This window comes from Miniopterus schreibersii (genome assembly GCF_964146895.1).
Source record: "Miniopterus schreibersii genome assembly, chromosome: 2".
NCBI lineage: Eukaryota > Metazoa > Chordata > Mammalia > Chiroptera > Miniopteridae > Miniopterus > Miniopterus schreibersii.
Window position 1 is genome coordinate 184,467,956 of NC_138102.1, and position 119,785 is coordinate 184,587,740.

Below are 119,785 nucleotides of genomic sequence, written 5' to 3' on the forward strand. Positions count from 1 at the left end.
GACCGAAATCCACGAACAAACTGCCTGGTGGTCGTCTCCTGGGGGGGCCACCCTGCTCACGCCTGAGGGCCACTGAGCGGCCGTCCCTCCCCTTCCCGCGCCCACCTGTCTGGCTCCTGCAGTCCAGCCACACCCGACCACTGCTCCTCGAGGCTGCCAGGTCCTTTTGCCTTAAGGTGTCTGCATGTGCTGTCCCTCCGCCTGTAACCTCTGCCCAGGTAGCCACTGGCTGCTGTCCACTTCACCTGGGTCCCAGCCCACAGGCCGTCTTGCCAAACGGCCTCCCCCAGCACGCGCAGGAGACAGGACCCCACCCCACCCGCTTCTCTTCTCCAAAGTACTTCTGGCCGGAGAATACAATGCTTGTCTTTACTGCGTCTGGTCTGTCTGCTCCCGAGAGCAGGTTCTGCTCTCAGCTTCCTCTCACCTGCTTGGAGGAAAAGCCACCCCTGGGGAGGCCTCGTTAGGTGTCTCAACACCTCCCCCGGGCCAGCCGGTGTGTAATAACAGGGTAGCTGAGCGAACATTAACTGATGGCCGCTACGTGCAGAGTCCTAAGTTCTATACTCACCTCCCACTCCAACAGCCAGAGAGCACCAGCTAGAAAGTCTTAATATCTGAAACTGGGACACCAGGTGAGAAGAGAGGGGTGCGTCGGCTGGGGGGTGTCCCCCCACGGCTCCATCATTTTGTCTGAAAGTGCAGGCCCGGCCACGGGAGCACGCCACGCGCTCCCATGGCCACATGAAAACCTCAGCACCCGGTCTGCGGCCACGCCCCGCTCACCTCGCGGGGGCACCGAGGGAGGAACGGAGGACAGGCGGCGATGTGCTTTTTAAAACCCCGGAGCAGCCCATATGGGCGCGCAGCGCGGAACGCCGGGAGCAGCCAGGCTGGCACGGGCGCCCACCCACCCGAGCAGCGCCTCCAAGTCTCTTATCATTTGTCAGACTGAAGTTTGGCAAGATCCGCTCGGAGCCGCAGATGGCGAGGCTTAGCAAAGGCAACCTAGCGAGGGCCTCGGTGCAGACCTGTCCCCTGCAGGACGGGAGGGAAGCCGGGGACACAGCAGGAACACAGTGGCCCTGCCCCTGCCCCTGCCCCGCTCCCCTGCTGCCCGGGGGAGGGAGACGGGGCGGCGGAGGGAGGGAAGGGTACAGAGCAGACTTCGGAGGGCGTGGGCAGCCTCCAGCTCCTTCCTAGGCCAGCTAGACACCTGCCATTTGGGGGTAACTGGGACAAGTCTGCACCAGGAGCCAACTGTCTCTGAGCCTCCCGATGCCCCGGCCCGGCTCACTCACTCCTCTCCCCCCCAGTCCTGGCTCCAGCCGCGCGGAGCCACTTCCATTCACGGCGTGGTGGGGTCTCTTCCCACTAAGGCAAGTCCTCACTCTGCCATCAGCCCTAGGTAATCCGCCCCGCCCCCCAACTACCCCCCCCAGGACCTGTGAGCCCCCCCCCCCCCCCCCCCCGCCCTCTGCTCGGGCCACACGCTCAGGGTGCCCGCTCCCACATTCGAGTGCCCCTGCGCTTACCCACAACTCGGCAGGGCTGCTCCCCTCGCGGGACAGCTCCCTCCCCGCCCTCCCTGGGGCCTCCGCCACCTGCCACCTGCTCCTGGAGGCTGTGCCCCCCCCTCGGAAGCGCACCCTCACCCCTTTGTGACGACTCCCTTCATGCCTCTCCTTCACACTCCTCCACGTCTGGACAGTCCGTCTCTATCTGTCCACTGTGTTCCTTCCTCCACAGAAACGGAAGCTCCGTGCAAGGGGACTTGGCTCCATTTGCTGCCGTGTCCTCGCAGAGTGGGTGCTCCCAATGTTGGCAGGGTGGGCTCACCTGCCGTGTCTGCTGCCCGACACCCCACCTGGCCCTGCCACTGTCCCTCTGGGCAGGAGCCGGCGCCTTCTCCGTGGCTTTCCCAGTTCAGCTTCCACCTGGTCGCTGGCTCCTTGACTACCATCTTCACATCTCGGTGGACTCCCGCCTGAAACTGGTGCCCAGCTCCCTCCCCACAGGAGACCCTCCCCGCTTCCTTCTGGCCTCTGATCTCAGGGTGCTCCCTTCCCACCCTCACACTCCCACTGCTTTGTGGGAGGAGGGCTCAGAGAGGGCCCGATCCACGCGAGGGGAAACTGAAGGGCCTCCGTCTCCTGCTTCCTCCCCCCACATCTGCCTCGCTTCTCAGAAAGATGTGGTCTTGCCCTGTGACTGCCCAGAGACAGACCCAAGAAGGGGGCACCTCCCGGCCTGGCTTCATTCCTGTGGAGGCCCGACTCCCCTTCCCGCGTTCCAGGTGCGGCGAACTCTTGGCCCTGCCTGTTTTGTGTGCCTCAAGCGAAGAACAGTTTAAACAGCTTTTAAAGGTTGGAAAAAACCAAAAGAATGATATTTTGTGACATGTGAAAGTTATATGAATTTCACACGTCAGGCTCCTAAATAAGTTTTATTGGTGCCCCTTTAATACATATTGCCTCTGGCTGCTTCCCCTGCAAGGGCCAAGCTGAATAAGTGGATAGAACATCTGGTCTGTAAAGATAAAAATATTTACTATCTTTCCCAAAATGGTCATGACCCTGGCCCATGTCCCTTGCACCCCTGTCCCTTGCACCCCTGCCCTTATCTGAGAGGCAAGTGACAGGGGGCTTTCTGTGCACAAGCACAAGAAGTGCTGAGGACTTAAAAGAAAACAGAAAGAACAGTTAGGCGTGACTTTAAAGACTCAGGAGCCAGGAAATGGGCCCGAGGCTCTCTGCAGAAGCTGTCCAAAGTCGTCTCTGCCAACCACCTTCCCTGTGCCCTGAGCCAGGCTCGTCCCAGCCCACCCCAGGCAGCCAGGACGCAGCCAGGATGCAGCCAGGAGCTGCTTCTTCTGCTCCTGGGGGCAGAACAGGCTTGAAATGAAATTTTGAGTCCCAGCTCCGCACTGTTCCTCAGGTAACTGTGGAACAGCGGCCTCGCCTTTGGTTTCCTCATCTGTGAAATGGGGATAAATAAAGGTGCTTTCTCGGTGTGTGGGCGGGGCCGTGAGCGCACGTGTGCCAGTCTCACAGGGAACATGCTCAGTAAATGGCGCGGTGACAGGACTGCTGACTGGACTGAAGGTCAAGGACAGACACACAAATAACCAGGAAACCACACGCCCACCTGGAAACAGCAAGTGCTTGAGCCAGCACTCGTCCCTGCACGGGAGCCAACTCCTCCAGCCTGTTCACTGCCCTGCTGCCCGGCCTAAGTTAGCATAGCCTTGGGAGGGCAGGTCTGCAGTGGGCAGGGGTCCAGGGCAAGAGCAGGGCCTGGATCAGCGAAAACTTGTTGAGCGGACGGATGGATAAGTGGGTGATGGAAGGATGATGGATGAACGGTTAGACAGATGGATGATGGGCCGATAAGTGGGTGGGTGGGTGGATGGATGGATGGACGGACAGGGTGACTGTGGCATTCCTGGGGAGCTTTTGGAAGCAACGTTGACCCTCACATGGACAGGAGGGGCGCCTGCAGAGGGCAGACAGGCATCTCCTTTCCCAGGGGGCTCAGTGACCTGCTCCACACCTTCCTGGACAGACAGCAGGTGAGCAGGGCAGGTGGGAGCAGCCTGCACACCTACTGCCGGTGTGGACAGGCGAGAATCTCCCATGGGTGACTGGAGACCGAGAAGGCAGAAGGCTGGAGCTGTCCTGCTCCCAGGGGCTGCTCCTCAGGGGAGGGGACCTGAGCAGCCTGAGGAGGGGGTGGAGCCTCCGCAGCACGAATCCTACAGTTTGGAGGCCCCCAGAGCACTGTCCTGTGCCCGGTAAGCAGCCTTTTCTGCCCTCCGAGGACACAGTGAAGGGAGAGAGCTGTGCTCCTTTCCCCACCCCCCACCCCAGATCCCACACACTGGGGGGAGGGAAGCGAGGCCCAAGCCACCGGATCTGAGCTCGAGGTTCTAGACTAGACCAGCCTGTGCTGGTGGCCTCGTTTGTACTAAATGTGATGGAAGCCACGAGACCTGCCTGAGACGTCATCCTCAGGGGACAGAGCAGGCAGATTTGCTCGCCTGCCTGAGAGCCGTGCGCAGCAGAAAACCAAACTGCCTCCTATTTGTACCCCACTGAGCGTAGATGGCTCAATAAACAGCTAACAGAGGATGCTGTTATTACTCTATAATTCTTTGTTCAAAATTCTTTTTATAGCACTTTGAGCTCCAGGAAGGAAAACTGTGAACCCAAATAAACATGAGCACCCTGACTTTAAAGAAGGTGAGGAAAGGCCCAATGTGAGCTCTCTGAGGCCCGAATCCCCACTCGGGCTGCACACCCCTCTCTGGCCAGCCCTTCCCCAAGGAGGCAAAGCTTCGTCACCAGATGCAGCTTGCACAGTAGCTTAAATCATCTACGGCTGCGTCTTACCAGCTCCTGATCGGCTGTCTTCTGCTCGGTTCCTCACCGGAGCCCCCTTTCCTGCCCTGGTTCCTGGTGGGGGGGGGGGAGGCTGCTGGCGCCTGAACCTGATGGGCCCGAGCACGGCGCCGTGTCCCAGCATCCACTGCTGTCAGCACACACCTTTCTGTCACCGCGACTAAATTCATTTTAAAATTTAAGGGGTACATTTTTAAACAAAGCCATGAAAAAAGGAGTTCTCTTACAATAAACACATCACTGTCGTTTTTCCTTAGTATTCTACTTTTGGCTATTTCGTATAAAATCTTTAATTAAAGTTTTTCTTTGAAATTGTCATTATCAGCCCAGAAGAAAGAAAGTGGGGACAAAGAACAGCACAGCTGTGCAGATAGGAAGCGCTATTCGGGGCTAAATGAACTGGAACGAAGTGAGTGGCTCGCCTGCTCCGCTCTGGGTTTTGGCTCCGTATCCTCAGTAGCGCAGTCTAACTTGTCACTTTATATTGATTCCATCTGTTTACACTCTGCAGAGTACTGGCTTCCTACCGCGAACATTTCCTATTTACCAGCTGGTAGAGATGAGCCAAACCAGATAGGAAAAAATTAGAGTACATTCAGAACCTCATAGACGCAAACTTTCAATTTGGGGACACGTGGGAGGAGCCGGACGGTGGAGCACCTTCCACGGAGGCTTCGCCTTGAGCCTCTGCCTCAGGTGACACTTTCTCCCGCCACCCTGGTGCTCCCCCCACACACCCAGGACCACGCATGTACTCGCTGCACGTGCACACCCTGCCTTTACCAAAGCTGCACAAGCTGACACAGAAAGACATCTACATGAAACCCACAAAAACAGAGAAAAGGGAGCTGACCACAAAAGAGCTAAGGCCGCCTAAAAGTCAGAGTTGCTATAATGGAGCAAAAATCCAAAAATCTGGAATGGGGTTTCCTTGCAGGCACGGTGAAAACAAAGCTGGCTGTTATTACGTGCACCACAGGCCATGTAAAACTTCCCCACACTTGGTTTTCACTTTTAAAATGCTTACCGGCAACATACAGCTTAAAGATTCCTAATAAGAATTCTATCTTCCCACTGAACTTCAGACACAGCTAGGAAAACAAGCCCCGAGCCGAAATACCCGGGGCTTTTAAAAGGGTGCCAAATCCAGAAATAGTTCCCATCTCTCCTTTCTTTCTAACCCAGCCCACACTCACAGGATGCGTTAGGGTTAATACCTGATCCTCAAACCCTTCCATCTTTCTCGCCAGCCTACCTTTCAAGGTTGATCTGTCCCATCCTGCCTTGAGAGACAGAACTCCCCACGGAGCAGTCACAGGGCTCGTTTCCTCACTGCCCCGGCCACGTCGCGGCGGCCCCACTTCCAGGCCCCCTTCCACGCCAGACTGCAGCCGTGGAAGCTACCCCGTGTGGCCCCTCCACCCATCCTCGACACTGAAACACCATCCACGGCCGACTGCAGCTCCTCTCTCAGCTCTCCCATGAAGTTTTCCTGCTGCTCCAGCTCCTGGGAGCTTTTCCTGCAGAACTGTGTCTGCTCATCCAGGATATACTTCCTGAGCTCCCGGGAGGTGCCAGGATCTGTCCAAGGCACTGCAGTCACCACAGTGAGCAGGACAGAGAAGGTGCTGCTCCCAGGAAACCAACAAACATCTCAGGATGTCATGAGTGTTAAAAAAAAAAGCCACTACAATTTTAGATAGTGCAGTCAGAAAACAGCTCCCTGGGGAGTCTCTTGTCGAGCACTGTGAGCCAGGCACCCAAACGCCGTGGGCACCTTCACCAGAGGAGCCTGAGGTCTGACTTACATTTTGAACAGGTAACACAGGTTGTAATGGGTGAGCGGGAACAGGACAGCAGTCCAGGGGTCGTTGAGAAAGCACACGGCAGGGACAGCGCTGGCAGTGGGGATGGAGAGAGGCGGATGGGTTCAGGATGGAGTTCAGGATACGACAGACAGGACCTGCTGAGGGACCGGATGTGGGCGAGCGGCCAGTCTGGAGAGCCCGGTGTCGGGGCTAGTCCTGGGTGTCCGCCTGAAGGACTCAGCGACGGGGGACCCACTTACTAAAACGGAACGAGGGCGAGGGAGGCGGCTCCTGGGGGGTGGGCGAGGACAGTCAGGAGTCATGACTTGCTCCGCTGACAGTGGCGAGTCGAGCCCCAGATGGAGAGAAAGTGTGGGCGCCGTCAGCAAGCAGCTCTCCCCCTCCCCCTGCAGCTTAAACCACAAACGACCACGGGCCGCCCTCTAACTGTCCCGTGGGCGCTCCTGTCTCACCTCCGAGTGCAAACCCGATTTTCCGAGTGCCCTCGGCGTTACAGTAAGTTAGTCTCACACTCTCACGCAGAATCTCAGCAGTAACCCTGCAATCCTGCTGCCCCATCTCTCAGCGAGGACCCAGACTGCAGAGACTCGTGTGCCGGGGCCACGCCGGCGGCCAGAGCCCGCGCTCAGGGCCACCCAGCGCAGCAGGCCCAGGCCCGCCCCGTCCCCTGCCCCGCGCTGCTTTAAGCACTTGCCCTACGAGCTTATTTGTACTGCTGACTTGCCACACACAGGAAGATGTCATTTAAAAAAAAAAAAAAAAAAGATAAACATTCTGAAATAATTACTAATTCTGATATAACAGGATCTTTGCTTTAGTTTCCCGGCGAAGCCTTTAATAAGCTAATAACAGAGCACCGAGAAAGAGGTGCTGGAGTAGGAGTGTTCTCGGCGTAATTTTTGTAACATGACGAGTGGCTGTTCGTGAGCTGCAACGCTCCAGCTCAGACGCGAGCGCCATCTCCGCGTCTCCGTGTCTCCGTGTCCCCGTTCACAGCGCAGACACGCGAGCAGCTGTGACATTATTAATCACTGTGCTCGGCTATGATTGATGGGCTTTTCCGCGGGAGGAAAAAGCGCCTCAGATGCAATCTGTCCCAACAGCGCTGCGATATGCTAATATTTCCTTCAGATGAGAGGGGAGATGTGCTCAGATACCTGCCGTGAGAGGCAATTAATACCTGGAGCACCGGGCGGGGCCGACGGCGGGCGGGGGAACCGCGCGCTCACGGGAAGCTGTGTGTTCCGGGCACCGTGCTGGGCCTGACGCCGTCTCTTCTTGGGGCAGACGCACTGCTCTCGGGCGCGTCGTTCCGGCTAACGGGTGTTATGACGTTAAGGCGCGTTTATAAAATGGCTGTGACTCCAGCGGCTGTCCTTTATTCCTCAGGCCGTAATTTTCTTTTTAATTTCTTCCCTTTTTAGGAGAATGAATCTACCCATCACTTGTCTTCTCCTCATGGGGATATCACAGACCAAGCAAGCAGCTCAGCCCCTCTAATTACTGACTGACTGCTTCTGGAAGGACTGAGGCTGCCGCCATAGGGCGCCCAGGCGCCCAGTGATCCCATAAACGCACGTGCTAGATCGCTGGGTGTCCGGCACACACCAGCCACGGCTGGCTGGATAGGCCAGATGTCCTGACATCACGGGCCTGGGCTTGAAACAGCGTCCCTGGTCCCCGATTGGGGCAGTGGACGGGTACGAGAGCACACAGCCTGGGGCTCAGGATGTGTTTGCCTACTCTTTTTTCTTGTGTCATCAACAGAGTTAGACATTCTTGAATTCTGTGGGAGGGGAAGGGCTTGCACTGTGCTTTTTTTAGTTGACATTACTGCAGGAGTCCCCTCCCCTGCTGTGCTCTCCTGAGGGTCCCAGGAGCTCCTGTCCCTCTGAATTCCTGGACAGCGAGCACTCGCCCACCTCAGGCGGCGAGACGAGAGGTTCGTCCTTCGCCAGCCTCTCCCTCCGCTTCTTCCTTCCCCTCCTGTGGGGCTCACCAAAGATAAACAGAGTAAAAAGACCAAAATTTAGCCATCCCGGCAACACACGGAAGCTTGACCTCAGTCATTTTGTCCTAGAGAAGGTGAAGGCCCAAATCCTGGGCCTCAGCCACGACCATGGCCACAGCCACAGCCATGGTTCCAGATGGAGCTGGGGCCCTGGGGCAGGTGGGGAGAAGGGGAGACCGAGGAGTTGGGGAGAATGTGAGGACAGGCTGCTGGAGAGAGAAGGGAAAGGGAGACTCCCAAATGCCCATGTGAAGTCGATGCCACCTGCATGAGAAGATGACTGTGGTCAGAACAGAAAACTCCGTCCATGCGTATGACAATGGTGGGCAGACTCTGATGCACCAGGCCTGCCCACAGCCACAACACACAGTCACGTTCTGACATCAAGGTTAGCATCAGAACCTTTCCCGAGGAGGCCCGCGGAGAGGCAGGCAGGCTGCCCAGGGGTGAAGGGCAAGGACTCTGGAGCCCAGCTGCCAGGGCAGCATGGCGGCCGCGTGCCCCTGGCCAGGCTGCTGGGCTTCTGCTGAGTCTCTCTCCATGGCACCTGCCCCTGGGGCTCTCCTGAGAATCAGATAAGGTAGGGCGGGAAAGCACCTGCAGCCGCTCCTGTAAGTGCTCCATTGTGCTGTTATCATTACTAGAGGTGGCAAAATCCAAAGAATCACATTAGTGCCCAAAGAATGAAGGCCCAGCCCGCCTGGGGGGGATCCCATGGTTGGGGGAGGTCCATTTATCTCTTTTCTCCTTTCTAACTAAACTCTCCAGTTTCCATTTTGTTCAGATACCCACCCTCCACTGGCCACGTGCTTCAGGGGAGGGAGCCCAGCTGCCACACAGGGGCAACTGATGCCATCGCCAGTGGCTGGTGTGGGTATGGAGCATAAGTTCTGGGCCATGAGTCATGGGGAGAAGATTCTCCGTGTTTACAGCATCATACTGGGAGAAACAGCATGCTGGGAAAAAATGTGACGTTGCAGTGTATGCAGGTCAAGCCTGGGGGGAACCTCCTGGTGACCGGGACACTGGACCTGCACGCCCTCCGGACTTCTTGGATGAGGTGAGGAGCTATCATCTCAGCTGGTGCAGCTGGAGTTTTGTGTTTCTCGCGGGGTGGGACAACCAAATGCCTTGGGGTGGCTGGGGGGTGCCACCTGGTGGCAGGTAAAGCCCCCAAAGGAAGGGTTCTAGTGCCTGACCAGAGCCAGCCTCCCTGGTGGAGGAAGGGACTACCGTTCACTCTCACTCATTCTATCAGAACCACCCTCATAGATGAGCTCTGTTGTCTCCGCCTTAGAGATAAGGCAGCGCAGGGGAGCGAGGACTCAGGGCAGCGAGGGAGAGACCAGTCCACGGCCCCCGCAGAAGCTGCAGAGCCTGGGTTTCAGGCCAGCGTCTGATTCCCACTTTATCCCCCTGCCTTCTGGACCAGGAAAGCCAGAGCGCTCAAGGACCAGCCAGGAGACACCCAGTCAGAGGTGCGGAGAGGAGCCGAAGGAAAGCACAGCCGTATTCATGACCAATGGAAAGCAGGGGCCGAGAGACTGAGGGTGTGCGAGGTACGTGCAGGGCTCAGCGTGCCCCTGAGTGCAGATTAAAGCAGGGACCAGGGCCAGCCGGAGCCTGAAGACCACGCCATGAGCACCACCCGGGCTTAGGGAGCTTCCTGTTCCCCCAAACACAGGGCCCACGGGACCCGGCAGCAGTTCACGGAGGGTGTTATGATCCCCACTAAGATGAAGATGCCCAGTGACAGGGGCTTGCCCAAGGCCACCCAAGGTTGGAAAGGGGCAGAGCCCCACTCCACCTGCCTGTCCAGGACTGGGGTCGTAGGCAGAATCTGGGCCACGGTTCATGCTGACCAGAATGCACGACAGAGAAACCCCTGGGGCTGCCCTGAGATGTGGGGTTCGCTCAATCCCCCGCTCCTCCGCCTTCTACTGTCACCTTTCAGTACTCACCAGAAGTTGCGTGAAAGCTGCACGCGTCTAAACTGACTTAATCAGTGGGAGGGCTTCTCCCACTGACGGGATGAAGGGGAGGGGCTGGGATGAAGCCGGGCTCAGGTGCGGATGGGCAGTGGTGGAGCTCCGTCCTAGCTCCCAGCAAAGCCTCGTGCTCGGTGGAGCTCCCTCCTAGCTCCCAGCAAAGCCTCGTGCTCAGTAATTTACGGTCCCGGCTTACATCCACTCGCGGCCTAACGCAACGTTGCATTAATGACCCGAAACGGTATTTGTGTTGATACCAGAGTCACAAACAGTTGACTTTCCTGGGAGAATTTCGTAATTAACACAGTTTATGAAGAGACAAATTAAAGACACACCCCACCAGCAATACCGACCATATCGCGTATTTCCTACAGAAGGACAAACGGAACCCAACAGAGGGAGCCAGGACTCACAGCAGGTTCGTCCCAGCACAAACCACGTGGAGCTGGACTTTGAGGAGCGGGTAAGGCCCCAGCGCGGTCACGCCCAGATGAGCTCCCTGGCACTCGCGGCACCAGCCAGGGGACTCAGGCGAGCCTGCTGCGGGTTCCTGGCTATTTTTGATATTCAAACATATGAAAATCTCAGGAGAGCTCAAAAAGGAAAGGAAACTTATCACATTTCAAGCCAACATACTGAACCGAAGAAATTAAGCCGCGATCCTCAAGCTGCTCGTGCAACTGACAGGTTCAAGGGCATTTTAACAGGGGGTCTGATTCCAACCCCCGGGGGCCATGAACACGTCCCTTGTCCTCCTTCCCCCGCCCCCACGAGCTGCGTGCCATGACATCCCACTGTAAACGCGCAGTAGCGTCCGTGGCTCTCCGCCTCGAGCCTGCGGCACATGGCCCCGTTTCCCTGGCTATTTGTGCCACGCCGCACTTGATTGGCACTAACTGCCGGAAAGCGGTGGTTTTCTCTCTTTAAAGAAAACTGCTTCCGTATGAGACAAACACAGAAAGGAAGGGCAGCCCTGCTAATGATGATCGCAAGTTAATACAAAGGTAATTAACATCTGGGCCTTCTGCAGGGGCCACGCGTCAAGGAGCCGCCCCCCTCATCTGAATGCGGTTCTCACGTGGGGCCACGTGGGCCGTTCGTTACGAGGTCTATTTAGCCGGGCGGCTTTGATGTGGGAACACGGGCGACCGGGCGCGCGGCTCGTTTTGCACCGTCTACCACTGCTAACGACGACTTCTGAGGGAGGGGGCTGGGGAGAATTTTAAAAGCTCTGTTACCTTCTCTCCTAGTTGCTTTTCGAGTTCTTTCAGCGTCCGACAGCCATTCAGACAGCCATTCGTCTCGTTTCCAGAGCCTCTTAAGAACAAAAACAAAAACTTCTCGTTAAAATGTTGCAGATGTGAGAAGGGTTTCTAAATTGTGTATTTTTAAACGCCTAGAGATATTTCCGTATCTTTCCGGCATGACCATCTGCCAGAGTGTGAACTTAGCTTCTCCCGCCTCAGTTTCCTCACCTGTGACACTGACTCTTCCTGAGGGGGGAGGGGACTTGAGCAGTGAGGGCCGACACTTAGCGTTTACTGTGGCCAAGCCTTGCCTCATTCAGCCCTCACAACACCTCCGTGGGTTCGGGGCCACCTTCACCCCGTGTAGAGGAGACTAAGGAGCCAAAGATCACCCGCGGAGAAGAGAAGGTGCCAGGTTCAGACCAGGGGGTCTGGCTGCAGAGCCCACCCCTGGCCCCTCCCTGCTGGACTCTGTCCTGGCCTCTGCGGGCTCCCAGTCCACCCCGGGGTGCACGCCCAGCCACTGGGAAATGGCTTTATGGGGGTGGGTTGTCTGCACTACTCCTTGGCTCCATTGGTTTTTTTATTAATCATTTTTGATTTTGCATTGGCTGTGAGCCACTGTTTTGGGTAAACCACCTCAAAGCCCCTCTTTGGAGCAAACGGGTTGGGCTGGGGTAGGGGCTATGGAACTAGAGGCATTCAGCTCCCCCATGTAACACCACGTATCCAGTGCCACCTACGCCCGGCTGCAGGGCCACAGCGCTGCCCAGGACACTGTTCCCAGTTCCAAAAAAGCTTAGTGACAGGGACAGACAGAAAATAAGCACAGAAGTACTGCACATTGCAATAATACCAGGAGCCACGAAGGAAATAAAGGCAGGCAGGGAGCTGGGTTGCAGGTCAGGGGAAGATGCAATAACTCTTGTAGATGGGGGGGCGGGGGCGGGGGCGGGGGGCAGCAAGACCCACAGCTGAGGAGCCGGGAGCTGCCCACTGGGAAGGAGAGCTCTCCGGGCCAAGCAAAAGCAGCGCACAGCAGCTGGGCGCCCAGAGGGCCAGGGCTCAGCACGTCCCAGGGGGCCCAAGGCCAGCGAGCAGGCAGAGGAGCACGGCGAGTTCAGGGATGGGGCAGATGAGGACGTCACACTAGGGCACGGGGAAGCCACTGGAGCATTTTAGGCAGAAACGAACTTCGTTTTCCATGGGAGGAAACTGAGGCTCGGAGGGGCTGGGTGGCATGCCCAAGTTGAAGATGGGGCCTTGCCAGGAATCCACTCTGTGATTCCATGTTAAGTGTAATATCTTACTTGTTTTAACTATGCATTAAAATAGATAGAAAACACTATTTGTAACGCACGTTTAAGATTTCAATAATGAAAACCAGACAGCGGCCTGTGCCCCACCACCGGCTGCAGAGGTGTAGCAGGGCCTGTGGCTCGGGCCCCTGCGGCTCCCCCCGGCCCCCTGCAGTGGGTCACAGCTGGGCCTGCTTCTGCCCAGCCCTGCTCGGGCCGTCTCCTCCTCACAGTGTCCTCTCCAACCCACAGCGTGCACCCCAGACTCCACCTCGGTGTCCGCTCCAGGGAACCCAGCCTATCCTCTGCCGTCAATCTGGTGACGTCAGCTCCCGTCAGTATTTACTGCGAAGGTGCGTCTTTTCAAACCCTTTCACTTCCAGCCACTCTGTGAACATGTTTCGGTTTTCCTCAGCAGATTTCACCGTCTGTTAGCTGGTCCATCCTTGTTGTTTAAGCAGAGCGTTCATTATAGTTGCCGGCATGCCCAGGCTGCCCGCTTGTCCTGCCTCGCTGCTCCCTCTCCCCTTCATCGGGGTCGGCCCTGTTTTTCCCTTCCGTTTGTTCGCCTCCGTAAAAGGCTGTGAGTTGCTCTGGAAGTTATACCCCGCGAGCTTTTCAAAGTCTAAGTTAATCAAACGTGTATCTTCCTGGACGATGTAACACCTCCAGGCCGTTGCAACCGGGTCCCTCCTCTCAATTTTCATGACCGCTGTCCTGTGTTTTAATCCTACTCTATCTTTAAATCCAAAAGTCGGCGTTGTTTCCTGGTCTCTCGTGTTCCCTGTGGTCAGCAGAGGCCCAGACTCGACCACCCACCCGCTGCCACCTCTGCTCTTCATTCCTTCGCCCTCACCTCCAACCCTCTGTCTGGGATCGTTTCCTTCCCCCTGAGGTTCCACCTCAGAATTGCTTCACTGGGTCAGTCGGGGCCCCAAACCACTTTTGAGAATGTCTTTGCTTCAGTGCTGAAAATGCCGAATGATGTTTCCATTAGATACACGGTTCCAGGACGGCGGCGATTTTCTTTCAACGCATCGCGGTGACTGACCCGTTCTCTCCTGTTGTCCTGTTACCGCTTGGAAGTCACTTCTGTCTAAATGCTGGCTGGCACTTGGCTTTGGCTTTGGGGTTCTGCCTCTACTCATGTTTTGAGTCCTGCTTGAGATTTGGCTTCTTGAATCACAGGACAGTACCTCTCGCCAGTTCTGGGAAATCCTCAGCCATTGTTTACTTGGACATGAGACCCAGTCCATCTCTCACGCCTCTCTTCACAGGACCCCGAGTACATTGTCTGTCGCTGTGCTGTGTTCCAGCTAATTTTTTCTGATCCATCTTCCAGGTCACTTATTTCTGCAGCTGTGTCTATCAGTCTGCTTATTAAATCCATTGGGTTTTAAATTATTATGAAATACAACCCACTTGCAGAAAAATACATACAACATATAAGCATAGTTTAATTATAATTAAGGCAAACGCCTGATGAACAATTACCCAAACAAGAATTAAAGCCAAACACAGAAAGGGCCCCCATCTGCCCTCCAATGGTAATGTTTCCTCTCCTCCTGGTAGTAACTGCTATCTTAGTACTTAAGATGTCTCTTCCTGCCCTGGCTGGTTTGGTTTAGTGGTTAGAGCTTCAGCTTGCGGGCTGAAGGGTCCCAGGTTCGATTCCAGCCAGGGGCATGTGCCTCAGTTGCAGGCTCGGCCCAGTTCGGGGCATGTGAGGGAGGCAACCTAATGGATGTGTCTCTAACATTCACGTTTCTCTCCCTCCCCTTCGACCCTCTCTGAAAAAGCAATGGAAAAAATATCCTCAGGTAAGGATTAAAAAAAAAAAGTCACTTCCTTTTATTTGGCTGTAACTTCACCACCTAGGTATCCCTAAAAAATACAGTTCCACTTGTCTTTTTTGGATGTCACACAAATAGGAGATTCCCTTGTTTCTTGCTCCCTTGCTCAATATTACCGTCCAAGAGATTCATTCAGGTTGCTGGCTATAGGTACCGCTTGTTGGCTTTCATGGCTGTTTGTCCATCCATTTCTTCAATAAATATGTAGTAAGCACCTACCATGTGCCAAACACTGTCCTAGAGGCTTGGGATATGTCAGGAAGTAGAACTGAGAAAGACCCAGGACCTCATGGAGCTCACGTTCTAGGTGGAGACCACGCTGAGTATTAACCTAACGGGTATGAGAAGAGTGACCTACAGGGGGAACCACTGCAGACAGGGGACAACTTGTCCAAGGCCCAGGGCAGGAGCACCAAGGAGGTCTCAAGCCTGGAGCACAGTGAGTAGAGGAGAGCAGCACAAGTCAACGTCCTAAGACTCAGCTCAAGTCTAACGGGCTGAAAATTTGACGGCTGCAAAGGCTGCCTGTCATTTGTATACAAGTGAGCATGAAGAAAGAATACTGGGCCAGGCTGAAAGGTAGCCTTCGACACCACAGGCGAAGGCGCCAGATGCCTCTCCCTCTTCCAAATACCCTGCTATCAGTGGATGAGCACAACCGTGGCCAGAAGAACAGAGGGTTCGGGGACTCCCGAAGAGAACACTCATATTCTCATTCCTACAAATACAGCATAGATAGAGTTTAAGATGGCAAGTATCGTATGTTGGCACACTGAAGAGACTTTTCCACCATCTTTTGTATCTTTCATTGTCACTGTTGAGACATCAGGGTCAGTCTAACTGTCACTCCTCTGGAATCAATTCATTTTTTCTTATCAAAGTGTTTAATATTTTCTTTTATTTTTTTAAATTTAATTTTGATTGATTTTAGAGAGAGGGGGGAGGGGGGAGGGGAGAGAGAGAAAAAAAATACTGATTTGTTGTTGTTTCGGTCATTGATGCATCATTGGTTGATCCTTGTGTGAGCTCTGATTGGGGAATCAAACCCGCAACCCTGGTGTAACAGGGCTACACTCTAACCAACTGAGCTACCCAGCCAGGGCCATATTTTCTCTGATTCTGAAGTTCTATAGTTTCACTGTGATATGTCTAGGTATTTCTTTTTATTATCTGGCTTGATAGTCTCAGTCATTATCTTTTCAAATATTGTCTGTTCTAATCTTCCTCTATATATCTATAAATCCAACAATGAACATATTAGTCCCTTTCTTCCCATCGTCCATGTCTCTTATTCCTGTCCTCTATATTGTATATATCTGTCCGTCTGTGCTGCATTCTGGATAATTTCTTCAGATCTATTTTCCACTCTACTAATGCTCTTTTCAGCTGTGTCTAATCCACTATTTTCACCTATCCAATGACTTCTGTATCTACAATTATTATATTTTTCAAGACCAGAAGTTTTGCTTTGTACTTATTCAAATCTTTACTTTTATTATCTCTTCTTTTGTATTCACATATTGAATCCATTATTTCATTTCTTTAAACATTAAAACACTACTTTTAGATTCTGCATCTGATAGTTCCAGTATTCTACTGGATATTGTTTTTTACTGGTTTTAAGTTCTCATTGCTTGGCTCTTCATATGTTTTCAAGATTTTCTTTTGTGGCCTGAAGTGACTTGGTACTTTGTGGAAATTCTTTAAGGGCTAGGTTGAAGATGTACTACTCAGAGAAGGGCATATCCAGTTCAGGACCAGTTTGAAGTAAATCCCTAGCCTAAGACTTTTCAGACCACACAGATTGCATTTCAGACACAGACTCACATGAAAATCAACTTGTAATTACAGTTTTCCCCCCTGTTCACCCAATGCCAGTGCTAACTCAGGCAGGTTTCCTTGTTGTGCCCTTCTGTGATGCAGGGTTAATTTATCTTACTGAGGGTACAGGTGTCCCAACTCTCTATGTACTGATCTTCTATTAGTTTCTTCCATCTTGGGAAGACCCTCTAGGCTCTCTCTCTTGTCCCTACCACTCCAAATAGCCAACAAAACTGATGCACAAATTCACCAGGATTTGGCCAATACCCTTAAGACAATAGTTGGCTTTTTCGAATACCACTTCTCGGGATCCCAATTTTCACTTCATATTGGCCTCTGGGGATTGCTTGCTTTTTTACAAACTTAGTAATCTATTAAAGTATTTTACTTTTTATCTGGCATTTTCGTTGTTTTCAGTGAAAGAGCTGTTTATGAATATATCCTACCATATTACTATGAAGAGAAGTCTCCATTAACTATTAGGTAGTATCTTCAACACAGAGAATTCATCTTCTTCTATGAGTTAGTCAGAAATCTTTCAAATTTAAATATTTAGCCTCTTATGTTTCAGGAGGAACTTATCCTTTTAATTTCAAATTAATTATTAGACTGATGTTTCACAATTAAAAACAGAAGAGAACCCTCCTTTCAGTGTTCCCAGTTGTTTAGCTTTTTCATCAAAGAATGTCAAGTTAGGTCACTGTCCACTCAGCAACGTCATCCCTACTGGGGATGGTTTCAGGACAAAAGCACAAAATGAAGTGTATAAGACAACTCATTCTTCTGAATGGCCTTGGGAATGATCTTAATCCACCCTTTACTGAGCAGTAACTAAGCACAGAGGAGTCCCAGGTCATGAAGGGGACAATACTTAGTTTCATTGGAACTGCTGTACTAATTCTTATTTTTTTAAAACTGTGGTAAATAAATAACATTTACAATCTTGACCATTTAAAAAAGTAGTTTATTGATGTTAAGTACATTCACATTGTTGTGTATCATCAATACATCGTTAGAACTTTATCTTACGAAACTGAAACTCTGCACCCACTGAGTAGTAGGTCCCCATTCCCCCTCCTCCTGCTGTAGTAATTCTTACACCTAAGCTGCATCCATGATGGATGCAATCATGAAAGCTTTAATACTAACATATGCTAATATCTCACACCAAATTTACACAATTCCTGGGAAAATGAGGCTTACTCATTTAGAGTAGACAATAACCATTTTTACTAAAACAGTGTTTCCTAAATCATACACTAGACCAAAAAACTTCACAGCTGATGGAGAAGTAAAGTTCAAACTTTAGCACTCGCATTTTGCAGATAAAGCAAAGGAGCCCCGTGGCTTATGCCAGAGCTATGGGATGCAAAGCTCACTCAAAGAGCTTTAAAAATATTTAATTTCTAGCTACCAAAATATGATCCCTTTCCACTGAAAGACATTTAAATTGCATAAATATGAACAAAATTTAAATCTGGCATCTTAATAGTTTTACTTCAAAATTAAAATTATTTCCAAGTCTGAAGTACACTGCATATATTAATCTGGTTTTAATTTATGTTTCCATTTTAATACAGCATTATTTCTATTATTCTGAAATATATCCTATATTGATGTCAGAATCTTCTCTAAATGAATTTTTTAATAGATGAAAATGCCTTTACTTCTAAAGTATGGCTTAACTGCATCCACAGTGCGCTGAGCCAGTTCTGGAATCCATCGTGCAGCTCAGAGTAAAACCGGGCCCGTGGAGGAGCAGTCCCGGCTCCTGGGTCTGGGCACCAAGATGTTACTCCTCCAGCAACTCAATCCTTAGAGCTTTTCTCCAGCTGTTTTCTGTGGTGTGTGGAGAGCCGCTTGGGATTCCTCTGTATGACACGGAGATCCGCCCTTGAAGACCGGAAGCCCACATCCTCGGCTTTTATAGGCTCAATGATGTGGCCTGGCATGGTGACAACCCTGGGCGTAGTCAGCTTCTGGAAGGCCCTCTGGGTGTTCCATGTAGACCCCACAGGGGTCTGGATGGTCCTCTCAAACTGCCAATGGTGGGTAAATGGATACGGAAGCACCCGTACCTGGTGAGCTGCTGCGTGGATGTTCCGCTTCTCACTGAGAATCACATTTGGCAAATTCCTGTCTTTCCTTGGAGGACCCTCGGGGGCTTTCACAAGAAACCGGTGTCTCTTCCTGGCCCCGGGCTTCAGGCCCGCACCCCCCCACTCGCCCCAGCCAGGCAGGGCCAGGTCCACGTCCTTCGCCTTACTCGCCTCCACAGCCTCCCTCCTCTCTTCCAGGAAGTCTCTGATGACATCATCCCCAACAAAAGCTTCCTTTACCATTTGCTTTTGCGCTCTCTCCTGCTCATCTCCTGATGCCTCTACTGCCGTGGGGGCTGCCACAGGCTCCACGGAAGGAGATCTGGGGGTTAGGAAGTTCTGTAGGTCAATCATCTGCTGCTTCCTTTCCTCCTCCTTGCAGGCACCACGCTGACTGTCTGGGTTCCCCTCCAGCAGCTGCCCCTCTAGGGCAGGGCCGGGGGGCTCCTTATTCTGAAAGCGTCCCCCTCTGCCTAGCTCCTGTAGCTGCAGCCACAGGGGCTCCTCTTCTTCCCCTGCAGGTCGCTCTCTCCCGACTTGCAAAACTGTCCCCGTCGAGCTCACTTTCTGCTTCCTGGCAGGACGGTCGTCCTCACTTAGTTCCTGAGGCAGTGCCCTCCACTCGGACAGCACCTCCGGGCGGCCAGAATCTTTTGCTTCTTGTCTGCCCACGGGCTTGGTGTCCCGGTAGAGCCCAGACTTCTTCCTAAGCAATCGCCTTTCCCCAAATTCCTTCAATAAAACTTCCTCAGCCACTGGTCCCTCCTCTCCCTCACTTTCAGAAGCCTCGTGGGCCGCGGGCTCTGGAATTAGTTTAGGGTCCTCCCGGCTCTCAGCCTCCTCTGTATCGCTGGGGTGACTCCTGACCATCCAGGGGTTGGATTCACCTGCTGTCCTCTGTGCCTCAGTCGCCGCGTCAAGGACAAGGGGGTCACCGTCTTCTTCCGCACCTCCCTCCTCTTCCTCACTCTCGGGGGCCACCTGGAGTTTCTGCGTCAGTCCTCTGTTCCTGGCCAGCTGTTCCTGCACAGCCTGGCGAGCCTCCAGGTCGTATTTGGCCATGATTTTCTTTGACTTGGCCCACTTTCCACAGCTCTGGTGCCTCAGGCTCATGCGTTCCATCATTCTGGCCTTTTTGAGTTTTGCCAGCTCTCCCAGTGCAGCGCTGGAACTGACCTTCCGCAGCTCCTCAACCTCTCCCAGGCCTTTCCTGGCCTTTCCTTTCCTCAGATCTCTGCGATGCATTTTGCTTTTGATTTTCTTCTCTCTTCGAGCCCTGGCCTCATAGTAGGACTGTAGGGCCCTGGCTCTCTGCAGCTCTGCTCGGCGCATCTGAGCCTCTTCCAGGCTCATGGCTTGGAGAGAGGCCTTGTCCATAGGAGTCAGCAAAGGATCTCTTGCTGGCTGCCTGTTCTTATAAAGGAGCTTAAAAATGTCCCGCTCCAGGGGGGTGCCTGCCTTCCAGCCGCTGAGCACGAGTTCAGTGGGAGCAAAGGCCGAGGGCTCCTTCTCCAGGGGGAAAACCAGCTGCTCAGCCTGCCGGTTCCTCAGAACGATGGGATCCCACCTGGAGAGGGCCTGTGAGGTTTCCCTGAGGGCAGCTTCCCTGCGGACCCGCTGGGCCTCCTCTTGGCTGCAGGGCACCTCCACCGTCTTCCTTGATCTGACTCTGTCCAGTTGCTTTCTCACAGCAGCCCCTGAGGGTGAGGTCTGAACTGAGGGGTGAAGCAGATCTGGAAGGGCCAGCCTTTCTCCTGACCCTCCGGAGACCAAAGCAAACGCTGACACCTCCAGACAGGCCTCCGACCTCTCGGCCAACTTCCGCCCACTCTTCCCAAGGGAACTGATAGCTTCCAGGAGTTTCTGGTGCTTTCGCTCCCCATCGCTGTCCCCCTCGTCCTCACTGAGGCTCAAGGGGTAGTCGTGTGGCAAATACTCCAGTTCTTCCTGTTCGCGTGAAGCCAGGAGGCTCCCCGCGGCCCACGCTGCGCTCATCTTGGCAGCCGCCTCACACTGCCAGCATTGGGAGCTGCAATAAATGTGTGACTGAGGATTAGCTGCGTTAACTGCACAGGGACGAGCTCTACCAGCATCTTCCACATGCACCTGCTGACATGATCAGCTCTAATGACCTCATGTCCCATCTCTTATCACTTCAAATTTCACATTTTCATATGAACAATAACAAAAAACAACAACACTTACCGCTTTATTACATTTATGTTCAGGTCCATTCCTCCAAACCTGGACAGGAACTGAAGGTACAGGACAGCTCCAGAGCTGGTGAGGGGGACCTGCGTTCAAACAGGAAGGACAGCCCGTTAGGGAATCCAGACCCAAGCCGAGGGCAGCACAGTTGGCTGGGTGATGTGGGTAGGACACTGTCAGGGGGACAGGCTTCTAGCAAACCCAGCTGCTTAGAACAGGGGGCTGAGCGGACACGCAGGCTCAGCAAACTAGGTACAACACGAACGCCAATCTGAGCTCAATTAAACATCAACACATTGTCTACAAAATAACCTAAAATCTAGATCTACCTAAAAAATAAAGCAACAATATATTCCAATATATATTTATATACATGTGTGTTAATAAATAGTATGTATAAATATATATATATATATTTCCCAAGGGGCTGAGCCCAGCAATTTTACCTTCTGAGTATCAAGTGAACTCTCTGTACACTCATATACTTTTAAAATAGAAAAAAGTCACTTTTAAATTCGAAATTTTTTTTTTTTTAAAATATGTACCTTTATTGATTTCAGAGAGAGGAAAGGAGAGGGAGAGAGAGATAGAAACATCAATGATGAGAGAGTCATTGATCGAGCCCGCAACCCGGGCATGTGCCCTGACCGGGAATCGAACCCCAATTGCCTGGATCCTAGGTCGATGCTCAACTTCTGAGCCACGCCCAGCCGGGCTCGAAATTCTCTTAAGGACATGAGTGGGTCAAGTTTGTCAAGACTGTAAATTAAATTATTTTCTCAGCGTCTAATTTACTGAAGTTGACAGTAGTATTGCGATTATGTAAGAGCACAGTTCTTATGCCTCATACTGAAGGATTTAGAAGAACCATAAATATAAGCAACCTCCTCTTAAATGGCACAGAAAAAATATCCTGCCTGTATTGTTTGTATGGTGTACCGTATATAGTACTGTTTGCGCACACACACAAGGAAAGACCGCAGGAGAAGCAGGTGAGGTGAGATGCTCGCTCCCGGCGAGCCGGGTAGAGGGTCCAGGGCACCGACTGCGGGTTCTATCTCTACTACTCCTATTCTTTCAAATTTCCTGGAGGTTGAAATTACTTCTAAATGAAAAGACAAGTTTTTTAAAAAGTGAAAATTATTTCCTCCCAAAAAAGGATTACAAAACTAAAATTAAGATAAATATATAATCACTATAAATTTATTAAGGTTCATGCAAATACCCAAAGCGCACTTTCCCATGTGGCCAAATGGCTCCTGTCTCTCCAGTCAGGTTTCAGATTCACTCAGCCCTTGAAGTTCCACCTCCAAGCCCAGCATGGTTGTATCTTAGTCTCCCCAGAGGACAACTTTCCCTTTACCATTTAAAATAGGTGCACCCAGGAATTGGAGCCAGAGGAAGGGGGTCCTCTGTGAAGCTTTTCCCTGGAAAGGACCCTTATGATTTGTTTCAGGTAGGGCATTTTATAGGCGACATAATTTGGAGTAGACACTTCAAAGTGTCCCTTCTCTTGCAGAAGAAAGGTGAGAACAGATTTAATGTGTAGCTCCAGACTGGACACCCTCACAGTTTGGGTGGTGGTAAGAGTGAACGCAGCAGGAAAGAAACATTTGCGGGGCTCAAACCCTACCCTTGGGCACAGGTGCCACTCAGGCTGTTTTACAGAGTTACTCAGGGGCCCAAACACCACCTCCTGAGGGTGCTGAAATTCTGCACATTTCACGTTGTTACTTAGGGTCCAATGCAAATTCTAACAGGGCAGAGACATTTGGCAATGACCAGTCTCAAGAGCTAAGCCCCTTAGACAACCAAAGAAGCTCATCTAAAAGGAGAGGCTCCACTAGGAACTCACTTTTTCAATATCTGTGATTCTGTTAAAAACGTTTAAGAAGCAAAACCGTCCACAGGTGAATCACTGAAAGCAAATTCTTAGACCTCGGGGGGGGGGGCAGTTTGAAAACCAGTTTTCGCATTGATAACTACCTTCAAAGACATATCTTTCCCTCCTGGCACAACCACAGGAATCAGGCAGAACTCTTCTTTCCTTCTCTGGAATCTATTTACCATGTCAACTTCTTTTAACATTTTTACATTAATATTCAGAGACTGGGGCCACATTTTTTTTAAAAATTCACATTCCTATTAATGGAAACTAAGATACAGGCCCTGATCAATCATCACAACCTCCCAACAGTCAAACATGCTCAGCATGGATCTTGAAATATAATTAAAGCTCAAGTAAATTCACTCTAACTGGGAAATTCCCATGAACTATTTTGCCGGCGTTACACGTTTCCCATTAGGCTTACATTAACTGTCAGAAAAGAAAATCTGTATCACCACATAGATTTGTCATTGCAAGATCTAGAAAAGTCACACGCTCTCTGGACTCCAGGGATTGGGAAGAGAAGGCTTGCCCATCACTCCCGGTGAACTTGGCCTCCTGTTCAAGGCACCAGGCTCCAGCCTCCCTGATTCACACAGGGGTCACAGGAGCTCATGGTCCTAGAAAAACATGCTTGTCATCTAGGATAGACTACTAGGACCTGTTTTTTGTTTTGTTTTTTTAATCTTTGAAGTTCAACAGTTCTCAGTAACTTCTTTTAAAGACAGATGTAGCTTTTAAAAACAGACACACATTTCACATTTCCTGTACCTTTCCTCTTCCTGCCTAGCTGATTAGCTTGGGAAGATTGTCAAAATTTTAAATTAACATTAGATCATGAATATAGGAGACATTAACAGAAAATAATATTTTTATTCTCCATTTGGTATAAACTGTCAGTTAAATCAAGCGCATGAAAAAACTGATGCACTGTTTGCAAGGACAAATGTTCTTTAAAAGCTAAAGAATATTTTACCATATGACACAGCAATTCTGCTCCCACGTATGTACCCCAGAGGGAAAACCTATGTCCACACAAACACCTGTACATGAATTGTCACAGCAGCACTGTTCACAAAAGCCAAAAAGTGGAAACAACCCAAAGGTCCATCAACTGGAGATAGACTGAGGTGGCCTCTCCATACAATGGAATATTATTTGGCCATAAAAAAGAGTGAAGTACTGCCCGACCAGCATGGCTCAGCGGTTGAGCATCAATCAATGAACCAGGGGGTGACAGTTCGATTCCCAGTCAGGGCACATGCCCCAGTTGCGGGTTCCATCTCTCCCTCTCCCTTCCTCTCTAAAATCAGTAAAAAAAATATATTTTACAAAAAAAAAAAAAAAAAAAAGAGTAAAGTACTGATTCGTGCTACAACATGGAGGAACCCTGAAAACATTATGCTAAATGAAGGAAGCCAGACACAAAACATCACATACTATATTATTCCACTTATAGGAAATGTCCAGAATATGTAAATCCACTGTGACAGAGTAGATGAATGGCTGTCGGGGAGTAGGGGGAGGAGGAATGAGGACTTACTGCTAATGAAGATGGAGTTTCTTTTTGGGGTGATGGAAATGTTCTAGAATTAGATAGCAATGATGGTTGCACAGCTCTGTGAATATATTAAAAACCACTAACGTACATTTTTAAATGCTGAATTTTATGAATGTAAATTATATCTTAATAAAGCTTTTATTTAAAATGTACATACATATTAATTGACCATAAAGGCCTGGGTTCATTTCTGGGCTCTCTGTCCTGTTCTATTCATCTATATGTCTGTTTTTATGCCAGAACCATGCTAATTTCATTACTATGGCATGTAGTATAGTTTGGTATCAGGTAGCGTGATTCCTCCAAATTTGTTCTTCTTTCTCAAGATTGCTGTGGCTGTTCAGGGTCTTTTGTGGTTCTATATAAAATTTTCATATACTTTTTCTAGTTCTGTGAAATACACCAATGGTATCTTGATAGTAATTGCACTGAATTTAGAGAGTGCTTTGGGCAGTATGGACATTTTAAAGATGTTAATTCTTCCTATCCATGAACATGGTATATGCTTCCACTTACTCATATCTTCCTCAATTTCTTCCTTCAGTGTCTCATAATTTTCTAAGTACAGGTCCTTTACATCCTAGGTTATGTTTATTCCTAGGTTGTTTTTTGTTTGTTTGGTTTTTAGTGCAATTGTAAATGGGACTGTTTTCTTAGTTTCCCTTTCTGATAGCTCATTATTGTTGTATAAAAATGCAACTGATTTCTGTATTTTTATTTTGTATCCTGCCACTTTGCAATGTATTTACAGAATTGTACACCTGAAACCTATATAATTTTATTAACCAATGTCACCCCAATAAATTCAATAAAAATAAAAAATAAACTTGGCATAAAAAAAATAAATAAAATGTACATACAATAAAGTATAACGTGAAAGAGTCAATATTACAATTTGTAGAATTTTGGAAGTGAATAAAGGGGAGACTTTTTTTAAAAGAAAAATGCTCTTCATCTTTCTCCCCCTCCCCTTCCTCCCTGTCTGTCCCCTGATGGTTCAGTTCTGAAGTCATCAGGTGGGGCAGAGAAGTAGTGTCCACAGTGTGGGAGGAGCCATGGTTGCCCAGAGAGGGAAGCGAGGATGCTGAAAACTGGACATGAATCACATGGCAGGGAGACTGAACAAATAAGGAAATATACTAGGTATTCTAATAGAAGCCAAGTTTCTCATTTTCTGAAAGTTAGTTACAAACATGGAAAGCAAGAAAACTAGAATGAACCCTAAGGTATTGAATTAGACTTGGCAGGATTGATGTGAACTCATGGTTTTCAATAAGATTGAAACAGAAATAAATGTAGATGTAAATGTATATATATGTGGGCAGAGTTTTTCCCCTCGAGCTAAGTACCCCTCCTCCCAAGAGCCCTCCTGGACTACCACACCTCATTTTTAGGTAGCACTCCCTCCTCTAACTCCCACAGCCTTTAACTGTTCTGTCCTAGCACTTATCAATACTTTCAGAGCTCCCTCACTGGACTGGAATCCCCTCAAAGGATCTGACTGCTCTATATTCGGTAGAGCATATAGTAGATACTCAATAACCATGGGATGCAAGAACTAATGCCAAAATATGGACAGCCCCTGACCTATGATGGTTTGACTTATGGCTTTTCAAGTTTATGAAGGTGTGAAAGCAATAAACATTCAATAGAAACTATACTTTGAATTTTGCTGTTTTCTGGGGCTAGTGACACTCTCTGGTGATGCTGGGCAGTGGCACAGCTCCCAGTCAGCCACGCGATCCCGGGGCTCAACAATCAACACTCTCCACTGTATTCAGTGTGTTAGAGGATTCTGCCCAACCGTAGGCTAAGGTGAGTGTCCTGAGTAATTAAGGTGGGCTGGGCTAAGCTGTGATGGTCATAGGTTAGGTGTATTAAGTGCATTTTTTGACTTAGGATATTTTCCACTTATGATGGATTTATCAGGATGTAAATCCTTTGTAAGTCAAGGAGCATCTGTACCAAGTTCCAAAATGTAAGTTGACTGAATACTTTATACATCGCAAGCCTTACAAGAAAAAAACTAAAAGAAATTGACTGTAACAGTGCTATGACCAAAGTTCACACAGATCATCCCAAATCTGCCCAAATTTAATTAATTATGAAAAATAAAACTTTAACTGCTTACTTGTGACAATGGGGGACAGTCAGACTGGGCTACAGCTCCTGCCATCCACTTCCTCCTTGTCCAGTTGGGCTACTCTAGGTCGCTATGCGGACTGTACCCGGGCCAGGTTATTCTAGGTCACTATGCGGACTGTACCTGGGCCAGCACGTCTTGAAACTGCTCTCGCGTGAGAGGCAGCAGGAAGGTGGTGATGACTCTCCTCAGTTCACTCTTGGACACCGTCATGTTGTGACTGGTATCGAGCAGCTGAAAGGCTTTTATCAACTCATCTCCTTTATCGGTAATTTTTTTAAATAAAATCCGTTTAACCTCTAAGAAGGACAGTATTGGATTTGCAACAGCTGTGGCTGTAAAAGAGAAACAGCTATTTACTAAACATGCGTAAAGCTAAGCTACCAAAACCATTCCACTAATGTGTCCTAGGATCAAACAAACTCTGACAATGTGTCTACTCTATCCAGATCTGTGCATCTGACCATGGGATGACTCGCCTGCCAGGGCAAACCTGCTGCCACCCTTTCACCTCTGAAATCTGATCACTATAAAATGACAGTAATAACATCAGAGAGAAAAAACAAGGCAAAGATAATCTCCCCTATAAAGGATGTATGTCATTACAAGTGAAAAACAGGAACAGTGGGATAAAACTTAGTTGGGAATCAATGTCATTTCAAATCAATCTTTAAAATACCATATTGAGTTCTGCCCAGCTGGTGTGGTTCAGTGGTTGAGCATCGACCCATGAACCAAGAGGTGACCAGTTTGATTCCCAGTCGGACATGTGCCCGGGTTGCTGGCTCAATCCCCAGTAGGAGGCATGCAGGAGGCAGCCCATCAATGTTTTTCTCTCAGCATCGATGTTTCTCTCTCTCTCCCCTCTCCCTTCCTCTATCTTTAAAACTCAATAAAAACATATTTAAAGAATCATACTGAGTTTTCATCCTCTTGTTAATTTTCGAGGGAAAAACATAATTCTTAAATTTAGATCAGTTCCCTGTCAAAGACAAGGAATAACTGAGATCAGCAGATGCTAAGAGGCAGTGGAGGATGCTGGGTGCTTCGAATGAGCTCTCGGGGGCCTGCCCTGCCCGGCGGAAGAGGAGTGGTGTCCTGGCTGCACTGAGTCAGATCCCTGGGTCCCCCAGTTACCACAGAAGAGAGGATACAACACAGGCCTCCCTTCCCTCTGCCCAAGATGCAAACTGCTGTAGAAACAAGTTGACATCACTAAGAAAATACAGTAACTACAAATCAACTCACAGTACCAACCAGTATCATAAGCAAGAAGATGTGATTATCGTATTTTTTATTTTATGACATACTAGGGGAGGCGGCTAAGAGTAACGGTAGTTCGGTAAATCTCTCCTTTTATCTATGACACTGCAAAGGCTTAGTGACCACAGTTTACTTGGTCTCTGTCTCACGCAGTAAATTCTGGATGTGTGCTAAATGCCTAGCATGGCATCGTCTTCCATAAACTTCTTCTTGAGCACGGAGAGGGAAGGAGGACTGTCATTGTCCTTCCATGAGAGTGTCCTATCAAGCTGTTCAACCCTCCCAGATGAGGGCAGGGATGGCTTAAGTCTTGGGTGACCTGGGCCAGATGACAGGCTCAAAGGACAGGCTCTCCAAGTGCCAGCCTGCCCTCCGCAGTGGGCCCTGGGGGAGTCCCTCACGCTGTAAGATGTCCTTGGTCGAGGTGGTAAGACTGACTGTGTTGGTGTCCCCAGTCACACCATGTGAAGGTCTGCCGGGGGCAGGTCCTGGGGACCATGTCCCTCCTTCCTGGGGCTGTGGGTACCAGCGCTGCTCATGTTCCCTGTTCACTCACAGAGGGCTGAGCACAAGCAAAGCCCCCTCAAGGGAGGGGAGTAAGTAACGGGGTAAACTGGAGACCCCGTGCTCAGGGTGCTCAGTGCGGGGTGACAGGATGGAAGGTTGCAGGAAAAGCTTCTTGGAGGAAAGAGGTGACACATCACCTGCAACCTGGCGTTCCCAGGAGAGGCGCTGGCCCGGGGGTGCTGTGGAGGACAGCCAGCCCGGGCACAGGGAGGAAGGAGGGACGAGCAGAGCAGGCAGCCACCAGGAAAAGAGACCACGAACATCGGCAGGAGCCGGTCGTGCCTCCGCCGCCAGCCTGTGCTCTGGTTAGGGGGTGCCATGGGGGCTTTGCGGCAACAGGATGGCATAGCCCAATTTTCACTCCTGAACCTCACCCTGGTGTCAGTGGAGGAGGAACAGAAGGGTGCCAATGGACAAGGGTAATTACAGCTGGGTAATTACAGCTCGGGCCAGTGTCAATGGAGGCTCCCTAACGTGGCGACCTCGGAGTGAATTAAAGAGGCGCTGAAGCAGACAAGAGAGTCCACAGACCCTCAGAGACAGAAGGCCCAGGACCCCTGCACCCCTGCCGAGCCCCAGGGAGAAAGGCAAAGGTGCTCTGAACGGGGTAAGGAAACCTGTCAACCACTAGCAGTCATGTGTGCTGCGCAAGGGATTCACACCCTGGGAACCCAGTCACAGAGCAAACACTCCTGCCCTCTTGGGCCCTCACATGTGTCCTAAGTATCATCCCAAGCCGGGGGAGGGGCACAGAGCTGTGGGATATGCCCAGGGCACACAGGGTCTCCAGCAAGTGTAGGGCAGCGCCCACCAACGTTGAGGACAGAGAGCTGAGGCCAGTCCCTCTGGAGCCAACAGGCCTTCGCTGATGCGCCTCGCGGCCTGCTGCAGACTGACTGCAGGCCGGGCGGAGGGCAGAGCTCGGGGCTGGGCTGGGGGCAGAGAACTCTCCAGGACACCGAAACCGGCAGGTGGACTGGAAAGCACAGAGCTCCCCAGTAGGCCCAGCTGACAGCCAGGCTGTGGGACAGAGATCTCTGGAATCTCACCAGTGCTCAGGCATCAAATGTTGAAGGGAGACACCTGAAACCAGTGGTCCCCGACGTCTAACTGAGACTGGAACCAGCCCAGATCCAGTTCGCCTGAGAGCATGGAGCAGCCCATCTGTAGGGAGCCTGGGAGAAGGCGCACTCCTTCTGCAGATGGGGAATGTTAGCTACTTCCGTTTCTACAGTTTTTGTTTTTTACACAAATGTCTGGTCTTCAATCTTTTTAAAACTACAAGACAAGTGAAATAAGAAAGGTGACGGAATGAAGGGCAAAAACAAAGACATACAGAGTGAACAGGTGTGAAAGTGATCAGGTGTATAAACTAAGACTGGTAAATATGTTAGAGATGACAGAAAAACTGACACCATGCTGAACACAGGGGGGTTCAGCAGAGAAACAGAAACTTTTTAAAAAGTACACAAAAAAGTGAGAAAATAAAAATACGTATCAGCAGTGAAGAACTTATTTGATCTGCCTCATAACAAACTGTCCATGTTAGAAGAAAGAACTAGTGAACAGAGAGTCAGGTCAATAGAAATTATTCACACTGAAACAAACAAAAAACAAAAAACGTTTGAAAAAGAAATGGGGCGTCTAATTCCTGTGACTGACAGGTTCTCGCTCACCCAAGGGCTCTGCTCATGTAATACATGAGTTAGACAAGGACATAGCTACATGCACTTGTGCAGGCATGAAGTGCGGCCGGCCAAACAGGAAATGGCAACCACCTCAGGGAAGGAAAATGCTGCTAGGAGAATATATATATACATGCGCATATATATATATATGTAATTTTTTACTTTAAGAAAAATTAATTCCATACATTAAAAAATACCATTAATAAAAACAGAAAGCAAACGATAAATGAACAAAGATGCTGGTGTGCGTAAGGCGGATAAAGAATATCTTCAATGTAAAGGAAGCTCATACAAATCACTGAAAAGACCAACCCGTAGCAGGTAAGCGGGCAAAGGATATGAAAAGGCTGATTACCAAAGAAAAGGTATAAGCCAGAGAAGCGTGAGAAAGTCAACCTCTGCTCTCAGAGAAACGCAAGTTAAACTCACGATAGAGCTGCTTTTGGGTTTCAAAGGACACGGTGTGAAAAGATAACATTCTGTTAGGATGCTCGGGACTAAGCACCTCTGAGCATCCCGTGGTGTGCACAGGTGTGAGCTTCCTGGGGGCGAGTGGAAGACCTTAGTGTGGGACACCCTTTGACCCAGCAGCCCGTCTTCTTGGTACCATCAGAGCCTCGGTTAAACGAAGCTGCAGCCGCAGGACACTGCAGACGGGGAGCTGCTGGACTGGGACAGACTCATTACAGATGAATCATTGTGTTGGAAATGGCTAGTCGACCCTCACTATCCACTCTCCCCCTTTTCCCTAGAAACAGGAACCCTAAGATGTGGGTAGACGCTTGGCCACCTGGCATGGAGTCTGTATTTCCCAGGCTCCCTAGTGGATGCGTGTGATCATGTGATTAAAGTCTCGCCAACTGTGAGTGCGCACACCTTGTCAAATGTGACTTCTGACTGCCTTCCCCACTCATGAGGCAAAATCCAATTCACCCTTTCACCGCGCCCCTCCCTCCCCGAATACTGCTCCTGGGCTATGCGCTCAGTGCTTTGCCCAGGCGTCTGTGCAACACGTGTCTCGCACGATTGGAACGCCCTATCTCCCTCTCTGGGCAGCTGGCTCGTCCAGGCAGCTCCTCCCCTAGGCCCACCTCCTCCTCCTCGAACCTGTGACAGTTCCTGTCAACCTAGGGCTCAAAAAATGTTTGGGAAGGAAGGGAGGGAGGGAGGGTGCAAATCACAATCCTGTCCCTTAAAAACTGTCACTTTTGGGCAAGTGTCTCAGTTTTCCAGGGATAATAACAGAGCCTCCTCCATAGCTCTGTGAGGAGCCGGTGCTGAGACGCCCCCGCATAGTCAGTCTGGCGCACTGAACACGCGTGAGCGACGGTGCTACTGCTGCTGGCCCAGGGACACTCACTGGAAGACGGCCGGAGCGCATTCTGGAGACGGTTTCTTGAACAGACTCGGCAGGGTGAAGAGTGGGGCCTGAAGTTTGTGCATTTCTGTGTGTGAGGACACGCAGCGCGCCAGCCTGGTGCCATAGCCACTTCACACATTAACTCCCTGCGATGCAAAAGAGAAGAGATTACATCACCTTCAAGCAGACACCACACGTGTGCCAGCCTCCTCCCCGGGCCTTTTTGAAAGGGCAGCGGAGGCCATAACATGCTGCTGCAAAGACCATTCTTACAGTGAACCCAAAATCGTGATGTCAGACCTCCTGTTTTTAGCAGGTCCATCCAACAATCTTCAACATAGGAAAATGAAGCTTTGGACAGGAAACCCACCTGCATCCCAACTAGCATGCACCACTTCTTTGGCGGGCATGAGGGTGGAAAGTCTGGAATCAGCTTCTAGAAGTGCCTCACTGTACATCCACCCCACAGTGGGGCAGAGCTGACCTCTGAAAACCTTCATAAAACAACAAGAACCGGCCACACGGGACTGTTTCAAAACTCTGGGAGTTAACCAGAGGTGAGCAACAGTCTAGGGACCATAGATTCACAAAATATGGCAGAATCTCTGGTTCTTTGAAAAGATTCACAAAACTAACAATTTTTTAGCTAAACTGACCAAGAAAAAAATGAAGGAATACTCGAATTATTTAAATCATGAATAAAAGAGAGGGCACTACTACTGACCTTCCAAAACCAAAAAGGATTACAAGGGAATACTAATTGTATGCCAACATATTAGGTAACTTATATGAAATGAAAACATTATTAGACAGATACAAACTATTAAAACTGACTAAAGAAATAAAAAACCTGAATAGACCCATAACAAGCAAAGAGACTGAATTAGTAATCAAAAAACTTACTGCAAAATTCCTAGGACCAGATGGGTTCCCGGTGAATTCTACCAAACATCTAAAGAAGAATAATTAAAACAACCCCTTCACAAATTCTTCCAAAAAACAAAAGAGTAGGGAACACTTCCCAACACACTGTATGAAGTCAGTATTACCCTGATGCCAACCAAGAAAATACACCAAAAGAAAGGAAAGCTAAAGACCGGTTCCTGACGAATACAGGGAAAATCCTCATCAAAATACTAATAAACTAAGCCCAGCAATATACAGACAGAATCAGATGGCACGAACAAGTGGGATTTGTCCCAGGAATGCAAGGATGGTTGAAGACATAAAAACTAATCAATGTAACATCTATGGAATCGAGAAAAAACACATCTCGATGAGTACAGAAAAAGCATTCCACAAAACTCGACACCGCCCCCCATGGTTAAAAAGCAAACCAAAACCAAAACCAAAAAAAACCATTAGGAACTAGGAACAGAAGGGGACTTCCTTAACCTGACAAAAGCCATTAATTAAAAAACAACAGCTCACATCACACTTAATGGTCAAAGAAAAGCTTTCATTCTAAGATCAGAAGCAAGATGGGGATGTCTGCTCTTACCCCCTTTATTCAACACTATGCTAAAGGCTGTAGCCAGAGCAATTAGTCAAGAAAAAGAAATCCGAAGGTATCAGATTGGAGACCAATAAAAACTACTTCTTGCCAAGGACATAATTTTGGATACAGAAAATCCTACAGAATACACACACGCCAAAAAATACTGTTAGAACAACTTCAGGAAGGTTACAGGATACAAGATCAATATACAAAAATCAACTGTTTTTCTACATACCTGCAATGAACAACCTGAAAATTAAAATTAAGAAAACAATTCCACGTGAAGTAGGAAGCCAGGTCAGCAGCAGCAAGGACAGGGAGTGGAGACTCAGGGTTAAGGAAAGCCGATAAAGAATGAAACAGCTGTCTGGAAGAGAAGGCAGCAGGGGGGTGGGAAAGGAAGGGTGATTGCCAGGGAGTTTTAAGAGCCCACCTGGGGTCCATGGACATGAGCTTAAAAGCCAGGACCCAGTGGTGCTGTGTGGTTTTCCTCCAGCCACGTTTGGCTGCACAAGGAAGTGGAGAGTTGGGTTTAATTGGGACAGAGTTTTGAAAGGCAAGTGTGATACACATGGTGAGGGTGTGTGCAAGGTAAGTGACATGTCACATGCTGCTCAGGAAGGAGCACCATGAATGATGGGAATTATGGGAGTACCTGAGATCACTGGACAAGACTGAAGAGGTTAAGAGACAAGAAACTCAGCCTTATGAAGAATAAGAACGGGAAAAAGTTATTCTAATTCAGTTAGTGTTTATTGGGGACTTACTTTGAGCCAGGAGAGGTGCTTAAGATTTGCGAAAACTTGCCATTTAACCCTCCCCATGCCAGATCACTTTTTACTCACCCCATTTCATAGGTGAGGAGACTGATGCTCAGAGCAGGCAAGCAATTTGCCCAGGATTACACAACCACTAAGCCCAGGGCCGGGTCCAGGAGGAGAGCGCTTCCCAGGCATCCAGTTTGCATGGTTGGCAACGGCCAAGGCTTTCCTACTCTTTTTACAAAATTAATCACCAGCTCATGGAGCACGCAGGGAGGATCTGCCACAACTGGATTCCTCATTGCACTCACTGCTGATGCAAATAACCACTTTATTTCACCCATAAATTCACTTCCTAATAACAATCAGCACACCAGGGCTTGGCCTCCTGCCTTATTGCACCACCTGAGGAGTGAGATAATCACCCAGAAATGTACTGCCTGTTGTGCACTTTATTACTTGAATACAAAGTGGTTCAATTCAAGAAACACTTAGTAGAAGATGGCATGAAAAAAACAATCATCATCTGAAAAGTGATTCCTCCCAGTACGACTGAGTACCCTGTGGGGAAGTGTCCCCTCCCAGCGGGAGGACGGACTGGGTGACCTGGTGGGCCCTCTCCAGTTCTGATTTCCACCAACATCAGATCATAGAGGCAAGTGCAACTTCAGTTACAGTATGAATATTCCACGGAGCCGAATGGGGGTAGTTCTGGAAATGGAGCCTGTCTGGGAGTTCGACCCAAACATCCCTAGTGTAAGCATTTTCCAAGAGCTACGCTCTCGGTGGTTCATTCCTGTGAACCCTGCAGGCCACACACTGGTGAGGGTGAGGAACAGAATGAGAAGCATTGCCCTCCCAACGCTCCAGCTCACCATCTGACTCAGGATTTAAAGAAAATGGCAGCGTGTTTAAAAAAAAAGGGAGAGGGTATCTGCACAGCATCTCCAACTACACGATGCAGTGTGTACAGATTCAGAGATGCATCGCCTCCCTAGAGTTGAGGAAAGTGAACAGAACCCTCTTATCTCAGGGGACAGATGAAAGTCCTTCCCCAAGAGATGTCATCATCAGTTCATCTCCAGGGGGACAGAGCTAATCCATTTGTAGATTCCTCAAGCAGAAATAACATGCTTTTTTATTGCTATTAATACCATTATTTTTTAAATGCTTTATTTTCCATTTTAAAAAATTAGTTTCAAAAGGCTGGTGAGGCAGACTAGTAGCTTTAAAACAGTGGTTCTCAAAATGTGGTCCCTGAACCAGGAGCATCAGCATCACCTGGGAACTTCTCAAAAATGCAAATCATCAGGCTCCACCCAGACCTCCTGGAGACCCAGGGCAGGCCCAGCCATCTGTGTTTTAACAAGGCTGAGATCCCTGCACTAGAAGAACCAGAAGTTGACTTATAAGTATGAGTCCAGTTTTTTAAGGAGGCTCATGTGTACATTTCCCTGCTTAATGTTAAAATGAAGTTAAAAGACCAGCCGATGTTATATTTAAGTGATCCTACTAGATTCACCTGGCGATACTGAGCACCTACTCTGTAACAACCTTGAGTCAGATACTGTTACTCACATTTTCAGTGGTGGGGAAATTAGACCAGAGAGAGGAAAGGTAAATTTACTCTTGAGGCCAAGACCCACGCTCTCCGAAACTGAATCCTAGGCTTTCTGCACAGTTGTGCTAGGAGTGTGTGTGTGTGTGATCTGTGTGCATTCTCACATAAACACATCACTAACAATGAAGTTCACACATATTGACAGAGTAATGAAATCTGTCGAGCCTCAAAAATGGACACCTTGCATTTGCAAATCAGTCTAACAATTCTGCAACCTACTCACAACAATGTGTAGAAAATTAAAAGCAAGTCTTCTACATAAATACCTAATCTAATACTAGGAGCCCAGGGTTCCCACCCCGACACTGGGAGCCCAGTCCAGCTTGCCCGTCCCAGCCTCCCCCAGCCAGCCTCACGCTCCCTCAGTACCTTCCATTTGCCCGGCAAGCCCGGTGCATGGATCTAAACATGGGAGTGAGAAGAATACAAGCTGATTTACAAAGATATTTCAAATGATAGGGTATCACAAAGAACAATACAGGCCGTCATTTGAATTCAACTTAACAGGAAAAGCCGTGGCTAAAGCTGCCCTTCACCTGCACGCAGCTTACAGCTTGGCGGTTCCTCGGCCTGAGCCACAGCGTCCTCCGCCAAGGATCTCCGAGCGTCAGGGTTCCCTCAATCCCCACACGGGCTGTCACCTTCCTCCCAAACGTCATTTTAACAAATACCTTCCCTTGCAGCATAAATTTCAAGTCTATCCACATACACACACAAACTCAGAAATCAAACTCAGAACATAGCGCAGGCCTCTCGGAGTCAACATGCCTTCACGGAGAAGCAGCTCGCTACTATAAATGACAACAATAAGGCTACGTGGAAACCCCAAAACACGATCCGGGGCACCGTTCAGAGAAAAAGGACAGTAAGCACTACAAATACAATGATGTAAAAATGTATTTGCACAGATGGGTGGGGTCTAGAAGATGTGACAAAGACAGCCATGCTGGGATGGTGGGAGATCGATCATTTTTACTTCAGTGTCCTTTAATGAAAGCATCACAGCGCGTTAGCTGTAATATGCTACCAGGCAGCACTTGACCTGGCCCCTGCCTGCCTCTCCCTCCCCACCTCGCCACTCTCCACAGCCCCGGGCCCCTCTGCCCGGGTCCCTCCCCACCCTCCACCCCGCTAACTCCTCTCCCTTCCTGCCAGGCCTCCTTAGAGAGCTCTCCCGATCCCCTGACTATCCCCCCTGTATCACAACCTGTCCTTCACCTGCCCTGCACTTAACACAACTGGGAACTATAGTTTTTATTGAGGACATTAGAAACTTGATCATAGGCTCCATAAAATAAAATCATGTTTTCACACCATGTGCCCGAGAGTACCCAGCACATACCTGGCCCTCCAAATGTATTTATCAAATTAATGAATGAAGGATGTTCACAGCCCTGTCATTCATTCAAACAGCACTCCCCTCCTCCAAACACAGACACACACACACTGACACACTCTCACAGCACCCTCCAACGCCTGGGCCTTTTCGGGTGTCACTCTCTTCCCCGCCATCCAAGGCACAGGTTTCAGCGTCACCCATAACTCTTATCCCTACGCTGAGACTGAGTGGCCAGCGTCAGAAAGGTTTCTTAATTAATGCCTGTGACCCTCGGGGCTGCTCAATGGCTGTCCGCCCTGTTAGACCATTAAAGTCATGAGAGCAGGGACCACACCGAGTGACGATGGTCCAGACAACGATGGCTATGAGTTTAACTGAACTGGGGGCTATGGTTTATAACAATTTTACCAGCCTGGAGGCCCTGCTGCCCCAGAATCCTGGTCCGAGAGAAAAAGCATATGTCGTTCCGTTTGTAATGTGCTCTCTTTCATTTCAAAAACTGCAGAATTCACTCCTACCTAGTGAACATTTCCAGACTACCATACCTCACGTGATGACAGATACGGCAACTGGCGACGGGAAAACAAGGGGTGTCAGAGAAACTGACCGCACTCACAGGCTGTCAAACAGTTGTCCCATCTCAGAAACGGTTTGACTGGCAGGCTTTGGAAATGGGCGAGCTGGAAGCCATTCGGCTCTGCCAGCTCCCAGCAGACAGGAGCTCACACGTCCTATTTATAGTGCACCAGGCTGGCAGCGCTCAGGCGGGAAGGAGGCTGCGGGTTTCCTGTCGGTGAGGAAGAGTGTGCCGCTGCCGCCCCCTAGAGCAGCAAGTGCGAGTTCCGCAGAGATAACCCACAGCAGCTGTCTGGGCTCTGCAGCACAGTGGCTGAACCCCTTTCCAAACTTGCCAGGCTGTCTACCATTTGCAGTCCTGCTGGGCACCAACCTAAGGACATTTAACCTTAACCTGTAAGTTGACGCTTCTTGATATGATGAAGATGTAAGTTCCCAGACAATTTTGGCACAAAAACCAGCATTTAGTAGACTCTGGCTGTGTGAACAACTGACAAAATGAGAGGGAAGTGATAATGGTGTCCTTGTTAACCTGCAAAGCAACTTTCTCTCTAGGCCTTACACCCAGCACAACACACAAGCATACAGCTTCCTCTCAGGGCCTGACACCCAGCGCACCACCAAATATACAGCTTCCTCTCGGGGCCTGACACCCAGCGCACCACCAAACATACAGCTTCCTCTCGGGGCCTGACACCCAGCGCACCACCAAACATACAGCTTCCTCTCGGGGCCTGACACCCAGCGCACCACCAAACATACAGCTTCCTCTCGGGGCCTGACACCCAGCGCACCACCAAACATACAGCTTCCTCTCGGGGCCTGACACCCAGCGCACCACCCAACACACAACACACGGCTTCCTCTGGGGCTTGACACCCAGCGCACCACCAAACATATAGCTTCCTCTTGGGGCCCGACACCCAGCACAAGACACAACACAACCTCCTGAGTGTCAGCTGACACGGGAGCAGGAGAGAAGCAAGCGGCTCACCTGGCCTTGGTGCTGCCTGATTTCATGCTGTTGACGTTTGTTTTGAAGCTATTTTGCTTCATTTCCTTCAAGATAGACTATTTCTGAATTCTGTATTCTGAAAAACAAAAGAGCGACAGGGTTAGCACAGACGGGCAGGCAGATTTCCTCACCGAGCTTATCAGGCCCAAGACCAGAGCCTTGGGGTCTGCGAGACAACCAGGCGACAATGCCAGCTCCCAACCGTGTGGGAACCCAGGCAGGTCCTCCATGTGCACGCCACCGAAGTTCAGGTTTCCAGGTGGAGAGCCAACACTCCTCTTCCCGTACCTGTCTCACACACAGACACACACACAAATACAACCACACACAAACCACATACACATACCCCTCCTGCCACACACACATTATACCCATCACACCCATAACACACAGCACAACCACACACATATACACATTCATATACACACACACCACACACAGCACAACCACACCCACCCCCCACACACCCCCATACCACACAACCACACCCCCCCACACATACCACCACCCCACCCCCACCCCCATACACTCCTTTCCTTCACATCACCCAGGAGAATCATTTTAAAATGCTGATCTCCTATTACTTCCTTGCTTTACAAATTCCAACGACTTTCTATTGCCCTTAGAATAAAGACCAAAGTCCTTAATGGTATCACAAGGCCCTAGGGATGCTGTGCCTGCTTCGCCAGCTGTGTCCCTCTCCTGGGTTCTCTGTGCGGTGACTGCATTGGCCCAGGACAGTCCCTCCCATGTGGCCTTCTCACGGGAGAGCCTTTTTCATATGTGGTAGCCCTTTGCCTAGACCACTCATCCTTCCCCTCACCGTCTATGAATGCTTCCTTGTCCCAGAGACCAGCAGCATCTCCTGGAGGGCTCGCTAGACACCAATGCTGGTCCCCGATCTAGATCCTGGGTGGGGTGGAGCCCGAGAATCTGCCTTGCGGACAGTTCCCAGGTGGTGCTGACACTGAGAACCACAGCCACAGATCTCAGTGCACATGTCACTTCCTCAGGAGCCTTCCTTGACACCCCACACTAAGTGGCCCCATTACACACTTCAACAGGGACTTCTGTTGTCCCTGGCAGCCCTTATCCCGGTCTGCAACAACAATTCTATTCAGATAAGTACTCAACTAATGCTGGTCTCAGGCGGCCCACACCTAGGCAGGGACTAGTGTTCACAGGTGTTCAATCTTACTGGGTGAAGGAATGAGTTTGCTTCCACTCCTGATGCCCTTGGCCTCCGGCCTCTAAGCAGCAGCAGGTACTGTGAATTTTACCAGGAAAACACCTTGTAAATCGAACCCCTGTCCCCTCCATCCCTACTGTCAGTGCCAAGGTCACCCTCACTCATCTGGATGAAGAAATGGCCCTTAAATTGCTTCCAGGTCCCCAACTTCTCCCTCCCACCCACCCTCCTCTGTGGCCAGGCTTTATCTTCCTGAAACACACACATGGTTATATCACTCCTTGGCTTAAAAACATGCGATGCAAAACTATATGTATGTTAAAAATTCACAGAACTATGCACAAAGAAATGAGTGCATGTCCACACTGTGAAATTGGATACGGTCTGCTGCTTAGGTGCTGGTACTGTACGAGGCAGCACCCGGTTTGGATCACTGTACTGCGGTGATTCTGTAACATGGCAGCACTGAGGGGAAGTGAGGACACGCTGGATCTCTCTGCACTAACTCTGCAACTTTATTTTCACATCTAAATTTTTTTTAAGTTTAAAAAGAACATGCAGCACGTCTGCAGGGCAGAAGATCATTCACCTTACTAACAGCCTGGCGCAGGAGGCTCTTCCAGGTACCACAGCTCCACACATGCTGCGTTTTCAGTCCTCCGAGTGCAGCACGTGGCTCCTCCCCTCCGCATCCTGGTTCACGCTCTTGCTAGGACCCCTTTCTCCTGCTCCACCTGGCACACTTTAATTCATCTTTCAAGGCTGAGAAAATAGTCCCTCCTCAGTGAGGCCCTTCCACCTTCCTTAAACAGAACCAACCATGCCTTTCCAGAGAGCTTGGTCTTGTTTTGCCAACTGTTTTATTTAAAAAAGGAAAAGACCAAAAGGCCAAAAGCACCCACCATTCCATTCCTTTGCTATGGGGCTGGGTAGACATAAGTATAAAGTAAAACTATTAACACCTCCCAGTCCGTGCCCCTAGTTCTGCGTTTTCACGGAGTCTCTGCCTCCAGGCTTTTCTCTTGGCTGTTTATTGGCCGCCCCTCCAGCAAGAGAATCAGCAGCACTCTCCCTCCTACACTCAGCAACTACTGCACAGCCTGGGGCGTGGCAAGCATGCCATTAATCTCCATTCTCGATGGACCACAGCCCTCAGCAGCTATGACTGGGAGGGAAGACGCCTGGGCTAACTCTACCCTTGTTTTGGACGTTAAACAAGGTTCTGAGTGTGAGCAATGAGTTCTGATGGAACCCTGGCTTCCATCACCCTCAGTTTAGGTTTTCTAAATAAAGAGGATTCTAAGACATTCATGAACTCAGGGTTACTGCAGAATGTGGCAAGGTAGAAGTCAACATGGATTATAAAGCCAGTGCCCCCTAGAGAAGCACCAAGTCACAGAGCAACAAATACACGTTTAACAGCAGGCGGCGACGTGGAGAGAAGGCGAATTCACTGATATATGCACTCACCACATACGTGTTGATGTCCAGTTTTTAGCAGATGCTATTTATACCAGAATCATAACACAAGCACCATCCATCTGCCTCGGCATCCAGAGAAAACATAATTCAACACAGGAGGGAAAATGTGTGCAGCCAAACAGAAATGGCAGCAGAAGTGGAAACTTGGAACCAGTATCATGGGGGGAGATGATCACTTGACTAAATTGGGAAAATTGCAAGCGACACAAAAGACTTTGGCAGTTAAGTCCGAATACTTGAGAGAAATCTCCTCCTGGTCTACTCCGATACCAAATGGATGGTCTGCTGTGCTTTGGGACACATATCCTAGAAAGTTCCCCCTTCAGCCTTCCGTACGCTTGCTCGGCCATTTACTGAGCACCTAGTGGGAACATGAAGAGTTTGGAGTGAAGAAGACCTGGAGCCCAAGAGGTTCCACCACCTTCTGTGCAAACGTGCAAGGAAATTAACCTCCTCCCGGCTCAGTTTCCTCATTTGCAAAGTGGAAATAATCTTTCTCTCTAAGGCAAGTATTCTGACCTGGAATCTAGGGCTGAGGTCCATATGTGTGCTTCCGGAGAACTTCAAAGTCTCTGAGATTAAATGCCAAGTGTGCCCTAGCCGGTTTGGTTCAGTGGTTAGGGCATTGGTCCGTGGACTGAAGGTTCCCGGGTTTGATTCTGGCTAAGGGCACATACCTCGGTTGCATGCTTGATCCTGGGCCCTGGTTGGGGAGCGTGTGGGAGGCAACTAGTTGATGTGTCTCTCTCACATTGATGTTTCTCTCTCTCTCTTCTACTCTCTCTGAAAAGCAATGGAAAAAATATCCTCAGGTGAGGTATATATATAGAAATGCCAAGTATGTGTGACATGATTTTTTGAGAAAGAGGAAGCATTACCTTCACCAACTTCTCAAGGGGCAAGTGACCCCAAGTGGTTAAGTGCCATGCTCTAAAGGCTGTGGGAGGATTATGGGTAATGTATCTAAAGAGCCTGGCACAGTCGGCTGTGTTCACTATTTACTGGCTATTGTTAATTTTAGGTTGAGGGAAGGGACAGGAAGATAAATCAGACAGATCCCAGGGCAGAAGGCAGGTGGGCAGCTGCAGAGCGAGGTGCTGAGTGTCGTCTCGGGGTCTTACAGGCCAACAGAGGAAGGCAAACCAAAGTCAGTCCAGAAAACCCCAGCAGGAGAAGGTGACGAGGTGGAGGCACCAGGTGAACCAGGTCAGTGACCGCCCACCACTGAGGTGCCCTCGATGCCCAAACAGGGCCTGGCACATGGCCGGTGCCCAGTGACTGACTGTGAAGTAAATGAGCAAACAAGCGAGTGAAACCACCCTAGGGGACAGGATAACAGCATGTACCGACTCCTAGGGGAAAACAAAATTCAGCTGTTTCTAAGAAGTACTGATACCCAGAATCATGCTTAAAACTCCACACAAGTGTAACGGCCCCACTCCCTCCCGAATCAGGGGGGACGCTGAGCCTACCCTTCGTCATTCAGTGGTTCTCAGGCTCTCCTGGGCTCTGTGATGAACCCAGGACAACCACTTTTCAGACCCAGGTGTGAGAAAAGCTTCATCATTTCCAGAGGAATTAAAATGCCTTATAAGACTAAACAAAATTAATTCAACTTCCTTTTTTTTTCCTCTTTTAAAACAATTTCTTTTTTCCTTGTGTTCAAGCTCAGAGCTGTTGGGGGTGGGGAATGTGTAGAGGGGTTGAGCAAAGAAGAAAAAAAAGAGAAAGAATTCCTGGACACTGACAGCAGTGTGGTGATTGTCAGGGGAAGGGGAGGGGGGAGGTGGAAGAGGGTATGGAGGGATAAATGGTGATGGGGGTGAATAAAATAAAGAAAAAAAAGAAGCTGACAGCAGTGTGGTGATTGTCAGGGGAAGGGGAGGGGGGAGGTGGAAGAGGGTATGGAGGGATAAATGGTGATGGGGGTGAATAAAATAAAGAAAAAAAAGAAGCTAAGTGTGCAGCCCATGTGTATTAACCCTCATGGACGGTCTGAATACCTTCTCTCCTCCTGACATCACTTTCGTACTCGATCTGTCCATGACCCTGACTCACGTTTCTATTTTACCACATTTGTGTGTATTCTTACAGCCGTCTTGAGGCCGTAGCAGGATGTACAGAGTATTTACATGTCTGAGAGTACTGGAGTGCTCATCAAGAACATGGATCCTAGGCCCTGGCACGGCAGCTCAGTTGGTTGTGGGTTTGATCTCTGACCAGGGCACATACAAGCAGCACCAAATGAATGCAGAAATAAGCAGAAGAACAAATCCATGTTTCTCTCTCTCTGAAATCAATAAAAAATTCTGAAGAGAACACAGGTTCTATGAGGCAGCAGTCCTGGAAGAGAAGCCACACTCTACCACTTGTCTGCCTTGTAGCCCCTTCACTGCCCTCCTGTAAAATGGAAACAGTAACTGTACTTTTCATAAGCAGCTGCTGAGCACTAAATATTTTTTCAAATGTATGGGAGGCTCCAAACTGTGCCTGGGACATAGTAAGTGTTCAGGGAGCAAGCCAGGAGTAGCAGTCACAGCTGCAGTACTAGCTGAAGTAGTAAAACTGCAAACACACAGAGAGAAAAAATAACGAGAGAAAAAAATAACGATGCCACCTGAAACAGGGTAAACGAAACCAAACAGCAGTTAAAGGTCAAAACTAAGAGGAAACCGTGGAAAGCAAACCTCCCGTCTTGCAAGGGTATCTATTCACGTGCTATCTGCGCCCGCCCTTTTCTCAAACATGTCCCTCCCCTTTACGTCTGCTCTCCCAAACAGTGTGGATACCCTGGACAGCATCCTGCCGAAACTAATCTTCAAATACCATAAGAATCCAACCTATGCGATTTTACAAGCCTACATGTGGGGTGATTTTAGACAAATACACTTTACAAAAGGCAAGGGACTGTCAGCTTCCCGTCTCACCTGCAGTTTCTCACCCACATCATCCTGCAGTTCATTTTTCCACCCCCGCAGGGGCAAGGGGTCAGCCGAGCAAACCTCGGGGGGGACTCTGGCCACCTACTAACCCTAAGCGTTCGCTCGGGATGCGCACCTGCTAGGGAAGTCTACGAAAGCCGTCGTCCTGTTAGCAGCCGGCGGCCGCCCGGGAGATTCCTGCTCGCGGCGGGTGCCCGGCTTGGGACCATCCTCCTGGAGCTGCTCCGGTCTCCAGGCGCCAGCAGCCGAGGGGGCTCAGCGTGGGGAAGGGGCGGGCGTCTGGAAAAGAGCGGACAGAGCTGGAGCATAAATTTAAAGTCCTTATTTTTATTTATTTATTTTTTATTGTAGACACCGCAGATATCCCCCTCCCCCCCTCCCTTTACCCCCGCCTACCCAGCCCTGCCCCCTCCGAGAAGCATTTCTTCACAAACATCTACCAGCACCCACTGTGGGCCCGCAGGGACCTGAGGGTGCTGGAGGGCAAGGGAAGCGCAGAGAGAACTAAAACAACACCCCTGCTCTCCCGGGGTCGCTGCGAGGCTGAGCGCGAGGCCGGCCGGTGCAGGGTGACCAAAGGCCGTGGCCAGGCTCCCCGTCCAGCCCAGGCCGCGCCCACCGAGCGCGCCGCACGGGAGGCGACGGGCAGGGCCGTGAAGGGCTGCAGCCTGCGCGGCCGCGTCTTCCTCCTGTCAATCCACCAGCGAGGGGCCCCGCGGAGGAAACACCCAATGAACGGCTCCTCTTGAGAGCGAAGCGATTCACCCAGGGTCGTAAACAAGCCCCGTGCAGCCAAACGGGTCACCCGGCGCCTCCCAACAGGCTGTCTGAGGAACCACCTGCAGAAGGTTCCAGAAAGGCCGGAGGCGCTGCCTTTGAACCCTGGCTCTGCCGCCTCCGGGCGGCGGGACTGTTGGACAAACCCCCTGCACCCCAAGGGGCGCGAGTCCCCCCACCCAGGAGACTGCCGTGGGGGCAGAAGAAACGAGGGGCATGAAGCAGCTGGTGAGCCGGCGCGGCCGGAGGCTCTGCCGCCCGTTTCCCGTGCGTGACCCCCGCAGGCCCGGGGCGGGAGGTGGGCTCTATGGTCTGTCTTCCCCACACACCGCGTCAGTCCCGTTCACCGCAGAAGCCGCGCAGCCTACCCCGCGCCGGGCGCCCGCGGGCGCGCCACGCACACGTGAGGAAAGGAGCCGCCGGCCCTCTGGGCGGACGACGAGGGGAGGCTCCGTGCTCCCGGGGGTAGGGCAGCAGCCGGCTCGGGGCTGCGGGGCCTTCGGAGCTGCCCGCCCGCCCCGCTGCTCGGACCCTCCGCCTCCCCTTCGGCTCGCGCCCCGGGTCCGGGAGCCCAGGCCGCGCCGCCTTACCCGCGCCCGCCTCCAAGGTTCCTCCTCGCGCGGCCGCAGGGGCGTGAGGAGAGCCCCGGTCGCTGGGACGCCGAGGCCCAGCCCACCCGGGCTCTCTTGGACGCTGTTGCCCGAGCGACGACGGCGCCCGCTGATTGGAGGACGCTTCTCGGCACTCGGTAATAAGCCGCGCTCCGATTGATCAGGTCGACTAGAGCAGGGGCGTGGCCATGCGCGCACGCTGGCTCCGCCCCCCGGGGGGAGGGACGAACGTGCGCCGGAAGTCGCGATCCGGAGGCGCGGGAACCTGCCCTGAGGCGCGGGGCTGGGAAGCGGGTCTGTGCGGCGCCGGCCTCGCGCGAGCCGGCGGTTGGGTGTGTCGCGCGGGGCCGCTCGCGCCGAGCCGGGGGGGCTCTGGGGAAAGCCCGGCCCCTCCTGGGAAGCGCGCGTCGCCTGTACGCGCCACGCCGCCAACTCGGGTCCGGTGTGGCCACGGAGGGAGGAATGTTCCCAAAGCCACGGCCACGCGCTCGCCTCCCCCGAGCGCGGCACGGCCGGCGGCGGCGACTCGCTCCGGGCGGCGTGTCTGGCGGCGTCCCGCCGGCCTCCTCCGGGAGACGGGAGCCCCCGAAGGCGGGACCGGCCTGCTCCCCCCGCAGCTGCGCCCTCAGCGCCTGCAGGCGGCTCCTCTCCTCCGTGGTCGGGGGCGACTGGGGGTCCTGGGGGGTTGGGCCCCACCCTCCAGGTTCAGAGGACTCAGGGCCACGGCGTCTCCCCATCGGTACACCTAGGACGCTGGGCGCCACCAGCAACGTTTGCTATGAATGGAAGCTGTGCCGCCACGCGCAGGAACCGGCCACACGGGTGAGCCCGGGGAGTCACCAGGGACGGGAGGAACTGCGCGTGCGCGGCGGGCCCGCGGCATCTGCTGGGAGCCGAGGCCACCCTGGGGACACGGGCTGGGGGACATTCCCCCCCCCCCCCCCCCCCCCGTCTCAGTTACCTTGACACATGACCGCGGCTGCCTGTTTCCGTTCAATCGGCCAGAAACGAAATGGCTCATCTTAACACCATCCCTGCAAATAACTGGTCATCATTTGCATAAAGGGGGCCTTTTTGGTACCTGTTTTAGGATCCTGTGTTGAGAGAGTACACCCAGGCTCAGCCTAGCACCCTAGCAGGCTCCCGTTCCCCTTTAGTGTGCTGATATTGCTGTTAAACTCTCTAATTTCCCTTCATGGTTACCGGTTGTCTCCTTCCATGGAGACAGGAATCCAAATCCGCCCATCTCGCTCCTGAACAAGACTGCCTGCATAGTGCAGAATACTGGCATTTAGAAATTTCATGAATACTGCCCCCCGAACATTCCACTACAGCAATCTTAGGAGAACAGCTCCCCTCTCGGGAACAAAGAAGCAGTTAGAAAACAACAATTTCGTGTTTCATACACCTGGGCAGCTCGCAAACCCCCGACAGCCACCAGGAATTCTCTTTGCTGAGAGCCAGGATCCTGCAGAAGCTTGTAATTAGTGCTGCTTAGCATTTAATTTGCCTTCAGTTAGGTAACAAGCATGTATTGATTACCTGATAGGAATGCAGGGCTGAGCTAAGCACAGTGTGGGGACAGAGTGATGGATGAGGCACAGTCCCTACTTACAGTCCACTAGGGGCTGAAAATGTACACTTTGGAAAAGACGCTTGAGAAACAGTTACAAAATGTTCCCTTAGCTACACTGCCACAGGAAATTATTTCTCGTTCAGAATTCGAGGCTCTAACTCCTGGCACACTCCAACCTAAGGAGAAAGGTACTTGTTGCTGCATCTTGTCCCGTGGGAGGAGTGGGGACACACCAGTCTGTCATCCTCTGGGCTGAGGAAGGTTCCAGCCTTTTCCTCCTCTGGAGAGCCCCAAGTGTGGTAGGGACCCAGGACAGAGATGGCCACCAGACACTGAAAGTTGGTCGGTTGGCCACAATTGGCAACCCCGCTAATGTCTTTGGTAAAAATGGAATTCTAGGTACCCACAAGATGGCAGCTACCTGATATCAAACTATACTACAAGGCTACAGTAATCAAAACAGCATGGTACTGGCATAAAAACAGACACATAGATCAATGGAACAGAACAGAGAGCCCAGAAATAAACCCACACCTATATGGTCAATTAACCTATGACGAAGGCAAGAATCTGCAATGGGGTAAAGACAATCTATTCAATAAATGGTGCTGGGGAAAATGGACAGCTACATGCAAAAAATGAAACGAGACCACCTTCTTACACCATATACAAGAATAAACTCAAAATGGATTAAAGACTTAAATGTAAGACTTGAAACCATAAAACTCCTAGGAAAAAACATAGGCAATGAGCTCTCTGACAACTCTCTTAGTAATATTTTTCTAATATGTTTCCTCAGGCAAGGGAAACAAAAGCAAACGGACTACATCAAACTAAAAAGTTTTTGCACAGCAAAGGAAACCATCCACAAAACAAAAAGCCTACTGATTGGGAGAAGATATTCACCAATGATACATCTGACAAGGGTTAAAATTCAAAATTTATAGAGAACTCATACTACTTAGCACCAAAAATAAATAAATAAATAAATAAATAAATAAATAGTGGGCAGAGGACCTGAAATGGGCAAAGGACCTGAATAGACACTTCTCCAGAGGACATGCAGATGGCCAAGAGACATATGAAAAAATGCTCAGTCCCTCATCATCAGAGAGGTGCAAATTAAAACCACAGTGAGGTATCACCTCACACCTGTCAGATTGGCTCCATCAACAAATCAATAAGTGTTGGCGAGGATGTGGAGAAAAGGGAACCCTCATGCACTGTTGGTAGAAATGCAGATTGGCGCAGACACTGGAAAACTGTATGGAGTTAACCTCAAAAATTAAAAAATAGAACTACCTTATGACCTAGCAATTCCACTTCTGGATATTTATCCAAAGAAGTCCACAACACTAACTTGAAAGAGCATGTGCATCTCTATGGTCATCGCAGCCTTGTTACAATAGCCAAGATATAGAAGCCGCCCAAGTGCCCATCAGTAGATGACTGGATAAAAACGCTGTGGTACATTTACACAATGGACTACTCAGCCGTTTAAAAGATGGAAATCTTAGCATTTGCGACAACATGGATGAACCTAGAGGATATTATGCTAAGTGAAATAAGTCAGACAGGGAAAGACAAGTACCATATTATTTCACTTATATGTGGAATCTAAAGAACTATAGAAACAGACTCATGGAGACAGAGCAGACCTATTGCCAGAGATTGCCAGAGGGAAGGGGGCTCGGGGGACTGCATGAAAAAGGCGAAGGGATTAAGTACAAATAGGTAGCTACAAAATAGTCCCGGGGATGTAAAGTACAACATAGGGAATATAGGCAATAACATTGTAATAAGGATGTACGGTGCCAGGTGGTACTAGACTTAGTGGGGGGATACTTCGTAAGTTGCACAGATGTGTAACCACGGGACTGACGGCAGACTTTGCTCTTTCAGAGGTAGCCTCGCTCCGGGATTGTTTTTAATCCTCGCCTGTGGACACACTTAGACACAGGGAGGGAAGTAGAGAGCGACATTGATCAGTTGCCTTCCGTACATGCCCTGACCAGGGATTGAACCTGCAACCCAGGTATGTGCCATGACCAGGAATTGAACCTGCAACCTTTCGATGCACAGGATGATGCCCAACCAACTGAGCCAGCCAGGCTGGGCACGTTCACGGGATTTTAAGACTTCTGTCCCCAGCTGGTGCCCAACACCACAGGTGTAAAGATGGCAACTTTAAGGAAAATAAGCTATTTCGTGGTTGATTTTTATAATTCAGACACATGTCGCGTTCTCTGGTTTTAAGGGATGCTTTTAACAGAGCACCGATTTCCTCCCATCCATGGTGAGGAGACAGGTTGAGGAAATGCCGCTCAGACCTCCAGCGCCAGCGAGCTTGCAGGGATCCAAGCGTGAGGAGGAAACTCACCTGATGTTGTAGACTTGGCAGAGGCTCAGCGTGCCGTGGAGGTGGCTGTGTGGGCCCACCCTGTGTGGCTGGTGCCTCCATGACTGATTCTCTGTGCCCTCGCTGGCAGAGTTTGTCACTGGCTAAAATTCACGGTTCCCCCCACCCCCTATCCATGAGCTCCTCCTGGGCTGAGCCATAGGCAGTTTGACAGGAATGTTGGAGTTGGGTGGGATTACAAGATACTTGGCCTGAGACCTGTTCATTAGGAGATGAAAAGGGGTGTCCTTCTGGGGTCCCAATAGTGGCAGAACTGGAAGGAGAACCAGGTCCCTGGCTCTTCAGTGTGTCCTATCCCATCCCCCCACCCCCAGTCTACATCCCAGCTCCCGCCCTATTTCTGATGCAGTTAAGCAGCCTCCCGCTGTCCAGCTTTGATCTCCCTCTTGCTGGCTCTCTGCTCCACTCCTCCTGGCCCTGCGCGCTGCAGAGGTGCGCGCAAGCTGGTCCCGGGCAGTGGCCCACTGGAGATTCCAGCAAGCTCACTGAGCACCAGCCAGCGACTCGAGCGAGCAGAGGAGACCGCAGAGCACCCATCAGCCACGTGGGGAGACAGGCTGAGAGGGCAGGTGGCTTCCCCAGTTACACGGCCAACCAACGACAAAGCCAGGACTGTGGACCCCCCCCCACCTCTTCCCATATGTATTAGGGTAACAAATGAGGGCAGAGTCCGAAGGGAACAGAATAGTGGGGAGCTAGATTTGAAGGGGGAGTTACCAAAATTGTGTCTCCTGGGCCCAGCTCAGGCCATTACCAACAGATGCTCAGTAGACACCAAGTAAAGGGGGGGGGGGTATGCCCAGTGAAGGAGGTAGGTTCTCACGTGTTCTGGGTTTGGAGGGAGAAGGAGGGGCCAGAGTCTATCCCATGGCTATGCCTAGACCTGGAAAGTTTCCAGAGGAAGCAAGAACACAAACGACCAGGATCACTGACAGTACGGAACCTGGGAATGGGCAGACCCAGAGCCGTGTTCAGGGGGAGGAGGCAGGACTCCTGCCAGTCCTTGTTGGGAAAGTGAAGCCACTGAGGGGAGGAGCCAGGAGTGGCACGTGGAAGGTACAGGGCAGGTGATTTTCAGGAAAAATGAAATCCACTGTGACAATGAAAGGTGCTGCTCAGCAGTCAGCCACTGATCATATGCCAGACTGCCACCTGGGAAAAGACGGACAGCACAGCCCCGCTCTCGGGGTGTCACTGTCCACAGAGGGAGGCAGAGCAGTGATGCGGGCAGGATGAGAGAGGAAAGCGGGGAGCAGAGGGGGGAGGCTTGCCAGGTGATGACAGGGCTGGTGGCCCAGGCAGGGGAGGCCAGAGACAGAGGGCAGCCCTGGGCTGGGGCAGGGGGCCTGCAGAGTGGCCAGAGCACTGCCAGCAACGGGATGGCTGTCCCGGGAGCCGGCGAGCTTGTCAGGGACCGGATGTCCAGCTGCTGGGATGTCCCAGGGCGTTCCTTGCTGGGTAAGGCCAGACCACCTGGCCAACGTGCCACCCAGTCTGAAAAGGCCGCTTCTGTAGGAGTGAAAGATGTCATATAGGAGAACAGGACCGTGGTGGAGTGACGGACACTGAGGACTCCCCCGCCATTGAAACAGCAGTCACCCCCTCAGAAAGGTGGGACCCCCCAGGACAGGGACCTCACGTCTCCGTCTATATCCGCAGTCCTGAGGGCGGCATCGCCTGGCCAGGACCCGTCACCTGTGGACTGTGAAGCCGACTGTCAGCTCTGACGTGGCCACCAGGGGGCGTGAGCCAGCAGTGCTGGGGACAGGATACAGCTTGTGGGTTTTGTGGGTTTTCAAAGCAGCTTCCCTCTTGTGACCGACCACGGGGTGAAGTGAGCCGGACGAGGGGCACCTCCACTGTGTACGTTAGGACGCGGGGTCAGAGAAACCGAGTGACTCGCCTGCTTAGGTGGGAGGGCCACCCCTCCAACAGAGGAACTGGGTGCTCGGAAGGAAACCAATGATGGGTTCCGGGCGGCGCAGTGTCAGGGCCAGGAGAGCCTGAGACAACGTCCAGCCTCGCGAGGAGCTGTTTGGGTGTAAAACCTCTGCTGGTCCCCAGAATCCTTTTGGGATCTCGCTGGTCCGTGAAGCCAGAGGCCAGGCACACGGGCTCCTGCCGGGCCCCGCCCCTCGGGGATCCCACCTGGGGAGGCTGTTCTGTGCAGGGAAACCTGCCAGGGCTGCTGGCGTCCTGGCTGCACTCACACCCCGTCTGCAAGCACCCCAACTGCCCCGCCCCATCACTGCATCTCCGCAATGGCTCTACCTGCAGGCTCACAGCACCTTCTGCCCGGAATTACTGTGTCTCAGTGCCAAGTGTGCGAGGCAGGAGCCCTGGTAACGGTCCACACGCATTGCCCGTGCCCGGGACGCTTGGTCAGAACCAGGCTCGGCTCAGGGAGCCCTAGAGATGCTGCAGCACAGCCCCACCCCCAGGTTCTGGATGCTGGGTCACCCCCCAGGGGGGGCCCTCCCCCCTCAACCTGCAGCCTCGTCACAGCAGCCAGGGGAGCTTTTAGACATGCAAACCAGGTAGCATCCCTTTCATCAAACCCTCCCAGAGCCTCCTTTCTGTCTGCCCGAAACCCAAACTCACGACCTGTGAGGCCCTCCCAGCGCGGGTGCCGCCGCACCAGCCTCCACAGGCTGCCCAGCACACCCCCTCCCCTGCCCACCCGCCCCGGCCTCCCCCAGCCGGCTCCAAGCTGGGTGCCTGGCTTCCTTCGCTCTCCCGCCCTTCAGGAGCATACCGGGTCCCACAGCCTCCTGGAGCCTGGACTCCCTCGGGTTTGGGGTTTCGTGATGACGTGGTGTGCCTCGCCACCCCCGGTGCCAGCAACAGTGCCTGGCCCGTCGCAGGTGCTCAGGTGTTTGCTGAATGTTCGAGGCCATAACCCCAGGTGAAGACCAAGCGGGGCGGGCGGAGGCGGTTCTCGAGTGAGCACCACCTTCCAGCCTCCCGATTCACCACCTTCACCTTGGTTTCTGATTTTAGGTGGATTGTAAATGGTTTGGGACATAGCAGACTGGATGTCCCATAAACTAACTTGAGGTCTAGGGTAATTCTATTTGACCAAAGACTTAAAGGAACTAGTCTACTGGGAAATAAATATGATTTCCCAGAAAGCCCAAGCTTTATCAGACTGACTTACATCTTGGACTTTCCTCCCACAAGGAATCAGGAAGATGGACTTTGGTCTTCACCATGCAGTGCGATCTCACCTCCCTGACAGACGCCACCTTGACAATGGGACCTCCCAAGGCAGAGGCCAAGACACCTCCGTCCCGCAAATCTCTCCCAGGCTTCCCACCCCCCTCGCCTTTCATCTCGGCTCAGAAGGTATCGAAGGTGGCTGACAAAGAGCAAGGCGAACTCAGCCCTTGGAATGTGGAGTCCGAGTGGAGCAGCCAAACCTGACAGGGCCCGAGACCCTGTGTGTCAGCCCCCAGGCGGGGTGTCCGTGGGGCTCACACTGGCGCTGCCCTGAAGTGCTGAGGGGATACCTGGGGCCCCTCCCCCCCAGCACACATGCAACACCAGGCCTGGGACGTGTCTTTATTACAGATGCAAGCAAGCACAGAAGTCTCATGTCCATACAGCACTGAAATAGAAAAATGGAAAAGAATCGCCACAGAAGCCTCCCTCCCGGGTGTGCGGAAAGGGGCTGCCAAGCCCGCCATGCGACGCCACGCGCCACGGGCCCGGCCGCAGCTGCTCGCCTTCGCACAGCAAACGCCTTTCCAAAGACGCGACAGAACAGACCCCTCACAGCCGAGCCCCCCGTCTCTCAGGGCTCCCCCCAGCCACGGAAACACCCGAGGCCACGCCAGTCCCACCACGGTGACAACTCGCATACAGGCTGCTCACCTGGCCTCTCTCTGCTTCTCCAGCCAGGTGTGGGCCAGAAAATGAAGCAGGTGGCGGGGCGGGGGGAGTAAAGACACCGCCTCTGTTCCCCCAGGTACACTGAGGGCCGGGGCAGAGACAAGGGCAGGTTGCCAGCGGGGTCCGAGTGGGACGGCGTGAAACCTGCAGCACGGTCCTCCCCTGGCCGAGCGCCCCAGGCGGGCACGAACCTGAACGCCAGGGCGAGACCAGGAGCTCCGGAAATTCACAGGCAGGGTTCGGCTGCAGGGACCCAGACTGTGGCGAGACCTCAGATCCGAGCGGGGTCTCCAGAGCAGACTGGCTGCCTGCTGGGACTCCATCTGCTGGCCCAGGGCAGGCTTCCTCCCAGGCTGTCCTGCTGGGTCCTCGTAGCGGTAGCGACAGTCTCTGCAGAGGGGCATCCCCTCTGAAAACAGCCCGGTGCACAGTTCCTGCTTCACGTCAAGGTTACAGAGAACCGCACGCCATCGGAAGAGACGGTCTCCCCACCCCGCCCCAGCTCATCCTCGCCCTCCTCTCAGGCCCAGGCGAGAGCTGGGTGGCTGCGCCCCACAGAAGAAAGCTACAAAAATAAGGAGTCGACCTGAGATCTTTCTACCTTTCGGGTGTGGCTCGCTCCCGAGTCCCCTGGGAAATGAACTTTTATTTGGTTTATACTGACATTTATTTAGATTTCCAGTGAAAAGCTCTATAAAATACAATAAATAATGTGGGGCTGTAAAAGGCAAGCGTTCTAGTTGCATATGTCACAGACTCTACACTCGTGGCTCCGGCCATCGGCTCGGGGATCCTGTGTTTGCATCAGACACGTATAGACTTCAGACCCCAAGGGCGGGACAGCTGCTCCCCCTCCTGTGTCCCGCTCCCCCGCACTGCCCTCCTGTGTCCACGCCGTGTCCGGAGCCTGTCCAGCGAGTAACGGATGCGTGTGCGGGACTCGTAGCTAGTGGTGCCTGGGGGCCGTGAGCATGCAGGGTTGCTGTGGCTGCGATTACAAGTAAAAGTCGAACGTGAGGTCGCACTTCCCCATCTTCTGCTTGTACACCAGGTCGAACTTCTCGTTCATGGACACGGTGAAGATGTCTTTCCACAGCCCGACGCGCCCTGGAAGGCAAACGGGAAACCTGCTGAATGTGAGCGCTGTCGGCCGCCGCTGACCAGAGGAAGCCTTGGATGTGGATCCGGAAGGTTCCAGATCTATTCCTGGACCTTCCGAGCCTGGCCCAGGGGGCCAGGCCGTCTGAACTACAGAAGAGCCTGACCCGCTTCCCTGAGTCTTGTCCTAGTGTCCTTTCCTCGCTCAGTGGCCCAGCACCACAGGTGCAAGGAGCTGGGTGGAAAAGCCTCTGCCCGGGTCACTGCTGGGCCCCAGTACCCAGGCTCAGAGCTGTGGTCACTCCTGGACCCCAGCACCCAGGCTGAGCTATGGTCACTGCCAGGCCACAGCACCCAGGTTCAGAGCAGTGGTTCTCAACACCCGGAGCATGGACGGGTCTGTGGACTGGATCCACCACCCTGGCACCACGGGGACCTGGGGCCTCCGTGACATCACTACTCACTCGTGGCTCAACAGCTCAAGGCAGCCCTCGTTTCTGGAGAACGTGAAAAGGAAAAACGTCACTCAAAAGGCACACGTGACGGCAGGAGGCCTTGAGTCAAGGAGGGAGATTTAGAGAAGCCTGCCGTGCAGCCTCGGGGAGGAAGGACACAGTCATGGTGTCAACTAGCTCTCTGTGTTCAGCAGCAAGAACTCCTGACTCAGCAGTCAGTCAGTCGGGGGCCACCCCAGCCTCGGCAGCGCTGCAGCACAGGGAGGCTGCTCAGCACAGGCGCGTTCACAGGAGCGCAGAGCCTGCAGGTGCGGGGCTGCCACCTGGACGCAGGCTTAGGAGAGCGAGCTCAGGAAGGCCCCAGAACTGCTGAGTATACCCACTTTCTTGGTAAATACAAAATCTGCAGTTGATATGGTCAAATATTAATGGTGCTCTGGCCAGTGTGGCTCAGTGGTTAGAGAGTCGGCCCACACGCCGAAGGGTCGCAGGTTCAATTCCCAGTTAAGGGCACATACCTGGGTTGCAGGTTTGATGCTGGCCTCGGTCGGGGAATATGCATGAGGCAACCCATCGATATGTGTGTGTCTCTCTCTTTCTACCCCCCTTCCCTTCGTCCCTTCCACTCTCTAAAATTCAATGGAAAAAATATCCTTGAGGATTAACAAAAAATAAAAATAAATATTAAAGGTGACGGTGAAGATGCAAGGAGTGGAGATGCAGACCTCCCGGCTCTGTGAGCTGTGAACCGCCAGCCGGAGCACTGTCGCTGTGCTTTTCAGGAGGGACCTCGGGGGACTGACATGGTTGTTCAGAGCCGTCAGCACCTCTGAGATCAAAGCTCTGAGGGTCTCCAGCAGACACCCCTCATTAGCCCCACTGATAACGGCTGGCATTGTCCTGGCAGGACCTTGGGTACAAAACTGCACCCCTGCAAATGCTGAGCTAATACATCCAACATGACAAGGATTTTCTCTTTGGTAATGAAAGTTATATGTGAGTGTCAGAGAGGAAAAAACAAGAGATGCTGTTCCTGCCACCCGCTAATGATACCTAGGGGGAAAAATTAGAAGCTTCTAGAGCGACCACACAATAAATATATTTTTCCAAGATTGTTTCTCTCAGCTGAGAGCTCAGCAGAGGAGTCACCCACCTGGTTTAGGATTTGGAATCAACACAGTGCAATTTATGCTGTGACATGAACCAAACTTAAGCCGTGCAGCCGGCCACGCGGGCCCTGCACGCTCACCAGCACAAGGAGGTCTTCCGAGCAAAGAGGCAATGGGCTAAAAGGAAACAAAATCAAAACTGAAATAAAGCAGAACCAAGGCGGACATGACAAAGCAAACACGTGGGAGGAGCACGTGGGACCGGCGTGTTCGCCACAGCGCCACGCCCTACGAACAAACCAAGGGGGGCGCCAGAGGGGCCACACCACGGGAACAGAACGGAGCAAAAGCAAAACTAAAGAGGAGCAAATGAGTTCTAAATCATAACCGTCTGTGAGGATGCAGCCGGGAAACAAATCGCAAGGCATCCTGGTGTCAGTTTTCTTCCCGGAAAACCTGCCGGCGCCCTGACCTTGAGGACAGCCCTTCGCAGCGGAGCAGCCAGTCTGAGCCCGAGGCCTGACCTCAGGCTCCGCCCAGGACCACGCAGCTGTGACGGGGGCCTTCTGCCGCCACCAGGTGTCTCCCTGCACATCCGAGCTGGTGCCTCTTCACCCTCCTCTCGTCACCCGAGAAAGCTCTGGGCTCACACCTCTGGGAACCAGCTTCGGGTCTACACCAGCTTCCCGGGTGTCAGAAGCGATTCATTCTCACCAAGAGGGTGGCTTCTGTGCCATGGCTACCCTCAAGATCCAGGGGACTCTACCTCCTGAGCTCCCCACAATCGAGCAGCCTCTGAGGACACAGAGAGCAGCCTAGGTGGGTCTAGAGAGGCCTCCTGCCTGGAGTATCTTCTCCATCTCAAGCTGCTCCATGCCCAAGAGACAGCTCCAGGAGGGAATGCCAGCCTCCTGCTGTGACGCTGGCGTGGCTATGCCCCCGGGAGGCCTGCACTTTCTGCTCTTACCCCTCTGCCCGGGCAGGGCTAGTTCTGATCTGTGCCACAGGCACCCATGGGCGAGTGCAGGAAACGCTCTCACCCACCCACAAGGCAGCTGAAGGCTGGGGGATCCATCTGCATGCTGTGGGCTTGAGATTTCACAGCCCCAGACCCATCCTGGGTTCTGCTCTGTGGGGCCATCTGGGAGGACACCTGCTTGAAAATATCTTGTCCACAGAGCCCAGAGCATCCCCAGCACACACTCCTGTGAACTAAAACATCTTTCGCTCTGTTACAATGCAAGCAGCTGCGAGGTGAGGGGGGCCTCTCCCCTGCACCACGGAAGGTTCCAGCTTCCTGGTGACTTGCTCACCCCACCCAGAGCAGAGGGCCCTGGAGAAACGAAACAAGGGCAGTGGAACACTGATGTGAGGCGGGGGGAGAGAGGGGACTGGGCACGGTGCCCTGGGCCCCTGGACAGGAGCGGAGGAGGGGGCAGGAACAGGCAGGTGCGTACCCCGGCCCACGGGGAGGGCCTCGGCGTTGCAGCACTGGTCCACCAGCTGGTGGCAGTGCTCGATTAGGGACTCCAGCTGCGCCTTGTCACAGGACACCCCCAGGAACCTGGCCAGCTGCTCCACCATCGTCACCAGGTCCTGGAAGACAAGAGCAGAGAGCAGGGGACCTGTCAGAGGTGGTGCCGTTCCTGGTTACTGACCACTTACTCTGGCTGGACGTCTAGAAGGGCTGTGTGTGCACTGCCTCCTTGGTCCTGAGCCAAGACTGAGATGGGCCTTGTCTGGAACTAAAACCCTGAGGTTAGGAAATGGCTAGTCTTGCTCAGTGGTTAGTGTCAGCCCTTGGACTGAAGGGTCCTGGGTTCGATTTGAGCCAAGGGCATGTACCTCGGGTGCAGGCTTGTCTGGGGAGCATGCAGGAGGCAACCAGTCAATGTCTCTCTCCCCCATCGATGTTTCTCTCTCTTTCTCTCTCTCCCTTCCACTCTCTCTGAAAAACAAATGGAAAAAAATATCCTCAGGTGAGGATTTAAAAAAAAGCCAAAAAGAACAAACAAACAAAAAACCCAGGGTTAGGAAATGGCCCAGCGGCAGCCCTCAGGCCACGGCTCTGGGATTCACACCCAGGTCCTGGGGGTTGCGGGGGATCTGGAAGCAGACAGGAGCCTGGAAGCAGACAGGAGCCTGAGGCAGCTATGGTCACTGTAAAACAGCAGCAAGAAATAAACCCCACCAGCTTACGCCTCCCTGTCCTGCCCGCCAGGCGCTGGAATCAAGGCCTGCGCTTGGGAGAGCAGACAGGACAGGCCCCGGGCTGCCCCTCACCAGGCAGGAGCCGGCTTGGTCTGAAGCCAGACCCGCTCACAGCTGTCCCCAGCGCTCCTGACTGCAGGAGCGTGACTGACCTAAGGGTCCTGGGGTGGCACCCCACCTGATAGCCATGCAGCCCCCCTCGGCCAGCACTCTCCCCTGCGTAATACAGCGGGCCCTCGAATGACAACATCCTTGTGTTCAGTTTTGTTTTAATGTTGATGAGACACCATAGGAACTTTTTAAAATCTCAATCAGCTTGTGGCAAACTGGTTTCACTATAGGTCGTTTCACTTAAAGTCGCAGAACCCACGCAGACACTGAGAACTTCCTGTAAACAAGGCTTCCTGTGAGGGGAGGGGGTACAGATCCGGGCACACCCTGAAGCCTGGGTGGGTGGCTTGCAGACTCTTGTTAGTCCTGCCCCAGCGTCACTGGTGAGCAGGCTCCCTGCCCCAGCCCATGCTCCCCTGGCTGGCTCTGGGATCTGGGTTAGGAGCTGCGCCCCCCCCCCCCGGGAGGCACTCACACTCACCCGGTGCATGTCTTCGTACTTGAGGAAAAGCACGTTGGCGTCCGTGCGGTGCTCCCAGAACTCCTGCACATGCTCAAACCAGGAGCCGTAGCCCACTGTGGAGAAGAGGGGATAGGCGAGTCACACGTCATAGAGAGGATGCGAGCACAGGGGTGGCGTTGCTTCCAGGAGGCTCCCCTCCTACCACCCAGGAGCTGTGATTCAGGAAGGAGAGACCAAGCTCTTGGCTTGGGGAGGTGGGGGGAACCCACGGACCAGTGTCCTCTGAAGACCCACACCACCTGCTCGCTCTGCAAGTCTCTCAGCTCCTCCCCTCCCCCACCTCTGGACACCCTGAAGACCTGGCATTGGGGTGAAGGCCTCTGCTCACCTGGGACATGGATGGTCCCTGGCACACATGGGCTTCTATGTTTAACAAATGGTCACCGGGAAGAAAACGATGCCCAGAAAAACCGAGACACCGGGCAGCGGTTTGCTGGCGGGGGTGAGACGGGGTGCAGGAGGCTAAGAGAAATCCCGGCGCAGGGCCTGGCCAGGAGTCACCGACTGCTACCCCTCCTGTCCACCCCTCCTGCCCACCAATGCCAGTCTGCCACCTTGCCAGCAGGTGGCAGCACAGCAGCAGCCTGACCCCACAGCCCAGGAGGGGTCCTGAGGGCCCCGGGTGTCAATCATGGGTCAGGGGTCGCTGAGGGGTGGCCTTAAGGAGCAGATCACAGCAGAAAGGCCCAGCTTCATGGGGACTGAGGCGGGGGCTCCGAAGGGGAGGGGCAAGCGGGCAGAGGGAACGGAAAGAACAGGGATGCAGCCGAAGGCCTTGATTGAGACCCATGGCCGAGTCAGTCCTGGCCCCTCTCCTGGCCCCTCACCACAGGGGTTCCAGATGCTGGGCCCGGGAGCCCAGGCCTCAGGACCCTTCCCACAGCCGCCTGGCCTGTCCCGCTCGCCCCTGCACACCAGGGGCGAACACACACAGGGCGGGCCTCAAGGGGCCACAGCCTCCTGCTTGAGGAGACGAGGGACAGTCCAGAAAAGAGCTACAGCCACCTCGCCACCCGGCTAATGACCGTCAGCCCGAGAGGAGAACCTGAGTCCAGACCGTGGGTCGGGGCCCTGGCAGAGCAGAAGCCACGGCCACGAATATGGAGCATAAGAAAATCCCTCTCATCCCAGAGAAAATGCGCAAAACAGACAACTGATGACCACGGGGTCTGACTCGGAGTTGGACGGGAGGGGCGGCTCGGGACCCTGAGGGCGTGAGGACGGCGGTCACTGCACCTGAGCCCTGGCCGGCAGCTGCAGAGAGGAGGGGGCCTCACTGGCGGGGCCGGTGCTTCTCACACTCGGCTGCACTACCCTGGGAAGGGGGCTCCCCGAGGGCACCCCCTGCTTCTCTCCAGGGTCCCTCTGCCCTGAGGTCAACATGCTTATCCATGTGAAATACTGGGAGAGCTCACTCGGCCCCTCCAGCAGCAACCCTGCCCTCAGGGTGCGGCTCCTCCACAGGGCTCCTGTCACCTAGGCATGTGGCACGTGGCACGTGGCCCCGGGCACCGCCCCCAGAGGACCTGGGTTACAGCCTCCAAAGGCTGGTTCTGTCCGTGGGTCCTCTGATCTTGCTCTGAGTTAACAGTGTCATTTCATTCCCTCCCCATCTTTCATTCAATTTTTTCAGAACCTTGGACAGAGAAGAGCACGCAGGGGGCCTCCTTCTGGCCCAGATGGGAGCCCGGCTGGGAACGCAGACTAAAGGGATTACTTTGTGGGGCTACGGGGAGTGTCCATGGCCTTGAGCTTCAGTGGGCAGGCCTGCTTTGGGATGACTTTTAAACGCTCTGGCCCGAGCGGAAGCTTCATGCCCCACACCCCCTGGCGATGTGAACCTGCTGGACACTGTTAGTTATGGCTGCATCTGCAGAGGCAGGGTGTGTACTGGGGCCTAAAAACATGGCTTTGGGAACCGCGAGAGCAACTTGTCCCGAATGTCTGGCAGACCACGAGGGGCCTAAGCCAGATAGTGGGCAGGCTGGGCGAGGGAAGCTGGACAGAGGGCCTCTAGCAGGCTCTGGGGCCGTAGGGTGCGGGGGCTGCGGTGTCCTCCCCATGGCCCGCTGCCCTCCCTTCCCCAGGCCAGCTGAACAGAGTGGTTCCAGGCCTGCGGACACTGGCCACCCGAGCTGCCGTGCACACGGGAGGGTTTGCACTTCGAGGCTGGGGAGGCAGCTCCAGCTCGGCTGCCCCGAGTTCCTAGATGCGCACAACACGCTGGGTCCCGACCTCATCACACGCTCTCCCGGCAGCAGCCGGGCCGCGCTGCACGGCGGGCGAGGCTGAGCACTACTCGAGCTGGGAGATAAACGGAGTGCACGCCCTGGCTGGCGTTTCGGTGGTTAGAGCGCCGGCCGTGCCCCAAAGAGTCTTGGGTTCGATTCCCAGCCAAGGGCACAAACCTGGGGCACGTGCGGGAGGCAACCAATCAAAGTGTGTCTCTCACATCGATGTTTCCCTCTCTCTCTCTCTCTCTCCCCTTCCTCCCAATCCTTCTACTCTCTCTAAAAACCAATGGGAAAGAGATATCCTCAGGTAAGGATTAACCGGAAATATACATATATATATAGGAAGTGTATTTTCTGACTTGGGTATGAAAATACACTTCATATGTGTGTGTGTGTGTGTGTGTATATATATGTATATATATATAGTCTTGGTGCAGATTTAACTAAAGTATGGATATGACCCACTTCAAAGCCCTTCTGGGTGCAAACTGCCCACTTGCGGTCCAGGAAGGGGACCAGGAGAAGCCGTGGTTGGCACTTGGGGAGCCACCCTGGGTGAGGGGAACAGAACCGCAGTGAGGATCTGCTGACCCACTGCCAGGGGGACGGCCTCCTCTCTGGCCCCCAAGCAGTAGGTGTGACCTCGCCTACTCCTCCCATGGGGAGGGGACATATGGAAGGGCCCTGGGATGCTCAGCCCCAGGTCACCCTGCTCCCCTGGGAACGAGCTTCCTGCACAGAGCACTGCCTTCCCCTCCCCAGTCCTGAGTCACACTGGCCTGGGGCTGGGGGCTGAGCCTGCCTGACCCTCAAGTCCAGCCACAGGGCTCTCCCATGAAACCACAGTAACGGAGACATCTGGGCCTCCGTGTCATTGTTCAGCATCCCGGCAGGAAGGGAGATGCTTTAAACTGGGGAGCTTCTCAGAACCCCAACATGGCGAGAGAAGGGCTTCTGAGGACGACACCCACTCTGCATGAGCCACGACCTCGGGCGGGCTTCCTGCTGCCCCTCAGCCCTGGCTTGGCTGTCTAAGCGGGGAAGCAGGCCCGGCGCGCGGTGATGGTCGGACCCGGGGAACGCGGGCCCAGCAGCAGCCCACGCCGGGGTTCACTGACCACAGGGCATCACCGCCGGATGTCCCTGCGCCAACACACTTACACTTGTCGTTCATGAACCGCCGGCAGAACTCCTGGAACGTGCCCCGGTAGCTCATGGTGCGCAGGGAGCGGTGGAACTGGTAATAGGACACCACCAGGTCCTTGGGGTTCCGCGCCATGTAGATGACCTGCGGGAGAGTGGAGGGCAGGAAGGAGGGACAGACGCGATGGGTCAGCCACTGCTCCCCCGCCCAGGTGGCACCCTGTGTTCACAGACCACACCCCTCTCCTGGTTCCAGCTCCGAGGCCAGTCCCACCCACACGCCCCGTGGCAGACGGGTTTCGCCGTCACTGTCCCGGTAGAGATGCGCTCAACGGGCAGAGGCTGGACTCGGGTCGGTCCAGTCCAAGTTCAACCAGAAGAAGAAAAATCCGGATCAGACACAGGAATAAGTTGCTAGAGATAAGAGCTGTGCCAAGGGTGGACGGCCGGTACCAGGGCCTCACTCCACCTGGGTCCTCCGGGAGCAGCGAGGGTGACGGACCCGCGAGGTCGTGGCGCGGGGAATTAATTACCTTGGAGTCGCCGTTGTGGAGATCGGAGGGCAGGAAGCGGTAGGGGAGGTGGCTCTTGATGAGGCGGGGAGACGTCAGTTCCTGCAGCAGGGTCAGGGGAGAGGCGGTCAGAGGACCCCAGGTCTCAGGGCCTTTCCAGTGGGAGCTGGCTGGGGACGTCTGACTGTCAGGACCAGCACTGCACCTGACAAACTTCTCGCCTGAGACAGGACCACCCTCCGGGCTGAACCTCGGGCCAGAGGTGAGCAAGATTCGGCCTGTCCTCAGGCACCCACCGCCGGAGTCAGCCTGTCCTAGTCCCGGGGGTAGGCCTGGAGGGCCAGGACCGGCCATGAAGGACCGTGGGGGAGGCACGAGGCACGAGGGGCTGCTGGATCCCCAACCATCCGCACCCAGGCCTTCCTGCGGCTCCCAGACGATGGCCTCTGGGCAGGCCCCCTCGCCAGCAAGTGAGCTCTGTGAGTGCTCTGCCTGCTGCCTGCTGGGTTCTCGGCCACATCCCGATGCCAAGAGCAGGGCCGGCCCTTGGTGGCCGCCCACCGCAGTCCCGTGGACGGGCTAAGTGGGTAAGTTGGCACAGGCAGAGTCCATGTGGCCACACACAAGCGTGGCGAGCAGCCCGGCGGACACTAGAGGTGGCTCCAGAGACCAGCGCGCATAGGACCCTAGACTTCATAGAGCGGTGACATGGGATGCTCAGCTAGTGGGACGGGACAGGTGGTCCACACGGAAATGAGGTCTGAACCACAGAGATGGCAGAGGGGAGAGGTGCAGAGAAAATTCCAGATACACCGGAGAGGAAGAATGGACGGGACTTTGGGATGTTTGTTTCATTCTTCACACCACATATATGAGGCAAATGCATCCTGCCCAGCTCCTGCCACAGACGGGGTAGACCACAAGGAGGGGAGGTGCGGCGAGGCCCCTCACCCCCACTTCCTCCTGGCCCCACTCCCAGCGTCTGCCTTCCCTTGTCCCCCACCAATCTGATGCCAGGGTCACCATCACGGGCTCAGGCCTGTCTCCCTCCTGGCTACCTGGGGTACCAGCAGCTCTCTGCTCTTCCTTTGCTCACAGGGCCCCCCTGAGCCCCCCAGAAGGAACGGTCACTCGGGGCGTAAGGGCAGAAACGCCCCCCGGGGCCCCGGGCTGGGCGCCGCCCGCGCAGAGGACCTTGATGATGTCCAGGCCGGGCTGCGGGTACTCCAGGACTGGCAGCTGCTCGTCGATGTTCATCAGGCCGATCTCATCGGGGTCGGCGCCCTGGCTCACCAGGTAGACCACCTCTTGCAGCAAGCTCGTGCCTGCAGGGAAGAGGCCCCACCCCAGTGAGGGGCGCTCAGAGGAGCCCGAGGGTCGGCCCCCCTTTCGGGTCAGCACCTGCATCCAAGGGGGCTGAGAGACCATGCAGGCGGGGGTCCCAGGAGCGCCCCGCCTCTAGTGGAAGGGCACTGGCCTTGGGTTCCCCTGCAGTGACTGTGGGTGACCTGGCTTTCCGAGCTCCCATTTTCTTAGCGCTAAATGGGGACAGGAGACGTTCTCAGGGTCATCATGAGAAATGGACAGGACACGCGGTGCCTGCTGCCCTCCCCCCAGGGGTCAAGGACTGTAGTGAGTAGATGACTGTCCGTCCTGAGGCTTTCAGCAGCTCAGTCTTTCATCTACCCAGTAGCGCTGAGGGTCCAGCGGAATGACCTGCCGACCAATTAATCACTTACAATGAAAACCACGTCTGCCCAGTACCCAGCTACACACAGGTGTGCCCTGTGATCCGAGAACCCTCCTCGGTACACACCCGAGACACACCTACAGAGGCCTCTGAGGGCCGCTCTCATCCACGGAGCTCCTGCCGGCCTCCCTGCTGTTTGCATCAGCTGGTCCTCTGCCTGAAGCCCTCTCCTCCCTCCCTCAGGTCCTTCGGGAGGGAGGGCTCCCTGACCAGCCACATAACTATCACTCCGGCCCTTCGCCCTGCCATGCCCCCCACTGCGCCAAAAGTCCAGGAATGACTTGCACAATCCTTTATTCTAAATGCGCGGACAGACCCTGGGTGCTGAGCAATCAGAGAGGGATATGTTGATCAAGGAAGACTTCCTGGAGGAGGCAGCTTTGGAACAAAAGCCCTGAAGGAAGAAAGTGGTGCGGCGGCTCTTCAAACAGAAAGGACTTCTGTCCATTAGCCATTGGAGCCTCCCCCAACCTGACAGGTGAGGACCACCCATCACTCCATTAACAGATGAGGCCCCAGGGCCCAAGGACCCTAAGCGGACCCATCTTGTTCCTCCTCGTGAGGCGCATCCACCCAGCAGCCCAGGGCGGCTACACTGGGGGGTCCGTGTCCTCAGAAACGGACTGTGGGCAGAGTTCCTGAAATGGCCTCTCCCACGGCCATCTTCAGGGCCTATTTTTAGCGCTCCCTACCACATCCCTGCAGCCCCCACAGGCAATGACCCAAACTGACCTTTCTCTGCACATTAACATCGATTTCCATCAATATCGACTCATCAATTCCGAAGCCCCATCCTCGCTGCCATCAAGTATCTGTGCAGGAAGGCTGGCCTCGTGAGAGCCAGAAGCAGCTCTCCTCCTGCCGGGCCCACCAACCTGTCCCCAGTGTCCTCGCTCCAGCTCCTCCAAGTCCAGTTCCTAGCTGAGCAACGCTTGGCTTACCTTCTCCAGCCTTCAGTGGGCTCAACAGGACACACTGCACACCTGCCAGGCCCCAGCCGTGCTCAGGTCCCACCCACCCAGGTAGCACCCCTGGACATTAGCACGAGCCCCATTCGGCCCCTCCATCCACTCTCCTGGCTGCCACAGCCACCAAACACCCCGGGGGGCCATGCCCCAGTGGCTCTCGTGGCCTAGGGATGCAGCCCTGCTCCGCCCCAGTCTTCTCTCTCCACCCTGCTCCCGCACTCTGTGCCGAGGCCGGGTCTGCTATGTCCCCAGAGCTCAGCACCCCCGGGGCCCAAGCCTTCAGCAGGCTACCCTTCCACCTGGACAGCTTGGGCTCGAGCTTTTTTTTTTTAATTTGTGTTTGTTAATCCTTGCCTGAGGATATTTTTTCCATTGCTCTTCAGAGAGTAGAAGGGGGAGGGAGGGGAAGAAAGGAGAGAGAGCCAGAGCGAGGGGGAGAGACATGGACTGGTTGCTACTGGCTGCCTCCTGCCCGCATCCCAACCGGGCGGGGGGGCGAGCCCACAACCCAGGTACGTGCCCCTGACCAGGACTGAACCTGCGACGCTTCGGCGCGCAGGCTGATGCTCCCGCCACCGAGCCACATGGGCCAGGGCCAGCTACTGTGCTTCCAATCCCCACGAGTTCCCTCGCCACCTTCCCACTCCTTTCCGGTCGCCGCTCTCTCGTGACAGCACGCCTGTCTCCCCTCTCCGAGGACGTTTCGCAGAGTCAGGGCTGCTTTGCGTTTTTAGGTTTTCTTCTGCTCTGTACACTGTCTCTCACTCTTCCAAGCTCCTTCTTCTGCTGTTTGTTTTGTTTGTGCAGGTTATCTGTCCTTGACGTTGGCGGCTTTAAGACCCAGTGACCCTGAGTCCGTCCCCAGGTGAAGGGAATGGCTGGACGCAGCAGGCTGCAGCCGTCCAGGGTGGGCCAGGCTCGCTGAGGTGTGGGGCCTTGAGTGTGGGGGAGAGCAGCCCACCCGGAGCTCTCACGGTGAGATGGGAGGTGCCCTGTGCAAATACTCACGGTCCCTTCTTTTCATCCGGAGAAGATGCCTCCACTCCTTACCCTGCAGAACCACAGCACCCTGGGAGCCAAGTAGGGGAAGGGGCTGGGAACCTCCCTTTCAAGGGCGTAGCTTTCACGTGATCCCCATTTCCCATATGGCACCATATCCCCAAATAGCTGTGCTCAACATCCCCAAATCCACAGACTCTGGATCGACTTCCCCAAAGAAACCTGTCACTGCAACAGCCTGCCGTCTTTAATCGGCCCCCATCACAGCAGCCACCCTCTGGATGCCAGGTGCTTCCCGCCCCCGGAGCCCTGCAGCTGGAACTGGTCCACGCGCCCGCCGCCCGCCCCCTCTGCTGGCACGCACGCTCCCTGCCTGCTAAGCCAGTTAACGTTCAGCCACCACATCTGATCTCCCAACGCTCGGCTGGCATCTCCAATCTGCAGTCTCCACCTCTCCTGCTCTTAGGGGTCTGGAGCTTTCCACTCCTTGACTGGCACGTAATGAGGTTTTTAGAGGAAGCAGAGAGGAGCATGTGTCCAATCTGCCCCACCCAGTCAAATGGGCCCCACTGGCATGCCGGAGTCACAGGACGCCAACCCGTCACAGCCAGGGCCTGGCCCGCTCCCTCGGAAACAGCAACAGCTGAGCATTTGAAGCTGTACCTACAGAGCTGGCCCAGGCGATCCGGGGCCCCAGGGCCCCTCACTGGGTGGGACTTGCTCTCCCAACAGACACTGAGAAGGCGTCCCGCACAGGAAAGAGCAGAGGTGATCCACCTCCCATGAAGCACCTGCCCCATCTGGGAGGTTTCACATACGCTGTTAAGACATCTTTCAAGATCATCTCTTGACTATCTCTCAAAATAACCCCCAAGATGCGCACAAGGACATGGACCTTAGAGGACAGGTGTCGTCCACACATGTGGCTGAAAATGGATGGCGAGCTATGGCGAGAAGCCCAGAACAGCTCACACACAGGTGCCCGGTAGCCACCTCGATGACAGCCAAGTACAGCGCTCAGCGTCCGCACTGGCCCAGGAACTCACGCAGCCAGTGCCTCACTGATGCTCACCCGCCCCAGGTGGCTGCTGTCGCTCCATCTCACACACGAAGAGGCAGGCTCCGCGGTGAACCACCCGAGGCCACACATCGGTGGGCCACGAACCCACAACCCAAAGTTTTGACTCTGGAACTGGGATGTTTTAACATATACCTGACCTTCATGGGAAGCTGCACAGCCTCCACCAGGGTGCAGGAGCTGGGAGAAGCACAGCTCCCACACTCACAAGGGAAGGCCACGAAATTGCAGATCCTTGCTGGACTCACGGCCAGCAGAGAGTCTGAAGCCACGAGACAGCAAGCAGCTGCCATCCCTGGGAGACGGGCCCTGCCAGAGGGAGACAGGGCCCAGAAGGAGAAGTCAGGCACCAAGCACACGAGAAAGAGGAATTCAGGTAGAATTTTCATAAATTGCAATGACTGTGGGCTTGCAGAGCCGACATGGGAGCGAGCTGCACTGAACACTTCTCTGTGGACCCACACAGGCGCCCATGAGAAACGTGGCAGGAGCGCCCTGGCCGCAGGACAACAATAAAGCCCGGCCAGGCCCATCATCCTCAGGAGAAAATACTTTAAGCCACTGGAGGGGGGAGCAAACCTGTCCCCCTCCCAACCCCTTTGCACTGGGGAAGACCCAACATGGCTGGAAAATGGGTGAAAGGAAAAAAACTGTCCTTGAGAGACAGACAGAAAACCATCCCTGGGCTCTGTCAGAGACCCCCCAAACACTGGAAGAGGGACGTGAAACTCTTTCCGGCACAAGACCCACCATCGAGGCAGAGCTGGTGGGTGGGACCACTGAGAAAGCCTCACTTAAGGGGTGACTGGGTCGGATGACAGGCCATCCCTGTCAGAGCTCCTCCTCTCCAAACTGGAGCAACAAGTAATTGTAGGCCAACCTGGAGGAGGGACAGCGGTGTGGGGAGAAACCCCTTTATGGCTCAAACCAAAAGCTGAAGGTGGGGCAGGAACACCAAGGAAGGAGCCTCTGGAAACTCAGGCTCCATGCTAAGCACAAGGTGAAGCTACAGGAATTAAAACCAGTGGTCGCTCCAGCAATCAGAGCAACAACAGAACCCAAATGCAGCCCAACTCCCACCAGACTGACTCACCTCCCACACTAAAGGCCTGGCAAGAAAAGACGGGCCCAATTCCAAGCATAAATATGACTGACCTCCATCTCTGATGTCAGCACACCATGTCCAGCATTCAATCAAAAAGTACCATTTTAAAAGGCAAGGAAAAAAAATTAGCCCACTGTCAAGAGACAAAACAATCCACAGAATCAGACTCAGAATTTAAAATAAATCTGATTAACATGTTAAAGGATTTCATGGAAAATGTGAACAACATGCATGAACATGTGGGATATTTCAGCAGAGAGGTGGAAACTAGAAGTCAAAATGCTAGAGAGAAAAATAAAATCCCAGTAACAGAAATACAGAATGCTTTTAACAGACTCACAGACCTGACCTCACGGACCTGACACAGGAGAAGAAAGAATCAGTTAACCTGAAGACTGGTCAACAGAAACTGGAATTGGAAACGGAATCTCAAAAGAAAAGAGAAACCAGGACAGAAGATATATTTGAAGAGAGAAAGGCTGAGAGCTTTTCCAAAATAATGAAAGGCATCAAACCACAGATCTAAGAAATTCAGAAAAGCCCCAGCAAGGTAAGTATCCCCACCCTGAAAAAAAATACACCTAGACATATCATATTAACTAAGTGCCGAAAATCAAAGATAAAGAGGAAATCGTAAAGGCGGCCAGAGGGAAAAGACCCATTCCACAGAGGACCGAAGAATTACAGCAACTTTTCATCAGGTCATACACAAGACAGAAGACACTTTGAGCTTGCCAGACATCTGCTACAAGGAGGAACCCTCATTCATTCCTTCACTGAGCCTCACAGCCACCCACCCATCAAGGCAGGGAGGTGGTCTCTCCTGCCCCTGCAGAAACCACAGCTCACAGGGGTCATGTCATCTGCCAAGGTCACCCAGGTAACAAGCAGCAAAATTACACTCAAACCCAGGACTTCCAGCTCCGAAGCCAGGCTCTTAATCTGTAAGCACTGGTGCCTCTTACAGACCCATCCCCGGTGGGGGAGGGGAGAGAGGGAAGGAAGGGAAGAAAAGGCAAAGGAAACATGAACCAGGTTACCTGAAGTCCACCTGCAGAGGGCTCAGAGCAGTGAGAAAAACCTTAAAATCCCTATGTGGCCTGAGACTTTCAGTGATAAAGCACACAGAAAGAAGGCACGCTCCTCCCTCCTTCTCAGGGCCTGAGTCCTGCTGCCCTAGTGACTTTGCAAAGGCTACAAGGCACCCGAGAGACAGGGGAGAGGCCTCTGAGCCTCTGAAAAGAGGCACGAGAGTTCCTCGTGGATTCACGAGGCAGAGCACCCGGCACACAGGACTTGGTAAGTGGCCGATCAACCACTCCTAAAGCATGACAGGTCCCATTCCAAACCGAGACTCGCCTGTGTTCAAAGTAGCAGCCCTTCCAAGGATCCGGGCGCTGGGGGCCACCTCTGCGACTATGTGGGCTGAGCCGTGGATTTCACAGCAGGGGAAACCGAAGCTCAGACTTACCCAAGGGCACCATGTGCGAGAACCCGGATCCTGACCCCAGACCAGCTCTTCCTGCTGTACCAGCTGCCCCTGGAGATGGCCTGTGGGTCCCTTTTTCTCTGGTTGACAGGAAATTTTCAGGGCAGATTTTTTTTTGGGGGGGGAGAGAGACCAATTCTTTAGTCCCCTTGATCATTTCAGGTAATGCACAGAATAGGCAGGGGGTAGGGAGGGTGGAAGCCTTCAGAAGCCCTGCTCTAAAGCCAGTGCCACCGTCATTCCTGAGAAAACCTCCCATTTACCCCACCCCACGGGGTGGATGAGAGGGATGGGCTGGGACAAGGTTAAGAACCAGGAAGAAAGCAAAAAAGAAACAGAAGCCCTGGCCGGTGTGGCTCAGTTGGCCGAGCGTCATCCCATGCAGCAAAAGGTGGCCAGTTCGATTCCCGCTCAGGGCACATGCCAGGGTGCGGGCGCGATCCCCAGCAGGGGGCGTGCAGGAGGCAGCCGAGGATGTTTCTCTCTCACATCGATGTTTCTCTCTCTCTCTCTCTCCCCCCTCCCTTCCTCTCTCTCAAAAATCAATAAAAACATTTTTTTTTTTTAAAGAAACAGAAAATACTGGCCTCCACAATACCCACCACTCTCCTTTCCCTTCACTCCTGGGCTCAGTCACCTTGACTCAGCCTTGGTCCAGCCACACAAGCTCGGGCAGGTCACTTCACCTCCCAGACCCTCTGTTTCCCCGTCTGGAAAATGGGAGCAGACTCTGCCCTGCCTCGCAGAGCTTTGGGGAAATGTGCTGGGAGGACAGGCACACGGGGCTCTGTGACCTTCAAAGCTCAGAGCATGTAGGTTATTAATGCTACATGCTCCTGGCTCACACACAGCTTTAACAGGCAGTCCCCAGGATGCCCAACCCTCGGGTATGAAAGGAAAAAGCCGCAGGAAGGGAGCAGAGAAACAGCAAGAGTCTGGGAAGGCCACAGGGCTGGGGGAAAGTTTAAGTTTTGAAAGGGAAGCTCTCCAGGGCGCTGTGCGCAGGGACCTCACCCAAGGGTCCCGAGGCCACAGCTGGATCGTCGGTCACCAAGGGAAAGAGCTGTGTGTTTACTCTCCTTGTAAAGGCCGTGCTCTCGTCTGCTTTGAAAGATTCAAGTTACAAACGAGGTGGGAGTTTTGATTATCTAGAAAACTTGCTTAAACTAAACCTCGTTTCCTACCCAGGTGCCCAGAAAGGTCCCTGCTGCCTGGTCCCCCCAGACCCGCCCCCCCAGGCAGGGAACCTCTAAAGCAGAGGTGGGGAACCTTTTTTCTGCCGAGGACCATATAAAATTATCAACTTAAAAATCAGCTATGAAAAAAAGCTCCTAGATTTATTGAATTTCGAGTCCCGCCTGCGGTTGCCTTGGCAGGGCCAGACCAGATGATTTCGCAGGCCCCACGCGGCCCTCTGGCCGGACGTTCCCCACCCCTGCTCTGAAGCATCCCCCACAAGCCCCCAGTAGGTAGCTTTCCAAGTGAGCTCCTGGCCGGCGCCTCCCCCACCCCGTCCAGCTACTTCTCCCCTCTTCTTCCTCCCCATAAGATGGAGGTAGCAACACAGAACCAAAACCCCTCATCGGCAACTCCCAAATCCCGGAGAACTCCGAAAACCAAGCTTTCCACAATTCAGTTGCAGGCAAACCCTGCCCTAGGCTGACGCGAGGCTGTGTTCAGTGTGTACGGATCCCGCTCACTGCGGGTTCAGGCCGGGTGCTTCCAGCACCTGTGTCACCCATGGCTCTGAAACCTGAAAAGTCCCAAACCCCACCCACGGGGCTGGGGGAGAGGCTGTGGGCTTCGGTGGGGCCACAGCAAGGGCGGTGCAGGCTCAGTCTTCCCCGTCCCCCCAAGGGCAGCTGGCAGCACCTCCAGACCCCTCCATGCTCCCCCCATCGACGTGGCTCCCCAGCCCTCCACTGACAGCCCCTTCCCCAACCTTCCTCAGAGGAGCTGGGCCCGGCCCTTGGGTGTCTCGGACCCTGCACAGCCACGGCAGCCAAGCTCCAGCTCTTGGGGCGCCTCCCTTCCTGCTGGCGGGACTGACCTCCGGGCTGGCCCTCTCCAGGCGCACCGCACAGCCTGGACCCCGCGTCGGACCCCCCCCCAGGAGGCGGCCAGGAACCCGGGGTGCGCTCAGGGGACCCGGGGTGTGCTCAGGGACCCCGGGGTGCGCTCAGGGGCCCCGGGGTGTGCTCAGGGGACCCCGGGGTGTGCTCAAGGACCCCGGGGTGTGCTCAGGGGCCCCAGGGTGTGCTCAGGGGACCAGGACGCTGCCTCTCCCGACGACGACAAGCCCCGCAGCAGTCCCACCCCTGGCCCTGGGTCCCCGCTGTGCCACGCAGCCTGTGACCTTGGGCGAGCCGCTCCCCTCCCCCGGGCTCGGTGCCAGGACTGTGAACGGGCTGTCCCGAAAATGACATCACTCATGGGGGAAATGGGGGCGCCCGGGATCCTGCGCGGTGCCTGGGGATGGAGGCAGGCGGGTCCCCTCCCCCAGCGCCCGTCCGCGCAGGAGAGGAGCGCGCAGGCCCCGCGCCCGCTCGGGCCCCGCCCGGTGGTCGCCAGGACCCGGCACGCAGCAGAGGCCGAGCGGGGTCGGGGAACAGAGAGGTTAAGTGGCGGCCCAAGGTCACACAGCCGGCGGCGGGAGGGAGCGGGGCCGGAGGCGGAGCGCGGCGCAGGCCCGTCCTCCCCGCAGCTCCAGCCCGCGGGCTGCATCCCAGGGGCGCTGTCCAGCCTCCAGCCTCCAGCCTCCAGCCTCCAGCCTCCAGCCCGGCCCGGCCCCGGCGCCCACCTCCGGGGGTCTCCGAGCTCGGCGTCCCGGGTGCGCGCCGCCTGCGGGGTGCGCGGGGCGCGCGGGGCGCGCGGGGCTCACCGGACTTGGGGTAGGTGACGATCCACACGTCGCTGGGCCGCACGGGGAAGTTGGCGATCTCCTCCATCTTCCCGCGGCAGAAGGGCGGCAGCCGCACGCCGTGGAACTCGAAGTACTTGCTCTCGAACTCGCCCGGGGTGCTGGGGGTCTCGGCCTCGCTCTCCGCCATGCCGCCGCCCGCCGCGCCCCGCGCCGCCCGCGCCCCGCGCCGCTCCGCAGGCGTGACGTCACGGCGCCGCCTCGCCGCCGCGCAACTGCGCCCGCGGTGTGACGTCATGGCCCCGCCCGCCGCGCCCCCTGCCCTCCGCAGACGTGACGTCGTGAGGCCACACCCAGCCGCGTGGGCGCCCCCCGGCGGGGCCCCGCAGCCCGCCGCCGGGCCCCTGAACCCCCCGCCCGCACCCCGAGCCCCCCGCCCGCGCCCCCAGCCCGCCGCCCGCGCCCCAGCCCCGCGTTCGCTGCCACCGGAGCCCGAGCTTCGGCGAGCGCTGCGCGCGGGCTCAGGAAACGCAGCAGCCGGGGCCGCCCGGAGGCGCCTTCCCGCGCGCAGCACGGATTTGGGGAGCCTCGGACCCGCAGCCGTCGCGGGGGGGGGGGGCGGCCCTCTCGGAGCCTTCGTTTGTGAGCGCCCAGGTGATGTCAGGGGGGCTCGGGCTGCGGAAAACACGCCCCGCGGTCTCCTAGGCGCAGAGGGGCGCGGGGGTGAGTCGTCGTTTGCAGGACGAGCCCCAGCCCTGGGAAGACTCACTGTGCAGGCAGCGCCCCCAGGCCTGCACTTAGTGAGGCCCCCCACACGCAGGCTGCGCCGCGTGAGAGCGGCGGGGTTCTGGAGGCTTCCCTGCCACCCCCAGCCAGCCTCTGGCGCAGCGGGCGCGTGGTCAGCACCTACTGCGCGCCTGGGGCCGCGGGAGCTCGGAGGTGGAAACAGTGACGTCCGGGCCTAACCCGCTGAGGCTCCGCGTCTCCCGCCGCACAAAGGGGATGACCGTGTGCGACCCTCGGCGCTGCGGCCCGGGGGTGGGCGCAGGTGACCGCACCCGCCAGAACCCGGGGCCAGCAGGTGGCAGGGCCTGCCCGCCCGCTCCCTCTCCTTGCTCTGTAACTTTTTAAAATTGATGTTTAGAGAGAGAGAGAGGAACATCGATTTGTTGTTCCGCTTAGCTGTGCATCATTGGTTGATTCTTGAAAGTGCCCTGACCAGGGATCGAACCCACAGCCTTGGCGGATGGGGTGAGGCTCTAACCAACTGAGCCACCCAGTCGGGGCCCCTCCTTCTTTGTCCTAGACTGAGACGCTCAAAGTCGGGCAAGAGGGACGCACAGGTGGCTGAGAGTGCGTGTGCACGTGGACAGAGAGGAAGGAGGCTGTGGGTGTCTTTACAGAATCCACGGAGGACATCGCAAGCACCCGAGACGGGGTGAAGGGCAGTCAGGCGGCTGAAGGCTGGAGGACTCGAAGCGGCTGGTGCTGCAGACGAGGGTCCTCGCTGCGGCAGGAGGCAGGGAGGAAGCGCGTGGCCCTGGACTGGAACCGGAGGTGTTGGTGTGAGCTGATGACTTTTTAAAAAATATTTCTTATTTTTGCTGACAAGGCCCTGAGGCACTGGGATTGCAGTCAGACTAGGCACACCCCGTGCCCAGAGCTTGGTTTCTAAATACTTCCCTCCAGAAGGAACCAGGGATTCTTCTTTTTTTCCTAAGTCAGTACTTTTTATTTTATTTTTTTATTGATTTCCGAGAGGAGGGGAGAGGGAGATAGAAACATCAGTGATGAGAGAGCATCATCAATCAGCTGCCTCCGGCACGCCCCTTCCTGGGACCGAGCCCGCAACCCGGGCAAGTGCCCTGACCCGGAATCGAACCCTGACCTCCTGGCTCATGGGTCGACGCTCAACCGCTGAGCCACGCCGGCCGGGCGGAACCAGGGGTTCTTGAAGAAAAGGTCAATCTCAGGTCTGGGCAAAGAAAGTACAAGATGAGCCTAAAACATCTTATTGGGCCAAAAAAATAAGACAGTGTTTTTAAAAATGATAGGGACAGGTCAAAAGGGCACAGGAGCTGGCTAGAAAGGCCAAATCCGGCACAGTTTGCACATGTTAGACAAAAATTGGAAGCAACTCAAACGCCCATCAGCAGAATGGATAAACTGTGATATATTCATGTGCTGGGACACTCACTACACAGAGATAAAAAAAAAAAAATTACTGGTACACACAACAACATGGGCAAACTTCGCCGTCAAAATGACCGACAAAGCAGCCAAACGCGAAAGGTGATTTATTGTATGGTTTCGTTCGTACGCCTTCAGGGACAAGCAAAACTCACCTGTGGTGACAGAAGCCGAGAAAGTCAGGCAAGTGCTTGACTGGGGCCCGAGGGAGAGGGCTGAGCAGGGACAGACCCGGGCGTGCCCTCCAGAGTGTGGGGAACATTGTGCTCCCGGCGATGGTGACGGGACCATGCAGGCACAGTGCTGTATAGAGAGAGGCGTGGACACAGGTATAGATGGAGCTGCGGAGAGAGATGGAGATGGGTGGGTGGACGGACAGACAGACAGACGGGCACGCAGAGCTGCGGGCCTGCCTCAGGGAGTCGCACAGGGCCCTGTGCTCACAGGGGCTCTGCGCCTGGGGTTGAATGCTCTGTGGTCACCATCCTGAGATTCTTCATCGTTTCATTCGAACTTGTGTTTATACGTGACGTCTGACAGGGTAACGGAGCCTGTGCCGGGACTTGGTGGCTCCACCCTCTGCCACTTTCTCAGGACGAGTTCCTGACTGCCCGGTCCTCTGTCCTCTGGTGTCCCGGCCCCACGGGGCCCGAAGGGGGTCAGGTCCCGTGCTCACACCCCGTGGCGTCTCAGAGTGGCCCTTGATCGAAGCCATCGCTGTTGCCTCTGTCCCAGACTGGCAGCACCCCGGGGCATTTGGGGGGTGAATCAGCAAAGGAGAGCCTCTCCCCCGCCCCCAGGTCAGGCACCCATCTGTCCAGCGTGGAGGCTGTAACGCCCTTGGGGCAGCAGCGTGTGGGAAGGGGGGATGGCGGCTCGAGTGCCCTGCCCCCAGCCAGGGCGGGGTGTGTGGGTCCCACGGCTGACGGGGAGATGGGCAGCCGACGGGCAGCTCCCAGAGTCATGCCGACCTTAAGCAGCAAACAAAAAACCCCAGCACGACAGATTGAGAGATTGCGGAAGGTATTTTAGTACCTCGACTGGCATTTGTCCTGCGTTTTGAACAAGAAGCCCTACATTTTATTCCTGCACCGGGACCCACAAATTATGTCCTATAGAGATGTCTGTGTAAAAAAAAATTTTTTTGAGGCATACACTTAAGATTTGTGTGTGTACATTTTACCTCAATGACGATTTGCTGCGTGTGCATATGTGTGTATTTATACCTAAGTGAAAATATTTTAAAGGGTATATTTTTCAATGATTTAGGAAAGGAATGGGGGGGAGGGCCCCACAGTTCCATACTGAAATTAAGAAAAAGAAAGAACGCGTGAGTGAACACAGGGAGAAGAGAAAACCCTTGCTCCCTGTAAAATGACGGCTGATAGGCATCGAGGGGAGGGCGGAGCAATCAGATCACCGTCTTATCGTCACCCCTGAAATGCCCAGGTGCCTGTATCGTTCCACATTAAAGCCGCCCTGGGGTGGAGACTCGTGGGAGAAAGTTACGCCTCCAGCCTCGGCACGGCTGCCCGCAGGTTACTTATCAGAATGGAAGACGCTTAACTTTCTGGCAGACACCGTGCTAAGCAAGCGGCCGGAACGAGCGTCGCCAGCGACGCGGCAAACTAACCCCGTGCGCCTCCGACGTGGTGCGGACAGAGCCACTCACGCGGCCTTCCTTCCAGGGCTCAGACCCCGAGTCAGAGGAGAGGGGCCCTGGCCACGCGGCTCAGCGGGGAGGGCGGCGGCCTGCGCCCGAAGGGTCCTGGGTTCAACTCTCGGTCAAGGGCTTCGATCCGCCCCGGAGGCCATCGGTCCGTCTGTCTCTCTCACATCGATGTTTCTCTCTCTCTCTCTCTCCTTAAAAAGCAACGGAAAAAATATCCTCGAGGAAAGAGCACAGAACCTAAGCCAAGGGACAGCCCATAAAACAACCGACCGCTAATCTACAAAAATGTCAGTGTCATAAAAACACACAGCAACGAAACAGAAAGGACTGCTCCACGGTAAGGGAGAGCAGAGCTCTCTTACGAGCTGCATGAGCGCGTGACTCTGGATTGGGTACGGGATCACGAGAAAAGGCATGAAGGACATCACGGGGACCGTTTGCGACGTATGAATATGGACTCGATATTCGCTAATGTATTAATTTTCAGTTTCATGCATTTTAAACTGTACTAGGGTTATTTAAAATCATGTTCTTCTTTTAGGAGGCACGTGCTGAAGCGTTTGGGGTGTAGAATCACAATGTCTGCAACTTTCAAACGGCTCTAGAAAAAACACGGTTCTAACACCAGTGCGAGTGCATGTGTTTGTAGCCGTCGAGAGGGAAAGGAAATGTGACAAGTGCCACAAACGGACGAATGTAGAGGATGGTGTCTGTCCTTCGACGCGTTTGTTTTCTATCGCTGCTGTAACAAACTGTCACAACGTCAGCGGCTTAAAACAGCACAAATTTATTATCTTACAGTTCTGAGGGGCAGAGGCCTAATGCGGGTGTCACGAGGCCAAGATCAAGAGCCGCCAAAGCCTCATTCCTTTCTGGAGGCTCTTGGGATGAAGCCGGTTCCTTGCCTTTCCCAGCCCTGCTTTCCTTGGCTGCGGCCCCTTCCTCCAGCTTCGGGGCCAGCAGGGGCTGGTCCCATCTCTCTCACGTCACATCTCATCACTCCCGCACAAGCTCTTCCCCTGCCTCCCTCCTCCACGTCGAAGGACCCTTGTAGTTCTATTGGGCCCACCCAATAATCCAGGGGAATCTCCTCATTTTGTCAGCTGATTAGCAACCTTAACTCCATCCCTAACCTTAAATCCCTTTGACGTGTAACATAACATAGTCACAGGTTCTGGGGATTTGAACGTGGATATCTTTGGGGGGGGGGGATGTGTGTGCTATTCTGCCTACCACAGTTGTATGATTTCTTGTACTTTTCCTACAGGTTTAATTTTTTCAGAATAAAAATCTAAAGGAAAACCCCTGTTAACATAGAAAATCCTGAGGTCTCTAAGAAAATAGCTACCAGAATTCATAGGTGAGTTTAGTAAGATCACAGGATACAGGGCCCACAAATAAAAATCGATTCTGTTTCTACTTTTTAGTAGCAAACAGTTGGAAATTGAAAATACCATGTGCAATAGCATCAAAAAGCATTAAAAGCTTAGGAGTAAATCTAAGAAAATATATGCAATATTCATAGAACAAAAGCTACAGAACATTGATGAGAGAAATTAAAGAAAATTCAGAGAAGTGGAGACGTAATCCGGCTCATGGCTCGGAAGACTCAACGTTGTTAGGACTCCCGTGCTCCTCAGATTCGTCTGTGGGGTCTATGGGACCCCAAGCAAAACCCCAACGGGCTCTTTTGTAAAAATTAACAAGTTGCTTCTAAAACCGATACGGAAAAGCAAGGAGGCTAGAGCGGTCCAAACAATTTCAAAAAACAACAACAGCGAGGCCGAGAGGCTCCTGATTTCAAGATGCAGCATAAAGCTCTTTGCCTTAGAGCCATAAACCAAGACAGCCTGGGGTTGGCACCAGCAGAGCCGTGAAGGTAAATGGAAGGGAAGAGGGAGCCCGGGAATGGACACGCGGGGACGCCCGACTCGTTTTTTGACAAAGGTGTCCCCACAGGGCAGAAAGCAGCTTCGTATGAAACAGGACGGCCCCCCGAGGCCTGCCTGCCGGGCGGCTGTAAACGCTCCATCCCAGGAGGTGTAGAGGAGGCTGGGTGGCCTCTGTCCTGAACAGACTCCCCCCGAAATACAAAAATACAAAGACGGTGGAGCCAGGACTTTCCCGGCCTCAGGTCCCCAGAGGCGGCCGCTGTCCGCGGTGCTGAACCCGCCGCCCGGGCCCTGCCCGGCCCTGGCCGCGGAGCTTTGTGCGCTGCCTCGGGGCACATTTTCCTGTTCGTGGGCACTATCCACGTTTTAGGGTTACCTACTCATTCATTACAGACATGCCAGACGCATGGAGAGTGAGAGAGGCCGGGCCCCAGGGCCCGGGGAGGTCACGGCTGGGACCCTGGGAGGAAAGGGGGGTGGACCTACGACTTTAGCACAACCGATGGGGCACCACCGTGCCGAGTCCAGAGAGGGCCCTGCCATCCCATCACGGCTCCCCCGAGCTCTGTCCGGACCCCCCCCCCCGCCGGGGCGGAGTGAGGCTCTAAGGAGGTCCTCCCAGCCTGGCTCGGACCCGGAGCAGAGGGTAGTTAGCACGCCTTGGCCGCCCACGCCGCCTTTCTGAGCAGGAGGTCCTGCCGCATGGGGCAGCGGGCAAGGGGTGGTTCGTCCTCTCAGGTTAATTTTCTATGGTCTCCACTCTGTTCGGGGGAAACTGAGGTACGGGGACTGTCCTGGGTCACGATGCTGAGTCGCAGAGGTGGGACTCAAGCCCAGGTGTACCTGGATTCAGAGCCCAGGACCCCTCCTTTGCTCTGTAACACCTCAGGGCTCTGTGTCAGGAGAGCACAGAAGTGACGCGTCAGGGGACTCTGGCCTGGATCACCTCCCGGGCCGTCTGCTTTGTCAGCTGAGCCACCTCAGCATCTCCTAAGGGCCTGGCCGGGGGCACAGGGTGGGTCCTGCTCTGAGGACAGGGAGAGCAGTCACTCCCAGGAGAGGCCAGGGAAGGTCTGCTGTCCCAGCAGCCTCTCTGCCGAGGGAGGGAGGGACAGGGGCGGGGCGGAATAAGGGGGGGGCTATGGTGGTGGCAGCTGGTGGTCACCCCAACAGAAGCACATGCAACTGGGATTCTGAAGAGATTTTAATCCCTGAGCCTCTCTCCTCTCACCTCCCACCTCCTGCAGGGCCTTAGCTCTTGCTGGGTGGACCCAGTAGGAAGTCTGAGGTCAAGGTTGCTGGAGTGAGCAGACCACGGGGGTCACCCCCGAGGGCTGGCACAGGGCAGAGAAAGCAGAGAAAGGGTCCAAGGGGAGGCACACCACCCCATCACTCCACCTGCTCCCCAATCTCTGAGGCGAGCAGCCCTGCACCCGACCCCTCTCCTAAGCAGAGCCGCCCCCAGCCCCACCCAGAGGGAAATTCCAGGGGTGGGGTGACCTGGGTGCACAGTGACCCAGGACATACCAACAGGCTGGGCCTTTCCCCAGAAAGAAGTACCTAGGCCCCAGGGAATGGGCTCCAAGGAGCAGGGGCTCCAGAGGGGCTGGTGGGGTCTCCTCTGGCTCCTGAGGGTCACCCGCCCACACAGTCTGGGACAAGAGCCTGAGGGAAAAAGGGAGGCCATCCCCTCAGTTCTCCACTTGGCGAACAATTCCAGGGCCCACCCTGGGCCAGGGGCACCCCAGCAGGCTCTGAACTCCAGAAGTCGAGTCAGATCCGGGCCTCACTCAAGGGGCAGACATGGGCACACAGAACAAGGTCCAGAGCGATCAGGAGAGGCCAGGCACTGGGCCCAGCTTGGTGTCACTTGGGCCTGATGGGCAGGGCGGGGCTGGGCTTCTTGGCCAGGTCCTTGGGAGGAGCTGCCTCCAGCTGGAGAGGGCTGGTGACGGGCAGGCTACAGAGGAAGCAGAAGTGAGGACAGGTTGTCAAGCCCAGGGCTGGATGAAGGGCGGGGTGAAGCTATTGGGGGCAGCCTGGCACCCAGTGAGCCCCAGTCTCTCTCCCCCCAAATCCTGCGACAAGGAAGGAAGGCTGAGACCCTTATCTGGGCTGAGCTGGGAGTGACATGGAGGTTCCAGGGACAGCCCCTTCCTGGGAGGGCTGCACAGGTGTCCTTGGGAAACAGAGGGCTGATGAGGGGGTGCAGGAGGACTGCGGGGTCTCCAGCCAGCAGGGCAGGCAGGTTGGGGACCCCACACAGGGCCTGTAGGGGCATCTGGAAAGATGGCAGAACTGACGGGGACCTGGCCAAGCGGGAAGATTGACTGTCCTCTGTGGGCTCGGCTGCCCCTGTGCAGGGTGTGGTGACTGTGTCCTGCAGACTGGCCAGGCCCAGCGCGGACCGTGCGGCCTGCCTGCCCGCCGAGGACAGCCTCTCTGCGCCACCCAGCCTGTCCTCCCGCCTCACCTGAGCAGCCGAGGAGCTGGTCCTTCACCCTGGAGTACACCCCAAGGGCCAAGCCCCTCAGCTCGCCCTGTATCCACTGCAAGTCAGCCAGCGCGTCGGGCAGCCACACTGCCAGCCTGGAGGAGGGGACAGCAACAGCTTCACTCGAGCATTGGCCCAGCTGAGCCCACCCTCCCCATGGGCCCAGAGAGGAGTCGAGGGCCCGTGCACCCAGGCACCAGGGCTGAAGGAAGGGGGTAAGAAGCGTCCAGAAGTATTGGTTCTACCACAGAGCAGCTCAGCCCACAGGGCACCTATAGGGGGTGAGGGGCCTGGGAATGAAACCTAATGGACTCTGAGCTTGGTGGGGGTGGCCAGGCCCTGAAGGCAGACTCCACGGAGCACAAAAGGAAAGCCCAGGGAGGAAAGGGCAGGGCTTTGGGGTCAAGGTGGCTCCGGGTGCAACCCAGCCCCACTGCTCATCAGCTGTGTGACGTGGGTAGAGCAGGGAACCTCTCTGGGCCTCAATTTTCTCATCTGCCAAATAAGGACAGTCATGTTGCCTACAGTTCCTACCCTCCTCCCTGTCTCTGTGCCTTCCTCCCTCTTCTCCCCAGCCCAGCTCCCCACTCCATACCCTGCATGCACTGTCCTCCCAGCAGCCAGTGACCGTCCTAAAGCACACAGGCCCCCATAGCGCTCTCTTGCTCGAGCCCCCTGTGCTCCCCACGTGAGCCCTGCAGCATCAGTAGAGGGCCGGGCATCCAGCTGTAGCAGAGAAAGCACCTGGCCAGCACCTTCTTGGACTCACTGGACACTACAGGGCCTCCCTTCCCCCACCGGCTGGCCTTAGAGGGGCCTCTAAACCAGGCCTCAGGCTGTCAGCCACACTGGACTTACTGCTCCTTGAATGAGCCTTACTCCCGTCTGCCCCAGGACCTTTGCACGTGCTGTTCTATCCTTCTGAAATGCTTTGCCCTTCCCTCTTTGCTTGGTGGACTCTTACCCTTCAGATTATCTCCTCTAGGCAGCCTTCTCTGACTAGCTGCTAGTGTGAGCCGTCCGGGTTCACAGCTGGTCTAGACCTCCCTAGGTATCTCTGGGCAGAGCGGTGATTACGCAAGTGAATGTGCGATGACCTGTGCCCTGTCAGGCTCCACAAGGCTAGGGACTGGGTCTGGGGCAGTGCCGCCTCCCTCGCCTCCAGCCAGGGCTTGGCCCCTGGTCAGCCTGCAATGCCTGTTGCTAGAATAAATGAACAGCAGCGTTAAAATGGTTAGTGAGCACTTAACTACAGCCAGTCTGCCATGGAAGAGCCTGGTTGTACACAAAAGGATTCTGAGGCCCAGAGAGGTCAAGAGCCCTGGCCCGGGCCACACAGCAAATCTGTGCCACACCAGCCCCTAGGGTTATTTTTTAAAATAGCACATGGTCCCTGAGGTTCTGACAGGCGGAGCAATGGGCCAAAGGTCCTGGAGACAGGGGAAGGGCCAAGGCGCCCCCGGGAGGCCCCAGCTTGACCACAGCTGGCACACTGCCTCCCCAGCAGTCCCCCACACCCCCCTGGGGCGTTCAGCCAGCACCAGGCGTCTCAGGGAGACCAGCCAAGCTCTGCCCATGCTGTGCCGGCCGCCCTTCCTGCCCCGGCACTGGCCCCCTCACCTTCTGCTCCGGAAGTAGACGTACTCGAAGGGCAGCGTGTAGGGCAGCAGCAGGCACGTGAGCACCTTCCCGGGCATCGACCGGCGGAAGCGGGCCCAGGCGCCGGGGTCCCTCCTGCATGTTTTCTTCAGCGCTGCAGGAGAAGCCGTGGCATGCCACGCGGCCCGCAGCGGCTCCCTCCCCGCCTCGGCCCCAGACTGCGCCCCCCCCACGGCTCACGCCCCCCCGGGAGCCATCGCAGGGCCAGGCCCTCAGCTGGGGCTCTCCCGGCACAGGCCCTGAGGCGGGCAAGGTGCGCCCCTTTCACAGAGGGGGGGACGGAGGTCCAGAGCGGAGAAGCCACTTCCCAAAGGCTGTCCCCAGGAAGTGGCAGGGCCAGGATGGGCCCGAGGCCTCCTCAGGCTCGCCCAGCCCTCTGGAAAGTCTGCTGGGGCCACCCAAGATGGGGCAGGTGCCCATCCCGCCCTCGATAATAGTAGCACATCGGTGTCATTACCCACAACAGTGGCAACAGCTGGGACCGTGACGACCATTTCCCAAGCCCTCTCTCCTCCTAACTGACCAGGGTGGGCGGGACCTGCGTCCCGGCTGGAGCCAGAGCCCGAGCCCGAATCCCCGGCCCAGACCGTGGCACAGCCGCGCACACCCCCCACCCTGACTTCTAGACGCTGGGAGGACTCACACTCAGCACAGTCCGAAGACATAGCCCCCCGCGTACCTGACACGCCCCTTCCCCTCCCCGAACCCAGGTTACCGCCCCTGTAACGGCAGGACCGACCCCCTGGCAGGCAGGTGAGGATTATGGGGCACCTGCAGGGGCCAGGCCAGATGACAATTCCATTTCCCGAAGCGGGTGCCCCCAGAACCTCCGGGGCGCTGGCGATGTGCCCCTTCAAGGAGGTGGCTCTCCGGTGCCCCCGTGTGGCGGCAGGGGTGCTGCCAGGGTTCCAGGGCGCCAAGCTCCAACCGGCTCAGCGCACACCAGAGCCCACTCCTATATCCCCCGGGGTCTCCAGCGCTGAAAGAGGCACCCCCTCCCCCACCCCCTCCCACCTCACAGTCCCTGCTCTGGCCCTGCACCGTCATCTCTCCCCCCAGCCTCCTGGCCCTTTAGCCTGTGCCCCCTGGCTAGGCACAGTAATCTCTGGGCCTAGGGGTCAGAGGCGCCTCTGAAAAGGGTGCTCGCTGCCAGCAACCCCCTCAGTGGCCCTGTCTCTCTCTTCTAAGCCACCTGCCCAACCCTTCCAGCCTCCCTAAGCCCATCTCTGCTTCCCTGCCCCTCAACCACCATGTTACAGCCACAGGGGCCTCCGGGTCCTCCCCTCCACAGCACCCCAGGACATTTGCACATGCTGTGCCCTCTGCCTGGACGCTCGCCTCCCACTCTCCTTGCCTGGCCAACTTCTCCTTTCCTGTCCTGCTTAGATGCTCTAACCCACCCCCAGCAGCACCATGACATGTGTCTGTGGGACCCTGAACTTTCCTGACATCGCAACTGTGACGTTTCAGTCACTGAGCAGGAGAACAAGCTAAACAGTTCAGAGCAGAACTCCTGGTTCTGCCATTTGCCAGCTATGTGACCTTGGGCAAGTCACTTAACCTCTCTGGGTTCTGGGTTCTGCATCTGTGCAGTGGGGACAGCTCAGAGCCGTCCTCAGAGGATTGTTGAGAGGGTGAACTGAGTCTGGACCCTCCTGTGGGCCCCTCCTGTGTCCCTCAGTACCTCCTGCCCTTTCCCAGACAGTGGGCCAAAGTCTTGGCTTTCTCAGGCGCAGACTTGGGTTCGAATCCCCCAGCTGCAGGCTCTGAGACCTTGGTGAGTCCCTTTCCCTCTCTGAGCCTCAGTTTTCTCATCATTGAAATGGGGTAAGAAAAAAACACTTGGGCCCACGGTTGTAGTAAGGAGCGAGTGACACAACATGTAAGAGCCCCTTGGCACCACCCTGGCACTTAGCAGGTACCCAAAGAACCCTGTCTTCTTCCAGACCGTGAGCATCTTCAGGGCAGGGTCCCAGCCCCAAGCCCCCGAGCACAGGGCGCCTGCCAGGTGAGCAAGCGCAGTAAGGAAGGGGCAATACCAGCCTCCAGCTCCGGTGAGAGCTGCTCGAAGTTGGGCACGTCCTTGACTAGCACGTTAGGCACTGCCCAGTTGAGCGACAGGCCCGCCTCCTGTCCTCTGTCATGACCAGTGTCCCAGGTCCCATCAGCTGGGGCTGGGGACTCCTTAGATGCCAACATCCACAGCACTGGCTCCTTGGTGAGTCCTGGGTCAGGCAAGAGGAGGGATATGACAGGTCAGCACATCCGGAGCCTCCTAGTGACAGTGACTCCCCCGCCTCTCCACCCCGTCCACACCATCCGCCCCATTCAGTCCCAAACGAGGCTCTGGGGACCCGCCGGTCACGGGATGGGCCCGCGGCTCATCCTGATGGACGCCTTCCCACACCCCGCTCCCTCCCTGTTCACTTTCTCGAGGTTAATCAGAGCCCAGACCCTGAAGACCCAGCCCAGGGTTCAAATCTTGGCTCCACCGCCTGTTAGCTCTGTGACCTGACAGCTCCCTGCCTCGGTTTCCCTCTCTGTGAACGGGGAAAATGAAGACCTGCCACACTGTTTTCTGAGAATTAGGTGAGTACCGGGAGCTCAAGGCCAAGCTGGGCACGCGGTAAGCGCTCGGCAAATGCTTCCTCGCGGCCGTGTGTTTGGGGCCATAGTGTGGGGGGGTCCAAGACATGGGTTTTGGGGACAGACAGCTTGGGTTCAAATCTCAGCTTTAGCACTTGAGCAAAGAGCATTGCCCTGTGGGATGACATCAAGCCCTCTCTGGCCCACCCGCTGTCCCATGAACGCACGCCCACACACATGTGCCCACACACGCACCTGCAGCCACACTCTGTTCCCTCGGGGCGCTGGCCTGTTCCTTTGCCCTTGCTCACCTCCCTGACTACAATGTTCTTTTCCTTTCCTTCCTCGACACTTCCCATAGTCTCCCTAACTAGACAAAATCCAGCTTATCTGTCACCGCCTCCAGGAAGCCCTCCTTGCCCACTCCACCCCCCAGGCTGAGTCAGGTGTTTCTTCTGGGCTCTCACAGCCCTGAGCCTTCCTCCATCTCCCTGGGGAGATGTCCCTCTCTGGATCTGTCCCCTTGAACAGGCTCTCTGGGCCCCCAGCACCTGGCTCAGGCCAGGCACAGAGCAGATGCTGAGGAGGAGGCTGAGTGAGCCAAGGCCCATAAAACGTCAAGTGCCCAAGAGGCAGGATCCACCTGGCACTCCCGTGGGGCGCGCTCCCAGCTGCTGTGGCGCTGTCACCTACCGCGTCTCTCCAGGAACCTCAGGGCGTCCAGGTAGCCTTGTCTGCAGTGGTGGGCCAACACCTGCCAACACGCAGGTCAGGGTGGGACCGGGAAGGCCTGGACCAGCCCTCGGGCTGATGGTCGCAGGCCAGAGACTTGTCTTCAGCTGGAAGGGATTCCAGCCTGCACTCCCCAAGAGACCCCTTGGCAGGGCTCAGGGACTCCGGGGCCTGGCACTCAGGAGCACAGTGGCTCCGATCCGCTGCCCACTCTGCTCCTACCCCTGTGATTACCGGGCTGGGCTCTTGCTCCAGCCCCTCCCCTCTCTGGCCTTAGGCCCCTCCGCTGGCCCGGACGCCTGGGCCATCGCCTGGTTCCTACAGGCCAGTGGGTGATGGATTCTTTGCCCTTTGATCGCCACTGCCAGGACCAGCCTGCGATGGCAGAGGAGCTCCAGGGCCGTGCCCGGCTGCCTTGGCCAGAGCCCCACCACGGGGGAAAGCGCCTGCAGGCTCGGGAAGGAGCTCTGCCTTCCTGCGCTGTGTGACCTCGGGCCAGCCCCCCACCTTTCTGAGCGCCTCGCTCCCCTGTCTGTAAAACGGGGCTGGGACTGTCTGTCCTTCCATCCTCCGGGGGGCCAGAGAAAAGGAGCCTGACTTGCTTCCTATATTACACAACTCGACACAACCGCAAGAGGGCGGAGGAAAGCGCGGGGCCCGGCGTGGGGGGGGCGGGGGGTGGAGGAGCACATTAGGACACGCAGCTGGTTGTCAAACGACCTATTTTCCAGAGATGCTGAGGAGCAAACAGGAACGTGGGCGCGTTGCCATCTTCCTGTGAGCTCGTGGCTCGCCCCCTGGCCCCCGTCAGGGCAGGTAGAAGGGGGGACTGGGCCAGCTGGGGATTTGAAAGCTGGCTTTGCAGCTTCTGGGCTGTGTGACTCTGAACAAGTCATTTAACCTCTCTGAGCTGTGGTGCCCCCCCTGAGAGGCGGAGATGTTAGCAGCCCCTCCGCACAGAGCCTGGCCCAGGGCGGCACCGGCCGAGCTCAGCAGGGCTGGCGTGAGCGCGTTGCCCCGACAGGGACCCGTCTACCCCACCCTCGCTCAGGGAGGGAAGAACATTAAGGCACAGCTTGGGCTCCAGGCTGCGGGTTCGAGAGCTTGGCTGTAAGACTCAGGACATGTGTCTCAACCACCCTGAGGTTGTGGGGAGGGCTCAGGGCACAGAGTCTGACACGGGGCCCTCGGGCACGGCTGAGGCTCCAACCCCAAGGCCGGAGGCAGGGGCCGGACCTACCTCGGGGCAGGGGGCCAGCAGGCAGATGAAGGTCAGGAATATGTTTGTGGTGGAGATCTGGAAGCTGGCGTTGAAGGTGTTCAGCTCCAGCATGCTGGCCGAGGTGCTCTGGGGGCAGATGTCCATTGTCCCGGAGAAGGGTGACACAGTGATGGTGGAGGGGCAGTCCCCGAAGGGCAAGTTGTTGCTCAGAGACCCGTCGAAGTAGCGCTGCAATGGGGTGGGCGGTGCTGCCTCAGGTCCTGCCCGCCTGCCACACCACCGCGGAGCTGCCCGCCAAGCGTGGGCTGCAGCCAGTGACCCTGTGCCCGCCCCTGAGTCACCAGGTCTGTCCTAGCCCAGGAGGCTCTGAGCACCTAGGAGCAGGGAGAGGCTGGCACAGGGCAGGTGCTCAAGGAACACCGGTGCCTTCCACCCGCACACCTCCCATCGGCGGGTGCCTCGGGCTGCAGAGCTCAGCTACTTACCTCCCCTCTGAATTCGGGGGGGATCACCCCGCAGTAGAAAGGGAAGTACAGGGAACAGATCAAGGCCTGAAAAGACAAGAGTCAGCGGAAACATGTGTTCATGTGCCTTGTGCCCACAACAGCTCTGAGCTCCACGTCTCATCCCAGGATAGCCCGCAGGCGGGTGTTATTGGTCCTGTGTCCAGGGGAGAGGAGTGAGGCCCTGGGAAGCATTGAGTCCCAGCCAAATTCCCAAAGTTAAGAAGGGATTTGAACGCAGGCTGGTCTCAACATCCGCCCTCTTCCTGCTGATCAGACCCTTGCACCTTGGGGCTGCTGCTGGGATTTCTTGCCCCAAGGACAAACAGGCACCAAGCACAGTTTTCTTCCACAGTCTGGCAGGATGCTCCCCCGAGGATCTAGGAATGTTGGACACTGATTCCAACCAGATGTACCTCAAACAAGACACCTCAACTTCCTACCCACCTGGAAAACACTGCCTACTGTCCCAGGAGAGGCTCTGACAAGTCCTACAGTAAAAAAAAATCCTTGACATAGACCCTGACGCTATTGGTGTTAGGGCTGGACAATGCTCTGCTGTGGGGTGTGGGGCGCTGTCCTGGGCATTGAGGGATGTGTAGCAGGACCTCTACCTGCTAGATGCTAGTAGTATACACACACACACACACACACACACACACACACACACAGTTGTGATACCCCAAAATGTCTCCAGTGCTGCCAAGTGGCCCCAAGGGGGAAGTCACCCAGGCTGAGAACCGCTGGCCTAGAGCTCGCCGCTCGAGCAGAGCCTCGCCTCACAGAGCCCTGGAAGCAGCCCTCCGGGTCCTCTAGGAGAGGTAGAGCCTATCCTGCCTCTGACCAGATGGGGGCGCCGGTGAGCACCTCGTTTACTGAGCACCTACTATGTGCCAGGCCCTGTACTAAGTGCCACATAAGCAAAGGCGATGGAACGCCCTTTGAGGTTCCCTGCAGGCCTCCTCAGGAAGCCGGGGACATCAGCCTGCAGCGAGGGACTGGCCCCTCCCTGCACACACTGAGAATTCAGGTCAGCGCAGACTCAGAGACGGGCCCTGTGCGGGGCACTGGGGGCCCTCAGGTGAAGCAAATTCTGCATCAGGGACCCCAGGCTGCGTGGGGGGTGCAGCCCCCGATGGGGAGCGTGGGCCCAGTCCCCCGCCTGCCCGAGCACGCCGGCTCTGTCCCTGCGCTCCTCCCTCGGCCACGAGGCTCTCTGTCAGCCTGTTTCATTCCGATGCTGGATTGTTTCGGAACTCCTCGCAGATGGTCACTATCTGCACCCCATACGCGTTAGGCTGGAAGCCCCAAGGTCCGGGCAACATTTTGGTATGTCAGTCTCTGTTACAGTGAGCGCCTGGAATGGTGACTGGCCCATAACAGACCTTCAGCAGGTGTTTGCCCACTGTGCCCAGAAGCACTTGGGAGACGGGGGTGGGGTCGGGGCTGGGCAGGCACCCTCTGGAAAGAGCAGCCCCTTCGGGGGGCTCTGACTGAAAAAGCTCGCCTTGTGCCCCGTCCCCAGCCATGCTCTCTGTGTGCGGCCGAGGAGCCCCCACTGCAAGCTGGGCAGTGTCCACGCTCAGCTTGCCCCCCCCCCCGCCGCTCAACTCCTCATTTGTAAACAAGCTGAGGGGCTGCAAGTTCACTCCCCGCCCCAGTCTCCCCGCCTCCCTGCAGATATGTCGGCCCCAGGAGGCGCCTGGAAGGAGACGGAGACCACCCACGGCCACCGGGCCCCAAAGCCCACAGCCTGCTCACCTGGATGACCTCGTCACGGCTGGCGAAGTCTGTGATGATGACATTGTGGCCATCCGGCCAGCGGGTCAGTGAGACGCCCAGCCTCTGCGAGGCCAGGATGTGGACGTTGCTGGGCAGAATGCGTTGCAGCTGCTGCTTGATGTGCTCGATGGGCGCGAAGGCCGGGTGGAAGATGCCCAGGCTCAGCTGCTCCACCTGCTTGGCCAGGCCCAGGAGCTGGTCGCAGCAGAAGTCTGCAGCAGGGGGACAGGGTCTTGAGCCACCAGGTGAACCTGCCACGCCTGCCGGACAGCTTGACTTCCCTCCTGAGTGCCACGTCCACGTGGGTGCAGGGTCCTCCCCTCTCCTGCTCAGAACTCCTGTGCCCAGCCCTGCATTCAGATGCTCTGTCCCACCTTTTGCCCCAAGTGACCTTGGGGACAGTGTTCCTGGCCCTGAGCCTGGCATCCCTCTCATCCCTCTCCTGTGACACGGGGGGGGGGGGGCACGTCCTTGGGGTTCTCAGATGGATTAAACGGGAGTGTGCTGGGTGTAAAGACCACGGGGCAGGGCCCAAGCACAGGCCCCAGGACGCCCTCCCTCTGCACCTACCCCTCCCTCTAAGGGGACCCCCAGCCCTCCTGGCCCGCACTCTTCCCCACGCACCGGCTGACTTGTCCAGGATGAGGGAGATGGCGCAGAGCGTCCCGCAGGAGGAGCCGTAGAAGCGGCGGGCGCCCTGGAGGAGGCGCGGGGCGCGCTCTCGCAGGCACTGGGCCACACCCACGTGGTAGAGCCCCAGGAAGGCTGCTCCGCTGAAGGACAGGCTCCAGCTGTCCTCCTCCCCAAAGGTGCCCATGGCGGGGGGCCGGGGGCCCGCACAGGGTCCAAATAGGGCCCGGGAGGGGGGTCGGTGGCAGGCGCTGCCGGGATGGGGCACGGGCAGGAAGCCGGTGGGAGGGATGTGGAGCGCGGATGCCCTCCAGATATGAAGCTCTGGCGGGAGAGCCCGGCCCCACCCCCGGTGCCCAGGCAGGTCCCTGGGCTGCGTCACCCACGGCCCCTGCCAATGAGGTCCTGGGGCTGTGGCCACCCCCTCTCCTCCAGGTGAGCACCAGGTGTGTCCCAGAGGTGCCCGCAGGCCTTGGGTGCCCTGGCGTCGCCCCCACATGCCTGCCCTGGGTCAGGATCACAGTCCCAGATTTCCAGTGACAGGGCCTGGGGGGAATGGGACCAGCTTTCCCCTGACCTCTGTACCCCCAAACCCTGCTCAGGCCCTGGGGGGTGCTGAGGACAGAGGCAGCGAGCGGCAGGAGGCACCATCCTGTGCAAAGCGCTTTCCTTGCAGTTGCCCTCACAAAGCTGTGTGAGGAGGGACCTCCGTGCCCGCGTCCGGCTGGGGACACTGACCACCTGCTAAGCCACGAAATGCCTCCCAGCAAGCTTGTCCAGTCCTGTAAACTGGGGGGGGGGGGGGGGAGCAGCTCTGGAAACCAGGCAGCGAGTGACAGGGGACCCCAGAGAAACTTCCCCCATGCTCGCAGGGTGCTGGGGCACGGGGAGGGGCCGTGTCTGCCCGTGGCGGCGGGTCTCCCAGGCTCCCCGACTCCCCACCCCCTGGGGAGGGCTGAGTAACCACGGTGGGCAGTCGCTGGAACGTCCTGGAGTCTCAGTCGTGACGGGCCGAAGATGAAGGTTTACCGCGGACGCCGTTTGTGTGAACAGCCCCGAAGCACTGCTGCGTTTTTCTGAATAACATGTGAACCGGTGGAAGACCGGCTGGAAGGTCCCACAGTCTGTGTGTCAGAGGCTGTCCGTGGGGGTGGGAGGCAAGGGAAACGGGGGTGGGGCAGGGCAAAGGACAGAACAGCGAAGTAAATCAGAGCGTGCGGGCCCCAGGAGCTCAGAAGAAGGGCGGGCACAGCCAGGGGCATGCGGCGGGGCGGGCGCCAGCCCAGGCCCATGGACTGGCACCACGCTCAGGCCCCCGCCCACTCCCCGGCCGAGCAGGGGGCGGGCCAGTGGGCATCCTCCTGGGCGCAGGCGACGCCCTACAGTGCCTAGCGGCCCCCCTCCCCAGCGGAGGGGCCAGAGGATCGGGAGAGGCTTTACTGGGGGCAGGGGGCGGGTTGTGAAGGTCAACAACACATCTTGGCAAACTGTTTACTTCCTCCCTGGCACTGGCTGAGCACTTTTCCTAGGTCCTTTCATTTTATCTTCCCCCAAATCCTGTGAGATAAACCGTATTGCCAACCCCATTTTACAGATGAAGAAACTGAGACGGAGCCCGGGAACCCAAGAGAGCTCTGGCAGTAACAGGCCTCGCTGGGCCTCGCTGGCCTCCTTGTTGCCCTGACGGGGAGGAGGGCGGGGGCAGGAAGCGGAGCTGGGGGGCCTGAGTCTCAGGCCAGAGGAGTCCACGGGCCGGCTGAAGGGCACGGGGCTCCTGGCCTAGGGGGGAGGCCTCTCCGCAGGGGTCAGGACAGAGGGGACTTCGGGAATCGGGAGGCTGGGTGTGGGAGGCGGAGGCAGGAGTCTGGCAGGCACAGGAACTCGGCCCAAGGGCACGGTGAGCGGGTCAGGCTGGCAGAAGGTGGGGCACCCTGGGAGTGGGCGCACCCGGGACTTGCGGGCGGAGGGGCGTGTGAACTGTGGGGACACAGGGAGCTGCAGGTGGCACTGGGCGGATGAGTTGGCTTCCAGGTCACGGGGACTCCCAGGGAGGGTGTGGCTTCAAAAAAAGGTCCGTGAGCTGCTACCGTGTGTTTGCCAAGTTTATGGTTAAGTGACAAATGCAAAGTGCAGAACAGTGTCTGTGGGATGTTGCCTTTTGTATAAGAAACAAGGGGGAAATCAGGAAATACTGATGCATCTCCCTTTATTCCCGTTGCTTTCTGAGAGAGAGAAAGCCGCGGACTAGACCCTGCTGCTCACAAGGGGCGGGGGGGGGGGGCGGGGGGGGCTGGAAGAGGCGGGGAGCAATACTTCTCGGAGGTCAGCTTCATAAATAAATTTGACTTTAGAACCACATTAGTCTTTTGTACACTAAAAAAAAAAAAATCATCATATATTAGAGGAAAAAAACTGAAAGTGAAATACGAGCGGAAACGAATGAACTGTATTCCAAATTAATCCTGTCCCCACACCCAACAGGGGGCTTTTGAACACGGGACTTAGGCTGTGCAGGGTGGGGCACAAGCAGGTTTACAGTTGTTCGTATGGAAAATAATAAAATAAATCATAAATAGTAACACAAGAATAAACCCTGTGTTTTGTGTACTCACAACTATAAACCTCCTTTGCCCTACCCTGTATATCCTCAAGCTACAAACCAAAGGACTGCAAATATTAAACTCTACTTTTTGCAGTTTTATAGGATAACAGTCCTGAAAATATTTTCTGTGATTCATAGGAATGAGCCAAAGAAAATATATTTAGGGTAACAGAAGGTAGGTTCTCACGGTCAGCCAAAGGGGTTATGGACATGGGAAGACAGAGGCTGACTCGGACCCGGGGCTGGAAGGGAGGGACTCGGCGTGAGCTCTCCGGCTCACACAGGTAAGGAGAGAAGCAGCTGTGCTGCGTGTCCGCTGCTCTTACTTAGTATTATTTACATTTAGAAGCTCTGTCCTCTGAAAGGCCCTTTGTGCAAAAATAGCCCAAAACAAATGAGTGCGTCCGGCACCGAGGCCTTGGTTTCTAAACAGCATTCCACGCAAACAGGAAACGCTCTCGGGGACAGGACCGACTACAGGGCCGAGCAGGACAAGCGCCAGGTGGGCCGGGGGCATCTTGCGTCAGAAAGCAAGTGTCGCAAGCAATGACGGGACTTGTCCAAAGGATGCGGGAGCCGGCTTGAAGGGGTCTCACTGGCTAAGCTGGGACAGGCTGGACACCTGTACAAATCATTTCACCAGCCGGATGTTCACGGAACGAGGTAAGAGTCTGAGTCCATAGATGAGATGAATGAATAAATAAACAGAGAAGTCAAAGCTCTCCCTTGTGGTAAATGCTAAGTAATCATTGTAGGAAATGGAGAATCGTTTTCCCAGATTCTCGGTAATCACTGACTCAGCCAATAATCATCACCAGAGGCCAGTCCGGCGGGAACCAGGGACAGGGTATTGACAGAGTTTCGGAGCATCACCCTCACATTTATTGTGTTAATTAGGAAAGTGAAAAATAGACTATAGTGGGTTAACCTTGCAAGCACAGTCTTAACCACGTATCCAGGTTATATCGTCACCAATAACAGGACAGACTGGCATTGCAGGCCTCCAGTATGACCCCCGAGAAGGACAGGCCTGTGAGAGACAGAAGAACAACCCTCCAAAGCCGCCCACCTCCTAACACGCAGAATCTTGGGATATGTTATCTTATGTGTCAAGAGGTCTTTGCAGATGTGATTAAGTTAAGGATTTTTTTATTGGCTTTTGTTTTTTTTTATTGGGGTGACACTAGTTAACAAACTTACACAGGCTCACGTGCACAACTCTACAACACATCATCTGTGCACTGTATTGTGTGTTCACATCAGGCCAAGTCTCTGTCCATGACTGCTTAGCCCCGAAGCCCTCCCCCAAGCCCCCCCACCTGGCAATCACCGTAAGGTTGTCCGTATTAAGTTAAGGATCTTAAAATAGGAAGATTGTTCCGGATGACCTGGGTGGGCCCCGTGTGATTGTCCTTCTGCCTCACAAGTAGAAGCAGGAGGCAGAAGAGCCAGAGGGAGACGGAAAGACGCCACAGAGCTGCCTTTGAAGACACGGGAAGGGGCCGTGAGCCCCGGAATGTGGGCGCCTCTAAGAGACAGGGGGGTGGGTTCTCCCTGAAGTCTCCAGAAGGAACTCGGCCCTGCTGACACACTGACTTTAACTCGCTGAAACCCCTTTCTGACTTCTGCCCTCCCAAACTGCGAGATAATAAATCTGCTTTTCTAAGCCACTTAGCTTGTGGTCATTTGTGACAACGGCAGCAGGAAACCAAGACACATCACGTCTGTGGGATTCGTGAGGGAGACAGACGCCTCACTGAGTGAAATTACGAGGGCCCAGGGATCGACCCTGCAGCCCAGGTACCTGCCCTTGGCCTGAAATCAAACCCACGGCCCTTTGGTGCGTGGGCTGAAGCGCTCACCACCGGGCCACGCCTGCCAGGGCACTTGCCTTACTCTTGAAAAAGTTAAAACTGTGCAAGACAAAGGCAGTTTAAAGGAGGCTAAAGGGACATGACGGCCAAGCGCAGTCCGTGGCCCGGGGCTTGAACGCGGCCTGGAGGGCGGTTGGCAGGAGTAAACGTGAATTAACCAAGAGCACGGTGTTGACGATGCTCTTCCCGATTGTGATCACTGTGCTGTGATTACATCACAAGGCCTGTCCTTAGGAAAGACACTGAGATATTAGGAGTAAAAGGCGTGATGTCGCAACCTCCCCAACAGCTCCCCAGATAATACTCCAGCTCCATCCATCTCTGTTTATATAGAGGGAAAGTGTGGGTGGCAAATGTCACTGATCAGAGAATCTGGGGAGAGGGGACATGGCTGTGCTTTAAACACTCAGGTCCACTAAGCGACACGGCCCAGGCCATTGGCAAAGGGGAGGCGAAGGGGGCGGCTGGTGGCCACCCGGCCCGGGCAGCAGACACAGCCTGGCCCCGCCCCTGCCCACAGCTGCTGCCTCCTGCTGGCCGCTGCGCCCGCTCCTGCGGGGCCCCGATCTCCCGGGAGCATTTCACCCGGAGCCCCGGCCCCAGGCTGGCGAGCGGGACTCCCGCTGCCTGGGTCCCTCCCCTCCCCTCCCCCTCGCAAGTCGGGAAATGGACCTACATCAGTAGACCCTGCCTTTGCAAGAATGAGGGTCCCCCTCAGCACGCACACGCACACACACGCACACACACAGGCACACACATGCGCGCACACACGCACAAATGGCCTTAGGGTGACCTATGGCGATTGCTGTCCTCCATCGATTGAGAAAATACTGACCGACCAAGAGCTGCTGTGGATTCAGTAACGCTTTGGGAAAAGGGGAGCAGTTTATTGGTCACGACAAATACTGGGACGCAGATGCCCCTGTGTGTGCAAAGATTCAAGGAGGGTCTTCTAGAGCCAAGGGACCGAGGTGGGGACGCATAGGGTGGGTCCTGGACCTCGGGAGGGGACCCATGGATAGAACAGAGGTCTTGGAGGGGAGAGTTTCAAGATGAGGCTGGTGGGAGGTGGGGGGCTCTCATAGGGTGGACCAGGGCAGGCGGGGTCCCAACAAGGGGCGAGCAGCTGGGCTCAGGCCTTGTCAGGAGAGATGAGCGCAGGGGCACTGGGCCTCTGACCCCGCCCGGCCAGCCCTGCCCGCCCTCAGCCTGCCCTGTGGTCAGAGAAGGGGCCACACACGAACGCTGCCAAGCCCAGGGAGGCCTGCGTGCGGCCTTATAAACTCAGGGAATGAAAGCAACCGCTTAGGACCCTCTGGAATGAAAACTTTCTGACTAAAAACAGTTCATGGCGGGCAGTCAGGTCCCAGGGCAGTATTTTCCCTAACAGAGGTCAGCCTTCACCTGAACTGAGCCTGTCTGCAGTCTTTGTGCATCTAAGATAACATACTTGGAAGCAGACCTTCAGAATATCAAAGTGGTTTTCTACCCCCCACCCCCATTCCTCCCCCAATCCCCAAAGCACAGCCACTGCCCAGGAGCAGAGACCACAAATCCCCTCATTGTTATTATTATTATTATTTTAATCCTCACCAGAGGATATTTTTCCGTTGCTTTTTCAGAGAGAGTGGAAGGGGGGAGAGAGAGAGAGACATGGATGTGACACACGGATTGGCTGCCTCCCGGGCCTGGGCCGGAGAGCGAGCCTGCCCTTGGCCGGAATCGAACCTGGGACCCTTCGGTCCTCAGGCCCGCGCTCCAACCACTGAGCCAAACCGGCCGGGGCCCCTCATTGTTATTACCATCATGTTAATCGTTAACTACCCTGTGCCCACAAATGGAAAAGAGGTACGTGTCTAGGCTTTTACTGTTGTTGTTATTGTTAACCCTCACCCCAGGATAGTTTTTCCATTGATTCTAGAGAGAGTGCAAGGGAGCGGGGGAGAGAGAGAGAAACATCGATGTGAGAGAAGCACATCAACGGAGCCCCTGCCTCGGCTGACCTCAGGACCGGCTGCGTTGGACAGTGGCCCTGCCCTGGCACCAGCCAATCGGTCAGTGGAGACCACGACCCTGGAAGGACACACCTGGGAAGCTGCTGAATAGTCCGTTGAGATCTTCCCCTGGGACCACCCCTAAAATCTCCACCATTAAAACCCTTAGGACGGAGGACCCAGCAAGCTCTCCGTCCCCGGAGCAAGCCAGTCCCTGCCCCTGGCACTGGCACTGTCACCTTGACGGTCCTCACTCACTTCTAAGCTCCAAGGGCCCTTCCAGTACCTCTATAACTTGTTCCCTCAGCCCATTAAATGTTCTCTTAGAGTTCGGGTCTTGGCTCTGAATTCTTTCCTGGCCAGAACCCAAGTACCCAGGTTGCTGAACCCAGGTCAGGTCTGACCCCACTGGCCTAACACGTGGGGCCGTTTCTCCTGATCCAACAGGACCACTGGGAAGGCTCCAGGTGACTGAGACCCCCTGTCTCTGTGCTCTACCCGGGGACTGGTCCGTGCGGCCAGGTGCCCACCAAGCTCCCATCCAATAAGCTGCAGGTGGGTTTCCAGCACAGGACTCAGGCAGAGCGAGGCCCCTGTGGAGAGGCGTCCTTACCCTGGCCCCGAGTCATGGCCTAGCCCTCCCCCCTCCGCACCTCCTCCAAGGGCCAGGCTAGAAACTGAGCATCTCTGAGGCTCTCAGGCTTGTGCCCTCACCCACCAGGCCCTCGGGCCTTCCCTCCTCCCCCGGTGCCCATCGGGCCCAGGCCCCATCCCTTCTCACCCCATTGCCTGTAGTCACCTCCAGCGGCCCCCTCAGCGGGCCCGCCCACACACACAGCAAGGTGGCCCAATCCCTGGCTCAGCTACTCCTTACTCATGCAGGTGCAGATCCACCTCTCCTAAGTCCGAGCTCCTCTGAGTGCTTCCAGATCCCATCCGTTTTGCTCTGGGAGAGGGACCTGTTGCTGCCGCTCTGGGTCTTGGAGACGAGACGCTGACTGGAGTCTGGGGCAGGCCCCTGAGCTGGCCCCCACTTACCCCTGCCAGGCTGGGCTGCCTTAGGCCAGTCACTTTCCCTCTCTGAGCCCGTTTCCTCGCCAGCATGAGGTTGATAATCCTTACCAACACAATAAAGCTGTGTTTAATGGGAAAATGAGAGACACTGCCTACCTCCTGGGCAGCAGACAAAGGGCCTTCCAAATCCTCAAAAGAAACACACATGCGAAGCAAAGAGCAACTCAGATCATACAGGACACAGGCCGAAGCGAGGCACCACAGACACAAAGGAGGGAGACAAAGAACCAAGCCCGGCAGACAGACCCACCAACCTGAGGGACCGCCTGGCACAGATGCACCACCGGGGGACCTCCGGCTTCTGAAATGGGGCAGGTCCGTGTCACCAACAAAGGCCACTCCTGAGAGACACAGAGAGAGAGACATCCAATGGACTGCACTTTTGTAAGATTTGACCACTGGGTGGTGTTTTTTTTAAAAAGGGAATTATACAGAACATCAACACATGCGGATATAAGGCTAGAATGCCTCTGGAAAGATCCAGAAGGAACTATATACAATACGATAGAAATGTAAGGTGAGCCTCCTATGTTATTTTCCATTTTCCAGCCAAGAAAGTAAAAAAAGAGGTGAGATTCTCTTCAAGGTTGTATTTTATTTAATTCAATATATCCAAAATATTACCATTTCGACCTTGTCATAAATATAGAAAAGTATTCTAAGATAATTTATTCTATTTCCCTAAGTCTCCTAAACCTTTTGCTCTGAAAACACATCTTAATTCAGACACTAAATTCTCAACAGCTAAAGTGACATGTAATCCTCACCAACACAATAAAGCTGTGTTTAATGGGAAAATGTTTCACGTGGCTTCGGCTTGTAAACTTAAGTTTTAATTACTGAAAATAAAATCAATTCAGTTGCTCGGGGCCATTAGCTACATTTTAAGTGCTCAGTCGCACAAGAGGCCAGTGGCGATCCTAATGGACAGTGCGCGGCCAGAACCCAAGAAAGAAGTTGATGCCTCGGGGCACATCCCGCCTCTGGGCCCATCCTGCTTCCCAGGCCCCGGGTGGCTGCCCCGAGGAGCCCGCTGTCCACTGAGGGAGGCACAGGCCTGGGCGACTGCTGTGACACCCGGTGGGGGTTCTCGAGGGTGAGGCTCGGGAGCCAGGCTCCCAGTGGGCACAGGATGGAGGGGCTTCGGAGAAAAGGCAACGTTGGAGCTGGGCCTTGGAGGGTAAGTGAGAACTCAGCAGGCACAGGAGAGGAGACGAGAGCAGAGGGAAGAGTGTGAGCAAAGGCTCTGAGGAAGGGAGGGGCAGGGAAGAGAGAATCCCGGGGGGCAGGCTTGGGGGGGGGCAGAAGGCCTGGGGGCACGAGTTTCTGTGTATTTTGTGCTTCAGGAATTAGGGTTTGCAAATTTTGAGGTGGCTGTCTGAGATCTTCCAGAGATAGTTACCCCGAAGCCAGTCTTGCAGAGAAGCCATCCTAAAGGAACTTGGGGTTCAGCCCCACAGGGCACTGGAGGGCACCCTAGACTTTACTCTGTGAGGGGGTGGAGAAAAGGCCACTGCACAGCAGGTGACGGCCAAGCTTGTTCATGCCCTGAGGACACTCCTGTTCCCTCCCTGGGTCCCTCCCACTGGCCCCACATTCAGTCTCTCTCTGTCCATCCAGGAGGAGGTGACTGGGAGCCATGGGGCTTCTAGGGCTGGAAATGCACCGGAGTTTGACATGATTCCATGAGTAAGTTTACTTGCAAAATACTCGCCCAGCGGTTCATTCACAGCCAGGGCACTTGACCTCGTGTATGTCAAAGCTCACTCCAGCCCTGGCCGGTGTCTCAGTGGTTGAGCGTCGGGCCCTGCACCAAAATGCTGCGGGTTCGATTCCCACTCGGCACGTGCCTGGGTTTTCCCTTTGTTCTCCAGTAGGGGGCGTGCAGGAGGCAGCCAATCCATGTTTCAATCTCACATCAATGTTTCTCTCTCCCTCTCCCTTCCTCGCTCTAAAAATCAATAAAAACTATAAAACAAAACAAAAACCTCACTTTAAAATCTTAATATATAAGCCTCTCCTTCCAGCCCCCAGGCTCTAAGTAGTCCCCTCCAAGCTCCCTCCTCTGCCTCCTGGACCCCACCTTTTCTTCCCTGGGAGTCCCTCCCCATATGTTCTCTTGGGTAGAGCACCCTACCCAGGGCCCATCACTCCACTGGGCACCGCGGATGCGGCTCTGCCCCGATGCAAATGTCATTTCTGAGCCTGGCTTGCAGCCCAGCCTCACCCACTGCCCACCTCCTGACTCAGCTGATGGACAGTAAACACCTTGGTTTCCTCCATCTGTAAATGGGAACATGAGGAGGCGTCCCTCACGGGGTTATCACCGGGATCAGAAAGGGTGGCGTTTGTGGAGCACTGAGCTGGCTCCTGGGGTGTGCCAGTGACCACCGACTCCCTGTCACACCAAGTAAAGAGGGTTGACACCTGCCCCAGCCAGAATCTGGGAGGTTTCAGCCCTAGGCTGGGAGACAGGTGCAGATAACCAGTGTGACCAGTCCCATGACAGATGCAAACAGAGGCCAAGATGCAGGAAGGGCACAGGTGACTCAGGCCAGGGGGCGCATCTGTCTCAGCAGGGACCTCCAGGGGGCCCTCGGGCTGGCACAGGTCCACTTCACCTGAGCACGCGGTGGATGGAGAGAGGCCAAGGTTGCGATGGGGGAAGGTTGCTCTGGGGACTGTGAGGCTGAGGTGGGGAGCACCCCTGGGCCCAGGGAGAACAGCAGCCACAGGGCTCTGGGACAGCTTGGCCCCCTGCCGCAGGCCTGGGTGAGCCCCGAAGGCTCGGGCACTGGAGCTGGGTCTGCAGTCAACTGAATGAGGTGAGGAGTGAAGGCCGGGCCAGCTTCCCGGGGGCATCCGCGTGGGCGGTGAGGGGTGAGTAGGAGTTGTTGGGCAGAGGGCTGGTGGGAGCAGGCGGTGGGGTCTTCGACCCAGCCAGGTCCCCTCAGCAGGTCTGCGGGGGTTTAGTAAGTCTTTCTCTTTTTCAATCCTCACCTGAGGATATTTTTTCCATTGCTTTTCAGAGAGAGACGGAAACATGGATGTGAGAGAGACCCGCTGATCGGTTGCCTCCAGCACAAACCCTGACAGCTGGGGGTCGAGCCTGCAACCGAAGTATGTGTCCTTGGCCGGAATCGAACCCCGGACCCTTCAGTCCACGGGCCGATGCTCTAACCTCTGAGCCAAACTGGCCAGGGCATAGTTCAATCGGTCTCGACCCAGCCCTGGAGGCCGAGACTGCGAAAGGTCACACAGCTGAGCCTGGGTCTCGGGCCGCCTCCCCACTCGCCCCGGAGCCTGGGCGCCTCCCACACGGAGTCCAGAGTGTCTCCTGCCCTCTGCTCAGCTCATTGAACGCTACAGGTTAAAGATTATTTTGGGGAGGGGGGTAGGGTGAGGGGGAGGGGAGTATCTGGGTCAATCCAGAGTTTTGTTTCTGCCTTTGGGTTTAAAATGTTTAAATCCATTACCTGGAGGTTCATTCACAAAGTTCTCCAGAGCCCCCTGAGCCTCAGAGGAGGGGCAGTTTTAAATGGCAGGCCGGGGGCGGCAGGTGTGGCCCTCGGGTGCCGGCTTCCTCCCATCCTGAAGACGCCCCATCTGCCCCGACTCCCCTCACTTGCAGTTTGAGCTTCGAAGGACCTGCCTGCTGGTCCTTGGAACTGCGGGGACGCGGGGCACCAGCTGGGCTCTGAGGGCCCCACGCGGCTCTCTCCTCGCTCCCTTTGTAACAGGGCGCGGAGGAAACACTGCCCCGCAGGGGGTTACAGACCCTCTGGCAGGGACCCATGACTGTCCTGGCCCCGTCTCGAGGCCTTTCCTGCTTTGTGCACCTTCTCTCTGAGCCCTGCCTTTCTTTTTCTCATGAACTTTTTTTTTTTTAATCCCCACTCGAGGATATTTTTTCCTTTGCTTTTCAGAGAGAGTGGAAGGGAGAGAGAGAGAGAAACATCGATGTGGGAGAGACACATCGGTTGGTTGCCTCCCGCACGGTCCCCAACTGAGGCCAGGGATCGAGCCTGCAACCGAGGCACGCGTCCTTGGCCGGAATCGAACCCAGGACCCTTCAAGTCTGCGGGCCAATGCTCTAACCACTGACCTAATCCCGCTAGGGCATGAACTTTTTAAAAAAATTTAATCCTCAATAAAAGATAGGTTTTGGGGTGTGTTTTTTTTATTGATTTTAGAGAGAGAAAAGGAGAGGGGGAGGGAGAGAGAGAAACATGGATCAGTTGCCCCCTGTATGCGACCCGAATGGGGATTGAACCTGTAACTCAGGTATGTGCCCTGACCAGGAATCGAACCTGAAACCCTTTGTTGTCCTAGGAAACACTCCAAGCCACTGAGCCACCCGGCCTGGGCAACCCACCAGCATCTTCGCTGACCCATCACAGTGGCTCCATTCTGACCATTCAGGACTGTGCCTTTTGGACCAATCACACCTCCAAGATTCGAGGCCTCGGTTTCCTGAGGGCGGGCCAATCAGGGACAGGGTGGGCTTCTGGGAGCCACCTGCCCTGTCCCCACGGGTGAAACACTGAAGGTGTCACCAGCGCCCGGCGAGCAGAAGGCCGGGGGCCCCAGAACGGAGCAGAGGTGTCCAGCCTTGGAGGGACCTGGCCCCACAGCGGGCAGAGGCGTCCAGCCTTGGAGGGACCTGGCCCCACAGCGGGCAGAGGCGTCCAGCCTTGGAGGGACCTGGCCCCAGGGAGGAGCAGAGGCGTCCAGCCTTGGAGGGACCTGGCCCCCGGCCGCCTGGCCGCAGGGCCGCCTCACAGCTCTGCTGTATCCCAGGCGGGCTGTCCCCCAGCCACACCGCTGCTGTTCCCCTCCTGTATCACAACTGAGCGGTTTCGCACTGAATAAAGTTTCCGTCTTTCCCTAAACTGGGGATTCCTGTGGGCCTTCAATTGGCGCCAGTGATCATTGGTTGACACAGGTCTGTCTCTAGAGGCTGAGTCCAGCCAGAAATTCCACTCCAGCAGCCCCATGTTACCCCAGGATCCTCGGATGAGGGCAGCTATTTCTGTCCTGATGTCTCTGGTGACACAGTCCCTCCCAGGTCTGCCCTGCTGCGGGGGTGAGCCCAGGTGCTTCTGTTTCCAGTGGCGCCTGCTCTTCCAGGAACGGGTGGGAGGTCCCGCTCAGCTGCCCCCAGCCCCCGAAAGCTGCTGTGGCCGCCGAAGGCCCTCCTCGCTCTGAGGTGCCTCCTGGTGGGGTGCCCCTGGGAGCAGCATCAGGAGTTGCTCTGAGTTTGCAGCTGGCATGGGTCCTCCTTGGGTTTTCTGAGTTGGGTGTCGGTTTTGGGGGTTTTCCCCCCACATATGTTTTTATTCATTTTAGAGAGAGAGGAAAGGAAAGGGAGACAGAGATGGAAACATCAGTGAGAGAAGCATCGATGGGCTGCCTCCTGCACGGCCCCTACTGGGGATGGAGCCTGCAACCCAGGCCTGTGCCCTGGCTGGGAATCGAACCAGTGACCTCCTGGTGCAGGGACGATGCTCAGCCACTGAGCCACACCGGCCGGGGCAGGGTGTGCGTCCTCACCGCTGGTTTTGTCTGCTCCTTACTCCTCAAGGGGAACCCGTTTCCTTCATTACCAATGCCTCCAGGCCACTTTAAATAAAAAGAAGGATTTTTAAAAGTAAAATTCTGGGTATCTATGTACCGACTCACATTTTTGAAAGGCAAATCCCAGTCTGTTCAGTACACCATAAACTGTTCCAGTTTCTAAAATTAGATTCAAGGTGGAGGGCATAAGAAACCCTTGGGGTGCCTCCCCCAAACTGCATGGCTGCCTGGTGGCCCCTCTGTTCCAGGGCTCCCCCCAGACACAGCACCGACCACCCCACCCCTGGGGCCATCCCTTTGGTAAGTGTCCGACCCCTGTCCTCCCCCACCCCGTGGCCCCAGGCTCACCCACTGTTGGTGCCCCATCCCTCTCCCCGGGGACACCTTTCTCCTGCAAGTGCCCCCCCCCAACACTGGGCTCAGCCTGCTCCAGCAGCGCTGAGAGGGCTGCTCCCAGGCACCCAAAGGCAGGTGACGGCGGGAGAACTCACTGCCCAGTTCCCTTCCCCTGACCCCACCGAGTGTTATTTCTCCTCGGGAACCCCGGCTGGCCTGAGCCCCACTCGCCCACAGTAGTCACCTCCCCACTAAGACACCTCTTCCCCTCTCATTTCCCCACCCCCACTAATGCCTCCTGGGGTCACCTTGTGCTCGTGTCCTGGCCTCTGGGTCAGTTGGCTTCTAGAAGAATCATCTAAGACAAGACCTAAGCTGCTAAAGAATAGTTGAAATGATGAATTAAGGAAATGTGCAGGTCTGTGCAGGTGGTTACATTTGAGTATCACTTTAGCATTCATTCACTCACTCACTCATTCATTCATTCATTCATTCATTCAATAAACACCATTAAGGCCCTGCTCTGGGGTGGGGTGGGAGGTGTGCGAGCCAGCCGAGGAATACTGCCCGAGCAGGAGGGAGCCACCATAGCCTCTGGCGTGTGGCCAGGAGTGTCCACCTGACTTCTCCATGGGTTGTCCCTCTGACCCATAAGGTTACCCAAGTCCATGCTCTCCCAGCACTGCCAATGGGAGCAATTCTGTTCCCTGGGAGCCAGGACACCTGGAGGGAATGCATGCATGACAGAGGGCCTCCTGGGTCCTGTTCTGGGGACAGGACAAGCCTGAGAAGGACCTCATCTCTGAGGACCAGCGCCCAGCGGTGGGGTCCTGAGAGCCGGATGGAGCAGGAGAGGGGTTTCTTTGCAGATGCAAGAGTGAGTCAGGTGAATGGACGCATGCGTGGAGTGTACTGAAGCCAGGAGAAAGATCTGCCCCCTTCACTCTTTAAAACTCTTGACCAGCCCGTCCGGGCGTGGCTCAGCGGTTAAGGGTCAACCTAGGATCCAGGCGATCAGGGTTTGATTCCCGGTCAGGGCACGTGCCCGGGTTGTGGGCTTGATCAATGACTCTCTCATCATTGATGTTTCTACCTCTCTCTCTCCCTCTCCTTTCCTCTGTCTGAAATCAATAAAGACATATTTTTTTAAAAATAAATAAATAAATAAAAATAAAACTCTTGACCAATAGACCCTTTAAGTTCTTGACGCCTGTAGCAAAAGACAGATTTTCGAGAAAAGCATAGACATTCATTTGGTAAAGTTTGACATGACGCAGGAGCCTTCATAAGGAGAGGACTCGAAGAAACGCTCAGTGGGTGCTGTTCTGCCGGGTTAGGTGAAGAGTGGAGAGTCTCAGAAAGACGCGCTAGGACAAGGGGAGCGAGGTGAGTGTGCTGAACTGAGGGAACATTAAAAAACCTGGTCATTTGGATTCCTGTCCGCATCCCTGCTTCTCTGCAGAGAAGAATGTCCTCGGGGCACAGAGAGGGCACCGCCTCTCCTGCCGGGGTCTTGTGACCTGACTCAGGGACAGGTCAGAAAGTCCTGCCTGCACCTGCCATTTCTCAAATCCTTCCGCTGAAAACATGCAAAATGCCACGGCGCCATCTCTGGGGGTCGCGCGTCCCGAACTCCACCAGCCCATGCAGTGGCCTGTGTCAGCCTTAAACAGGAGGGAGATTCTGCCCAGGCCACGACAGGGTGACCCTTGAGGACGTTGTGCTCAGTGAAATCAGCCAGTCACGGAGGACAAATCCTGTGTGATTCCACTTCTCTGAGGTCCCTGCAGGAGTGGAATTCATAGAGACAGAGGCAGAACGCTGGGTGTCAGGGCTGAGGCCGGCCGAATGGGGAGTAGAGTTTCAGGGGGTAGAGTTTCTGTTCTGCATGAACAAATTTGCAGTTACACGGTGGAGTTGTTGGTACAACTCTGAATGTGCTTAATGCCACTGAACAGTGTGTTTAAAAATGGCCAGCATGGTAAACTTCATGTTACGTGTGATTTCCACACGCAAAAGTGACTTACAGCCAGAGCTGGGAACCCGGACTGAGGGTGGGGGCTGCAGGGGTGGGAGGCTGGACCGAGGGTGGGGGCTGCAGGGGTGGGAGGCTGGACCGAGGGTGGGGGCTGCAGGGGTGGGAGGCTGGACCGAGGGTGGGGGCTGCAGGGGTGGGAGGCTGGACCGAGGGTGGGGGCTGCAGGGGTGGGAGGCTGGACCGAGGGTGGGGGCTGCAGGGGTGGGAGGCTGGACCGAGGGTGGGGGCTGCAGGGGTGGGGTGACGCCGACACCGGGCTGCTCAGTGAGCCTGCCAGAGGCTGTCCCTGGGTGAGGAAAGGCTGGGCAAAGTGTGTGGCTGTGGAAGGGTCAGGAGCCAGCCTGAGGCAGTGAGGGGAGGACAGCAGATGCAAGACACCTGGTTGAGAGAGACGCCAAGGCTACCCACAGGTGAGGGATTTGGTAACTGGGTGAAGGATGCCTGCTCTCATTTTGCCAGGGTGACTGCTGGGAGGAAGTGAGTGGGCCGCCCTGGGCCCCATGTGTCCCTGCTAAGCCAGCACAAGTCAGAGCTGGTGACTCTCTGCATTTACAGAGCTAGGAAGGCAACAGAGCCTGGAGGCCGTGGCACCTACCTGCTTCCCTGTGGGAAAGCCCTCAGCCTCTCTCAGGGAGCTCGGTGAAGTCACAGACCCCGCTTCTTTAGCGAATTCCAAACCCTCACCCCCAGGGGAGACCCAGGGTTCGGGTCCTGGGAGCTCCTGGCTGCAACGGTTTGGCCAACCGATCAACACATAAACCTTGTGTGTTTTCTGTTAAAGACACCTTATTGGGTCGATATTGAGGATTCACTCTCATTGAGCTTACAGCTGCCAGCACTATAAGCTGGGTGTGAATGAAGCTGGCCCAACACGCGCATCTCCTGTGTAAGGCACGTCTCTTGCACTTGGGAACCCTAGACGGCCCTTCAGCCCTACACTTGGGGCCCATGTCGAACCTTGAAGTCAACAACTAAAAGCACAAAAATGGGAGATAAATGAACAGTAGACCACAGGAAGGAGAGTTAAAAGCAGAAGGCAGCCCTGGCTGGCTTGGCTCAGTGTTTAGAGCATCGGCCCATGAACTGAAGGGTCCCGGGTTCAATTCTGCACACGGGCATGCACCTCGGTTGCAGGCTCCATCCCTGGTCCCTGCAGGAGGCAACCAATCGATGTGTCTCTCTCACATTTATCTCTCCCTCCCTCCCCCTCCTCCTTCCACTCTCTCTGAAAAGCAATGGAAAAAATATCCCCAGGTGAGGATTTTTTTTTTTTAAAAGTAAAAACAAAACCCCCAGAAGGCAGAGTTTACTTCTGAGTTGCAGACGTGGTGCTGGGAGAGACACCGCGTGACTGCTATCAGAAGTCGGTGAGTGGAAACACTTGACCCCCTCGCTGCAGCGAGGTTACACACAACCACCTGTCCAGATGCTGCCCAGGTGACAGGTTGAATGCTGACAGCAACTCCATGAGTCATTTCACAGAGGACACACAGGCACAGAGACAGGGAGGCCTCATTCCAAAGCCCATCCTCCACTGTCCCTGCTGGCTTGCTGGAGAAGGGAGGGGGCTTCTCCGGGTGGGAAACAGAGGGAGGATGGCCCAGGAGCCAGCATCCCTGGCCGAGCCACTCGGGGCGGATCCCCCCAGGAGCCTGCACCCCTGGCCGAGCCACTCGGGGCGGATCCCCCCAGGAGCCTGCACCCCTGGCCGAGCCACTCGGGGCGGATCCCCCCAGGAGCCTGCACCCCTGGCCGAGCCACTCGGGGCGGATCCCCCCAGGAGCCTGCACCCCTGGCCGAGCCAGTCGGGGCGGATCCCCCCAGGAGCCTGCACCCCTGGCCGAGCCACTCGGGGCGGATCCCCCCAGGAGCCTGCACCCCTGGCCGAGCCACTCGGGGCGGATCCCCCCAGGAGCCTGCACCCCTGGCCGAGCCACTCGGGGCGGATCCCCCCAGGAGCCTGCACCCCTGGCCGAGCCACTCGGGGCGGATCCCCCCAGGAGCCTGCACCCCTGGCCGAGCCACTCGGGGCGGATCCCCCCAGGAGCCTGCACCCCTGGCCGAGCCACTCGGGGCGGATCCCCCCAGGAGCCTGCACCCCTGGCCGAGCCACTCCGGGCAGAGGCCTCCCCCCCTGCACCGCTGCTGTGGGGATGCTCCGTGCAGCTCGGGACACAGGGGCCCAGGGGCAGCTTCGCCACTCCCTAGGGGCAGCAGGAATCACCTAGGCCTGAGTCTCCCCAAAGCCCACGTTTCTACACCGCCCCCCCCCCAACTCCCCACACCTGCTACAACTCTCACTTAGAAGTGAAGCCTTGAAATGGAAACTTCATGTCATCCGTTGAGAACAGCCCCTGCCACGCGCGGGGAGTGGAAGGCGTCACACGGAGCTCTGCTCCCCACGCGCGTTTCATCAGACGCCGTGCTGCTTGGGCGCGCACACAGGGAGCCGATCGCGTGTCTGAAGGACATAAGGACCCAGGGGACCGCCCCCCTCACTCCTGTCTCCCTGACCTGGGCGGTGAAGACTTAGGGACCCCGGGGCTGTCTCTTTCCTGGACGTGCCTTTGGCTGGGACTTGGGGAGCACTGTCCCACCCCTGGGCGACAGGCCCGCCCCCTGCGCCCTGCCCCAGGGCCCTAGCGGCCCGGAGGGCGGAAAGCGGGGCGGAGCGCGTCGAGCCCCAGATCTGGCCCCCGTGCGCCCCCGGGCGGCCCGAGGGAAGGGGCGGCCGCGCTGACGTCACGCGGGGACTACCTGGGCCGCGGCGGCGGGGCGGGCGGAGAGCGCGGCGCGCCGGGTGGAGCTGCGGGGCCCGCGCCCGGACCCGCGCCCCGCGCCCGCGCGCCCCCCGCCCCCCGCGATGTTCGACGCCGAGCGCGGCTGGAGCCTGTGCTTCACGGGCTGCGGCTTCCTGGGCTTCTACCACATGGGGGCCACCCGCTGCCTGAGCGAGCGCGCCCCGCACCTGCTCCGAGGCGCCCGCACCTTCTTCGGGGCCTCGGGCGGGGCGCTGCACTGCGCCTTGCTCCTAACGGGGATCCCGCTCGGTACGTGCCGGGAGGGGCGCCCCCGGGCCTGGGCGCGGGCGGCTCCTGAGGATTGTGGGGTGTCCGGAGGGCCCGAGTTTGGACAGGGTCACTGCGGGTACATCTCGGGGGGGCGCCCTGCGGAGACAGGTGCCTCCCGCGCTGCGTCCTCCGGCCTCGCGCGGGTGGGCTCGTTCGCCCAGCCTGGGGAGGGGGCGCCTCGGGGGCGGCTCCTCTGGGCGCGGGAACCCCGAGCGCCTCCCCACCCCAACTGCCTTCTGGCTCCCGGGCTTGAAGGAAGCCCCAGTTCCCTGGGACTGCGAGCTGGGTCTTCCAGGGATTATGGGGAGAAGGGACCGCGACCCAGGAGGCGGAGGGTGGAGCTGGTTCCTGCGGGTCCCCCCCCCCATATTCTAGGGAGGCTCTGAGCTGCCCCTGGGAAGGGCCAGTTTGTCCTGGGTCCACCGACCCAGATGGGGGCTTTGGCCTGTACCCCAGGGTGGGCGCCTTCCTCCCTTTTGGGCACTTAAGGGACTGGAGAGGGCGCCACCAACCTTCTCTCCCCCCCTCCAGGCACCTTTGGTGCGGCCCAGCCCTCTGTGGGTTGGGGTGCGTTCCTGGCAGAGGGCAACTGCTAGGAGGCCTCCTGGGCAGACTTGCTGGTTTGGAGTTGAGGGGGGTGCGGGTGGGGGTGAGGGGGTTGGAAAGTTATCTCCTCACCTTTTCCAGAGTTTCCGACCCGCCCTAGAGGCTGGAGTGGATCCCTGGACATGCCCCTACCATGCTCGCCCCTGCCCACGTCCCGCTCGGTGCCTCTGGAAGCGAGATCCATTAGAGTTCTGTCCTGATTAACATCTGTGTGTGTGGAAGCCAGTGGGAGGGAGGGGTGTGGGGCTTGTGCCCAGCCGGCCTGCCCACTGGGGTCCAGCATCCTTGGCCTGAGGGTCCGAGGCGGGGGGAGAGCCCGGAGCTGGTGGTAGTGTGGAGCTGTTGGTACCCATAGGTCCCCAGACAGAAAGATAATGCACCTTATGAGCCTAGTTCCTCTGCCATTCCTAGATGACTTACTCAGTGCCGTACTCGGGGACTGCTGTGTTGGACACGGCCAGCAGGGAGTGACTTTGCTCCTGGTGAGCAGGAACCTCCTGCCAGTAGGCGCAGCCTGGCCATTGGAGCGGACCCTGGGCTGACCGACCGCCTTCTCCTTGCAGGGGGAGGGGAGCAAAGGGCGGGAATGTGACCTCAGGGAGGATTCCACTGGCTCCAAGGTCAGTCTGCCCACCCTGGGCTATAGCGGTGATAAAAGCCGGCCCTGTACCTCAAGGTGAACTGGGGACACCTGCCTGGTTGAATGTTTAACTGGGGCCAGATGGAAATGCAGTGACCTCAGGACCCGAATGAAGTGCAGACTCCAGTGTAGGGCTCCTGCTTGGCAGAGGACAGGGGTCCTGGGGCCGTGCCCTGCAGCTCAGGGGCGACAGTCCCACCACCAACTGCCTCCTCTGAGTCGAGCACCTTACAGAATTAGTGGATCTAATTCTCTGCCTCCAGAAGGCAGGGAAACCCGGTCCCACATTCCAAATGCACAGTCTGAGACTTCAAGAGGCGGTGAAGTGAGTAACCAAGGTTCCTGAGCTGAAAGAGGTGACTGCAGGCTTTGGGCTCTGGTGTCCCCTGCAGTGTTCCCTGTTCCCTTCAGCCTCAGGCCCTCCTGCTAAAATACTCCCCCCCCCCCCCCCCCGCTTCTGGCTCTGTGGGGAATGGGGGTGAGGAGCGCTCTCCCGGGCCCCTGGGGGCTCCTTCCCGGGGCCAGGGCCTGGAGGGGGCTGTGCAGTAGGAATACAGCACCACCGAGGATGTCATTGTACGTATCCTAGTAGCAGGATGTAAAAAGGTAAAAGACACAAGTGAAAATAATGTTATTGATCCCAGTAGAACCAAACAGTGCCGTTTACCCATATAATCAATATAAAAGAGTATTGAGGTATTTTACATCTTTTTTTTTGTACTGAGCTTTGAGATCCTGTAAACACTTCTCAATTTGGACCAACCCCATTTTAAGGGCTCGGTAGCGAGGTGACAACACAGCTCCTCTGCTGCCTGGCTTCTGGTCTTGCCACAGGTCGGTCCATCTCCAGGGTGGCATATCCTTTTGTGTGCCTGTCTCCCACCCCTACAGACCAGATTTTGCAGAGCATCACCGACTTTGTCAGGTACACCCGAAGGCGGAACATTGGTGTCTTCCACCCGTCCTTCAACTTGTTCAGGTACCTCCAAGAATTCCTCCAGAAAAACCTCCCGGACAACGCCCACGAGCTCATCTCCGGCAGACTATGCATCTCGCTCACCAGAGTGTCCGATCTTGAAAATGTCCTGGTGTCCGATTTTAAGTCCAAAGACGAAGTCGTGGACGTAAGCAGCGGGCCTGTCTGGGGGTTGTCCAACAAGAAGGGCTGTTTTATTTTGGGAGTAACACAGGGAGGGCTGCGCAGGCCACCTGCCCCATTTCTTAGGATGCAGAAGAACCTGGCTGACCGTGATGTGCTCGGCGTCCCTCGCCTCTGTGACATACTCTGTGCCCCCAGTGGTCTGGGCCATAGCGTCTGAAACCCCGCGAGTTCCAGGACCCTTTCAGTTTTAAATGATGCCTCCCCATCCTTCCTGGCTGGGCTCATGTCCACCTCCTCTGGGGACCCTGCTCCACGATGTGCCTCCTGCACATGACGACTGTTCCTTAATGAGAACAGCTTGCGTGAAGCCGCAAGAGGCGGGAGCAGGTCTTATTGGCCTCTGTCCTCAGGGCCTAGCACAGAGGAGGTTCTTTACAACATCAAAACACCATTTAATTTGGCCGATGCCTTTTATGAGAGTTCAATGGACATCATTTCACTTAGCGTGTTTCTGCATAAGAGCATCCTGGCTCCTGCGCCAGCAGCATCTCAGCAGTCAGCACCGTCTTTCCTTGAACCTTGTTTCTGGGTTTTTCTAGACAGCCAGCGCCTGCCGGTTCCCACACAGGTCCCTTCTCTCTGTGAGTCGTGCTGTGTCCTGCTCGATGCTCCCTAGCGCAGTGCTGCTCCGAGTGTGGCCCCTGGGCCAGTGCGGCCTCACCCGGGAGCTCCTTAGAATTGCACCCTGAGGCCCCACCTCCAACTGCTGCAAGAGAGTCCTGGGCTGGGGTCCGGAGTCGGTGGGTCTACAGGCCTTAGTCCGATCTGGTCCGCCCCAGTCAGTCATCCAGGCCGCAGCGCGAGGTCCCGTCTGCGACGGCCCGCTGTGACCCTTGGGGAGCGGGGACGGGAGGCGGTGCCCACAGGCAGCGTTGGGGCTGAAGGACAGTTGTGTAGGTCACTTCATCGTTCATTCGACCCGTTTATTACAGGGCCCGCTCTGTGCCAAGGGCACCTCCAGACCTGCTGCTCTTCTCACTTACAGAGAAGGCTTGTGGGGCCCGGGGGGCTCAAGGGCAGGCTGCTGGGCCTGTGGCCTCACCCCCTTTTGTCTCCACAGGCCTTGCTGTGCTCCTCCTTCATCCCCTATTTCTCGGGCTTGACCCCTCCTTCCTTCAGAGGCGTGGTGAGTCTGCCTGGAAGCGGTGCTTGCACAGCTCCTGCCTGCAGGGCACTAGGCTCGAGCACCCTAGGACCCCAAAGCAGGGCCTGTGCCTCTCAGCCTCCAGACAGGGATTCCACAGCTGCCCCCTCCCCCCAGCAGAACCAGCTTCACCCAGAGCCCGCTTTCTGGCTGCCTCTCAGGGAAGCCGGTTCCCTCAGTCTCCCTGTGAGCACCAAGGGTAGGTGCCCGGCGGCCTAGCTCAGGCCTGAGACGCTGAAGACGGGGCATCTCGCTCTAAGCAGAGCTCTGCTCCTGGGGCGTGAGTGGCAATCCCCTCTGGGGCTGACTGTCCTTTAGCACGTGGCTTGGGGCAGAGCTGCCCACAGGGCTGCTGTTCGGTTCCACTCAACAAATATGTAAACACATTTGGCCAATTCTGAGCCCCGCGCGGGCAGGGGACAGAGCGGAGGGGTGTGTGCTGCAGGCTCGGGGCCTGCTCGGCTGCGGTTGAAAGAGGGATCCCCAAGCCCGGCCCTCCCCCGATCACCTGGGTCTCTGAGAAGCCTCTGCCCATAATCTGAAAAACGGCAAAACACCAACTGAGCGCTTCTGACAGGAGGTGCTTCTTTCCTCCTTAAAGCGCTACGTGGACGGGAGCCTTTCTAACAGTTCGCCCTCCTTTGACGGCAAAACCACCATCACCGTGTCCCCCTTCTATGGGGAGTTTGACATCTGCCCTAAGCTCAAGTCCACGAACTTCCTTCACCTGGACTTCACCAACCTCAATCTTCGCTTCTGCTTAGGGAACGTCTACCTGATAAGCCACGTACTGTTCCCCCCGGACGTCAAGGTGAGGGGGGGGTGCTCAGCTCTTCCCTCCTGCTTGCTGGAGACCCGCCAGTGGGCTCCCTGGGGAACAAACCAAAGCGGAGGCGGCGCCGCCCACTCTGATTGATTAGCCGAGCGTGTCTCGGGTCCCACTGCGGGGTGCTGGGGGCTCAGTGCCGGCGGCCTCCCACGCCACGGGGGTCGCACCTGCGCATTTGAGCACCCACGCGTCAAAAACAGACAGCCCTGGCGGTGTGGCTCAGTGCAGAGCGTTGGCCTGCGCACCGAAGGGTTGGTCCCGGGTTCGATTCCCGGGCAAGGGCATGTACCTGGGGTGCAGGTTCGACCCCTGGCCCCGGTTGGGGTGTATGCAGGAGGCCACCAACCGATGTGCTTCTCTCACATCCATGTTTCTCTCTTTCTCTCTCCTCCCTCCCTCCCTCCTTTCCAGTCTCTCTGAAAATCAATGGAAAAAATATCCTCAGACAGGGATTAACAAACAAACAAAAATATATGAAATAAAAAATCCCAGAAAGTCCCAAAACACTAAACTTGAATTTGCCCCTTGCTGAGCCCCATGCTGAATCCACATGTATGACATGGTGTGTAGTGTGCCCTGCCGTGGCCTGTGTGCAAACCCTACACGTTTTACATGAGGGACGAGAGCGGGGGTGGGGAACGTCTGGCCTGCGGGGAACATATGGCTCGAGAGATCGTTGGGTCTGGCCCTGCCAAGGCGACCGCAGGTGGGACTCGAAATTCAACGTAGACCTAGGAGCTTTTTTCATAGCTAGTTTTTAAGTTGATAATTTTGTATGGCACGCTAATGATGTTTTAAGTATCTAAATGGCCCTTGGCAGGAAAAAGGTTCCCCACCCCTGGACTAGCGCCTCCATGAATGTCAGCATCCGAGAGGGGTCCTGGAACCAGTCCCCCACAGGTACTGGGGCACAACTGCTGTCTGGGTGCGGCCTGGACAGCAGGATGTGTTTGATTTGCCCAGATGATCTTTTTTATTTTTAAAATATTTTCTTGATTTCAGACGGAGAGGAAGGGAGCGGGATAGAGAGAAACATCGATTAGAGACATCGATCGGCTGCCTCGTGCACGCCCCCTCCTGGGGATCGAGCCCGCAACCTGGGCATGTGCCTGATTGGGAATTGAACTGGGGCCCTCCTGGTTGATGGGTTTGACGCTCAGCCGCTGAGCCACAGCGGCCGGGCCGCCCAGATGGTCTTACTTGTGGCCATGGTCATGACCCACACTGCACCGTGGTGGCTGTAGTGTGCCTTACACCCCAACAGTAAGGAGAAGGTGGACTGTGGCCACTTAGCAGGGCTCAGGGACCAAGGAGGCTGCAGGGCAGTGAGCAGCCACTTGCGCCACCCTTGGAGGCAAGGCTGTGTGTGTGCTCGGGCCAGCAGAGGTGGCAGCTGTTTCTGCCCCAGTGACCACTAGGCCAGGCCCCTGTCATGCTGGGTGCCAGCAAAGGCTCCATGGAGGGGTGCCACTCATGCTGAGTCCTGCAGGAAGGGGCCTGCTGTCTCCTGGGTACAGTGTCTTGTCCAGCCAGGCCTGGCACAGGGAAAGGGCTCAGTGTTTGCAGGAGTCTTCAGTTTAAATGAATGGCTCTCAGTGACACCACCTGGAGTTCACTTACTTGCTTTGCTTACAGGTGGCTGGAGAGATATGCCTTCGTGGGTATTTAGACGCCGTCAGGTTCTTGGAAGAAAAGGGTAGGTATGGGCTGGGGGCAGATGCATCCTCCCATCATCTGGTGGTCAGCAGCCTTGGGCAGCCCCAGGCTCTGTGAGTGACGTCACTCTATGCTCCCCACCTTCACCGCCCGCTCTGCTCAGCCCTCTCATTAGCCTGCTAGAGGAAACCTCCCATTTTACAGGTGGGGAAATGGAGGCTGGGAGAGGTGAGCCAGGGCCCGCACTGCAGTCCCTGGACCTGGGAGGTCCCTGCTCCAGGGCTCTCTCCTTGCACAGTGCCACTCACAGCTCTGTGGCTTCAGAGCCGCAGAGGCTTCCCTCTCCGTTACGGCCACCTGCCCCGTCCATCCCCACCTGCTCCTGAGCTGGTGCCGGGCCTGCAGTGTCTGGGGGCTGCTGGCCTCCCCTGTCATTGCCTGGGTGGGTGAGTACTGACCCTGCAGCCCACATTCACCTCGTGGTTTGTCTTCCATGCCCTCTGTAGGCATCTGTGACAGGCCCCATCCCGGCCTCAGTCTGTCCTCAGGGGAGCCGGAGTTCTTCGCGTTCTCCTGGGAAAACAAGAGCCCGGAGGCTTCCCCAGGGGTGGCTGCCTGGCAGAGGAGGCCTGAGGAAAACGAGCTGCTGGACCACCTGCGCCTCAACTTCCTGCCCTGGGATGAGAGCATCCTGGAGGCCCTGTCACCCACGTTCCTTGCAGGTGACGACTCCTGGGGCAGGAGGGCAGGGATGTTGTTTTCTGTCACTGATAGACTCAAAGGTCTTCTTTCCTGTGTTAGGGACAAAGGTGATGCTGCCATGGGGGAGGAGGCGAGGTCCCCACCTCCTGGCACAGCCTCCTCCATCTGGTGCCTGGCTCAGTCTCCCTTCCCATGTGGACATGGCCAGAAAAAAAACAAACTCCAACTGAGCCCATTTTGAGCCAACGGGGCATGCTCTCAGCTCCTGGAGTCCAGGCACACTGGACTTTGGGGCCCCGAGGGCAGGCCCCTTCTTTCAGAGCACCGCTCTCTGCCTGTGCACCCGCCGCAAAGCCCTCTTTCTCAGGGAGCCCCTCCTGACCCCCTCCCCGCCCCCGGTTTTGAACCTCTCACTGACCCGCGGTAGTGAATTTCATCACGTCGTCGGACACCAGGCGGACACAGTGCACGGGCCAGCTTCCAGCTGGGCACCTGCAGACGTTCAGAGATGAACTAGACGCTGTTGCCCAGGTCACTGTGATTGGTGGCGTCCTGAGGTCATCACGAAGGGGAGACTGAGGCCAGGGGGTTCCAGGCAGGAGGAGATGGAATCCAGCGGAAGGCGGAAGGCGTAGGGCAAGCCCATAAGGAGGGCGGGGTGTTGGAGCGCTCAGTGTGCTCCCCCAGAAAGCGCTGCCAGCTAGAGTTGTCCCTGGGGTGCCTGCAGCCTGCCCGGGGCCGTTCCGGCCGCATCCCCGCCTGACTGCATGTGCGACGGCTTCCGATTCTTCGGCTGCCAGGACTTGTGTATCTTATCAAAATCCCAGGCAGTACCTAGGAGAGGAGGTTTGGTTTCTGCACTGGCGGGAAACACGCCCCCCGACTGTCTCTTTCAGTCCTGAACGAGATGGTCAAAAGCCGAGGGGGCTGCATGAGCAGGATCCGCACGTCCCTCCCGGTCAGCGCCATGTCCTACGTGATGCTCCCCTGCACGCTGCCCGCGGAGTCCGCGCTCGCCATGGCCCGGAGGTGAGCCTTCGGTGGCTTTGTCTCCACCGGAACCCTGGGCATCTGTCTCGGCTTTCTTCACATTGACTGGGGTGTTTGCTTTTCAGTGAGTTAACCTAGTGCGTTCTTCAGTCCATCTTTTAGAGTCCAACCCAACTGTCTGAAACCCAGCTCCGCTTTCCCACCCGTGGTGACCTTCCAGGTCCCTCCCGCCCTCCGGAACCCCCTCCTGCGCCCACGCCGCCTCGCTGGGCGGAGGGGCAGGCGTTTGCCACAGCCAGGCACAGGGCTGGGAGCCTGCGGAGGGCAGTGGCCAGGCCCCTTCGGCAGCTTCCTCTGCTGGGCCCCCCGTGGCCAAGCACCGGGGGCCGGGGCAGGGGGTGGTGTCTCGGCGCCAAGCTGCAGGCATCTTGCTGGGGACAAGTGGGATCCTGGAAAACCAGCCGTTTCCTTTGATTCCCATGGAAATCCCTTGAGCTTCCCTGACTCAAAAGTGGCCTAACTTTGGGGCTTTTAGGTCAGCTTGTCCTGAATCCACCTCCTGGGAATTTACCAGATCGGGATGAGAAGTGAGCCGGGCAGTTTAGCGGGACGAGGGGTGGTGGTGTGAGCCGGCCGCCTGTGTCCAGCTTTTGTTCAGTTCCTTTCGTTTCGGCTCATCTTCCTGCTGATGTGGGGTGTGTGTGTGTGTGTCCCCTCTTATTCCTGCAGGCTGGTGCTGTGGCTCCCAGACATTCCTGATGACATCCAGTGGCTGCACTCGATAACCTCCCAGGTTTGCTCTCGAGTGATGACGCGTCTGTTCTCCACGTTCAGGTAAATGACTTGTGTGGGTCAGACAGGCGTAGCTTTCATCTGATCAGGGCTTGTGTGGCATTCTAGAACTGTTGGCAAGCACCCGATGGGTGACAAGGAGCTTGTCCTTTAGTGCAGGGGCCCTATCTTGTGTGAGGCCCGGGTGCGTCTGCTGAAAGCCAATGGGACCTACCTGTGCAGGGGGCTGCAGAGCCCAGGGAGGCGGCGGGAAAGCCTCCAATTGATCCCAGTTATAATGGAGCTGAGGGCGGCAGAGGGGATGCGTCCAGGACAGGAGTGTCAGAGAGAATTGCTTCTCCTCTAGGAAGTAGCTCTGGGTGCCTGCAGCATGGGGAGAGGGTGGGGCATGGATTGGGGTGCCAGGCAGGGCTTCTGGGGGCTTGGCTGGGCATCATGTTAACGCAGATTCTTTTATGACCTCAGACTTGCCAAATCCTAGACTTGTGGTGGGCCCCCGAAGTCTGCATCGTAACAGGGACTGGTGATGCGGCTGCTTTCCGAATTCTGCACACTGATTTGTAGCAAGAACGGCCTTGTTCTGGTTATGAGAGTTGGATCTTATCCTGAGAATCATGGGCCTTGGGTCTCTCACCTGCTCAACTGGGGTGACCTTCACCTCCTCTTCAGGTTTCTGTGAGGCTTTGGGGACTCCCAGGCACAGCACTGGACACATGGCGGGCATTCATGAGGCGGGGCCTCTGCTGTTACTGCTATTGGCAGACGAGAAGGATTTAAAGTGGGGGTGGCAGGATCCAGTTTGCCTTGGGAAGGACCCCAGTGGCCTTGTGGAGGAGACTGGATCTTGGGCCTGAGTGGCAGCAGTGTCACCAGCATCAGGGCAGCCGCACTGGCCCAGGCAGGGACCAGGAGGCCTGGTCTCAACAGAACCTGTAGGACTGAGAGGTGTCCATAGGCTCCAGGGCCCACAGGAGGTGCCAGTTGCAAGCCCTGGGGCCTGCCTGCATTCTGAGGGAGTAGGGCAGCCAGTCAGGAGGAGATGGGAGAGGGGGCTGTGGGAGGCACCCTGGCCTGTGTAGTCCCGTGGGAGGTGTCCAGGTGGCAGGGAGGGCCACAGGCTTGCAGGCTCGGTTGGTGACATCAGCCCAGCAGTGAGGGGCCCAGAGTGTGGGTGGCACAGCACTCAGCGTTGGCAGACAGTGTCTGTCCCTGTTCGCTGAGACTGAAGGTGAAGGCCGAGTTAGCATTATTTATGGTTCAGATCCCAAATGCTGGCAAGCAGCCTGCAGACATCCCTATACTAACCAGAGCATGATGCGGGCCTCCCTGCTCCCCGTGGTCCCAGGCGCCTCCCCTGGGGACTGTCCAGTTGGGCCCAAGAACTGACAATAAATGTGTATCTGAATGCTTTCCCTTGACTCTGAGTTCTCTACCACGAGCGGCGGCATTGCTCCTTTAACACCACTTCTCTTCCCGATGGCCCTGCCAGGCCAGGTGGCCTCCACGGGCTCCTTCCTGGACCCTGTGGACCAGACCCTCCTAGGATCCCCCTCCTTCCTCTGGGACCCTGGACTCTGAGGGGCTCTTTCTCCATCTTGGGTGCTCTTCCCCAAAGCTCGGACATGCCTGCTCTGTGGAGTACAGAGCTGTTCCTGGGAGGGGATGTTCTTGGAGTGAGTGAGGCCCCCGAAGTCCTTAGTGCAGGTGTGGATCAGGCCCACATGCCCACCTACCCCCGGGCAGCTCCACCTGGCCATCTCTTGGCTGCAGAACATACCCCCACCAGGGCAGAGCTCAGCTCCCAGCTCAGCCGCCCTAACAACTGCCAAGTCACCTGAGCCAGGAACTCCGCCTCCCTCCTGGCCTCTGAGATTGGGCATTGATTTTCTTACGGGAACCAGTGTAGTCATTTCTGCTACTGATGGGCCCAGATCAGCACTTCATAAAGAAAGTTTTCTGAAATGCTGGCTGATGTCACTGGTGATCTGATCAGTTAGGACAGGCTGGGCTATGCTGCATTTAACAAAAGCCCCCAAAGGGGTCATTTCTCACACTGCATGCCTGTCAGTCTTAATGAGCCAGCCTGAAGCTGCCCCACCATCTGGGGGTCACTTATCGCTGTGGTGGTGGTGGGGAGAGATTTGGTGCTTAAAGGTTTCATCCAGAAGTGACCTCTGTCCCTTCAGCTCATAACTGGTTGACCAAAGCAAGTCAATATGGACGGGGGCGGAGAAATGCAATTCTGCCCTCTGCCCCAAAGAGGAGCACTGGAAATGCTGCTGAACATGCCACAGAAAGCCTTAAAAAACCAAAACAAAAAGGTCTCTGTGGCCCAATATATTCAGGAAATACTAGGTTAAAGAAAGTGAGACAGGTGTGTGTACTGCAGGACTTCTCAGAGCCTTTAAAATATGAATGATTGCTGTGACTGTCAGAGACAGTGTTTGAGGATAAAGCTGTGACTTTGTGTTCCTGTGCTTGGATCTCCCCTGGATTTGGGGTGTCCGTCTCTCTGAGCCTCAGTTTCATCTCCTGTCCAAGCCCACCTTACTGGGCTGGTTCAAGAAGGCCATTTATGAAAAGCACTTAGCACCAGGCCTGGCACGCAGGTAGCGCAGGGACAGCCCGTCCTCGGTGGGGGCGCTCCCTGGGCTGGGCACAGCTATTAACTCGTTGGACCCTCAAAGCAACCCGATGAGGTGCCCACTGTTAGGACCCGCAAGGCTCTCCCGTTCTTCAAGGTGAATGGCCGCCTGGATGACCCTCTGAC

The 119,785-nt window shown here is 55.6% G+C and overlaps 4 protein-coding genes across 8 annotated transcripts; 1 reads left to right on the forward strand and 3 right to left on the reverse strand.

The window, feature by feature from the left end:
- Positions 1-17,392: 17,392 nt before the first annotated feature.
- LOC308553857 (U3 small nucleolar RNA-associated protein 14 homolog A-like) lies at positions 17,393-45,150 on the reverse strand. Of its 2 annotated transcripts, XM_081130217.1 has the most exons (7): positions 45,015-45,150; positions 43,763-43,926; positions 38,014-38,110; positions 31,225-31,370; positions 26,470-26,681; positions 20,752-20,840; positions 17,393-20,575 (listed from the first exon to the last, which is right to left on the reverse strand). In XM_081130217.1, exons 3-7 carry the CDS (start codon positions 38,073-38,075, stop codon positions 18,256-18,258), a joined length of 2,829 nt encoding a protein of 942 aa, XP_080986343.1. In that variant the 5' UTR covers positions 38,076-38,110; positions 43,763-43,926; positions 45,015-45,150; the 3' UTR covers positions 17,393-18,255. The 2 variants fall into 2 exon arrangements, with proteins under 2 accessions (XP_080986343.1, XP_080986344.1); XM_081130218.1 differs by lacking the exon at positions 26,470-26,681 and having other exon boundaries at positions 17,399-20,575; positions 45,015-45,126.
- Positions 45,151-52,576: 7,426 nt separating this feature from the next.
- On the reverse strand, positions 52,577-72,793 carry SULT4A1 (sulfotransferase family 4A member 1). 4 transcript variants are annotated; one of them, XM_081130226.1, is made up of 8 exons: positions 72,588-72,788; positions 63,512-63,642; positions 62,339-62,419; positions 61,824-61,950; positions 58,387-58,481; positions 57,041-57,179; positions 53,911-54,028; positions 52,577-53,691 (listed from the first exon to the last, which is right to left on the reverse strand). In XM_081130226.1, exons 1-7 carry the CDS (start codon positions 72,754-72,756, stop codon positions 53,916-53,918), a joined length of 855 nt encoding a protein of 284 aa, XP_080986352.1. In that variant the 5' UTR covers positions 72,757-72,788; the 3' UTR covers positions 52,577-53,691; positions 53,911-53,915. The 4 variants fall into 4 exon arrangements, with proteins under 4 accessions (XP_080986352.1, XP_080986350.1, XP_080986349.1 ...); XM_081130225.1 differs by having other exon boundaries at positions 52,578-53,691; positions 53,869-54,028; positions 72,588-72,791; XM_081130224.1 differs by having other exon boundaries at positions 52,577-54,028; positions 72,588-72,793.
- A 7,393-nt stretch (positions 72,794-80,186) lies between these two features.
- On the reverse strand, positions 80,187-90,115 carry PNPLA5 (patatin like domain 5, triacylglycerol lipase; the record flags this gene model as incomplete). Its single annotated transcript, XM_081129640.1, has 9 exons — positions 80,187-80,323; positions 80,794-80,909; positions 82,435-82,567; positions 84,513-84,698; positions 85,753-85,813; positions 87,032-87,241; positions 87,499-87,564; positions 89,278-89,510; positions 89,923-90,115. The coding sequence occupies 9 exons, from the start codon at positions 90,113-90,115 to the stop codon at positions 80,187-80,189; spliced, it is 1,335 nt and encodes a 444-aa protein (XP_080985766.1).
- Positions 90,116-108,210: 18,095 nt separating this feature from the next.
- PNPLA3 (patatin like domain 3, 1-acylglycerol-3-phosphate O-acyltransferase) lies at positions 108,211-118,425 on the forward strand. The gene is made up of 9 exons (XM_081129277.1): positions 108,211-108,473; positions 110,632-110,864; positions 111,963-112,028; positions 112,648-112,857; positions 114,511-114,571; positions 115,038-115,253; positions 116,130-116,262; positions 116,953-117,057; positions 117,481-118,425. The coding sequence occupies exons 1-9, from the start codon at positions 108,287-108,289 to the stop codon at positions 117,494-117,496; spliced, it is 1,227 nt and encodes a 408-aa protein (XP_080985403.1). The 5' UTR covers positions 108,211-108,286; the 3' UTR covers positions 117,497-118,425.
- Positions 118,426-119,785: the final 1,360 nt, after the last annotated feature.

Excerpts from the sequence above, each read along its gene's own strand:
- PNPLA3 (XM_081129277.1), top strand. The coding sequence starts at position 108,287 with ATGTTCGACGCCGAGCGCGGCTGGAGCCTGTGCTTCACGGGCTGCGGC. Across the intron at positions 115,254-116,129 it reads GTCACCCACGTTCCTTGCAG|TCCTGAACGAGATGGTCAAA; the intron begins GTGACGACTCCT and ends TGTCTCTTTCAG. Across the intron at positions 116,263-116,952 it reads GCGCTCGCCATGGCCCGGAG|GCTGGTGCTGTGGCTCCCAG; the intron begins GTGAGCCTTCGG and ends TTATTCCTGCAG.
- LOC308553857 (XM_081130217.1), bottom strand. The coding sequence starts at position 38,075 with ATGAAGCAAAATAGCTTCAAAACAAACGTCAACAGCATGAAATCAGGC. Across the intron at positions 20,841-26,469 it reads TTCAAGACGTGCTGGCCCAG|GTCCCCCTCACCAGCTCTGG; the intron begins GTACAGTCCGCA and ends GTTTGAACGCAG. Across the intron at positions 20,576-20,751 it reads AACATAAATGTAATAAAGCG|CTCCCAATGCTGGCAGTGTG; the intron begins GTAAGTGTTGTT and ends CATTTATTGCAG.
- SULT4A1 (XM_081130223.1), bottom strand. The coding sequence starts at position 72,756 with ATGGCGGAGAGCGAGGCCGAGACCCCCAGCACCCCGGGCGAGTTCGAG. Across the intron at positions 62,420-63,511 it reads CCGGCCTGGACATCATCAAG|GAACTGACGTCTCCCCGCCT; the intron begins GTCCTCTGCGCG and ends ACCCTGCTGCAG. Across the intron at positions 58,482-61,823 it reads GCGGTTCATGAACGACAAGT|TGGGCTACGGCTCCTGGTTT; the intron begins GTAAGTGTGTTG and ends TCTTCTCCACAG.